The 128,132-nt window shown below is 44.7% G+C and overlaps 34 protein-coding genes across 37 annotated transcripts; 20 read left to right on the top strand and 14 right to left on the bottom strand.

Moving 5' to 3' along the window:
• Positions 1 to 17,404: 17,404 nt before the first annotated feature.
• On the top strand, positions 17,405 to 18,130 carry J3458_021030 (uncharacterized protein; the record flags this gene model as incomplete). The annotated part of the gene is made up of 1 exon (XM_007812587.2): positions 17,405 to 18,130. One exon carries the CDS (start codon positions 17,405 to 17,407, stop codon positions 18,128 to 18,130), a length of 726 nt encoding a protein of 241 aa, XP_007810778.2.
• Positions 18,131 to 21,307: 3,177 nt separating this feature from the next.
• J3458_021029 (uncharacterized protein) lies at positions 21,308 to 22,706 on the top strand (the record flags this gene model as incomplete). The annotated part of the gene is made up of 5 exons (XM_066122359.1): positions 21,308 to 21,487; positions 21,551 to 21,757; positions 21,833 to 22,147; positions 22,213 to 22,323; positions 22,389 to 22,706. The coding sequence occupies 5 exons, from the start codon at positions 21,308 to 21,310 to the stop codon at positions 22,704 to 22,706; spliced, it is 1,131 nt and encodes a 376-aa protein (XP_065972613.1).
• Positions 22,707 to 24,681: 1,975 nt separating this feature from the next.
• On the bottom strand, positions 24,682 to 26,938 carry J3458_021028 (uncharacterized protein). Its single transcript, XM_066122358.1, has 3 exons — positions 26,555 to 26,938; positions 26,164 to 26,392; positions 24,682 to 26,096 (listed from the first exon to the last, which is right to left on the bottom strand). Exon 3 carries the CDS (start codon positions 25,910 to 25,912, stop codon positions 25,085 to 25,087), a length of 828 nt encoding a protein of 275 aa, XP_065972612.1. The 5' UTR covers positions 25,913 to 26,096; positions 26,164 to 26,392; positions 26,555 to 26,938; the 3' UTR covers positions 24,682 to 25,084.
• Positions 26,939 to 27,228: 290 nt separating this feature from the next.
• J3458_021027 (uncharacterized protein) lies at positions 27,229 to 28,735 on the top strand (the record flags this gene model as incomplete). The annotated part of the gene is made up of 3 exons (XM_007812584.2): positions 27,229 to 27,717; positions 27,767 to 27,961; positions 28,019 to 28,735. 3 exons carry the CDS (start codon positions 27,229 to 27,231, stop codon positions 28,733 to 28,735), a joined length of 1,401 nt encoding a protein of 466 aa, XP_007810775.2.
• Positions 28,736 to 28,925: 190 nt separating this feature from the next.
• J3458_021026 (uncharacterized protein) lies at positions 28,926 to 30,037 on the bottom strand (the record flags this gene model as incomplete). Its single annotated transcript, XM_066122357.1, has 2 exons — positions 28,926 to 29,204; positions 29,276 to 30,037. The coding sequence occupies 2 exons, from the start codon at positions 30,035 to 30,037 to the stop codon at positions 28,926 to 28,928; spliced, it is 1,041 nt and encodes a 346-aa protein (XP_065972611.1).
• A 4,209-nt stretch (positions 30,038 to 34,246) lies between these two features.
• On the top strand, positions 34,247 to 35,774 carry J3458_021025 (uncharacterized protein). Its single transcript, XM_007812582.2, has one exon. The coding sequence runs from the start codon at positions 34,252 to 34,254 to the stop codon at positions 35,029 to 35,031; it is 780 nt and encodes a 259-aa protein (XP_007810773.1). The 5' UTR covers positions 34,247 to 34,251; the 3' UTR covers positions 35,032 to 35,774.
• Positions 34,297 to 36,223, bottom strand: J3458_021024 (uncharacterized protein; the record flags this gene model as incomplete). Its single annotated transcript, XM_007812581.2, has 1 exon — positions 34,297 to 36,223. One exon carries the CDS (start codon positions 36,221 to 36,223, stop codon positions 35,234 to 35,236), a length of 990 nt encoding a protein of 329 aa, XP_007810772.2. The 3' UTR covers positions 34,297 to 35,233.
• A 2,701-nt stretch (positions 36,224 to 38,924) lies between these two features.
• Positions 38,925 to 42,270, bottom strand: J3458_021023 (uncharacterized protein). Its single transcript, XM_066122356.1, has 6 exons — positions 41,632 to 42,270; positions 41,105 to 41,531; positions 40,026 to 41,033; positions 39,647 to 39,941; positions 39,331 to 39,589; positions 38,925 to 39,271 (listed from the first exon to the last, which is right to left on the bottom strand). Exons 2-6 carry the CDS (start codon positions 41,185 to 41,187, stop codon positions 39,060 to 39,062), a joined length of 1,857 nt encoding a protein of 618 aa, XP_065972610.1. The 5' UTR covers positions 41,188 to 41,531; positions 41,632 to 42,270; the 3' UTR covers positions 38,925 to 39,059.
• Positions 42,271 to 45,313: 3,043 nt separating this feature from the next.
• On the top strand, positions 45,314 to 45,979 carry J3458_021022 (uncharacterized protein; the record flags this gene model as incomplete). The annotated part of the gene is made up of 1 exon (XM_066122355.1): positions 45,314 to 45,979. One exon carries the CDS (start codon positions 45,314 to 45,316, stop codon positions 45,977 to 45,979), a length of 666 nt encoding a protein of 221 aa, XP_065972609.1.
• Position 45,980: 1 nt separating this feature from the next.
• J3458_021021 (uncharacterized protein) lies at positions 45,981 to 46,658 on the top strand (the record flags this gene model as incomplete). The annotated part of the gene is made up of 1 exon (XM_007812579.2): positions 45,981 to 46,658. The coding sequence occupies one exon, from the start codon at positions 45,981 to 45,983 to the stop codon at positions 46,656 to 46,658; it is 678 nt and encodes a 225-aa protein (XP_007810770.2).
• A 409-nt stretch (positions 46,659 to 47,067) lies between these two features.
• J3458_021020 (uncharacterized protein) lies at positions 47,068 to 49,401 on the bottom strand. Of its 3 annotated transcripts, none has more exons than XM_066122353.1 (3): positions 49,379 to 49,401; positions 48,640 to 49,293; positions 47,068 to 48,533 (listed from the first exon to the last, which is right to left on the bottom strand). In XM_066122353.1, the coding sequence occupies exon 3, from the start codon at positions 48,286 to 48,288 to the stop codon at positions 47,362 to 47,364; it is 927 nt and encodes a 308-aa protein (XP_065972607.1). In that variant the 5' UTR covers positions 48,289 to 48,533; positions 48,640 to 49,293; positions 49,379 to 49,401; the 3' UTR covers positions 47,068 to 47,361. The 3 variants fall into 3 exon arrangements, with proteins under 3 accessions (XP_065972607.1, XP_065972608.1, XP_065972606.1); XM_066122354.1 differs by having other exon boundaries at positions 48,699 to 49,293; XM_066122352.1 differs by having other exon boundaries at positions 47,068 to 49,293.
• Positions 49,402 to 57,766: 8,365 nt separating this feature from the next.
• On the top strand, positions 57,767 to 58,105 carry J3458_021019 (uncharacterized protein; the record flags this gene model as incomplete). The annotated part of the gene is made up of 2 exons (XM_007812577.2): positions 57,767 to 57,940; positions 58,019 to 58,105. The coding sequence occupies 2 exons, from the start codon at positions 57,767 to 57,769 to the stop codon at positions 58,103 to 58,105; spliced, it is 261 nt and encodes an 86-aa protein (XP_007810768.2).
• Positions 58,106 to 58,156: 51 nt separating this feature from the next.
• Positions 58,157 to 59,629, top strand: J3458_021018 (uncharacterized protein; the record flags this gene model as incomplete). Its single annotated transcript, XM_066122351.1, has 1 exon — positions 58,157 to 59,629. The coding sequence occupies one exon, from the start codon at positions 58,157 to 58,159 to the stop codon at positions 59,627 to 59,629; it is 1,473 nt and encodes a 490-aa protein (XP_065972605.1).
• A 526-nt stretch (positions 59,630 to 60,155) lies between these two features.
• Positions 60,156 to 61,251, top strand: J3458_021017 (uncharacterized protein; the record flags this gene model as incomplete). The annotated part of the gene is made up of 2 exons (XM_066122350.1): positions 60,156 to 60,359; positions 60,463 to 61,251. The coding sequence occupies 2 exons, from the start codon at positions 60,156 to 60,158 to the stop codon at positions 61,249 to 61,251; spliced, it is 993 nt and encodes a 330-aa protein (XP_065972604.1).
• J3458_021016 (uncharacterized protein) lies at positions 60,834 to 65,228 on the bottom strand. Its single transcript, XM_007812575.2, has one exon. It carries the CDS (start codon positions 63,801 to 63,803, stop codon positions 61,596 to 61,598), a length of 2,208 nt encoding a protein of 735 aa, XP_007810766.2. The 5' UTR covers positions 63,804 to 65,228; the 3' UTR covers positions 60,834 to 61,595.
• A 341-nt stretch (positions 65,229 to 65,569) lies between these two features.
• Positions 65,570 to 68,312, top strand: IPI3_3 (Pre-rRNA-processing protein ipi3). Its single transcript, XM_007812574.2, has 2 exons — positions 65,570 to 66,706; positions 66,807 to 68,312. The coding sequence occupies exons 1-2, from the start codon at positions 66,371 to 66,373 to the stop codon at positions 67,782 to 67,784; spliced, it is 1,314 nt and encodes a 437-aa protein (XP_007810765.1). The 5' UTR covers positions 65,570 to 66,370; the 3' UTR covers positions 67,785 to 68,312.
• Positions 68,313 to 68,447: 135 nt separating this feature from the next.
• J3458_021014 (uncharacterized protein) lies at positions 68,448 to 69,632 on the top strand. 2 transcript variants are annotated; one of them, XM_066122348.1, is made up of 5 exons: positions 68,448 to 68,607; positions 68,789 to 68,953; positions 69,030 to 69,092; positions 69,149 to 69,198; positions 69,265 to 69,632. In XM_066122348.1, the coding sequence occupies exons 1-5, from the start codon at positions 68,554 to 68,556 to the stop codon at positions 69,272 to 69,274; spliced, it is 342 nt and encodes a 113-aa protein (XP_065972602.1). In that variant the 5' UTR covers positions 68,448 to 68,553; the 3' UTR covers positions 69,275 to 69,632. The 2 variants fall into 2 exon arrangements, with proteins under 2 accessions (XP_065972602.1, XP_065972603.1); XM_066122349.1 differs by having other exon boundaries at positions 68,789 to 69,092.
• Positions 69,633 to 70,947: 1,315 nt separating this feature from the next.
• J3458_021013 (uncharacterized protein) lies at positions 70,948 to 72,531 on the top strand (the record flags this gene model as incomplete). The annotated part of the gene is made up of 1 exon (XM_007812573.2): positions 70,948 to 72,531. The coding sequence occupies one exon, from the start codon at positions 70,948 to 70,950 to the stop codon at positions 72,529 to 72,531; it is 1,584 nt and encodes a 527-aa protein (XP_007810764.2).
• Positions 72,532 to 72,877: 346 nt separating this feature from the next.
• On the bottom strand, positions 72,878 to 73,951 carry J3458_021012 (uncharacterized protein; the record flags this gene model as incomplete). Its single annotated transcript, XM_007812572.1, has 1 exon — positions 72,878 to 73,951. One exon carries the CDS (start codon positions 73,949 to 73,951, stop codon positions 72,878 to 72,880), a length of 1,074 nt encoding a protein of 357 aa, XP_007810763.1.
• Positions 73,952 to 75,426: 1,475 nt separating this feature from the next.
• On the top strand, positions 75,427 to 78,388 carry J3458_021011 (uncharacterized protein; the record flags this gene model as incomplete). Its single annotated transcript, XM_007812571.2, has 2 exons — positions 75,427 to 78,288; positions 78,344 to 78,388. 2 exons carry the CDS (start codon positions 75,427 to 75,429, stop codon positions 78,386 to 78,388), a joined length of 2,907 nt encoding a protein of 968 aa, XP_007810762.2.
• Positions 78,389 to 78,490: 102 nt separating this feature from the next.
• Positions 78,491 to 78,985, bottom strand: J3458_021010 (uncharacterized protein; the record flags this gene model as incomplete). The annotated part of the gene is made up of 1 exon (XM_007812570.2): positions 78,491 to 78,985. One exon carries the CDS (start codon positions 78,983 to 78,985, stop codon positions 78,491 to 78,493), a length of 495 nt encoding a protein of 164 aa, XP_007810761.2.
• A 70-nt stretch (positions 78,986 to 79,055) lies between these two features.
• Positions 79,056 to 79,280, top strand: J3458_021009 (uncharacterized protein; the record flags this gene model as incomplete). Its single annotated transcript, XM_066122347.1, has 1 exon — positions 79,056 to 79,280. The coding sequence occupies one exon, from the start codon at positions 79,056 to 79,058 to the stop codon at positions 79,278 to 79,280; it is 225 nt and encodes a 74-aa protein (XP_065972601.1).
• A 2,704-nt stretch (positions 79,281 to 81,984) lies between these two features.
• J3458_021008 (uncharacterized protein) lies at positions 81,985 to 82,901 on the bottom strand (the record flags this gene model as incomplete). The annotated part of the gene is made up of 2 exons (XM_066122346.1): positions 81,985 to 82,772; positions 82,838 to 82,901. The coding sequence occupies 2 exons, from the start codon at positions 82,899 to 82,901 to the stop codon at positions 81,985 to 81,987; spliced, it is 852 nt and encodes a 283-aa protein (XP_065972600.1).
• Positions 82,902 to 84,334: 1,433 nt separating this feature from the next.
• MCA1_7 (Ca(2+)-dependent cysteine protease) lies at positions 84,335 to 85,881 on the top strand (the record flags this gene model as incomplete). The annotated part of the gene is made up of 4 exons (XM_007812568.1): positions 84,335 to 85,073; positions 85,132 to 85,570; positions 85,631 to 85,800; positions 85,856 to 85,881. The coding sequence occupies 4 exons, from the start codon at positions 84,335 to 84,337 to the stop codon at positions 85,879 to 85,881; spliced, it is 1,374 nt and encodes a 457-aa protein (XP_007810759.1).
• Positions 85,882 to 86,387: 506 nt separating this feature from the next.
• On the bottom strand, positions 86,388 to 86,867 carry J3458_021006 (uncharacterized protein; the record flags this gene model as incomplete). The annotated part of the gene is made up of 1 exon (XM_007812567.2): positions 86,388 to 86,867. The coding sequence occupies one exon, from the start codon at positions 86,865 to 86,867 to the stop codon at positions 86,388 to 86,390; it is 480 nt and encodes a 159-aa protein (XP_007810758.2).
• Positions 86,868 to 87,263: 396 nt separating this feature from the next.
• J3458_021005 (uncharacterized protein) lies at positions 87,264 to 88,248 on the bottom strand (the record flags this gene model as incomplete). The annotated part of the gene is made up of 1 exon (XM_066122345.1): positions 87,264 to 88,248. The coding sequence occupies exon 1, from the start codon at positions 87,960 to 87,962 to the stop codon at positions 87,264 to 87,266; it is 699 nt and encodes a 232-aa protein (XP_065972599.1). The 5' UTR covers positions 87,963 to 88,248.
• Positions 88,249 to 90,071: 1,823 nt separating this feature from the next.
• J3458_021004 (uncharacterized protein) lies at positions 90,072 to 91,137 on the bottom strand. The gene is made up of 3 exons (XM_007812566.2): positions 90,727 to 91,137; positions 90,544 to 90,628; positions 90,072 to 90,483 (listed from the first exon to the last, which is right to left on the bottom strand). The coding sequence occupies exons 1-3, from the start codon at positions 90,913 to 90,915 to the stop codon at positions 90,302 to 90,304; spliced, it is 456 nt and encodes a 151-aa protein (XP_007810757.1). The 5' UTR covers positions 90,916 to 91,137; the 3' UTR covers positions 90,072 to 90,301.
• Positions 91,138 to 95,990: 4,853 nt separating this feature from the next.
• Positions 95,991 to 97,949, bottom strand: J3458_021003 (uncharacterized protein; the record flags this gene model as incomplete). Its single annotated transcript, XM_007812565.2, has 1 exon — positions 95,991 to 97,949. The coding sequence occupies one exon, from the start codon at positions 97,947 to 97,949 to the stop codon at positions 95,991 to 95,993; it is 1,959 nt and encodes a 652-aa protein (XP_007810756.1).
• A 1,921-nt stretch (positions 97,950 to 99,870) lies between these two features.
• On the top strand, positions 99,871 to 100,272 carry J3458_021002 (uncharacterized protein; the record flags this gene model as incomplete). Its single annotated transcript, XM_066122344.1, has 1 exon — positions 99,871 to 100,272. One exon carries the CDS (start codon positions 99,871 to 99,873, stop codon positions 100,270 to 100,272), a length of 402 nt encoding a protein of 133 aa, XP_065972598.1.
• A 95-nt stretch (positions 100,273 to 100,367) lies between these two features.
• Positions 100,368 to 100,792, top strand: J3458_021001 (uncharacterized protein; the record flags this gene model as incomplete). The annotated part of the gene is made up of 3 exons (XM_066122343.1): positions 100,368 to 100,380; positions 100,435 to 100,455; positions 100,521 to 100,792. The coding sequence occupies 3 exons, from the start codon at positions 100,368 to 100,370 to the stop codon at positions 100,790 to 100,792; spliced, it is 306 nt and encodes a 101-aa protein (XP_065972597.1).
• Positions 100,793 to 102,211: 1,419 nt separating this feature from the next.
• J3458_021000 (uncharacterized protein) lies at positions 102,212 to 104,361 on the top strand. The gene has a single exon (XM_007812563.2). The coding sequence runs from the start codon at positions 102,387 to 102,389 to the stop codon at positions 104,064 to 104,066; it is 1,680 nt and encodes a 559-aa protein (XP_007810754.2). The 5' UTR covers positions 102,212 to 102,386; the 3' UTR covers positions 104,067 to 104,361.
• A 1,729-nt stretch (positions 104,362 to 106,090) lies between these two features.
• On the bottom strand, positions 106,091 to 108,055 carry J3458_020999 (uncharacterized protein; the record flags this gene model as incomplete). The annotated part of the gene is made up of 1 exon (XM_007812562.2): positions 106,091 to 108,055. The coding sequence occupies one exon, from the start codon at positions 108,053 to 108,055 to the stop codon at positions 106,091 to 106,093; it is 1,965 nt and encodes a 654-aa protein (XP_007810753.2).
• A 1,041-nt stretch (positions 108,056 to 109,096) lies between these two features.
• On the top strand, positions 109,097 to 110,377 carry J3458_020998 (uncharacterized protein; the record flags this gene model as incomplete). The annotated part of the gene is made up of 1 exon (XM_007812561.2): positions 109,097 to 110,377. One exon carries the CDS (start codon positions 109,097 to 109,099, stop codon positions 110,375 to 110,377), a length of 1,281 nt encoding a protein of 426 aa, XP_007810752.2.
• A 2,004-nt stretch (positions 110,378 to 112,381) lies between these two features.
• J3458_020997 (uncharacterized protein) lies at positions 112,382 to 114,961 on the top strand (the record flags this gene model as incomplete). The annotated part of the gene is made up of 1 exon (XM_007812560.2): positions 112,382 to 114,961. One exon carries the CDS (start codon positions 112,382 to 112,384, stop codon positions 114,959 to 114,961), a length of 2,580 nt encoding a protein of 859 aa, XP_007810751.2.
• Positions 114,962 to 128,132: the final 13,171 nt, after the last annotated feature.

The raw sequence follows: 128,132 nt of genomic DNA, 5'->3' as shown, positions 1-128,132 counted from the left end.
TTAATTATCTTGTTATTTAAGCTATCCGCTTAGTATAAAGTCTAAGGCGTCCGTTTTAAGCTTATAAGGTTTATCCTAATTAGGTGCTTTTAATATAGGTTCTAACGTAACTAAATCTTTTATCTTTTAGAATACTATAGCTTTTAGTTCGTTCTATTAAAAGCTAACTGTTACGAACGTCACCAAACGCGGGAAGGACTAGGCCGCACCAGGGAAGGCAAAGCCATGACAGGGGAGAACCAAGACGTCACGTGCCAGGTCACGTGATTATGAAGTGATTGATGGATCACCTATCGATTACTATAAGCTAAGTGATTGTTGGATTACTTATTGATTACTATAAGTTAGGGATTGATAGATAGATAAATGATTAGGATGATTATAAGTCTATAATAGAGAGATAGACAAGTACTTAAGGAGGGGGTATTCCGCCGTAGTAGATAGTCTAGTTCTCTATTGATTAATCTAAGTAATAGTCTTACTATTAAGAGTTATACTCTTAACGGCCTTATTATAATACTACTTAAAAAGCTACTTTGTAGCATTTAACCTAACTTACTTTCTAAGAAACAGACCTACTATGCCTTAGAACCTAAGCCACCGTTACATTTTAATTAATCCTGTTTAGTAAGTTACCTTAAAACTTTAAGCAGTAACGACTTCCAAGATATCTACTTTAAGCGGAAAGACTACTAACCCCGGGGAGATAATAAAGTACCTTTATGATAAGATTACCAAGCTCGAGAAGTAGAATTAACAGCTTTTTAACCGACAGAATAATCTCTACGAAAAACTTGAGGTATAAGAAGAGGAACTTGTAGCAGTTTAAAATCTCACACCTGCATTCTCTATTAATAATAATAATATGCTAAAATTCCCTAAGCTTGAATTATATGATGGTTATAAGGGTGATGTGAGGAACTTTCTTACACAAGCTTAAGCTTACCTACGAGTTAACGAAAAAATCTACACGATACCTAAGTTATAGATTCTTTACATTAATAACCTCTTAACTAGAAAAGCAATGGAATAGTGGGAGCTAACCCTCCGCGTACATCTTAAGCACGATATTAAAGCTAGAGTGGAAGTTGTCCACATCTTCTCTAATTACAAAACCTTTAAAGAACGACTTCTCACTGCATTTAAAAACCCTAATAAGTATAAAGAAGCTACACGATAGCTTACTTGACTTAAGCAGACCGGATCTGCAGCTTATTACGCTAGGGAATTTAAACGTATCGCAGTAAAACTTAACTGGAACACCGAACTTAAAATGGAAGTCTTTTATTAAGGACTTAAAGAAGAAGTGAAGGATAACATTTATTAAGAAGATTATCCTAAGTTATTTAACGACTTCGTTAAAATGGTTATTAAGGTAAACAACCGTTTATATAAGCGATATTACGAAAAAAGTCACAGGAAATTCGGATTATATGCTAGGTTTAATAAACCTAATAGTAGTAAACCATGCTAAACGTTAATAGTATATGGGTACCACGCCAAACCTATGGAACTTAACGCTGCGAATAAGGAAAAGGGGAAGACTTATTATAATTATAGTAAGACTAGACACTTTACGAATAAATGTAAAGCCCTAAAAAAGCTATAAAAGCTAATTCCTAAAGGCAGGAAGCTTTATACCGTAAACCAAGAAGACTTACCCACGCGAAATCTTAGTATAGTAAGTAATAAAGGAAGCCCTACGTTAACAAATAATATTAGTTTAAATAAAGATTAGGAATTCAGAACCCAACTAGTACCTAATAACTTTTAGGAATACTAGACACCCTTACTAAAAAGTAAACCTTTACTAGAACGGATCTAAGAAGAAGAGAATTATTTAACTGAGAAAGACGAACCTAAAATCGAATATAAACTCCTTAATTAGACCTTCTATTACGATAATAATTGCTACACGCACCTTAGTAGCAAGCAAGGTAGCGGATAGTTTCTACGAGAATAAAAGGGAAGGAGAATAACCCTTATAATATAACCGAAATTACGATAAACCGATTTAAAGATATTAAACGGAAAGTTATACTATACTAAGAATAACGTATATACTACCTAAGCCATAACCCTATAATGTAAGGAGGAAGAGAACTATGTAACTACGAGTAACTCGCTTAGCCTAAGTTCAATTAACACAAATGGTAGATCAAGCAATCACTAAGGAAGCTCTAATAATGCGTTAAAAGACAACCGCTAACGATAGCGCCTAGAATAACGCGCTAGAGAACGATATAAGAATAGGATTAATAAATTAGGAAACGATAGCTGTTATTACAATTAAGACCGATTTCTTAACGGAGATCTAACAGGTCTTTATATACTGTAAATATTAATAGTATAGCACACCTTATAATTAACATAACTATAATGGGATAAAGGATTTAGGTAATAATTGATAGCGGAGCATAAGGAAATTTTATCTCGCTAAATCTCGTTAATAAATTACAATTACCTTAAATACCTAAAGACAAGCCCTACCAACTTACGATTATGGAAGGAACTACGGTAAAGTATAGCTACGGAGTAGTTAATATAGAGATTACGTAGCTTCTTGTTAATATATAAGGCACGAAACACCGAGTTACACTAGATATTATAGTAATCTTAAAACACGATATTATATTAGGGATACCCTAGTTACAAGCGAGTAATTTACGAGTTAATTGGAGAACCGGCTAACTTTAATAGGATTTACTAGAATGCGGTTACAAAGCAAAAAGCGGCCTACGAAGAGCACCTTATTTGGACTACGATAGGCCTTTAGGAATATATGTGATTGCCAGAGAGCTAAAAGCTAAGATAACGGAGATTTCTAAGGAATACTTAAAGTATAGTAAGCTGTTTAGCGGAGAGCTAGAAACAAGACTACCAGAGCATTCACGCTAGGACTACGAGATTAGACTCTAGCCTAGTACTAAACTAACGTTTAATAAGATTTATTCTTAGAACCCTAAGTAAGATAAGGCGCTTAAGGAGTATTTAGAGGATATGTTATAGAAGGGATATATAAGACTATTAGAGTCCCTAATAGAATACCTAATCCTATGGGTATTAAAGAAGAACGGGAAACTATAATTATATATTAATTACTAATACTTGAATAAGATTACAATTAAGAATTAATACCCGTTACCGCTTATAACGGAAACTAGAGATAAAGTTTAAAAAGCTAAATGGTTTACTACACTTAACTTAAAAGGAGCCTATAACCTTATACGGATAAAAGAAGGCTACGAGTGGATAATAGTATTCCGAACTAGTAGAGGATACTACGAATATCTAGTGATGCCTTTTGGGCTTACCAACGCACTAGTAACCTTTTAAAGAATAATTAATATAATCTTACGAAAATAACTAGGAGTGTTTATAGTTATATACCTTAACGATATCCTTATCTATTTAAATACCCTTAAGGAATATAAACGACACGTATATAAGGTACTATAAACTCTATAGGATAATAAACTCTTAATTAAAGCCTTAAAATGCTAGTTCCACTAGAATACTATACACTTTCTAGGGTACGTGCTTACACACGGAGAAATACGAATAAGCCTAAATAAGATTAAAACCATTAAGGAATAGCCTACACTAAAGAATCTAAAAGAAGTTAAAGGATTTATAGTATTCGTAAACTTTTACCGTAAGTTCTTAAGCGGATATAGAGATATTTCACGACCTCTTATAAACCTAATAAAGAAAGAAGTTAGCTTCTAATAGAACGAACTAGAAGCTATAGCATTTTAGAAAATGAAAGATTTAGTTACGTTAGAACCTATGTTAAAAGCACTTAATTAGGATAAACCTTATAAGCTTAAAACGAACGCCTTAAACTTTACACTAGGCGGATAGCTTAGATAATAAGATAATTAAGGAAGATTATACCTAGTTATATTCTTCTTAAAGAAACTCTATGAACCTGAACTCAATTATAGGATCCACGATAAAGAACTTATAGCTATTATTAAGTGCTTTAAAGAATGGAGACATTATCTTATAGGAGTAAAGCATTAAATTAAGGTCTATACTAACTATAAGAATCTCACATTGTTCTTAACTATAAAGGATTTAAATAAACGATAGATTAGATGGTATAAAACTCTTACGAATTATAACTTTAAAATTATATACCGTAAAGGATCCGAAAACGGAAGAGTAAACGCGCTTAGCCGAAGAGAGGACTTGAAATTAGATGAGTAAGTGAGTAATGCACCCTTACTACGCGCTACTAAGAATGGGAACCTTATGCTAGGTACCCGAGAAATTAACATAACCTGGTAAGTTAAGCTAGATAAAACATGGATATAATGGATCGCATTATGCATTAAGAATAATAGCTACCTAAATAATTGGGAAACGAAAACGTATTTATCTAAGGAAGGTAAGACCTTCTTGTATAATAAACGGTAGTATGTTTCTAGTACACTTTAAGAATAGCTTATTAAGGAAATACACGAGCACCTACTACACGGATATTAGGGTGTAGGGAAAACGATTAGTAGGCTAAGAAGATTATACGATTTCCTAGAAAGTAGAAAAATAGTATAAGAAGTTATTAAGAAATGCGACACGTGCAACAAAGTAAAATTAGCGCGATACGTACTATACGGAGAATTATAACCAATATTACCACCTAAAAGAGTATAGTAAACTGTTATAATAGACTTTATTATTAAACTACTAAAGTTAAAAGAACCTATAATAGGAGTAGCTTACGATAGCATTCTAGTTATTGTGGATAAACTCATAAAATACGCCTACTACATTCTATACAAGGAATCAAGTAACACTAAGGACTTAGCGTATATATTCTTTAAAATAGTTGTCGCATAACACGGATTACCGATAAAGCTTATATTAGATCGCGATAAATTATTCACCTTAAACTTTTAGAAATGCCTTATAAAAACCATGAAGATTAAATAAAGCTTATTAACGGCATTTCACCTATAATTAAATAGGTAAACAGAAATCTTAAACTAAATACTCGAATAATATCTGCGAAGCTATATTAATTACTAATAGAATAATTAGGTAGAATAGCTACCACTAGCATAATGGGCTTATAATAGCTCCGAAATTAACAATATAAAGATGTTACTATTTAGGGTAAACTATGGATTTAACCCTATTATCAAGACACACGCGGCACGAAATGTAAACGCACTAGCAGCTATAGCGCATGCAGTAATAATGATAGAAATATAGAAACACTTGTAATAGGAATAGATATTTTTGCAGAACCGAATGAAACACTACGCGGATAAAAAGAGATTACTAGCGCTAATCCTAGAGAAGGGATATAAAGTATACCTTATTCGCAAAAATATTAAAACTAAGTAACCTAGCGATAAACTTAATTGAAAGAAGATCGAACCATTTCTTATTAAACGGAAAATCTTAAATACTAACTACGAATTATTATTACTAGATAGAATGAGAATTTATCCTATATTTTATATATTACTACTAGAGAAAGCACTAGATAAATCTATAATTGCTATAAATATTATAACGAAAGATACTAACGAATACAAAGTCAAACGGATACTTAAAGCACGGGAAGACATAAAGAATCGTTATTATCTCGTTAAATAAAAGGGATATTTAAACTCTAAAAACACCTAGGAACCAGCTAAAAATCTTACGAACTGCTTAACGTTACTTAAATAGTTTCATTCCTAAGAAACGTATCCCAATTAATCTCCTAAGCACCGCCTAACAACTTAATATTAAACTTAGTATTTAAGGAACGAACTAAAGCAGAATCTAGATTCTCGGAAGGAGTAGGAAGGACCCTCGTGGTCTTTTAAAGCTGTTTAGCCTCCTTACACTTTACACGTTTTAACTCTTTAACGTTATTAATACCACGCGTAACCGCACGTATTATTTTCTTAAACTATAATTTCTTTTATTTTCAAAGACAGAGAACCTTCTCTTCCGCCTCTTTTAGCTTACGCTCCAACTTAATATATTAAGACGTAATATTTCGCAATTAAGTAGGAGACACTCCCTAAACGTTACACCGTGACAAGTTTAAATGAATACACTCCGTATATTAAGAGAAGTTAGAAGGAGAAACTTGATATTTAAGAATACCACGGCCCTCGTAAGCGGAACAGAACGGTATGGTTAAAAGAAAAGGACTCGCAAGAATAGCCGCTAGAAGATCGTTGCGACGAAGGACTAATACCTTAAAAGCCTTTAACTTTTACTTAACAACACGATTAATGGGCATAATAGCACATGATAATGGAAGAAGGAAGTTACCCTAGGACCTTAAACGGCCTACTTTAATGGCCTTAAGAACAAGACTAATAAGAGAGGGGCATAATATTACGAACGTTACTAAACGCGGGAAGGACTAGGCCATACCAGGGAAGGCAAAGCTATAACAGGGGAGAACCAAGACGTCACGTGCCAGGTCACGTGATTATAAAGTGATCGATGGATCACCTATTGATCATTATGAGCTAAGTGATTGTTGGATTACTTATTAATCGCTATAAGTTAGGGATTGATAGATAGATAAATGATTAGGATAATTATAAGTCTATAATAGAGAGATAGACAAGTACTTAAGGAGGGGGTATTCCGCCGTAGTAGATAGTCTAGTTCTCTATTAATTAATCTAAGCAATAGTCTTACTATTAAGAGTTATACTCTTAACGGCCTTATTGTGATACTACTTAAAAAGCTACTCTATAGCATTCAACCTGACTTACTTCCTAAGAAACAGACCTACTGTGCCTTAGAACCTAAGCCACCGTTACACTAACTTCTTTCTTTATTAGGTTTATAAGAGGTCGTGAAATATCTTTATATTCGCTTAAGAACTTATAGTAGAAGTTTACGAATACTATAAATCCTTTAACTTCTTTTAGATTCTTTAGTATAGGCTATTCCTTAATAGTTTTAATCTTATTCGGGCTTATTTATATTTCTTCGTATATAAGCACGTACCCTAGAAAGTGTATAGTATTCTAGTAGAACTAGTATTTTAAGGCTTTAACTAAGAGTTTATTATCCTATAGAGTTTATAGTACCTTATATATATATCGCTTATATTTCTTAAGGGTATTCGAGTAAATAAGAATATCGTTAAGATATATAACTATAAACACTTCTAGTTATTTCCGTAAGATTATATTAATTATTCTTTAAAAGGTTACTAGTACGTTAGTAAGCCTAAAAGGTATTACTAGATATTTGTAGTGTCCTTTACTGGTTTAAAATACTATTATTTACTCGTAGCCTTCTTTTATCCGTATAAGGTTATAAGCTCCTTTTAAGTTAAGTGTAGTAAACTATTTAGCTTTTTTAACTTTATCTTTAATTTCCGTTATAAGCGGTAATAGGTATTAATTCTTAATTGTAATCTTATTCAAGTATTAGTAATTAATGTATAGTTATAGTTTCCTATTCTTCTTTAATACCTATAGGATTAGGTATTCTACTAGAGACTCTAATAGTTATATATATCCCTTTTATAGTATTTCCTTTAAATACTCCTTAAGCGCCTTATTCTGCTTAGGGTTTTAAGGATAAATTTTATTAAACGTTAGTTTAATACTAGGCTAAAGTCTAATCTCGTGGTCCTAGCGTAAATGCTCTAGTAGTTTTATTTCTAGCTCTCCGCTAAATAGCTTACTATACTATAAGTATTCCTTGGGAATCTCTATTATCTTAGCTTTTAGCTCTCTAGTAATTATATATATTCCTAAAGGCCTATTATAGTTTAAATAAGGTGCTCTTTATAGGCCGCTTTTTGCTTTATAACTATATCCTAGTAAATCCTATTAAAGTTAGCCGGTTCTCTAATTAACTCATGGATTACTTGCTTATAACTAGGGTATCCCTAATATAATATCGTGTTTTAAGATTACTATAATATCTAGTATAACTTAGTGTTTTATACCTTATATATTAATAAGAAGCTACGTAATCTCTATGTTAACTACTTTATAGCTATACTTTACCGTAGTTCCTTTTATAGTTATAAGTTAGTAGGGCTTATCTTTAAGTGTTTAAGGTAATTATAATTTATTAACGAGATTTAGTGAGATAAAATTTCCTTATACTCCGCTATTAATTATTACTTGAATCTTTCGTCCTATTATAGTTATATTAATTATAAGGTGTACTATACTACTAATATTTATAGTATATAAAGACCTGTTAGATCTTCGTTAAGGAATTGGTTTTAATTGCGATAATAGCTATTATTTCCTAATTTATTAATCCTATCCTTATATTATTCTCTAGCGCGTTATTCTAGGCGCTATTATTAGCGATTATCTTCTAGCGTCTTGTTAGAGCTTTCTTAGTAATTACTTAATCTACTATTTGTGTTAATTAAACTTAAACTAAGTAAGTTACTTGTAGTTATATAGTTTCCTTTCTTAGATTATAAGGGCGTAATTCGGATAGTGTGTACGTTATTCTTAGTATAGTATAACTTTCCATTTAATATCTTTAAATCGGTTTATTGTAATTTCGGTTGTATTATAAGGGTTATTCTTCTTCCCTTTCGTTCTTATAGAAACTATCTGTTACCTTACTTACTATTAAGGTACGTATAGCAATTATTATTATAATAGAAGGTTTAATTAAGGAGTTTATATTTAATTTTAGGTTTATCTTTCTTAGTTAAATAATTCTCTTCTTCTTAGATTTATTCTAGTAAAGGTTTACTTTTTAGTAAGAGTATCTAGTATTCCTAAAAGTTGTTAGGTATTAGTTAGGTTTTAAATTCCTAATCTTTATTTAAACTAATATTATTTACTAATGTGGGGCTTTCTTTATTACTTACTATACTAAGATTTCGCGTGGGTAAGTCTTCTTGGTTTATAGTATAAAGCTTCTTGCCTTTAGGAATTAGCTTTTATAGCTTCTTTAAGGCTTTACATTTATTTGTAAAGTGTCTAGTCTTACTATAATTATAATAAGTCTTTCTCTTTTCCTTATTCGTAGCGTTAAGTTTCATAGGTTTAGCGTGGTACTCGTATACTATTAATGTTTAGCGTAGCTTACTACTATTAGGTTTATTAAACCTAGTATATAATCCGAATTTCCTGTGACTTTTTTCGTGATATTACTTGTATAAACGGTTGTCTGCTTTAATAACTATTTTAATAAAGTTGTTAAATAACTTAGGATAATCTTCTTAATAAATATTATTCTTCACTTCTTCTTTAAGTTCTTAATAAAAGACTTCTATTTTAGGTTTAGTATTTTAATTAAGTTTTACTATAATACGTTTAAACTCCCTAGCGTAATAAGCTGTAAATTCGGTCTGCTTAAGTTAAGTAAGCTATCGTATAGCTTCTTTATACTTATTAGAGTTTCTAAATATAGTGAGAAGTTATTCTTTAAAGGTTTTATAATTAAAGAAGATATAGATAACTTTTACTTTAGCTTTAGCGCTGTGCTTAAATTATACGCGAAGGGTTAGCTCCTACTATTCTATTACTTTCCTAGTTAAAAGGTTACTAATATAAAGAATCTATAACTTAAGTGTTATGTAGATTTTTTCGTTAACTTATAGGTAAGCTTAGGCTTATGTGAGAAAGTTCCTTATATTACCCTTATAACTATTATATAATTTAAGCTTAGGGAATTTTAGCATATTATTATTATTAATAGAGAATATAGGTATAAGATTTTAAACTACTATAAGTTTCTCTTCTCGTACCTTAAGTTTCTCGTAGAGATTATTCTATTAGTTAAGAAGCTATTAATTCTGCTTCTTAAGCTTAGTAATCTTATTATAAAGGTACTTTATTATCTCCTTAGGGTTAGTAGTCTTTCCGCTTAAAGTAAATATCTTAGAAGTTATTATTACTTAAAGTTTCAAGGTAACTTATTAAATAAGATTAATTAAAATATAACGGTGGCTTAAGTTTTAAGGTATAGTAAGTTTATTTCTTAGAAAGTAAGTTAAGTTAAATGCTATAGAGTAGCTTTTAAGTAATATTATAATAAGGCTATTAAAAGTATAACTCTTAATAGTAAAACTATTACTTAAATTACTTAATAAAGAACTAGACTATTTAGCTATAGGAATACCTTCTCCTTAAGTACTTATTTATCTCTCTATTATAGCCTTAGATTAATTGGCTTAACTATTAATCCCTTTAAACCTTAATCGATTAGCTTAAGGTTCGGTTAGTTTAATTCTCCTTAGTTAATGTATTTAAATATTAACCCCTTTAATCACCTCTTAGGTTACGTGGCTAGTTACGTGCTCTTACCTTCTTCTTGTGCCTACGGGTCGTGCTTATCCTAGCCGGTGCGGTCCCGTCCCGTGTCTTGTGTAGTGTCGTTCGTAACACGGTAGCTTAGATTCTAAGGCATAGTAGGTCTATTTCTTAGAAAGTAAGTTAGGTTAAATACTATAAAGTAGCTTTTAAGTAGTATTATAATAAGGCTATTAAGAGTATAACTCTTAATAGTAAAACTATTACTTAAATTAATTAATAAAGATTTAGACTATTTAACTTATAAGAATACCTTCTCCTTAAGTACTCGTTTATCTCTTTATTATAATTCTAGATTAAATAGATCCCATTTAATCCCCTATACTAGATTAAGTTAATCCCTTTTAATCTATTAAGTTAAATTAAATTAATTCTATTTAATTCTCTTACGTAACTTACGATCCTATTAGGCCTTATTCTTGTTTATATATTAGTAGCTTATAATACCAGCTAATTGCTTTAAGTACCCTTAGTTTATAATATAATACTTCTCTCTTATTAGTCTTATTCTTAAGGCTATTTCATTTCATTTAGTAAGTATTCTCTTTCTTTCTCTCTTTTCCCTTTTTTCTTTCTTTATTATTCTTTTTATAATGTCTTTTAATTATATTTTAAAATAATAATCTTACCTTAACTAAAAGATTAATTATAAACGTCTTTCTAAGTTTATATTTGCCTTTAGCTTTATTATACCTTCCTATAATTTATATTAAAAAAACAATTAAGAGTGTATTATTATTAAAGGGAAAGATAAGTGTAATAAATACGCTTTACATAGTTATATTAGTTATAATTTAAGCGGAATGTCTTTAAATGCTTATAATTGTATTCTTTACAAAAAGAATTATCTTAATAAAGAACGTGCTTTAATTAAGAAGAATTTAAAGTAAGTAATAGCTTATTTATAAAGAATTTATCGTTAAAAGAAATTTTTATAATAAAAGGCTATAAAGATAATTACTTATAATGTAAAGAGTTTAAATGAGTTAAAGGCTTAAAAGCGTTTAAAGTTAAAGTCTAATATACTTAATTAAACACTTAAGTTTCTAGTAAACTTAGGTTTTCTTATTTTTAATAAGTTTTTATTCTTTAGTAGAACTATTTAAGTAACGTTAAGTAGTTTATAAGATTCTTAATTAGTTTTTAGGTGTTTTTAGAGTTTAAATATCCCTTTTATTTAATAAGATAATAACGATTCTTTATATCTTCTTATACTTTAAGTATTCGTTTAACTTTATATTTATTAGTATCTTCTATTATAATATTTATAGTAATTATAGATTTATCTAGTGCTTTCTTTAATAATAATATATAAAATATAAGATAGATTCTTATTTTATTTAATAATAATAGTTTATAGTTAGTATTTAAGATTTTTCATTTAATAAGAAATAATTTAATCTTCTTTTAATTAAGTTTATTACTAGGTTATTTTATTTTAATGTTTTTACGAATAAGATATACTTTATATCTCTTCTTTAAGATTAGCGCTAGTAATCTCTTTTTATTCGCGTAGTATTTTATTTAATTCTATAAAAATATCTATTTCTATTATAAGTGTTTTTATATTTCTATTATTATTACTATATACGTTATAGCTACTAGCGCGCTTATATCCTATATCGTATATATCTTAATAATAGGGTTAAATTCGTAATTTACCCTAAATAGTAATATCTTTATATTATTAATTTTAGAGCTATTATAAGCCTATTATACTAATAGTAGCTATTCTACCTAATCGTTCTATTAGTAGTTAATATAGCTTTATAAATATTATTCAAGTATTTAGTTTAAGATTTTCGTTTATTCGTTTAATTATAAGTAAAATGCTATTAATAAGCTTTATTTAATCTTTATAGTTTTTATAAGGTATTTCTAAAAGTTTAAGGTAAATAATTTATCGTAATTTAATATAAGCTTTATTAGTAATTTATATTATATAATAACTATTTTAAAGAATATATACGCTAAGTTCTTAGTGTTACTTAATTCCTTATATAAAATATAATAGGCGTATTTTATAAGTTTATCTATAATAATTAAAGTACTATTATAAGCTACTCCTATTATAGGTTCTTTTAACTTTAATAGTTTAATAATAAAGTCTATTATAATAGTTTATTATACTCTTTTAAGTGGTAATATTAGTTATAATTCGCCGTATAATACGTGTTATACTACCTTTACCTTATTATACGTATTGTATTTCTTAATAACTTCTTATATTATTTTTCTACTTTCTAGAAAGTTATATAATTTTCTTAGCCTATTAATTGTTTTCTTTACACCCTAATATTCGTATAATAGGTACTTATATATTTTCTTAATAAGCTATTCTTAAAGTGTATTAAAAATATACTATTATTTATTATATAAGAAGGTTTTACCTTTCTTAAATAAATGCGTTTTTATTTTTTAATTATTTAAATAGCTATTATTATTAATATATAATATAATCTAATATATCTATATTTTATTTAGCTTAACTTACTAGATTATATTAATTTCTTAGGTATTTAATATAAGGTTCCTATTCTTAATAGCGCGTAGTAAAGGTGTATTACTTACTTACTTATTTAATTTTAAGTTCTCTCTTTAATTAAGTGCGTTTACTCTTTCGTTTTTAAATCCTTTATAATATATAATCTTAAAGTTATAATTTATAAGGGTTTTATACTATTTAATCTATCGTTTATTTAAATCCTTTATAGTTAAGAATAATATAAGATTCTTATAATTAATATAGACCTTAATTTAATGCTTTACTCTTATAAGATAGTGTCTTTATTCTTTAAAGCACTTAATAATAGCTATAAGTTCTTTATTATAGATTTTATAATTAAGTTTAGGTTTATAGAGTTTCTTTAAGAAGAATATAATTAAGTGTAGTCTTCCTTAATTATCTTATTATTTAAGCTATTTGCTTAATATAAAGTTTAAGGCGTTTATTTTAAGCTTATAAGATTTATTTTAATTAAGTGCTTTTAATATAGGTTTTAATGTAACTAAATCTTTTATCTTTTAAAATACTATAGCTTTTAGTTTATTCTATTAAAAGCTAACTTCTTTCTTTATTAGATTTATAAGAGGTTATAAAATATCTTTATATTTACTTAAGAACTTATAGTAGAAGTTTATAAATATTATAAATCCTTTAACTTCTTTTAAATTCTTTAATATAAGCTATTCCTTAATAGTTTTAATCTTATTTAAGCTTATTTATATTTTTTCGTATATAAGCACGTACCTTAAAAAGTGTATAGTATTCTAATAGAACTAGTATTTTAAGGCTTTAATTAAGAGTTTATTATTCTATAGAGTTTATAGTACCTTATATATATATTATTTATATTTCTTAAGGGTATTTAAGTAAATAAGAATATTATTAAGGTATATAACTATAAATACTTTTAGTTGTTTTTATAAGATTATATTAATTATTCTTTAAAAGGTTACTAGTACGTTAATAAGCCTAAAAGGTATTACTAGATATTCGTAGTATTCTTTACTAGTTTAAAATGCTATTATTTACTTATAGCCTTCTTTTATTCGTATAAGGTTATAAGCTTCTTTTAAGTTAAGTGTAGTAAATTATTTAGCTTTTCTAACTTTATCTCTAATTTCTATTATAAGCGGTAATAGGTATTAATTCTTAATTATAATCTTATTTAAGTGTTAGTAATTAATATATAATTATAGTTTCCCGTTCTTCTTTAATACCTATAAGATTAGGTATTCTATTAGGGACTCTAATAGTTATATATATCCCTTTATAGTATATTCTTTAAATACTCCTTAAGCGCCTTATTTTACTTAAGGTTTTAAGAATAAATTTTATTAAACGTTAATTTAATATTAAGCTAAAGTTTAATCTTATAATTCTAGCGTAAATACTCTAATAGTTTTATTTCTAGCTCTCTATTAAATAGCTTACTATATTATAAGTATTTCTTAGAAATCTCTATTATCTTAGCTTTTAGCTCTCTAGTAATTACATATATTCTTAAAGGCCTATTATAGTTTAAATAAGGTGCTCTTTATAAGCTACTCTTAGCTTTATAATTATATTCTAATAAATCCTATTAAAGTTAACTAATTCTCTAATTAACTCATAGATTACTCGCTTATAATTAGGGTATCTCTAATATAATATCGTATTTTAAGATTATTATAATATTTAGTGTAACTTAGTGTTTTATACCTTATATATTAATTAAAAGCTACGTAACTTTTATATTAACTACTTCTTAGCTATACTTTACTATAGTTCCTTTTATAATTATAAGTTAATAGAGCTTATCTTTAGGTATTTAAGATAATTATAATTTATTAACGAGATTTAATAAGATAAAATTTTCTTATACTCTATTATTAATTATTACTTAAATCTTTCGTTCTATTATAATTATATTAATTATAAGGTATACTATACTATTAATATTTATAGTATATAAAGACCTATTAGATCTCCGTTAAGGAATTAGTTTTAATTATAATAATAGCTATTATTTCCTAATTTATTAATCTTATTCTTATATTATTCTTTAACGCGTTATTTTAGGCGTTATTATTAGTAATTATCTTTTAACGTATTATTAGAGCTTTCTTAGTAATTACTTAATCTATTATTTATATTAATTAAACTTAGGTTAAGCGAGTTACTTATAGTTATATAATTCTCTTTCTTCTTATATTATAAGATTATAGCTTAGGTAATATATACGTTATTCTTAGTATAATATAACTTTTTATTTAATATCTTTAAATTAATTTATTATAATTTTAGTTATATTATAAGGGTTATTCTTCTCCCCTTTTATTCTTATAAAAACTATTTATTACCTTACTTACTATTAAGGTACGTGTAATAATTATTATTATAATAGAAGATTTAATTAAGAAGTTTATATTTAATTTTAAGTTTATCTTTCTTAATTAAATAATTCTCTTCTTCTTAAATTCGTTTTAATAAAGGTTTACTTTTTAATAAAAGCATTTAATATTCCTAAAAGTTATTAGGTATTAGTTAGGTTTTAAATTTCTAATCTTTATTTAAACTAGTATTATTTATTAACGTATAGTTTTCTTTATTACTTACTATACTAAGATTTTACGTAAATAAGTCTTTTTAATTTACGGTATAAAGCTTTTTACCTTTAGAAATTAGCTTTTATAGCTTTTTTAAGGCTTTACATTTATTTATAAAGTGTTTAATTTTACTATAATTATAATAAGTCTTTCCCTTTTTCTTATTTATAGCGTTAAGTTTTATAGGTTTAGCGTAGTACCTATATATTATTAATATTTAACGTAACTTACTATTATTAGGTTTATTAAACCTAATATATAATTTAAATTTCTTATAACTTTTTTTATAACGTTACTTATATAAACGGTTATTTACCTTAATAACTATTTTAATAAAGTTATTAAATAACTTAAAATAATCTTTTTAATAAATATTATTCTTTACTTTTTCTTTAAGTTCTTAATAAAAGACTTTTATTTTAGGTTTAATATTTTAATTAAGTTTTACTATAATACGTTTAAACTCTTTAATATAATAAGCTATAAATTTAATTTACTTAAGTTAAGTAAGTTATTATATAGCTTTCTTATACTTATTAGGATTTCTAAATATAATAAGAAGTTATTCTTTAAAGGTTTTATAATTAAAGAAGATGTAAATAACTTTTACTTTAGCTTTAATACTATACTTAAGATATACGTGAAAGGTTAGCTCTTATTATTCTATTACTTTTTTAATTAAGAGGTTATTAATATAAAGAATCTATAACTTAAGTGTTATATAGATTTTTTCATTAACTTATAGGTAAGCTTAAGCTTATATAAGAAAGTTTCTTATATTACCCTTATAATTATTATATAATTTAAGCTTAAGGAATTTTAGTATATTATTATTATTAATAAAGGATATAAGTATAAGATTTTAAACTATTATAAGTTTCTTTTCTTATACCTTAAGTTTTTTATAGAGATTATTCTATTAGTTAAGAAGCTATTAATTTTACTTTTTAAGCTTAATAATCTTATTATAAAGGTACTTTATTATCTTCTTAGGGTTAATAGTCTTTTCGCTTAAAGTAAATATTTTAAAAGTTATTATTACTTAAAGTTTTAAGGTAACTTATTAAATAAAATTAATTAAAATATAATAATAGCTTAGGTTTTAAGGTATAATAGGTTTATTTCTTAGAAAGTAAGTTAGGTTAAATGCTATAAAGTAGCTTTTAAGTAATATTATAATAAGGCTATTAAGAGTATAACTCTTAATAATAAAACTATTACTTAAATTAATTAATAAAGATTTAAATTATTTAACTTATAGGAATACCTTCTTCTTAAGTACTTATTTATCTCTTTATTATAGTTTTAAATTAAATAGATTCTATTTAATCCCTTATATTAGATTAGGTTAATCCCTTTTAATCTATTAAGTTAAATTAAACTAATCCCATTTAATCCCCTCACGTAACCTGCGATCCTATTAGGCCCTATTCTTATCTGCATGCTAGCGGCCTATAATGCCGGCTAACTGCTTTAGGTACCCTCGGTTCGTAACACAGTTATTTTAATAATCAAAAGATAATAATATCCCTAATAAAATTATTAAAAAGCTTAATCAATTATATTAATAAAATAATAATATTAAATAATATTATTAAAGAAGGGAAAAATTAGCTGCGATTACCTTATTATATACGGTTTTTAGTGCGTAGCTTATATTACAATACCTTTAATTAGCTGTAATAAAGACGCGCAAATACAGGTTTATCGCGTTTTCCACGCCATTATAATAAAATTACGCGTAAGAGTATAGTAAACTAGATGTGTGTGTATTATAGAATTTATAGTTTAGCCCGATGTGGGCTACAGCGCTTATGCATATAACCAAGGCACCTGTGTGAATCCACGTGACCTTCTGCCCCCCACGAGTAGCTTCTTGCGTGATTGAGTAAACATTAAGCTAGAAATACCCTTCTACCTAAAGCAGCTAATAGGAAACCAAACTACTAGCTCTTGTCTATTTAGTCGCTAACGGCTACATTGAACTTAAAATACTCCACTTATTAAACCAAGTCGCAACCTATTACTTACACCTGCCTATAATGCTGCGTCTACCAAACGAACTTCTTCCAGCTATTGCTGCGTCGCTAGAGTCTGAGAGAGATATTAATGCGCTAGCTCGAGCAAACTGGCGGCTCTTTGTTTGCCTTGATTATTTTCTATATCGGCGCAATATCCAATACTCTAACAGCTCAGCACTCAAATGGGCTGCTATGCGTGGCCAAGAACAAACGACTAAGAAAGCGCTAGAGTATGGTGCGAGGTGTATAGGTGAGGCAGTAGTGCTATCGGCAGAGAATGGGCACGAAGGAGTCACAAGAATGTTGCTCTCTATCTACAACCCGAATGGAGATGTAGAGACTAGGCTCGGCCAAAGCGCGCTTTCAAGGGCTCTCTCCCGGGGCAATGCGTCTATTGCTGGGATTCTGCTAGACTCAGGCAAGGTCGAGATTGATTCGAGGGATAGCGATGGCCGAACACCGCTATCGCGAGTCGCGTCCAGGGGTTACGAGTCTATCATTAGGATGCTACTAAGCACGGGAAACGTCGAAGTCGATTCGAGGGATACGTATAGCCGGACGCCGCTATCATATGCCGTATCGATAGGTTCTGAGGCAATTGTCCGACTTCTACTAGATACGGGAAAGGTCGAAATCGATTCCAGGGACAACTATGGCCGAACACCGCTATCGCAGGCTATGTCTAGGGGCTATGCGTCTATTGTCAGGTTGCTACTGGACTTTCGAAAGGCCAAAATCGATTCTTAGCCACGTCCTGATGTGCCGTTAAATGGGACTGCGTAACGCCGAACATGCATAATATGCAGCCTTTAGCGTGTTTTTATATTGCGTGTATAAGGTGCCAGGCATAGCGGCCAGGTCTTGTCGGATAAAACGCCTTCTGATAATTAAAACACACAAGCGCTTTGCTACCAGAGTAGCAAGTAGTAATAATAGTTATTATGCTGTTACTTCAAGATAGTAGTATTATTCAAGTCTTAAATATCTTAGGTCTCTAGAGTCTAGGGGGATAATAAGAAGAATAAATATTTCATAAAGAAATATAGTTAATAACAAGGAAGGTATCACGAGAACTGAAGTCGGACCTCAGACCAGAGCTGCCTTATGCCTTTGGCGCTCACTGACTTCTTAACATATAGAGACCTTGAGTCTAAAAAACCAAGGGCCTTCAATACCGAAGATTGTTATTACATGAATTGAGTTATTGCTCCAAGCCCTCACTGAGGCTTGAGCCCTTGTCACACTAAGTAGTAGTATTCTAGTAAAAGTATCTATCAAAACGCAGCATTTTTCACCTGTGCTCAGGTCTTCTCCGATGACTGTCTACTCCAGATCCGATAAATCCAGAAGCCGCGTCTTATGTAGACGGTAGCCCTCCGTGGCTCCCAAATACCGACCCGTCTGAAAGCTCCAGAGTAAGTCCCCAAGTGGAAAAGTATGGCACGCCTCGATGTACTTCAATACTTCACGATCAACCGCTTCTCCCCACACCGGCATGTTTGCCAACGCGACGTACCACCGACGGTAGGACTCATCTTGGAGCTCTCCGGCTCTGTCCATTGCTTTCTGGACCGAGAACCCATTCTTATTTAGGACTGTGATGAAGTTGTGTTCAATGCCGGATTTGACGTCCTTTTTGTAAGAGACAATATCGTTGTGACTGCGGGCAACTCAGCTCTCGTCAGCGCAGCTCGTAGTCTTTTCACTAGTTGTCAAGAAGGGAAGGGGTGTTCTCGAGGCAGCTACGGAAACAGTAATAACACACATCCAGGCGAGGTCGCAGCTGACTGCCATACATTCCTGAACAGATGGGTGCTCGAAAGCCAATTGTGGCAGCTTGACATCATGGGCGTATCTGGAGACATCGGTTGTCAGCTCAAAGGGCCTTGTATTTGCGCGGTAAATTTAATGCATACGCGATCAGGCTTATGCAGGCATATCCACCGACCGTTAGCCTGCGCATTTTCATGTATTCGTCCTCGGTCTGGGCACGACCTTTACAATTACGTGTCGCTTCGACCTGGTGTTTAAGGCCATCCAAATATCGCCGATGCGTGATCTTTATTGCATTTGCAAGTCAGGAGATGCTCGCTACACCGTTCCATCTGTCAGCGCAATTCTTTCGTGTTCCACATGTGTTTGAGTGATACCTTCTTAACACGGTCCCAAACGGTATAAAACAGATACCGCAAGGGGTGAACTTCCCGGTCTGGCAACTCCACGTCGTCATCCAATACAGCCATTGTCTGATTAATCTCTTTCTCTGCGGCTGTTGGATGTCGGTCGAGGTGGCCCTCGTCAAACACTAGTCAACGTGGTGACAGGGTCAGCAACTTGCCCTAATACAACACCACTGGGACATAGACATCAGGGTTAGCTATCACCGTCATCGAAGTAAAAGATCTAATACGGATGACTCAAGTCAGTATTAGACTACCTATTACGGGCTATAGAAACAGATGTCTTTCGGCGTGCAACATACCCAATTCAACCAGTCAACCATAGTCCTGAGTGCTTCTGCATCCGCATGCGGTGCCATGGCAGAAGCACAGAAGCAAAAGTCACTCTTTCGATTCTTGTCTGCCTCGTGCTTTTCCATATTAAGATAGCTAGTGGGAGAGACCTTTGCGTAAGTGTCCGTGGCTGTCTAGCGGTAGAAGATTTGTGCATACTCGGCAATCCAGGCGTCGGCAGCGCTTTTAACCTTAAAATGATGCGGGTTCACCATCGCCTCCGCAGACATGATTGAGCCAAACATGTCCGGGACACGAACCAACGTCGGACAGCCGTTACTAAGTGTGGTCAACTTTTTGATCATGCTGTCTGGAGCCGCGGCTGTAGATGACGGTTATTGGGTAGGTAAGCTTGGAAGTTAGTTGGGAAAGTAATGAGTGGGATTAGGATAGGTGTATAGGCTCAGCGTTTATCGCCGAACGCGGCAAGATTTTATAAATAAAAATTGTATGGTAAGCCGGGAGCAGAAGCATTTGGTGTCGGGGTACAACAAATCGGAAATTTTCCGGTTTGGGACTGCCCGACCTCCGCCACCTAATCGCCACGAGTAGTTATTTTCCGATGGCTTTCTTTTTTTGCTTGACATTTTATAAAAACCGGAACATTTCTATTTCTGGGAATAGCTCGGCAACCTGGGGCAAGATTTGTGACAAGGGCTCAGTTTTTAAGTGCTTAGAACGAGAGTCCTTTTTAGCTAACAACTTGCTTTGACATCGACGATCCTTGGTTTTCTCTCAAGGTCCTTGGGGTGCCTTGGCGTTTTTGCCCTTGACATTCGTCTTCATAATTGACTCAGGCACTACTCAACCACAACAGCAACCTGAAAAGAAAATCACAGGCCACCGAAGTTACGCGATTCCTCGAACTCACCATCCCACGTGAGGCTATGTCGAGTCTTGGCTCTCTTTCAGCGCGTGGCTTGCCGGCCACCCCCGTCTGGTGGAATATGGTCCACCTGTTAATCTGGACTGTAGCAGGTTTTACAGCCTATTGGTTCTGCCTCGTGCTCCATCGTCTCTTTCTACACCCACTCAGGAATGTGCCGGGACCCAAGGTGGCGGCGGCAACCAGTTGGTATGAGTTCTATCAAGACGTCGTCCTTGACGGGCATTACCTCAAGGAATATCCTCGATTACATGCGCACAATACGGTACAGTCTTCCTCTCTGAAATTTAATATTTTCTGAGGACTAACCACAGGGCAGGCCCCATTGTGCGCGTGAGCCCGAACAGAGTCCATATTAACGACTCAGCCTTCTACCATAAGTGGGTGCACAAAAACCACCTCGGTTCTGACGATTTTCCACGCTGACTACACACTTCGGCCAGGGTATATTCTACCAGAACTAAGTATCTTAAGGAGCCTGCTCTGTTTAAGTTTGCCGGCGAGCTTGACGCACTACCGTTCGTCATGGAGCCCGCGGCGCATAAAATACGCCGCGCCATTGTAGGCCCCATGTTCTCCCCTCGCTCTATCCAAGAGTTCTCGCCAGCCGCTCTTCAAATTATCAAGGCTGCCCTGGGAAACGTAGAAGAAGCATACGACTCCGGACTTGCCGTGAGCCTAAAGAAGCTGGAATCGAATTTTGCGGTACAAGAAGACAAGGTCCCATCCTTGCTTGGTCTGTCCTGAACGTGCTAATAGGCTCTATAGATGGACATTATTATGAAATTATGCTTTGGCAGGGATATGAACTGCACTAAAGGAACAAAAGAAACTACTGCCCTCGTTAACTCCATGATAACTCTGGCCCGCAGCTTTTGTCTTATCAAGCATTTCCCTATACTCGGGACTACTATGCAATCGTTTCCCAACCCAATCTTGGCGCGTATTCTCCCGGGTTTCGTCGAGTTTCGCCAGGTGAGTTGGTACCGAAATCTAACTTTCTAGAACTAGGTCTATAATTAGGGGCACGGCTTACTCCTCATTTCGCAGCAATGTGCCCAGTGGGTCGCCGAGGTCCGCGAGAGACATCAAAATGGCGTATATAGAGACGAGTCTGGTCAGCAGACTGTCTTTGACGCCATACTTGAGGCCGAGCCTCAGCGCACAACCAAAGGATTGGTGGACGAGGCATTTTCCCTTGTTATTGGGGGTACTGAGACTACGGTGACGACTATAACTTACGGCGTATGGTGTATCTTGAAGAGTCCCGAGGTCCAGAAAAAGCTGCTGGATGAACTTGACAAGGTAGAGACGAACAATGATGGGTTGATGGAATACCAAAACCTGGTCAATTTGCCCTATCTGGTTAGTGAACACCCAGGAATGCCAGCCCGTCATGTCGAGTCTCTAACCTGCGGCGTTTTTTCCAGACTGCTATAATACAAGAAACTCTCCGCATATCGTCCCCGGCTCCCGGTATTCTTACCCGCCTTGTGCCAGCTGGAGGGACTACATACAGCAAGTACTTCCTGCCGGCAGGAGTAAGTCCTAATGTCGTAAATGATTGGACTTGGGACAAGTAATCGCTAATACAATCTCCAATTAGACCTCCGTCTCGACCGCGCAACGTATGATCCACTACGACCCTGACCTCTTTCCCGAACCCGACGCCTTCATGCCAGAAAGATGGCTAGGGGACAATGCACAGGTATACAAGGCAAACCTAATTCCTTTTGGCAAGGGACCTCGGATGTGCGTGGGGATGTATCTCTCTTACATGGAGGCATATGTCTTTCTTGGGAATCTTTTTCGCCGCTTCGACATGAGCTTGCATAATACCGACCAATCCACTCTCCGCTGGAAGGATCATATTGCTCTTCATCTAGAGGATGATGTTATGATTAAAGTTAATAGCCGTAGGTAGAACTATTAGACTAGACATTATTGAAATAGTTTAAAAACAAAAAAAAAGGGCTAGATAAAGGGCATCTAGTAATACTGTATTTTGGCCGTACCTAGGCCAGGGAACCGTATCTCAACATGCAATATACTGTAATTACACGCCATCACGATACGTCAGACACACTAGCTGAATTAGTGATTCATTATAGCGCGCGCCGGTAAAGGCTATCTCGTGATAGACTCGGCCACTAACTGCGTGGAGTAATTTACATATCAGAGACATAGCTTGCGCCGGCGACTCACACCGTCAACTCAAACATGGACGCACAATATCTAGATATTGTTTGGAGGGTTGCCAAATCTTAGAGTGGAGACTCGGGCTAGAAATAATATCCAAGTTGGTTTATGACATAAGTTAAGAATTTTTTTATTTAGCTTTTAAAAGGGATTATAAGGCCTAGAACCCAGGACCAGACAATGAATAGAAAAAGGCGAAACCGTGTCCACGACAACCAACACGTCCATATCTCGCTGGATTGTGCCATCAAGAACTTGAACATTGACATCGTAGCCCTTTACGTTGCCTTGAAACTGCACCCCCGCGTCCCATATAAGATGAGTGATTTTCCTGTAATTGACCCCTGCTGTAGAATGCGAAACTACCCAGCCCTTCAAAGCCGGCTTCCTCAAGTTCCTTCCCCCATCGTGTTGAGGTTATGTAAAGTTCCTCAGCTCTGCCATCTGCTTCGCCAGCCCGCCACCCTGGAAGGACGCCGGCCACAAAATTCGTAAACTTCGTTTCTGAGAAAAGCTCCTCCAGTAGTAATTGCCCTGTGGGTGGATAAGCTTGCGAGCATTGACATGGAACTGGGAATTAGCCTCTCGACGTCACCCCAGAAGTCGTCGTCAACCGCATCGTCTGGTCCATTGCTGAAGGTGCACTGGTGATGATTTCTCATAATGCTAATTAAGATCTGTGGAGGCGATGGCTGGTGTCGAGCTAATTGGCAAGGTCCGACCCTCGAGATTACAATCTCCAAGGCTTCTTTCGGCATGGTCCCCGCCTTGATTGAGATGCTCAGGATTTCAGGCTACATAGATGATAACACCGTATACCGGATATCGTTTGGCGGCCAACCAAAAAACACTTCCAACTTCAGCTGACACAGTTGAAGAAGTCTCAACACTTCGGTCATCTTCGCTGTCTGTTGACTGTTGATCATCTTTGTTGTTCCTTGACTGGGCAAGCCAAGATAGGGATATGCCCTTGGTTTCTTGGTTGTCACTACGTCGCGCACCATCTTTGAAGGGATCGTACTGCCACGATGGAAGGGCTTCCAAGTGACACTGCTCCCAGAAGGCCCGTTTCTAGCTTCTATATTGAGCCAGGAGCCTCAGCGATCCATGCCCTTTCAGCCTTTCCAATCGCACCTTATCCGCTATAAGCTGTGCTCGAACGTAATGCCAGATCTCGTTGACAGTGAAGGTCGGGGTACGTGGAACTGCATCGTTTGGATACCTGGGATAGAGTGGGCGATAAAAAAGACTTCGCCGTGCATGATGCATGAATATCTGGACCACACGGTTCACAGGATAGGCAGATTTTCCCGCTGGTGACTTTTATGCGGACTGGTGGTGTCACTTTGTCAGCTTTAGCATAGACCTTGAATGCATCGCAAATGCGTGACTGACTTGGGATTCTTGTCCAAACGTCTCTGTGAAGAAAACTTGGCAAGTGTCGAGGAAGGAAAGAATCCGTAAAGCCCCTGGTGTCAATGTCGCTCCTTGACCAAAAAGTACATGGCACATGCCAGCTAAGAGTCGGAATGTTTACAACCTTGCTTCAGAGGCAGCGCTCAGTTGAGCCCTTCAAAGACAGAGGTCGGCATCTGATGAATAGGTAATTACTGAGAAACAGTATGAATAATCTCAAATTGACTAGACTTATGTTGTATCGTCGGCCAGCCTGAGGCATAGCAAGTACGACATGTATCCAAGGCACTTCCTTCACAGACTTAAAACTGATCATGTTCAAGTTCAACTTATTTCAGTGTTGGGTGGATGGGGCAATTCCACCGATCCCATTGTATACTATCTAATGATGCGCATCGCGGCAGCTGTTCTCAAAACGCAATACTCTATTCCAAGTCCATCAAACAAAGTCTTTGATAAAGAAAAACAAAGACGAAAAAAAAAAATGACATTTAAAAAAAAAATACTCAAAGAAATCCTGCACGGCATCTAATCCCCCGCAAATCCCGGCTTATATCACCATCCTTTGTCATAGCTCCGGTTGATCCGCCCGCTTCACAAGAGAAGTGTGTTTGCCGCTCACATTGTGCAGCAGCAGTGTGTTCCTTCGGTTCGACCGTCTGCGTTGTGAAGTCGCGAGATGAGGAGTTAGGGCATCCGCTCCTTGCCCTTCCCTTTCTTGTTGTGCCCGCGGGCAATGTCTCTGCCAAGTCGACTGAGCGCCTCGCCTTCACGGACCATATTTTCGCCAAATTGACGAAACGCATCGAAGTCAGCTCTGCTGGGGAAGTCTTTGCCAATGTGGCGGAGCGAATCAGCATGGCGCTCCATGTTCCTGAAAGCTTCATCGATCGCATCGGCTTCATGGTCAGAGAGGCTGCCAATTCGAATGCCCGCATCGGCGTCAAAGGAAGAGAAGTTGCCAATTCCAATGCTCGGACCAGGTCCAAGGTTGATTACTTGACACGATCGGTGGGGTTTCCAAGTGATCTCGGTTTTTTCCTTCATGCTTGTCTTGCATTTTCTAAATTGTCCATTTTGCTTAGCCTCTTGGCACCAATGTTTTTGCTCGACCTCGCGTGTATCTGTTTTGCACTTTGGGCAGCGCTCAATAGTCGTCTGAATCTCGCACATGTTGATGTTTGTGGTGATTGTCGTAAACTGTGTCTGTTTGCTCGTCTTTTTGTGTATTTGATTGTTATTTTTTTGGCCCAGGTATGAGAGAGGAAATAGCACGCTGGGTGGCATGGCTGAAACAGGGCATGCCACGGGTCTTATATATTCACCAGACGAGGATTCACGCCTCCTAATTCTGGCACTTATTAAACTTTCGTTTTTTGCTGCATTTGTCACACCGGGTCGTCGCCTCTGCCTCTGGGGAGCCCCCCTCGGTGCAAGTTCCCCATCCGGCATTCTTCTGAGCCTCTTCACATGTATATGTATAAAGCATTGAGGTAATAAGCGTCTTGCACTCATCGCAGTTAATACGAGCTCTATACTTGCACAGGTTGATGTTCATGGTAATCGCAGTGAAGTGTTTTGTTGGCAGAGTTGGTCGTGAGGATGTATCTGAGTTGATGAGATGACTGCCACTCAGCAGGGCCACGGATGTTATATATAGTTGCGATAGAGGAATCACTGCTTTAGATTCGTAAATGTTCTATACATCGGTCAGGTTCATTGCATTTGTTGCACAAGCTGTCCACCGCATCTTTTTGGCGATTTACCTCTCTTCTCTGCCTCTTTGCACCGACGGCTAGACCCATATAGTTCATAGACCTTTATGTTTCAAGTTGTGCAGTAGGCAACGTGATATCTTTCCCGCACATGTGATTGTTATAGTGATGGCAGTAAAGTGTTGTGCTGGCCGGAGTTTGATCGTGAGGCTACGGCTTGCTTGGTGGCGAATGCAGCTTGACGGTCTGCAGGCACTATTTGTACTCTGACGCGGGGACACTAATTGCTTTTCAGTCAGACGCGGGGGAAACCAAAAAAAGGCCTGTTGTTCGACTGTTCAGCCTCCATTTTTCTCCAGAATCTGAACATGGAATGAACCTACATGGCCTTTGTTCAGGGTCGGCCCGCTAGCTGCCATGTTTCGCTGAATTGACAACATACCAGAGCTATACAAAGGACTCACCTTGAAGCAAAAGGAACCTGAAGGGATAATAACAAGCTTCCAACGTCACATTTCCCGCTCTCGGGCACGATGACGACCAGTTCATAATGTATTCTATGGTTTGTTCAGCGCGTGGTTTGTCCTGTCACAGCTACAACTTGGACATGGATGCTCAACTATGCAAATACAGGCATACATCATCCATTCAGATGCAATACACGAAAAGAACAGGGAGACAAACCCCGAATCATGTCCGGGGTGGGCCTTTGAGATGCCCTTGTTTATACGCAACGGCGCTGTTCCTTCCATCCAACAAAGGGTTGATGGTGCAAGCCCCTGGTAGTCATAGTTGTACTACATAAAGAGCGATCAAGAGACCTGCATTGCCGGAGGCTCCTCCACTTTTGGCAGTGCAGCTGGCATAAGACACAACAATAACTGATGTACAAATGTAGTCGTAAGTCATGAACACATCATCTCACACTGAGTATTGCCCAGGATAACAGGTCGTCCAATAGAAATCCTCAAAAAGGTGGAGTTTGTTCCCAAAAGGGCCCAGTGCGGGCATCAGCTCCCCACCAAAAAAACGACATGGAGGCAGGCGGGCCTCGAATCGTTCGTTCCATGATGCCATGCTGGACACTTCGCATCCACTCTCCCATATCCAATTCCCATGGAAACGTGGCTAGAACAATCCGGAGCCGTAGGCCTAGACGGCCTAGAGGTTGCCGACTTCCCCGTTACCGGGCGGGGCGTAAAAGCGCGGCGGCGCTTCAAGCAAGGCGAGCGGATTCTCACCATCCCAAGCGCCCTTCACTGGACCGTTCAACACGCGCAGGCCGATTCGCTTCTCGGGCCAGCTCTTCGTTCTGCGCGGCCACCCTTGACAGTCGAAGACACCTTGGCTGTATATGTCCTCTTTGTCCGGTCGCGCGAGTCGGGCTATAACGGCCCGCGAAGCCACGTGGCCGCGTTACCTACGAGCTACTCCTCAAGCATCTTCTTTACAGAGGATGAGCTGGAAGTCTGCGCCGGCACTTCACTATACACCATCACGAAGCAGCTAAAGCAACGGATAGAAGATGACTACAGGGACTTGATCGCGCGAGTGCTCGGGCCGCGTCCCGATCTCTTCCCGCTCAACAAATTCACCATTCACCATGTAGGCGCCGCGTGTGATTGTTGCGATGCAGCCACTAACCGCAGTTCAGTACAAGTGGGCTCTCTGCACCGTGTGGAGTCGTGCCATGGATTTCGAGCTGTATGACGGGAGTTCAATGCGTCTGTTGGCGCCCTTTGCGGATATGTTGAACCACTCGTCCGAGTCTAAGCAGTGCCACGTGTACGATGCGTCGACTGGAAACCTGTCTATCCTTGCGGGCAAGGACTACGAAGCCGGGGACCAGGTATGTGCCTTGTTCCTTGGCACTTGTCCATGTCACTTACCTTGCGTTTTTACCCAGGTTTATATCCACTATGGTTCTATTCCCAATAGTCGTCTTTTACGGCTGTATGGTTTTGTTATACCCGACAATCCAAACGACAGCTATGATCTCGTTCTTGCAACGCATCCCATGGCGCCGTTTTTCGAGCAAAAGCAAAAGCTCTGGGCATTAGCTGGGCTTGATGCGACATGCACCATCTCCCTTACTCTTGCGAATCCGCTGCCGAAAAGGGTCCTTTGTTATTTACGGATTCAGCGACTAGACGAATCGGATCTTGCTGTAATAAATCTTCAACAAAGTAATACTGATACTGCATATGAGAAAATTAGCAATTCCAACGAAGTGCAGGTCCTGCAGTTCCTGGTAGAGTCCATTACTAGCCTCCTGGACAGTTTCGGAACTCAACTAGAGAAACTCGAAGAACAACTCGCCAAGGGCATCTACCCCTCAGGAGGAAACGCATGGGCAGCGGCACACGTTAGCTTGGGCGAACAGCGCGTACTAAGGTTGGCGAAAAAGAGAGCCAAAGACCTGTTGGCGGCGGTTGAAAGCGGAAGCAGCCCCGAAACCCCGTTGCCGGCACCGGCGCAAGGTGCGAATTGCGGAAAAGGCCCTGGGCAGTTGATGCTGTGCGGGAGGTGCAAAGCCGTCATGTACTGCGGGCGAGCGTGTCAAGTGGCGCATTTCAAAGACCACAAGGCGACGTGTCGAGCTATAGTTTCCAAGAAGAGTTAAAAGAAACGAATATACAAAGCGGCAGCGAGCAAACGGCAAGCCATGACTGTTCCGCCAACACCCTCAACTGCCACATCGTCTCAAGACCAGCGACAAATTGTTTCTCAGGGGAAAAAAGGTCCATCGTGTCTCATTTTCGATTATAGATAAAATACATGCGTCCCAGTGACATGCCAAATCAAGTCCCATTTCACGCCTTGATGCGCAAGACAGCCTTGCCAAAGTTCTTGCCGTCGAACATGCCCACCAGTCCCTCGGCAGCGTGGTCGATGCCCTCGGTATACGACATTTTGGCCTTGAAGCTGCCGTCAGCAAGCCACTGCTGCAGCTTCTCCTGGTGCTCCCAGTAGTAGGCAGGGCCGAACTCGGGGTTGCTGACAATGAAGCCCTGCATGGTGAGCTGCTTGGCCACGACGAGCATCAGGTTGCGGATGCCGTACGCCTGGCCAGCGTTGTTGTACTGGCTGATCTGCATTTAAAAAAAAAAATACATTAGCACAACATGTTTCGTCGCAAGACCCAAAACCGAGAAAAACTGACCATTCCGCACGCGACGATTCGTCCAAAGTCATTGAGGCTATCGAGAGCCGCCTCCAGGTGCTCGCCGCCGACATTCTCGTAGTAAATGTCAATGCCGCGGGGGGCGAGGCGCTTCAAGGCATCGCCCGGCTTCTCCTTCTTGTAATTGAAGCCGGCGTCGAAGCCGAGCTCCTTGGTGATGAAGTCGAGCTTCTCGTCCGAGCCGACGGATCCAATGACGGTCAACCCCTCCTTCTTGGCGATCTGGCCAACCAGCTGGCCGACGGCGCCGGCGGCCGACGAGACGAAGATTGTTTCTCCCTTTTTGGGCTTTCCAATCTTGTGCAGGCTGGACCAGGCCGTGAGGCCGGGCATGCCCAGGGCGCCGGTGAAGAGGGCCAGGTCCAGGTTGTAGGGGTTGTGCAGCTTGCCGACGCGCTGGCCCTTGACGTCGGCGATGGCGGCGTACTCGGCAAGGGGGGCGTAGGCCTTGACAATGTCGCCTGCGTTGAAGTCGGGGCTGTCGCTCTTGACGACCCTGGCGACGGTGTCGTTGACAATGGGGTCGTTGGGCTCAAAGGCCGGCGAGTACGACTTGATGCTGGGGTCGCGCATCTTGGGGCGCAGGTAGGGGTCGAACGAGGCATAGAGAATCTCGACAATGAGACCGCCCTTGGGGGGGTTCTCGAGGTCGATTTCGCGCGTTTCAATGACGAGGTCCTGGCCGGGGACGGGGAGGCCCTTGGGGACCTGCTTGTAGACCAGAGTCTTGTTGGAGACCATTGTGACGAGATAGTGCTCAAGTGCTCACCGAGGAACAGGGTGCGCGAGACAAGGCTCTTGGGGTGTGAGAACGAAGAGTAGGGTTTCAATGTTCTGTTGAAAAAAAACATGGCGTCATCAAAGTCTATTTATCCTCCGCATTCGTCTCGATGAACAGACGCAACATCCGCATCGATTTCTAATCTGGCTTTCCGCTTCTGTAGATTCCCCCGACTCGGACTAATCCGAAGAAAAGTCCGCCACAGGGAGATGAAGAAAACCGCAGTGGCAGGTTAATAAGACTATCCTCGTCGATCCACGGGCGGAGAGGTTTTGGACGCCCAGCTTGGACCCACTTTTCGACCCGTTGGAGGAGAACGGAGTTTTGGGCTTTTCCATTGGAGTTTTGGATGGCTCGGTTAGTCAGACGGCACCAGCTTGAGACGTATTTGTCAGGCAGAGATGCCGGTCACTTATGAAGAATAACTTGCCGGGGCCCGGGTTGGGGGCCGCATCTCGATCTCTGCGCTTGCGCCTGGCATGGGTGCGGTGTTCCATGGCCTTCCGTGGAATAATACGGGCATTCGATTCGTCGCAGGGGCGGCCGAGTAGAACTCCAATGAGGGCCTTGTCGTGGATGCCCCCGTTGAAAATCCTCAATAGAGACAACGACGGCAACTCAGTGCGTCTCACGGCTGGCAGAAGGCAGAGTGCGAATGCGGTGGTGCAAAATGTGTTGTCAATGGTCAGACTATGTCGCCCGAGTGTAGTTGTCCAGGCCCTGGACTTGACCTTCGGCCCAGACGATTAGTCGTGAGCAGCGACGAACATTCATTCACCTAGACAATGCTTATCACGTATCCCCTAAAAGCAGCGAAAGACTACAGTTATGTAGCTGCGGGGATACGCAACCAATTAAAACCTTGATTTTACATGGTACATTAGTCCCTGAATATTTTATGATAATATAAGTACCCATAAAAATCTAGGTTATAAAACGCTACGTCATAAACGCCATAATCTTCACTATTATTAATGTCACTTGAGGTCACCAGCTGCTACCCGGGGCCCTGTGGATACCGTGACCTAGCTGTAGTCTTCGCTGCTTTTAGGGGATGCGCTCCCTCTTCGGACCCTTCCGCACAGCCGAGAGCATGCGACCCGCGCCCGTCCTTTATTACGGACAGTCATTTACTTTCTCATCCGCGGCGGATCTTTGCCGATCTCTTCAGCGCTACGACGCCGTGCGGAGTCTTCGGCTGCACGAGCAATCGACCAATGGCATTCAACTCCCTCTCGGTATTCGAGTCGATGAGAGCATTTGCAATGGAGAGCATGGCCGAATCAATTCATTGCAATTAGCCTTACGCAAGTGATGTAATTCCATGCCTGGACGAAGCACGTAACTCGCTAGGTTGAAAGCGCCAAAGTTCCAGAGAACATTAGCAGGGGGCGCAGATATCATGTAGTCAATGTAATGACACCAACTATACCCCGTCTTTTGAAGGCGGTAGATAATAATAGTTATCCCCTATCCCAAAACTCAGCTCCGAAACCGCAAGGTCATGGGTGGTAAGGTGGAGGGTCTGCGGGACGGCATCACCTTGGAAAGCCGAGGGAGATGGTGGATGCGGTTGCTTGACGATTCCTTGGCTGTGTTGACTTTCGAATGGCCGGGCAGTCTTTTGAACAGTCTTTTGCATGTCCGACGCATAGCGGATTGTGCGTTTATTTTACTTGCAGCAGAACCATAAGCAGGAAGAATTCCGTGTCGTAGGGTAGTGCGCACCGATGAAGCTGACAAATTACTGCCATGTGAGGAGGGCTACTATCTCTATTCCCTTTAGTCATACTAATCGAAGCACATTGTCGCAAGTGCTATGTAATAATCAAAAGATTACATGAGATAATATCAGGCAGAGCACTCTGGCCGGATGGTAACGTAATAGGGAGATTGTTCAGAATATTAGGTGTTTTGTCTCTTGTATGTTCTATAGAAGAAAATATGTTCTGATATTGGGTGTAGTTGTGTGATTATCCTGTAATCCCATGCATGCTGCCTGCAGCACGTCGCAGTTTCCCATCAACTTGACTCGGGGTCCTCGATGGATGGCACAGGGCTACGTACTGTGGAATATCACTACGTGACATTAGTGTGGCCGGGCTCGGCATGTGGCGCGTATGCTTCTGCTGTTTTCCAAAAGACGGGTTTAATGAGGCAAGCCATACCCAGGCATGGCTCCGAAATGTTCATCAATTGGGTTGATTGGTGATGTTGCTACCGGTCCAGGCTCCATTACCTCGGACTACAAGTTCCACGACAGGTGACTCTCTGGAAGAACATATCCACGTCACCAGAGACTTGCTCCTAGCAACTTGTAGGCTCGTGGCTGTACGAGATGAATATTCCTTTTCCTCAGCTTCATTGCTGTTGGGTTTCACGGAACATAAGTGTCCCAGAGATATCGTAACTGGAAGCGCTGCAGTTGGTAGTGGATCTTCCACTGCCTGTCTAGATCAGGGCCAAGTTGGGACAAATGGACCTCTGATATAGACAGAATCTCCAGGCTTTATTCATGACGTAGCCGCAAATGGTACGCGCCTCAACAGTCAATCAAAGACGCAAATAAAGCAGACAAGTTTGAGTGTAGAATGTCCACCACACGCGTCACATGGGGTAAGTTGTGTTTCGGGGTGGTAAGTTTACCCATAGTCACATCGCGCAGGAAATGCTTGCGATCCTTTGCAAAGCCTTTTCCCGCTGCAGCCAAGTGCATGTGTAGAAGCGCATGCAAAGCAGGAAATACGTCACTAACAAGGAGGAGCTACTATATGCAGTATCTAGTCTTGGGCGATGGCGGGCTTGAGCAATGCTGCAGTCAAAGTGAGTCTGCCCGTTGTTGCCATGAAAATCCATGAGTAAACGGGGCAATGCCGCCAAGGCGTGGAACACGAATCATCTTTTATAACGAAAGGGGATCGAGTAGCTACAAGATTGAACACTCGGCCGCTACGTGCTATTACAGTCCACTATACCGTTAAGCCACAGGATAGTAATACGCTAAGAATTACAACCCTACCAACTCTTGTAGTGTTTTTTATTGAGTACTATGAGTTTGTCTATGCTGGGATGTAACATACGCAGAACAACGTTGCTCTAACCCTAAAGCCCTAGCTTGAGGCTCTATAGGATAAATAGTAGCTTGCTAGCTAGACAGTACTAGATTAAACTATTTCTTGTTAGTTGAATAGCTTTAATCGACCATGCTAGAAACAGCCACTATTAGTAATGGACCCGGCCAGTTATGCAGTGATCTAGCCCATTTCGCCTATTCGCGCTTTTGGGCATGGTACTTGCATCAAAACGTACGTACCCTCAGCAGACATATAAGTGTAGCTTGGTGCGCCCTTGAGTTCAATAGTACAAGAACGAAAGTTCTTGGAAACTACCCGAATTGGTCCCTTACGTAGACATCCAACACCATGCCACTGTGGTCATTTAGAGTCGAATTCTGGCTTCTAGGTCAGCGCTACCACAAATGGGGTGTCGATGTACCATAACCCGTGCAGCTCCATTTTCCCACCAACGAGCGACGTTGAATCTCCAAAGGCAAGAGGAAATTGGCATCGGGTACAATCTCCCACCCGGTCTAGAGGCTTGCCGGAATGAAGTTGATGAAAACGGCATCAAAGAAGGTTGGTTCTGAAGCAAGTTATTGCCGCGTCTCGAATCATGGCCCACACAGTCAAAGTTTCTTCAGTTATGTAAGTTTTACACCCAGTGGCACATGAAATAGCCTACTCCTCGCAGTACATGTTGGGCAAGACGCATGCTACCGGGTCTGCCGACTATGATTGTGACACCAGTCTCACCCAGAGTCCAGATTCAAGGCTGGTTTACAAGTGGGCGTCTGAAACCTCAGACTCGTCTACGTACATGCTAGCCTTTCGGCATGATTGAGCCACACACGGCACGGCCGTCTGACAAGTTGCAAGTGCCGAGTCCCGGCATCAAGCGAGGCGTTTTGTTTGCCTACTTGTCTGCAGTCTCATGGAATAATCTACTCTGACAGGTGGATTTCTTTTTTTGGCATGTCGCAGGCTTGTGTGGCTTACATCTAGATTCTATATAAGAAGCCGGTACTCCGTGATTCCATGTATATTTATACCACCGGCAACGGCAACCCCTTCAACTAACCCCCCCATAAACACCATCCTTTTACAACACCGTCAAGATGCACCTCTCATTCAACGCCGCCGCCATGGCCACCATCTTCTTGGTCGCGCACGCCGCCGCTGTCGCAACGCAAGGAACCCGGGCAACATGCGGCAGCGGCAACCTGGATCTGTCTAAATGGAAACTCCAGCTTCCCACAGGCACCCCGGGCCACCCCACGGAGATCTCGCCCTCGGAGCTCTGCGACGGCTACTCGAGCGAATTCTTCTACATGCAAGACGACGCGCTCGTCATGAAGGTGCCCGGAGGGCCCTCGTCTGGCAAGTGCGTCACCACGCCCAACAGCAAGCACTGCCGCACCGAACTCCGCGAGGTCAAGCCCGCCTCCTGGAACCCCAGAGCCAAGACGAACCGCCTGGTTGGCGAGCTCAAGGTCACCCAGAACGACGGAGAGATTTGCATCGGCCAGATCCACATTGACGATTCCATCTCGACCAAGCCCGTCGCGGAGCTATACTACAACGCCAGGGGAGGTTTGTCCATGGGCGTCAACACGTGCCGGACATGCACCCAGAAACGCACCCCGATTGACAACGTGCCCAAGGGTCAGCGATTCAGCTACGAGATTCGCTACGAGGGCAACAAGCTGTCTGTCAGCATCAACGGCAAGGCCTTCAAGACGCTGAGCACCTACAACTTGGATGCTCCCAAGAGCTACTTCAAGGCGGGCAACTACAACCAAAAGGATGTTCCTACCACGGTTCAGTTCTACAAGATTCAGACTAGCCATTCTTCACATGTCGTTGACGGGACTCGCCACGGCCTGTTTAGGGGTTAGTTGACAACTCTTAGTCTCTACATGTCATCAGCTCACGAGCAGGTACAAGAGCGCAGAGATGACGCGCCCCAGCTCTCCCCATTGTACATAACATCACCGCGCAAGTCTTGAACAGTCACGTCGTATATAGTCAAAAAAGCTGCTCGTATCCGTAACCAATGGTTGCCGTCCGACGTGTGTATCGTGTCTCTGCTCCCTCGCCCTAGCAACACCCGTCCAACACCTGCTTCTCCTTTGTCGGACACAGCCCGACTTTTGCGGTGCTCGGCAGCTTCTTCAGCGACGCCACCCATTTCCACGTATCGACAATCGTCTCCCTTGCCGGCCGCACCGTCAGCCCGGCCCCGAGGGCCTTGCGCACGTCGCACGAGTACACGGACAAGTCAGCCGGCGGCAACCACAATGGCAATTCCACCCACGGTGCGACGCCGGCGTCCACGACCCTCTGAGCCTCCATCCAGCAAAGCTCCGCACGCCCCCCGGCGACGGTGTTGGCGGCGTCGAGAAAATCGCCGAAAGACACGTGCCCCATTTCCGAGACGAGATTGTACGGTCCGTCGAGCTGCTCCTCGGCGGCCAAGATGGCAAACTTGGCCAAGTCCCGAACGTCGATGAACTGCAGCCCCAAGTCCCTGGGACCTGGTGCCAGGGTCACGCCGCCGCGCTTCATTCGCAGCAGCCACCATGGCAGGCGCCATAGCCATTCTGCCGGCCCGAGAATGACGCCAGGCCTGATGATGGTGTGAGGCAGCCCCGAGCCGGAGACGATGGACTCCCCTTGTACCTTGTCCCTGATGTACTGGTTGTCGGTCTCGCCGGGGTCAAACAACGGCGTGGACTCGCTGTACGGAGCGTTGCCCCTTTCAAAGTCGTACACGCTTATAGTCGAAATGTACACATAGTGACGGACGCGGTCGCCGAGTGCTTCCACGGCGCTCTTGATACCGGCCGGACTTGAGGACCACGTATCAATGACAACGTCGAATGTCAGGCCTTGCAGGGAATCGTACCCGTTGGGGAGGAGACGGTCGCCGACCCTGCTGGCAACTCCATCTGGGGCCGGGCGCGTTCCACGATTGAAGAGAGTGACGTGGTGGCCCTTGGAGACGGCTTCCCGAGCCGCGTGAAGGCCGGCAAACTTGGTCCCGCCGAGGATGAGGATCTTCATGTCGCCAAGTTTTCCAATCCGCATGACCAGTGCGTTTGAAAAGGAACTCAGACGAGTGGAAGCGAGGCCTGCTGCATTTGTACCATGGATACGCGTCCTGTCCGGCTGTCAGGATTCTGGGAGCGAACTGGACGTATGGCGGGGGCGCCATTCAACCCATGTTGAGCTTCAGTCAACAAAGGACCTCGCCGGGCAAGTGGTCGATAATTCCGTTCCATTGGTCCATGGGGATGTTGCAATTATCTCTGTCGTGAGTGTTTTGCAAAACAACGCCCCTGGGCTTGAGCGTACGCGCGAGATTAGACGGCCGCCGATGCATGGTGGTACAAATGAGGGCATGCAGTGGCAGGATGCTGCCGTGGTGTTGAGACAAGAAGCTCAGGGATTCAGCCTGGCGAAACCTGTTTTTTAAGAAATTAAGTAAAGGCAGACGAAGACGCCAAGTCTGTATCGCATGTTTAAATGTGACAACTGAGAGATGAGTCTGGACGAAGCGCGGTGAGGAACTGTACGACCGAGACCAAGGTGGGCTCCGGGTGTCATTCCTCCATCATCGCTGTTGCACGACACCGGGCCAAGCCCGATAAGAATCGCTCTGCCTTTCTGGCCTACTTGGTCGGCATATTGGAGTTCAGACTGATGATTTAGTGTACCGAAAGGCTCTTCCTTATAACTTGGATCATCGGGAAAAAAGGCCACTGCAGTGACTTTCCCCCCGCGCCGCATTCTTCTAGGAGCAAAACATGTCCGCGTTTCCATCCCGCCACGATTATTCCACCATAATCATCTCGTCATTGTGCGACGAATCCAAGTGGGCCAGGCAGGGGTGAGACGGGTCGGGCATGAGCGAGGGAGTCATGTCATGAGGCACCGACCGATATATATACCGCAATACGATCTCCATCTGTAGGAGGTCCTCCACTTTTGGCAGATTCGTAACAAGTCACCACTGCCAGAGGGAATACATTAGGTGTCAGCGTAGAAATTGTGCTGCTCTGTGCATAGTACTGTGCTAAATAGGCAGCTTGCTACGATTGTCGATTCTGTTGCGGAGTTCTTGTAACACCCAGCTTGGTTGCGTCACGATGGCTTCACTCCGGCCGCAGGCTCAAGGACCCGTGAAATTCACCGTTTTGAAGTTTAGAATAGTCCCAAGAGATAGTGTTTCCCCTGCAATTAAGAATCTTGTCCATGTCGCCTACTTGTACCAAAACTTCAAAGGACAAAGTTGATGCAAATTACACCAGAAAATACGACTGCATATGCAACACTTTCTTCACATCACTAGCGTTGCTTTTCATCAGAATACAAATATGCTTCCAATATTACGACACCGATCTCATCAACATCGCAACAGAAAAGTCAGAGTTGTCTACTACGAAATCGACCTTGCTTTCCGCCCCCCTCCAAATACATCTTCTGCCCTCCAGAATACCTCTCCGTCGGAACCAGCTCCGGCGCATCGTGAACAAGCATCCTATTCGCGCAAACTTGGGCAGAAACATGCAGAAAGATAGACATGTTCCACGAGCTGGCAAGCTCCGGCTGGTGAAATACGCCGTCGATGATACGGCTCAGCCACGAGTTCGGCCTCCTCGTCCACAATACGGTCCACGGCCAAGTCGTTGGCGAAGACGGTTTTTCCTGCCCCGTCGCGTCCATTTGCAGCAATCATGGTACAGCCATCATTGTGCTGGGGGACGCTGGCGGCTAGGTATGTGAAAAGATGATTTCACGACCTCTCCATTTCCACTAGACTTGAGGCCGTGGAGCACTGCATGTTCGGTGGCTATACGGCAAGAACTCATTGCCACCACCCGAAGCGAGGCTTGCCAGGAGTGTACCAAGTGTTTTCAGCTCAAGCGGGGCGAGCATAACGGGTTGCATTCAGCATCATGAAGTCTGTTGTTGCTCTTGACGATATCCACGCTTCGCTTCTCTTGGTTAGGCGCGACGTGATTCCATACTTTTCGGATATAAAGCATAAAATTACTTGCAGAAGACCGCTGAGGAGGCAGGGCATTGTATAGTGGTCATCTGTGTTCGTTATTCCTTTCTGGTCTAGCCGAATCTCGTTCCAGATGGTCTGTCGCATACAATACGGTCCAACCTACACTGCGCCAAATGCGCCGGTAGTGATGACTGACCCTGCCACGAGGGACAAGTCCTGGAATTCGAATCATTACTACAAGGAGGGCGAGTGGATTGTGGAGTGGCTAGCCAGGGGGTTATGAAGCAGCATCGCACGTTGACGACTTATTTGGGTGCCGTGCTCAAAGTTGGTCTCCGAATACGGAGCTTTGTAGAGCTTTTGCCGACAGGGGAGGAGTTGGAAAATGATGTTGTGGAAGAGATCGGGTGGATGAGACGGGTGTTGTCTGTTGATGAGTGCCAGGAAGGGGTGTATAAGTTGACGTAGCTGGGGCTGATTCAATGAGACGTGACCCGGGGCACAGTGGGAGTGTGTGAAGTGATTCCAGCACCGTCTTTTAGGCACGGTCTGAGCCACAAGACACTGGGAAGCGGTATCAAAGTCTTCTGTCTAAATAGGTTGCAAGACCTGACTGAGTGCGTACATGTCCATCCGGGCCTACTGCCTCTACCACCAACTAAAAACAGCCGTCAACTACTACACATCAATTTGGAAATGTCGGCTTCCGCAAATACACCTGCCAGGCGTATAAAAAATCTCCATTTCAAAGGGCATATTATACAACACAGGCCTAGAGTAAGCAAGACGGAACAAAACGCTTCATATTATTCATTGCACTGTAGGCCAGCTACATAGGTCATTCGAATCAGTAATGAACATCATGACGAATGTCGCTAATACCCCGCCGCAAATGCTATATACAATAAACTACCATGATGACGGGCCGATGGGCTCCGTAACATTGGGAATAAATTTCCTCGTAACGGCCTTCCTCGTGTAATCCAATGTCTCGGTGTAAACAAGATTTCCCCACCAGTCAGGGAAGTTCTTACCACTTAGACCAAGGGCGAGGGCGACGATAACGACGCAGAGACGCGAGCCGATATCCAGTGCGCCGGAGAGAACAAAGTTGTACTGAGCTGTGGCAAATGTTTAGCAAGGATTACTCGTATTTCCAGACATGGAAGAGCCAACTTACACCACCAGCCAAAGAAATAGCGTCGGATGAAGCCGTTGAAGATGACGCCAACAATGACCCAAGGAAGAAGGTAGTAAAGGGTAGCGGGAGGAACAAGGCCGCAAGCACTGAAGATGGCGGGCCAGATGATATATCGAGCAAAAGAGCGGGGGTAGCGCCTGGCGACGAAGTACTGGATGGTTGGACAAGCGGCACCAATGAACCAGAACCAGTTGGTCCAGGAGTAGATGCCACCGGCACCGAACACGCGCTTCGGACCCTGTCAATGGCGGGTTAGAAGAGTCTTGATGTGGGCAAAAATCATGGGCCAACTTACAATAACACCCCAAATAACACTGGCATTGTAGAAAGTGGCAGCATTGGGGCAAATCAGTCCCTGAGACTGCTCATCCGTGCAAATTCCCTTGATGTTGCCAATGACAAAGTTATAAGTGGCAATTTGCACAACAGACAACCAAATCACAGCGAACGCCTGGGCGTAAAACATGCTGCGAGGAGGAACCTTCATGTAGTGACCAATCTTCATGTCAGAAATATAGGTCAGACCGTTGGCGCAAGTCATGTATCCCCAGGACTTGAACAACATCATAGCAATAGGGCGCCCGGGGAGCCTTGGTGAGGAAGAGTTAGCTACCAGAACTCAACAACACTCCCGTAATCTTCCATCACACACTTTCGACGGGTAGAAAACTCACATGTAACCGAAAATCATCTCAGTGATGACATTGAGACCAGGTTGCTGATTGGTGATGGCCTGGATCATGCCAATGGGAACGAACAAAACAACCCCAATCAAAATACAGACAATGTATGCCCACCATGGCAAGTGGGTGGTCCAGACTTGGGAGGCGATCATGCCAAATGCAAAGGAAACAATAAAGATGAGGGCAAACCACCACTCTGGGGCCTCCTTGTACTTGCGCATAAGTTTCAAGTGGATATCGGGTTCTTCCGAGCGAGAGCTAAAAGCGCGACGCCAAATATCAGGGCCATAAAAAAGCCCACAATGGAAGATGGTAGACATGAGGGTGGCAAAGGACATGCCGTAGGAAATTGAAAAGGTTGCACCAAGCAAGATGGGCGAGTATGCCTGATAGGCGGTCTCGTTGACGGTATAGTCAGGGCTTAAGATTCGGGAGGTATTGTAGGGTTTGGCAAACCGGTCCCAGTTCTTGTTGGCGCTAAGCGGCAAATACTTGTACTCGACCGGGCCGCCGTAGGCCAGGCCGATAGCTCCAAGCAAGCAGATAAGAAGGCCGAAACCCACGTTAAGAATGGCGAAGAGAGGCGTCTGCAACGGACTCCCTAGCCAGGATGACACACCAAGCCAATCGAAGGTGATGGGCAAGATACCGAGACCAGAGACGTGGCCGAATAGCTGGTTGACGACGACGTTATTCGGGGCGATCCAGCAAGCAAACGTAAAGTACTGAAGGAACGTGGCAAAGACTTCAGGGATCCACTGGTACACAAAGGTAGCTAGCGAAACGATAATAAAGAACTTGTATCGGGAAATTTGCCAGCCATTCGTACTGGCAGGGTCAGAAGGAACATGTTTATGCAGCGAATGCATAACCGTGCAAGTGACTAAATTAGCAGGCCAGACCATAGATGCAGGCCAGACCAGAAAACGACGAGCAACACCAGCAATGCCAAAGCCCATGGCTTGAGTGGAGATGATAAGCAGGATCTGGAAGCCCCATCTGTAGAGGAAAGCTCATTAGCACCAAGGAATAACTATAGCAGTGCAAGCGGATATGAAGCGTTATCTTACCCGAATCTTTGCTTGTAGAAGACCTCTTGGGCCAGCAAGATGTCGATGGCGTAGCTGTAGGTTGAGCCAGCGGCAGTCATCATGGTGATGATGGTATGCTCCTTGACGTTGAACGGCCCGGGGTTGAGGTTGTACTTCCAGCCAAAGAAGCTGCGCTCCTTGTTCGGGAGAATGTTGGCCAAACCGACACCAAGTCTGCGTGGAGCGAATTTAAGCAACCTGTCATGGTTTGATTGGATTGCAACTTGCAATGATTTGTGACATACGGGTAGGCGATCAACTGCACCACAGTGGACGAGATGCTGGCGGATGAGACATGCATGGAGAGGAGAACGTTGCAGGCGGCAACGACTGTGCACAGCAACGCGCCAAGGAACCAAGCCCGGATAGTGTCAACAGGAATATCGTGCTCGTCAGATGGGGGAACCTAGATGAATGGCATTGTCAGTGCCTGCCAAACCAACCTTGGGTCACAGATTCACGTCTAGACGCCGGCAATGGAGGCCAGGCGAAGCGGGGAAACGTACTGATGCGCGGACTTCGGGATAGGGAGAGTCTTCCTGGATGAGGGTTTCGTCGACGACGGCTTGCTTTTCGACGTTTTCTGATGCGAGAGCATCATCAATTGTGTCGAGCTTCTCGTTGTCCAAGAAGGGATCCCATTTATGCTGTCGGCGGAAGGCCTTGAGCTCTTGGGTGGGATCACCCATGACGCCAGCGGGAAGTTCTTCCTCGCCAGACATTTGCCTCTGCGAGAGGCCGAAACGGTCCTTCAAGCCCATTGCGGGAGTCGGGTGTGCCAAAACCTTTACTCTATGGTTGGGGATGCAAGGTTGCAACGAGGATTATGGACAGGAAGAAGACCCCCAATGACGAGAAGTAGCGGAAGGGGAGGCAAGACCGGATGGCAGGAGTGAGTCCGGCGGTCGGCGGCTTATCTATATATGTGAATTCAAATAGCTGGCGACGCTTAGTTGTTGATATCGGACGGGCCAAACGAAGGCCCCTGTCAAGTAGCGATCCAGTTCATTCTTTGGCTTCCAGCTTCCATCGGTCTGGCGGACCAGTCGAGTCGAGAACGAGCGTCCATCAGTATCAATTAGCTCAGGGTATCACACGCTAAGATCCGGGATCATGCGGAATGAGCCAGAGATGGAGCATTAAGCATCGCGCGCTTGGCCGTTGGTCCTCTCACCACTTGCCACATGAAGGACCTTTTGCTCAGATCCCCAAACTACCCCAGCTCCGCACGGGCGCACCCACTTCGGCAGGGGACCAGGAGAGCACGACAGAGCACACGAGGCGTTCAAGTGGCCCTGGATCGACAGCAAACCATGTTCTGATGTGAGCGCCCGCGCCGGGGTGGGCCGGGCAATGGAACTTTGGGAACTTGTGTACGGAGTCTTAAATGGAAATGGAACAAGGGCCGCCAGAGGGTGTGGGGAGGGCACCAGTTGACCAAGGGGCTGGCCGGATGCGGCGTTTCGACAAAAGGTCCATGTTTGCAATCGATGGCAAGCTTTTGGTTGACGATGGATGGAGAAGACGTGACCGAGGCATCATCATTTGGATGTTGGCTTGTCCGCACGCGCCAAGTCTTGCAAAGTCAGTCCTGGGTGCACCTGCCGCAACAATGGCGTATGTTCCCAATGACTGTCAGTCCTTCGCCCCCGCTCCCATCCTCACCTCCATACCAAGGCGCTTCGACGTTTCCTCCCGGTTTGTTCATCAGATTCCAAGTCACGAGGCTCTCTGCTATGCCATTCTGATGCCAGAATCGTGATTGCCGGCGAGCGGTCCAACGCGGCACCATTGTCCGTGGCACAGGTCATACGAGAGTCGAAGATCCACTGGAATGGGACGAGATGAGTCTGGCCGTCCGGCGCCACCGTGATTGAGACTTGGGCTTTATTCGAGATAAGGCCTGTGGCTGCAATGGTCCGCATTGCTACTTACAGCATCTCGCACGCCTTCATGGCCATGGGCATCAATGACGCGCCGAATTTATCCAGGTTATCGCGCTCGGTACAAGTCAGGTGGGTCAAGCACGCTATGATCCCTGCAGCCATCATGGGAATACTACCTACTTAACCTCTTATCTGCGAAGCTGCATGAGCAATAACCCCCGTCTCGCCTCCTCGACGGCGGTAGCTTCCAGCTTGGCACTGACCGGATATGAGGGTTGGATCGCTTGGCAAGATGACATTGAATCGCCAAGGTACTTGGCGCGCAGATTGCGCTCCCTGACAATCGAGCTTGGGGCTTCCAGCTCAACGCCTGTGGCTGTCCTACTCCGGCCAGACGCTGGCTAGTTTACTCCTTTGACGGATCTTCTCTCCAGATGGGCTGTCAGCGAATTGGCCAACGAAAGGGATGCGCGGACTTTTCAGAAACGCAGAGTCAGCAAAAGTTCCCACTGCAATCGCTCCCCGTGATCAGGGCTTGACAATGTAGAGGTGGTGCGGGTGACGCGCCGATTCGTTCCAAGGCGGAATTGGCGTTCTGCCAGTGGCGGCGTTTTACGCCATTCCGAATAGCCGGCTCGGCTGCCCATTTGGGCAAAGGACATCTGGATCCTTTTGAGTGTCTTTATCAGGGCCACTTGCATGGTGGATTGTGCCTCATGTTCAACGCCCATTGAAATGATTGGGGTCACTGGCGCGACTGCAGGCTCAAAATGGCAGCTGCGAAACATGACAGCACCTTTCGTCACGTACGGCCTGCATCTCGTACAGACGCGTTTATCTGACAGCTAGATTCTCATTTGCCAGACAGCGGTTGCAACATCAACTACCTAGGTAGTCGGGATGATCGATCAATCCTCCTACTTAAGTACGTAAGAGACATCGCACTCATCATTGTTCTTTTCTTCGACACAACGCCGAGGGCAGTCAAATTTGGGCAATTGCCACTTCAAGTCGGGAATGAACGAGGATCCATCAATCCTGCCAACCAAGTGCCCGCACACGGACCGCCACCAGTCCTCTGCCATTGTCACAAGCAAGTTCCCGGCAACCAGGGTCATACCCATCTACACACCATGTCCTCCCTGTTCCCCCGCGCTTCAGACTCAGTCAAGCTCCATGAAACGGTTCTTACCCCGTGGGGTCTAGATCAGAACGAGGTTTTCTTTTTTACAGACGGGGCAGTCAAACAGTTCGATCGCAACCCCGGGCTTGAACACCTGTCAAGTCAAATGAATGCGACGTCCCGAATGTAACATTGCAATACATGACCAGTGACCTGGCAAACCTTTGCCACGCAGCTAGATATGGGAAAAGCTGCCGAAAGTTGACCGGATGAGGGTACAATTTGAAACGATTCCAAAGTTGGCAGTGTGCTTCCGCGAGAGTCACCGTTGATTTGTTGATATATCCGCGGAGATGCTCCCCGGTGCCGGTACAGGCCCAGGACATACTACTTTGGGCATTATGCAGTATGCAGCACGAGGTGGGCGATGATGGATGAAGAACCTGATCGTCGGCGGTGTAACTAGTTATGATGGTCAATGCTGCCCTTCCACATGACTCTCTGGATTTGTCCAGATGTTGGTTACTCTTTTCAAGGTGGAGAATGGCAACTATTATTAGGCTATCGACCCTAGTAATCTTTACGTCCATTTACGATGGTCAACTTTGTGTTGGCAGTTGGTCGTCTTTGCTTTCCGCCCTTCACAGTACTAAATGATGGCCATGCCACCTTTGGCTGCCTGTGGTCAGCTTTATACTGGCCATGGATGCAACAAGTTACAACGTTCATCGTCTCTGTCTAGCTAAGGCTATACTGGACAGATGCCGTACCAACGTCGGTAGTCACAAGCTATATATGGGCCTTTTATACTTTGTTGCCACTCCATTGCCTTGATTTCGTCCGCATTCACCCGGATACTCAGACGAAGGGTAGAGAAAGCCTTCAGTTTGCGAGTTTGCGAGTCCCGCCCCGGCAAGTAACTGAATATGGGATGAATGGTAACAACTACGGGCTGGATTAGGCACTCCATATCTTGACATGCACAGCTATGCATATTCTATGCTTGAAGCCTCAAAAGGTAGTTATGGCATAGATTGAGGGTCTCAATACGGGGTTCGGGGTGCCGGACCAGGTATCAAAGGGTCAAATTTGCATTGGAGGATATTCAAGGCCTTCATCAAGAAGTGTAATCATCACTAGTATCGTTAAATTCGGAGTTTTTCTCCCTCAACTGCACGTATGCGATGCCCTCCAACTCTCGCGCTGTTGAAAGCTTCTCATTCCGCTGTGCCAATTCGCTCAATGATAGAGCCGTTAGGCCCAACAATACTGATTCAACATATAAGCAGGACATCGGGAATATTCAGCCAAGGCCCACTATCTCTACATCTTTTTGAACGTGTGCAATTTGATCCACCGCATTTTCCTCTCCAACACCTGCGTACGAGTTTGGCCCAACATCCCAGGTGTTCCTCGTCAGCGATGGCACGACCAAAAGTTCCTCTACCTCCTGCAATTCCTGCGCTTCCGCCAGTTCCAGCACCTCACGACGGCTGGCGTCGTCGTTCCTTACGGCAGCGTCTTCTCCAAAACCTGCGCTGCACTTTCGAATGGATATTCTTCCGGGAATTGCCTTTACTGCAGCTCATGGCGCCCTCCGTTTTCCGCCCCGATTTCACATGGGGCCATCGCATGTTGGCACCAGAGCAGCTAGCCAAGGAAATACCTCCTTCACCACCACTTCTCGCACCGGCTCTTCGCAGGCTAACGGGCCACATTCATTCATTTCTTTGCGGATTCTCCAGATACTACTGCGAGTGGTTCGGATTCCCTTTCTCCTACTCCATTGCAACCCCTACCGTTCGGCCTCCTTCTGAAGTGGTCCGACGGGACAAGCCTCGATGAAATGCAATCTATGCGCGCCATCCGCGCAGCCGGCGTTCCCTGTCCAAAGGTTATCAGCTACGGCGAGCACCCGCATACCCCGTGGGCCCCTGTTTCAATTCTGATGACTCGCCTGCCTGGTGAGGAGCTTGATGTGGCCTACGAGCATCTAAGCGCCCTACAACGCAACACCGTCACCATGGAGCTGCGCACAATCCTGGAGGCGATTCGTTCCTGGAAAAACCCCTGGGGTCGACGTATTTGCAGCATTTCCAGTGGCCCTATCCGCAGTATTCGCGTTCCAAACCACGTTGTGAGACCTTGCGAGTCCGAGGACGAGTTCCAGGAGCAAATTCTCAGTACCGCTTCATCTCACTCTTTCAAGACACGGGACGAGGATGAGACGACCTTGGCTACTGCTCGGGCGATGCCTCTTCAGCATGACGTCGATTTCACACATGGTGACTTTGCCCTTCATAACATCTTGGTATACAACGGTCGTGTCTCGGGCTTCATCGACTGGGAATCTGCCGGCTGGTACCCTGAATACTGGGAGTTCACTACCCCGTTAAGGTGGACTTCACGGGACTCTGAAAAGGGCTCTCTGTTCTTGCAGCTGGGTGGTCATCGCTACGAAAAGGAACTTGAATCCGAGTTGGCAATTAGAACGTTGACTGTGGATTCGTGGATTTCCGTCTAGTCGGCTGTACTTTCAATTAAATATATATATTTTTATATATGGCTACAGAATATAGTCCACGATTATCACACAACCCATGAATGATATATTGGCACCTTATACTGTTTAGTTACAACTGCCAAGTTTGTACCCCATTCTGCAGATTATCTCGACATCCATGTATTAAGACTAGGGGAAGAGAGGCCTCGGCGGCGGACTAGCCTAAAGTCTGTTTCTTCAATCTGGGATCCTTGACATGATGATAGTGTGAGATAACTTGCTCGAGTGGGAAGCCGCATGAAACGGATCAGCCAAGGTTAAACTCCCACAATTCCCACCGTTCATCCAAATCGGTTGCTTCCTCCATCTATGGCATTATTAGGTGGTCCCTTGATTCGCGCGTGACCCGGGAGCCATGCGAAGCCACACCCTAAACCCCAAATTGAATTTTGGCCCGATTTCGTTTTTTAGACTATTGAAGATGGGATCATAACGGGTGGTGATACTTGCATTTCTATGTTTATAAACTTTATATCTATGTCTTATAGTTGTACTTCGTCAGTCTACTCTTGGATATCGTGATAGTCAGGGATGTGACGTCAAACAGCAATAAAATTTCACAAAATGCGGCCGCAACTGATACTATGTGGCGCATATTCATCGCCCATTTGTATAATTTGCAACTCACATCGTGTCATCAAGGTTGCCATGAAAATAATTCAACTCATCTGGTGCTCGTACACCACCGGCCCCTTGCGCCCGTATCTGACGCGCAGTAGCTCATCTCCATTAACCCGCCTAGTAGAGACCCCAGCATCATCCCTCCAGTTTCGCCACTCGATACCATCCCAATGCAGAAATCAGCGTCTGCCAAACGCGCGTCATTCTCTATATAATTCAAGACCGCCGAGAGTACCGCCATGTATATCGCCCCGCCGGCGACTCCCACAGACGACGCCAGTAGCAAGAGCAAAAACGCGCTGGATGCTATCAAGAAGAACAGATTTATGAGCTGCAGCCCCGAGGAGACACCCAAGAGCACAAACAGAGGGTACAATTGTTTCCACTGGAACAAGAGCAGTAAGGATCGTGCGACGAAATCTCCCATTCGGAAAGCAGCTCCGAACGCGGCTTTGAAATGCGCAAATGCACCCAGGGATGCTGACATGGGCTGTAAGCGAATCGACGCCGGAAAGACAAAGGCCTGTACAGAGGACGCCACGAACATGGGCAGTATAAACTTTACCAACAAGGGTCGAACCAGAGTCAAACTTCGCTTAGCTCTAGATCGCAACGTGGCCGTCGGCTTGGGGATGCGACGCTCTGGCGCCAAAGGAATATTCTCTTCCTCGTCGTTCAAAGTCGGTGTCGTCCAAGGCGACTTGGTACTGATGCGAGGCAGCGGAGCTGGAGGCAGGACCACGAAATGGGCGGCCAGCAGAATGCCAACCAGGTAGTACACGCAATGGAGCGAATCCCGCAATACCATGCCCATGCCGTAGGTGAGAACATGCGGCATCACGGCGACCACCACTCCGCCGATGCCCGTGCCCACTCCCCAGCCGGCTAGTCCCCAGCGTCCATAGTATCGCATCTGCGATAGAAACGAGATTTCTCCTGCCGCGGCGCTAGCCGAGGCCAGCATCGTCATGAGGATGCGAATTGGGGGCGCGACGTTTGGCGGCGCAGCTGCGGTAACGGCGGCTGCGAGGATCCAGCATGCTGTGAGGAAACAAGGCCGAAGCCACCAGGCGACATGGCATAAGACGTGGGGGAGGAGTACTTTTGTTGCAAGGGCCGATGATGCTTCGATGAGGACCACTGTCGGCCGCGAATATGGAATGATGAGGTAGCTGGAGGAGAAGATGATGGACGGCAAGACGACATTGGCGAGGCCTATGAGGGAACAGTCATTCGGTTTGTCATTCATCCTGGGAATGAGCAAGACGGAGAGCTCAGACGTGGTCCACGTAGCGGTGGCATCCAGTCCATGCGAACATACTTTGTAGAGCAAGGTGTGAAGATGCTCCTCCAAGACATGGGTTCCAGGGATTCACGCACCTAGGAGGCAAAAGCCCACGAGAGCTCGAACATCATGACCGGCAAACACGGCACTTGGTCGACGAAGCGCAGTCCTGAAAGCTGGCATCTCGTCCTCTCCAGCGCTCACGTATGAGCATGACAACGTGGACCTGGCTGGAGACTGATTCAGAGAGGGACACGCAGGGGCAAAATAGCCTGGATACGGCTGCGGTTAATAATGCCCGAGACGACACGACGGGCAGTCGGCTGCCGACATGGGCCAACATGAAGCACTGGATCAAGTGTTGTCACCGACGGCTCTCCCACTCGGCCGTAACGGCGCTGAGTAGCCGATCCTAGACCCTTGGCGTCTAAGACAGTGAGCATGGCTTCGTGTCAGGTTGGTCGGATTCGACTACGGAGGTTGACGTTGGCGGCACGTTGGCGGCGCCTGCGATTGCTACTGGAGGCTCCCGATGTCCATCTACAGCGGGAGGCAAATAGTATGCAGCCAGACTAAGGTACCCGGCCGGCAATGACGTGGTATTTCAAGCACAAGAATATGTATGTATCAGGGTCTTTCGGCGGTGAAGCTTGCGGCTGGCCGTGGGAGTTGTGTAGATAACAAACGTCCCTATCAATGGCCACGGTGATTAGAATTGTCAGAATGAGGACTCCAAATGTCATGTGAAGCAATGCGGTCTAGGGATATTCCGTACCAAGAGCGAGGCGTGATTGGTTGGTGCATCAAGCGACGGTTCGTCAAGAAGATTGTTAATCTAGCCCACATACCACGTCAATCGCGCCACAGCACTAGTGCCAGTCTGGTTACACCAATTCTTTATGGACGAAACATCCAAGCCTTGAAATTGCGCCCGCGCCGAGAGAATTGGCATCCCTGACTGGCATCTTTTGCTGCCTTCTCCTTGGCTGAGGCAGGGACCTGATTCGCATCTTCCCCCAGGTGCCGTCTCTCCAACCCAGGCGGGGCGATGGCCAGTAGCATCTGCACGTGGGAAGAGCAGGTGCAGCGAGGCTTGATTGCCAGTGTGCCGCACGCTGGTTGGCCAAAGTCTGAATCAGCACTTTTCTCGGGCCCACCCTAGGCAGCCCCCAAATGCTCAACCCAGAGCTCAATCGGGCAAAGCGTGAATACTGCTTCTTTGCTCTGCTCTTCTCTTCTTCGTGCCTCGCCTCATGCTGCTTCGCCGTCCTGTGGTCTGCTTGCATCGCTGGAAAGAGAGTATTGTCCTATGGGACTGTCTAGACGGACGCTTCCATGGACTACAGAAGCAGACGCGCAACGCCATTGTTCCTCCAACCATTTGTCAGTCCGTCCTGGCGTCAGTTCTCTGGTCAACGATGAACCGTCAGATAGCCAAAATGGAAAAGGGCACGGTCAAAGCCCACAATCCGGGATGGACAGAAAGCCGCCAGCCATGGCCGAGACAGTCTAGCGTACGGGCATCGTTAGGGGCATGTGGCTACAAACTTCAACCAGGTCGACTGACTCTTCACGGGGTCGCCAAGCTCCAGTCATGGATGCGAACCACGGCGCGTGCTTTCAACGACAGGACCAAGAGGGCCTCAGCGTCATCTCTCACAATAGCTGATACTCTGTATTACCTACCACCAGGCGAACGTGCTCGTGCTGCCGTCCATGCCTGTCGGTGGCCGCCCACTTTTTGCCGCCGCAATGCTAGTGTAATTAGTGTTAGAATAGGTCACTTATTACGGGTACAAATTACGTACGCTTAATCAGATAAGGGCAGACCCTTAACCACGAGTGGATAACCCTAATAATAAGCGCACTTATAAAAAGAGCGCATATAATTCTCTCTTTTATAGCTAAATATAAACTTATATATATATATATTATTATTATAATTAATGCCCTTTAAAGTGTAATAGTTATAAGCTTAGGAGAACTTTAAATCCCCTATAACTTTCACTTAAGAAAACTAAGTATTTAAGGTATTATTTTAATACTTATTTCGTTATATTCATATATTTAATAGATACTAATATTACTCTTATAAACACCTAGTTATTTACTAAGCTTAAGTTAAAGCTTTTAAGCTAATAGTATAATTAGTATAAAGTATTAAAGGGTTAAGCCTAAGCTAATAAGCTTTAAAATATTATAGACCCTAATTAATTGAATTACCTAGCTAATACGTTACCTACTCCCCTTTAGCTTACTTTAATAAAGGCTTATATAAGCCTATTATTAGATTAATAACCTTTATTTAAGGTAAAGAATAACTTTATTATATTATATACTCTTTAAGCTATATAATTATAATATAATAGTAAGCTTAAAGCTTACGTGAGTAAAGAGATTAAAGCACGTAACATTTATAAGTAAATTACGTATACTATTAAATTAAGTATTTATAAATCTATTACACTTTACCTTATTAATTAATATTTAAAAGGTTATACTTTAAGGCAATTAATTAAAGAGATTAAAAGTTAACTTACCCCACGTAACTTTAATATATAAGAGGAGACTTATAAGCTATACGTAATATACCTTAATAAAGCTTACCACGCGAATATTAAATAAAACTAATAATATATAAAATAAAATAAGATTTATATGCGCGCTTAAAATAATAGAATTAATAAGATTAAAGAAACTAACGTTATTTATAATTTTCTTAGCGTAATTAAAGCTTACTTTAAGCTTAAATAAGCTAAAGCTATACTTAATATAATTATTATTAATAAAGCTTAAGAAATTAAGAATAGGCGTACTCTTTATAATTTTAGATTAATATTTTACGTACTTACTATTACGTATAAGTATAAGTATAGTAATACTAAAAGTATATATATAACACTTAAAAAACGCTTAAATTAAGAGAAATAGCTTTAGTAGGTATAAGAATAAGAAAATAAAGAGTAAACGAAGAATAATAAAGATAATAATAAAAGCTAATTAAAGCTAAAATACCTTTACTTAATAGGTAATTAATTAAAGAGGTATAAATAGTAAGTAAAGAACTATAAGATCTTGTAATACGTAATTATTAAATATAAAGATTTAAAGCTTAATTAATTATTAAAGGAAAAGAATTATAAAAAGATAAAAGAACGCTATAAGAGTAAGTAATAAAATAAGCTACGCGCTTAAATAGTAAAGAAAGAATAGGGTAAAAGCTTAACTATTAAAGAGATAAAATACCTAATAAAAGAAAGTATTAGCGCTACTATTATTAACCCCTTTACTCTTTAAGCGTATAAATAACACGTTAAAATCTATAATACTATAAGTATAAGTAAGTACCTACTCTCTTTAAGTATACTCCTTAATAACTATAGCGTTATATATCTTATTAATAATATTAATCTTCTTAAGCTTAGCTTATATAAGAAAACTAAGAGCGAATTTATAAAGGTAAACGTAAGTACCTTTTTAATCTAAGAAAAAGGGACTTATATACTTAAGAAGCTTTTAAATAGTGTAAATAAACCTTAAATTAAAAACCTAATACTTAAAGATATTAACGTAATTAAAAACTTTTACGTTAATATTATCTTAGCTAATTACTTATAGGAAAAGAGCGCTTAAGTATATAGTTTTAATAATATATTACGCTTTAAACCTATAAAATAAAGTATAGTTTTAATACTATTAATTTAAAAGTATAACTTAATATTTCTTAAATATAAGCTACTTTTTAATTACCCTTTTAAACTTAAAGTACCTATTATAATAATAAGCTTTTCTCTTAATATATTTACGATTATTAAAGTAAATAAAATAAGAATATAAAACTTAAGGCATTAAAGGCTAAGCTATAACCCTTTAAGGCTAAGAGAAGACTTTAAAGAGTTATAGCACCTTTATTTAAGCTATTTAAAACTAATAGCTTTATTTAAGCTATTAATATATACTAGAAACGTGCGTATTAAAGGAACTAAGCGTATTAACTATAAGATATATACGTAAGTTTACGTATATTAAGTTATATTAAGGTAACCTAAAAAGTATAAGTTATTAAGACTATTTTAGCGAGTATATTAGGACCTTTAAAACTATAAGCTAAGTTATAATAGTATAAAATAGCTTCTAGTATTTAAGAATAAATATTCTAAGATAATATAATATTATCCGCTACTAAATAAAAAATAACTTACTATATTTAATATTATCATGTATTTTAAGAGATAGGTTATAAGATAATTTAAGCTATTAATATGTAAATTTATGTAGAATAATAAGAGATCTATAATTATAGTTGCAGGTAATTTAATCTTTAAACGCTAAGTAAAAGCGTAAGGTATTAAGCTTAAATGCTTACTATTATATACCTATAAGCTAAATAAAAGCGTTAAAAGGGCTAGCTAATAAATTATAATTAGCTTAAATTTAATGCTTAATAGCGTAAAGCTCCCCGTAAACTTATAATTAAAAAGCGTTTAAGCTACTACTTTCCTATATAATATAAGCCTAAACTAAGCTTATAACTAGAAAAGCTCTTTTAAATGCCTTAAATTATAGTTTAAGACTAACGCTTACTTACCTATAAGGGAGTATATAGTTAACCTAAGGCCTAATTAAAGTATAATATATGCTTATAGCTGCCACGTATATTCGCTTTAAAGAGATTATAAGGCTAGCTAAAATAAGCGTATATATAAAATAAGCCTTAAGGGATATATTAGTTACCTTATTAGTTACTTTATTACTAATATTTATTAAATTTAAGTACTTTAACTTAGCTAGGTAATAATAACTTAAAATATTACGTTTAATAAGTTTATATTCTATAATTTACGCGTTAAAAGCTTAAAAGAGCTTTTAATAAAAGAGTTAACCGCTTAAGTTAAGTTAATTTAAATTAATAATAAGCTAAATAAAGAGGTTAACTTAATATTAACTTTTAATAAAGAACCTATTAAGATAAGCTTTAATACGCTTATAAGCTTAGGGGTAAAAGCTTAACCTAGCACTTAAAATAAAAAGCTAAAGCTATAACCGAATTTAAGCCTTTATACGCTACGGTTAACTTTAAAGAAACCTATAGGTAACGAATTATTAAATATTATTAAGCTTAATAATATAATATTATTAGCGCTTTTAAGCGTATAATCTTCTTAAATAATAAAAACAGTTTATTTTAAGGATAAATAATAGCTAGAATTAAATAAGTAAAGAGCTTTAGTTAAGTAAGCTTCTTAAGCAAATAATAGCTTAGCTAACCGCTCACTTATAAAGGGTTAAGCCTTAATATTAAAGGAAACTATACCTTAACTAGTATAATTAGAAGCTAAACTAGCATTAGTAATTAACAAAGAATTAGGGAGTAAAGAAAGGTTACCTTTATTATATAAAAGCGTACGCTTTAAGAGTAATAAACGCGTAAACTAGAATATTCTATAAAAGAGAAAACTAAACTAATATATATTAAAGAGGTTAAGTAAGAAAAGAAGACCTAATACCCTTTTAATTAAAGTAATATAAAAAGCCTTTACCTAAATACATTTACTTAATTACTAGATAATAAGAGACTAGATTATAAAGAGCTTTATTATAGTATTTATAATAATTAACGTAAACTATAATAAGAGAAATAAAGCTTAAATTAATAAATAACTTAAAATAAAGAAAATTTATATATTAAACTTCTTAAAGGTACTAATAACGTGGAAAGAAATGCTAAATTACCCTTTAAAAGAATAATAGTTTAAAGCTATAAGAGTAAAGATTAAGGTACTATAAAAAAGAGGTACTTAAAGGGAAATTAAGCGTTTAAAAGTAAGATTTAAGCTATCACCTTTAAAGTAAATATACTTCTATAAATTTAATGAGAAAGGTTACCTTATTAAATATAAGGCTCGTATAATTATATAAGAAGATATATAAAAGCGCACTACTATTAAATAAACCTACGTAATAATACTTATAGCGCACGCCTTTTATATTATAATTATGCTAATAGCTAGGTTTAACTTAAAGTTAAGATAATTTAATATAAAGAACGCCTTTCTTTACGTAAAACGCGGTAAGCACGTAATACTAGTAACCTATAAGCTTTCCTTAGAATTTAAAAAAGAGGGATTTTACGTAAAACTACTATAAGCTTTATATAAATTACGTGACTTACTAAGCCTTTAATTTAAAGAATTAAGTATAATATTAAAGAAGTATAGGCTTACTTTTAGTATAAAAGAGCCTTATATCTTTTACTTAAAAGCTTAAAACGTGTTTTTAATTTTCTTTATAAATAATATTATCTTTACTTACTATAAGAATAATAAGAAAGTAGTAAACCGCGTAATTAATAGCTTAAAAGAAGCATATAATTTAAAGAATAAAGGTAAAACGCGCTTCTTCCTTAAAATATAAATTATTAAAGACTATAAAAACAGGAAAATCTACCTAAGTTATAAGGCTTATATTAATAAGATTAATGAAAAATTCGGCTAAGTATAAAAAGACACGTTTTTAGCTATACTAATTCTAGCTATAAAGCTAATTACGCGTATTAAAGAGGTAATTAAGTAAGAGATTAAAGGGTATTAGAAAAAGGTTAAATTAGTGCTATACATAGTAATTATAATAAGGCTAAATATAGCGTTTACCGTATTAAAGCTCTTTTAATTCCTTATAAACTTAGGCCCTAAGCATTAAAAGGCTATAGACTAAGCTATTTAATATTTAGCTACTATAAGTAAAGTTACTCTTTATTATAATAGGATTAAGAATATTAAGGTATTAGAAATTACGAGTAATACTTTCTACGCAAATAACCTAATTACCTATAGATTATTATAAGGCTACCTTATAATATTATTTAAAGAACCTATTATATAAAAGGTAACGCGTTAATAAATGGTAATTACATTTACAATTAAAGTAAAGTTACTTGCTTTATAATAAATAGTAAAGAAAATAATAGCTTTAAAGCGCCTTTTTCGTAATATTAAATTTAACCTATAATAAGACTATAATATCTATTATAATAATTAATAAACTATACGCTTAATACTTAATATAAGCAAATAAATTAATACTCGTTTACGCTATATAAACATTTATTTAATGTAATTAAAGTAGAAATACAAAAAGGGAAGCTTTAAAGTATTATACCTTCCTATAATAGATATACTAGTAGACGGTTTTATAAAGGCACTTAGTAGGTAGCAATTTAAACACTTTAAAAGCCTATTAAATTTAGTAGATTTACGAATATAACCTAATATTTATAAGCTATATAAGTAAGAGAACTATTAGAGGGGGGTATAGGATATATTTGCCTTATAAATATAAGATTACTCTCCCCTTTTAAGGTAAGATATAATAAAAGGTAAATATAACTTTTTAAGGCCTTAACGTTATATAAAAGTAAGTATAGCTTATATTATAATAATACTTAATTAAGAAAAGAACTTATTTATTATAATATTAATCGTAGCTTTTATACGAGCCTTTTTATAATTTAATGCTACTAAAAAGCCCCTAGTAGTAATATTAGCCCTAGTATTACGAGACTTAGCGTCTTTATAAATAGAGTCTAGCTTTACTAGAAGATTAAGTTATAATTATAGCGTCTTATAATATTAGTTATATATTTATATACTTAAATAAGCATTTAAATTATAATATTAAAGCGAGAAAAACTAACCTTCTTATTAACGTTTAGCGCTAATAATATTCGCTTAGCTATAAGAATTAAAATAGAATTATTAATATAAGGTTAGCGTTTATTTAAGGCGTATTAAGTATAAAAACTAAAGAAGATAACGGAAAATAAGCTTATTAAGGCGTATAAGTATAATTATTAGCCTTACACAAATAATAGCGCTTTAACCTGCCTTTAATTACCTTATAGCACTAACCTTTCTCTTTATTAGTAATAGCCGCTTAAATATAACCCTTATAAGAGATATTATAAAGTATATTAGGCTTAAGGGTAATAGCTTAAAAGCGTATTAATAAATCTAATTAATATATTAATAGCTTATAAAATATAATACTAATAATTTCTTAGCTCTCTTAATAATTAACTAACGTTTAGTATACTAAGCTTTATTAACCTCTTACTATTAATTATTAAAGTAATTAAGTAACCTAAGGGTAGCTTTAGCTATTTTATTAAGAGAAGAAGGCTTTACACTAAAAGCCTTTAAAAGTAAGCGATAAGAGCCTAATAGTTATTACTAGGGGGTATTTAGCATATCTTATATACTTTAATAACCCTAGGGTAACGCGTGCCTTTAAACTAGTATAATATTAGTTAAAATATAGTTATAGCTAAAGAAGTAGTATATAATAAAGAAATAAGAAGCTAATAATACTAATAAGCTACGCGTATAAAAGTAAAATAAGCACGATTAATAAGAACGTATAGCTTATATTTAACTTACCTTAATAAATAAAAGGTTAATAGAATAGCTTTAGCTAATAAAAGACCACGCTAATTAAAACGCTAAGAAAAGGTAAGGTATACGTAATTAAGCCTATAATCGTACCCTTAACGCTTAAGTAAGCATTTAAATAAGGAAAATAATACTTATAATAGCTTTAATAATAGGCTTAATTAAGGGGTGTATTAGAATAAGTTACTTATTATAGGTATAAATTACGTACGCTTAATTAAATAAGGGTAAACCCTTAACCACGAGTAAATAACCCTAATAATAAGCGCACTTATAAAAAGAGCGCATACGATTCTCTCTTTTATAGCTAAACATGGACTTGTATATATACATTATCGTTATAATTGGTGCCCTCTAAAGTGTGACAATTAGTCTCCCCGGACCCTGTCTGTGTCTGCATTTCACTATGGGTCTTGGCTGTGGTAGTCTACACTACTTGTATTTGAATTCGGTGTCGTGCGAATAGACTTTGGCCGGGGAGCCGCCGGAGAATGCTCTCATTCCCTTTCAGCCGGAAAGCCTGTCTCGTGTCATCTTTTCGTCTCTCTGTCCTTGCTTCCACCTGCTTCAGTCTTGGAACTTATATTTTCTTTTTCTTTTTTCCTCCTTCTGCCCTTTATCTTCCCGTCTCCTTGCCCTAGCTGCCATTCGCTGTCGATTTTCGTTCATCGTGGTGTGAGGTGGAACCACACTGCCTTTACACGACGGCAGCCAAAATGCGATTCAACTTTGGTCTATCCTCAAGAGGTTACCGCCCGCTTCCTCAGTATGAAACTTCGTCAAATGACTTGCCCTCTACTCATCGCACCAAGGCGGGCAGGTTGACCAAATGCATCGTCGGTGGAACCGCATTGCTGGCAGCTGCAGGACTCGCAGCCCATTACCTGGTTGTAAGTTGACTCGGACTTGGGACACACCGCGACGACATCATTCTTGTTGAACAAGCCCGCTAACGTGGTCACACACAGCCCTCATTAGATTCCCTTGGATATAAGACGGGTCAAGGCCCGCCGCCGGACAAAGTCCTCACAACGCAGCAACTCCAAGCATTGTAGCCCGGCAATCGCTCCATCTCAGTTGGTGGCGATCGCCGTCTTCGCATCTTTATGCCCGCCGACTCGCCTCACATCAATCTATGCAAGTCCGTCATGTCAGCAGTAGCCTTGGGCTATCCAGCACCAATTTTGTTGAACTGGGGAGGTGAATTCAACCGCCCTGAATGGCACTTGGCCGGCAGCCATGTTGCCAAACTCGAGAGTTTTCTATCAGTTATCGAGAACATGCTCTCTCTGGCAGAGGGCGAGGATGGCGATGTTCATCAAGACGATCTGGCCGTTCTTGTCGACGCTCACGACATTTGGTTCCAGCTGCCTCCCTCGGTGCTCATTCAACGTTACCACCAACTCAACCGCGAAGCTGACGAGAGGGTGCGGCAGCAGTGGGACGATGCCCAAGGCTTTGCGACAGATTTCCCTATTCAACCGCCCAAGCAGTCCATCGTTGTCACAGCGGCCAAGGACTGCCACCCGAAGAGCGATTCTGGATCCGATCCACACTACTCACACTGGCCAGAGTCGCCCATGCCCTCCGACATGTACGGTGACGGCACCGACAAGGTTCTCACCATGCCCTTCGATTCGGCCCGAAAATTCAAAAAGATCCGACCACGATGCGTAAACAGCGGCATGATCATGGGTACAATGGGCTCCCTCCGCGACGCTCTCACCCGTGCCAAAGCCAAGGTCGAAACCGTTGCCCACCGGGGAAGGCAACTCTGGAGCGACCAGGCTCTCTTTGGTGAAGTGATTGGCGACCAGGAAATGTGGCGAGAATGGATGCGCGAACTGGGCACCACTTGGAACGGAACCGCATCAGAAAACTACCTCTCCCGTCTGCCGGCCGATGTACGCAGTATTGCCAAGGCTGCGATGAATGGCGAAGGATTCGAATACGGCATCGGCTTGGACTATAGTTTCAGCACAATTCCGCCTACATGCTCTGCCGAAGAGGACGGCTACTTTGCCAAAATCAACGACAAGGAGGCACTGAAACAAGCATCAGCCAAGGCTGGTGTTCCCAACGGCGAGGTTCGGGTCAAGGGTGTGCCCGCGGAACTCGACCAGGCCGGCGTTGGACCAAAGCATTTATCCGGCGTCAAATGGGGCGATGCATCGCTCTACACTGACTTCTTCTTTGGCGTCACCCCCGTAGCCATCCACCACAACGCCTACGTGAACAACCTCAAGTCAACCCGTCTGAATGAGTGGTGGAGCAAGATGTGGTTCTACCCGCAACTACGCAATCTGGTCGCGCAAGCGCTCCTCCCGATGGACGCCAAAAACACCATTCGCCCTCTCGCAAGAATTCCCGCAGAGGGAGGAGACCAAGTAACAAAATACTGGACGCCCAAGTCCGATCTCCGCAACAGAATGGTCAAAGTCTTTGAACCTGCGTCCCCTGACGCCAAATCTGGCGGCTCCATCACATCCATCGAATGGGAGGGCGTATGTCAACAGAGTGGGAAAAAGCCCTGGCATGAGGAGCTATTTGGCGATAAAAAAGGTCCATGGCAATTGTAATGGAGCTTAAAAAAAAAGGCCGAAAAAAGGACGCGGATGGCATGGTGGAATTGAAGAGGGCGTTGGAGGTTCTACTGGTTTATGGCGTTTGACAGCGGCGGATTCGCATTATACCCAACTTGTTACTATTTTTACATGTATAGCACAGATAGATTTGCCAGGGATGGGCGTCAAGGAGGAGGCTGCATCAACTGTAGCATTGGTGAATAGACAATGATGATGTTAGATTTGCATCACGACGATGACGCCGGGGAGGGTTGCAGTTGAACAGGGATCGGCCGTATCTGTGATTTGACGTTACTAGCGGCCGGGGGCCCGCCGTGCGTCTCGGCCGGCCCTGTGGATCCCCCGTCAAAAACGACACCACTTACACCAGACAGCACGAGTATTGACCACCTCCGCTCAGCCTTGTATTGTGAGAGCTGCGAGGCTCCTTGACTCAGATTGTTGCCTTTGCAAAGCCCTCCGCCAATCCTCGCTTTATTTGTTTCATCTTGAACAGCGAGTAAAGCAAAACCCTCGCACCATGGTGCCCGGGAAGAGGCTCCCGCCGCCCGTCGACCCGGCCCTCATCGCCACCCTCCTCACGTTCCTCTCCCTCCCGCAGCCCACGTCCATCGCGCCGCTCGAGGCCAACGCGGCCTTCCACAGGATCTACCTGATACACTACGCCTCGCCGCCGGCGGAGCTGCTGGACCTGCGGCCGTCGCCCGGGGGCGGCACCGGCCTGGTGCTGCGCGTCTCGGGCCCGCACGCGCATCCCCGTGCCGCGCGTCGTGAGCCACGACTGCACCGGCAGCAACGTGCTCGGCCGCGAGTTCACGCTCCTGGAGCGCATGCCCGGCCGCAGCGTCGACTCGGTCTACGCGCGCCTCCCCGAGGCCGCCAGGCTGCGGCTCGTCAACCGGCTCATCGACGCGCTGGTCGAGCTGCACGCCCACGCCTTCCGCCACGTCGGCGGCCTGCAGCTCGTCGGGGGCGACGTCGTGCCCGGCCCCCTGCTGGAGGACACCTTCTGGTTCCTGCCGGACATGGAGGCCGAGTTTGGGAGCGACGAGTCGGTCGAGGCGCCGAGCCCCGCGGGGCCGTACGCCTCCCACGCCGACTTTGTAAAGGGGCTCGTGGGCGCGTTTGTGCACGCCATTTCCGTGCACGAGCGGCTGGCCTGGGCGCGCGGCCTGCTGCCCCGGCTGCGGGCGCTGGCGGTCGAGCTGCCGCGCCTGAGGCTGGACACCAAGATGGTGCTGGCGCACAAGGACTTGCACCTTGGCAACGTCATGGCTTCCGAGGACGGGGAGCTGACGGCCATTTTGGACTGGGAGTTTGCCGCCGTGGTGCCGGCCGTGAGGCGGGATCCCGCGCGCGGCTTTCTCTGGAACTGCCAGTACTCGCAGGAGGGGCATGACGAAAAGTACCGCATGAGGGCCCTGTTTGAGCGCGAGCTCGAGAGGCGCGGCGTGGACAAGTGGTGGGAGGCGACGAATGGGGATATCGACGCCGTGTGGGACGTGGTGAGGTACGAGAGGGCCATTGTCGAGGTGTGTCCGCGGGCCGACAAGATGGACCTGTGTCGGGCTTGGAGGCGCAAGGCCGAGGAGGCGCTGGCCAGGCTGGGCGTTTGATCGGCGAGAAGAGATGTGGTGTTGGGCAACTGCTTTGAGAGATGTATCTTGGGAGACGACAGCACGGAGCAGACATTGCTTGAGGCGGAATGTGGGAATAATGGACAGGGATGGTGATTATTTTCATTTCCCAAGAGATTTCTGCTCTTTTGGATTTAGTATACTGCTGCCATGTGTCTGTGAGACATGTTATAATTTCGTCACCACTACCATCCGCCGGGGTATCCGAGTGCCACCACCGCCTAACCATACAAGACGCTTACAAGACGCTTACAAACGAGACAAGAATTACTACATAGGGAAAGAGAAACAAACAATGAGGAGTCGCCAGTGACGTTGTTTGCTCATGACGCTTCCTCGGCCATTCGGACAATTTCACACAGGCTTCTCATGAACAGCATGTCTGCGTCTTCAGCCTCCATGTCCACCATTCGCTCTTCTCCGGCGTCACTGTCGGCCATGAGCTTGGCCGTGGCTACCAGTCTGGCGATGCACTGCAGCAGGCCGCTCTGTATCACCCGCAGCGCATTGTCTTGGCTGCTGGGCGTGGTGTTGCGGCTGGTCATGATGCCCTCCTTGTTCCATTCGCCGAGAGGCGAGCTCACGCGCCTGGGGAATCGGCCCCTGCTGGCCGCTCTTTCTGCGGAAGCTGAAGCTGTGAGGCCGAGCAAGGACGCGGCCTTCTTTGGAATGTCATCTTGCTGTTGCTGGTCCCTGGTGCTTATCGAGCTGGTGCGCCCATTGCCGGCAACTGGCACGGGGTTGCGTGCTACCAAGGCCGAAACGTAATTGTACGACACGATATGGGCGTATATTGCGTCGCAAATGTAATCAGAACAGTGCCCGAACACATTTCTGATTGGAGTCCACGGCTTGGGCATGTCCAGTTCCTCTGACGATGATGAACCCATGCTACTTCCCTGGCGTGAATTGGAGTACCTCGGTCTTGTTTCCCAATCCGATAGCTGCGGCCCCTTGTTGTAATCGAAAACCTTGCGCCAGAGCGATTTCCTTGGTGGCTGGATGGATGTATCCCCGGAAATGCTGAGCGCTTCTGTGACAGGATGCCGCATTTTCTTCGCGTAGCTGCGAATGGTCTCGACGGTCAGACTAGACGTCAAAAGCATCGTTTCCGGGAAGCATGCCACCGACACCCGCAGTGTCTCGATAGCATCCGGTGGCAAGGGCACAGCTCTTGCAGCCTCGTCGTTGTGGGATACCCAGGGATATGGCTGGAGGCTGCTGTTGAGCCACGACTGAACACTCCGCAGAGGTTCGGGAGGTGTCGGCGGCCGGACAAATAATGCATGGGGTTTGACAGAGTCATAATTCGCAACGGGGGATAAGCCTTCGTCATCGGACACCGAGCATGCGTTGGTGACTAGTGACGTCTCCGGACGGATGGCTGGCTGGAGTAACGGCATTTGTAGCCGACGAGTTGGAAAGAATGAGTCTGTAGCACTGGTTCGAAGCGATTGTGTGCGCCGTATTGTCTTCAAAGATTGACACTGGGTCGGACACGTCGTTTGAAGTTGATCATTTTTGAATGAATCCTCTGTGGACTGTCTTCTTGGCCCGTTCATCGTCGATGGTCGCACAGGCAAGCTCGGGGTTCTACCGGAGAGCTGCCTCTGAACTGGCACACTCGGAGAGCCACCACTAACAGAGTGTGATTTCTGATGGAGGGAGCTTTGAGTATGGATCCAAGGGTTTGGTATGTCGAATTTTGTACCTCTCTCGGTAATAGGAGAGCCGAGTTCAGAGCAAGGCGGCGTTGGTGGTCGTGGAGACAGTGATCCCACATTGTACTCTTGTGTTGTGCTGTCAACATGATCCTCGCCGTCCGAATCGGCCTCAATCCAACTGTGTTCAACCTGATTGTCAGGAAGAAGCGAGTTCTTCCGTCTGCAGGCCACGGACGCCAAGGACGTTGCGGTGGTGACGACGGAACCGCGATGGCGAAACTCGGGTGGTTCGGCGCCGTCTGAGCTGCAGTGACTAGTCGTGCTGGATGACTCAGAATCAAGGTCATGCCTTTCCACAGGAAGCTCTACTTCCTGGTCGACGAATGATGCCGTGGAATCCCTTTCCTCAATGGGATCGAGCGGATGAACTCTCGCGGAAGCTGCTAGATATGGTGAATACAAGGCCAGCCTGCTGGCTCGTAACCTTGCTCGCTCCTCGGCAGAAAGTGGAATCACGGGAGCCCCAGCTGTCATCTTTTTCTCCGCGAAAATAGCCGCCGACAACTCCAAGTCTCTAGCAAGGACCTCGGGTAGGCAGTCGGCCACACGATCCGCCATACCTTCGTCAGCTGGCGTAGGCTGACTGTCGCTCCAAACACTTGAAGAAGACGGTGAAAGTTTAAGTGGAATAAGATCCTTCATGGTTGACACAGACCTTCTCCTACCACTTGATGGTGACGACCTCGCAGTTGACGTCGATTCACTGTCAGTAGTCGATGGCGCTTGCGATTCACTTCCAATGGGAATTAGCTTCAAGCCAAACAGAGACGCAAACGCCGATTCTTTACTGCCGGGTAGTATTTGCATTGAGAAAGGGAATGCCTAGGACGCAAGGCAGGAGCGCTGAATTTTGGGGATGGGGGCGTATTGTTATATCGATAGTTGGGTGGCCATACAATCAGAACAAACAACCATGCACAGACCAAGGATAGCGAAACACTGGCAATCAAGAAATAAACATGCAGAGACAGAAAACAACAGATCATGTGTTAACGGCCCGGCAGTGGATTTGGACGTCGCGGCGAAGGATGCCCGTTGATTTTGGATACAGGCGAGACAACTGTGGGAATCATAATCATAAGGCTGTCGCACTGTGTCTTCGCGAAGAATACTGGTATTGAGGGGCGATAGAGGAACTATAGCACCCTTTATGACGCTTCGCAGGGCGGCGGCGAGGTTGGGCGGACGTTGAAAATACTCTGATGACTGCCGGGGTTGAAAGAAGCAAAACTACAACAGTGCGCAAAATACAAAAGCAAAGTTGCAGTGGCGCTACGAAACCCTTCAACATGACACCATCAAGGGAGGCGTTGAATACTTTGTCGAAAAAGAAACAACCAAGAGCCCCTAAGCTGCCGCGGAGTTCAAAGCATAGCAGCTGCGGATTTTCGCAATTGATGCTACAGCTTTTCGTGATGATGCTCGTACTGAAATTGTTAGCACTATGTGTAACAATGACGCTGGGCAATGTCCCAGGTAACCAGGCAGCTCTGAACGCGAGTCGAATTGACGGATCTATTGTGCGCAATACGGAAACCAGGGCGTGTTTGATGGAACATGCAGCAAAACCTCTTGGCCTTGCCCTTGATGCCCTTAACGGTGAGGCTGCATTTTATAAAAGCTAATCAACCACAATCAAGGCCCTCGCCAATGCAAGCCACATCGAAGTGCCCCAAACGAGCGGCGGTGTCCAAGACTCTGGTGGTACAGGGGTCTTTGGGCAGCGTCTTCGAGCCATAGAAGCGGGAGCAATCCACAGGGCTGCCATGTGGCATGGAGCTCGACCATGTAATCATTCCTGCGTCCAGCCCGTGGTATGAGTAATTAATTTGGCAACGGCTTATATTTTGAACTGGCTTCGCGCCGTATTGTCGAAATTTGGTGCAGCTTGAAGTTTGTTCTCATCAGTTCTCGGATGGCGCGGAGTCGTCTGTCAGGTTGCATCCATTAGGCTTTTCTGGCTGCAGGTTGTATGTAGTACTAGTTGGCAAAGGGGGGCATCGCATTAAGCCAGTGATACTTCCGAGAATGATGGGAAGCGAGAGCCATAGATAGCACTATGATCAAGCGAAAAGCACAGAGCCGCGGGTACTAGCTAACTGGTCAGTTAGTCCCAGCCCACAAACAAGACGCAGGGCGGTGATGTGAGCGGCTGAGACAGAAGCAAGGGGGCACTGATCGATCAGAGCCATCCCTGGCTAGGAAGAGAGCCGAAAAAGCAAGCAGGCTGATGGAAGAGGTGTAGTTTCATGATGAAGTACGTAACACTTAACGGCGGATAAGATGACAGGTGGATAAAGCAATGATGACTGTGACAGCGACTTGGCAGAAGCAAGGATGAATTTTCGTACTCGGTAGTCCTCTCCAGGTGAGGGTTGAGAGTCCAGTGGTTCAGGGATCAAAAGAATGTCCGGCATGGCAAATGCAACACAGCAGATGTAGGTCACGAGTTAGGTAGTTACACCAGTTGACCAGTGTCTCGCACCTGCCGTCAGTTGACCCGGACCAAAGCACATCGCGCACGCGCGTAAGCAAGCAAGCAAGCATTTCACCTGCAAGGGCAATTGACAAATGTTCTAACAATCGGTCGTATGTCTATTCCCAATGTCACTGTTCTGTGTGCATGCGATGCGAATGTAGCCGCGGATGGCAAACACGCAAACGCGATACTCGGTGCCTGCTCGACGGCTCAATACATCATGTCTGCCGCAAGAGGCAAAATCTCCTTGGCGCCTCTTTTTCCCTGTACGCCAGCAGAACAAAACGCATGAAAAAAGCATTGCGATGCCTCGCTCATCACATTTGTCTCGACTTGTGGCTCAATCAATCAATACCTTCGCCCTCCCTTGTTATGGTTGCATTGCGTGGTGGGCCGTTAGTGTTTGCCATGTTGGCATGCCACTCACTGTCTGGTCGGGTCAGGTCAGGTAGGCGAGCAATGGTCGGGTGGTATGCATTCTCGTCTGAAATCCAACCATCCTCACCTTTCAACCTCTTCCTCGTTCCGTGGCTCTGACAATCCACAACCCGCAATAAGCTCTTGCTTGTGTGGGGCTCGGCCGTCGTGCATGGGATTGGAGGCTGGTGATTTGACGGCATTGCGTATGGATTCAATTTTCTTCGTTTTTTTGTTGGAGCCACCCAGAAACAAAGAATCAACGACGCATTGCCTCCAGCGTCTGCCCTCGCGCCAAGCTTTGAATGTGGCTTTACTGGTTGCGTACCGTTTGTCCGCGATCCGTCAGGATTGACGATTGTCTTGCCTTGTTTTCTTGGCTCTGCCTTCACGGGGCTACGCCTCCTGCTGCTACTCAAGGCTAGTGCAGGCCCTGCGTCCATCACATTCGAAAAACGCGACACCAATTCAACTCGACATGCTGTCTGAGGAGATATTCTCTTCCATCTGCGGACCGCCAATTGCTGCTAATACGGCGGTTTCAAAAGATGTCGGCATATACGGCCACTCATTGACTCCTTCCTGGTCAATCAAGTCTACTTTTAAGAAGAGTTCAGCGCCGCCTCATGGTATCGCCGTCAATGATACGCACATATTTGCTGCTCAGGATCAAAAGGCCCATGTACATGTCTACTCCCGGCTCCGTGGCAACCAAGAAACCCTGGTAGCTTTTCCCGAGCGAATTCGTAGTCTAGCCCTTGCCGGCGACGTTCTCATCTTGGGTACATCTGAAGGACGACTCATTCTGTGGGAGGTTAGTGGCCAGTTTTCTTTTTTCCTCGCGACAATCCTTTTCGGCCTGCCATGTTGCCTTGATTCTTTCGTGTCTTCTTTCTTCTAACCTTTCGAGACAGATTTCCACCGGCAGACAAGTTACCACACCGCCTTGCCATGTGCAAGCTGTCACTTGTCTAGCCGTCACCCCCTATCATGTGCTTTCGGCATCAGAGGACTCCAACATCCATGTTTGGTCTTTATCTCGTCTTCTTGAGTTCGGTGCTGACGCAGGACATGAGCCCGACTTGACCCTGTCTAACCATCGCGGCACCGTCACCGACTTGGTTGTCGGACCAAGCACCAATGCTGAAACAAGCCTTTGTGTATCTGCCAGCACTGACAAGACGTGCATCTTGTGGAACTATCAAACAGGCCAAGTGCTTCGAACTCTATTGTTCCCGTCTCCGCCACTCTGTGTCTCTCTCGATGCCTCCGCTCGAGCTCTGTTTGCCTGCGCTGAAGATGGAGGACTGTATCTAGTTGAGCTATTTGGAGACAAGCCGCTGGTTGGGTCTCGCAGCGCTGAGCTTGCCTCGATTGTTGTTCAAGTAGGTGCTCCTCTGGGAGTTTCGGATGTAGCCGACGGTCCCGCATCTTGTCTTGCATTGAGCCACGATGGAACGTCAGTGTTGACGGGTCATACAAAAGGAAAGATTCTCCACTGGAGTCTGATTGACAATTCCCATCCAACCGAGCTGGCGAATCTCAACGCTTCCGTTACAAATCTTGTTTCCGTGCCGCTGTTATCATCGAAGAAGCCGTGCATAGTTGCAAGCGTGGTGAAACCCAATCAGAGTCAGCGGCAATACTTTATCACTGCTCAGCTGGAAGGAGACTTCGGAGAGGGTAGCCGGTTCAGCCACATGCTCAACTCGACAGGATTGCCTATCGATGCGGTTGAGAGCGCCACAGTTCCGGTCCTTAATTCTCACCCGGGTACCAAAGAAGATACCAGGCTGCTTAAAGAAAATGAGGAGTTGAAAGCCATTATAGAGGAGCAAAAGGAACTACAAAAAGCCACGATGCAGTATCGTGATGTTGGGAAAACATCATGAATTGTAGTCAGCCAAAGCTAAAGGAGGCGTCGACAAAGCGCCATTTCGGAACTTGAGGGTAATGAGGGTAGGGATGAGAGTTACAACCTACGGATTGACCTGTCGCACTGTCAGCCAAGGCAGTTCAAGAGTAACACAGTCGCCTTGAAGCCCACCGCCGTTAGTGCTAGGAGGAGAATTGAGGATTATTCGAAATACAAAATTTCGTACGAGTGTAAAAGGATGAAGCCGCAAGGCCTCATGAGGCTCAAACAGCCATGTGTTGCGCTGACCTGCAAGTAGTACCTACTAGAGTGTTGGATAGAGCAAGTGGAAACAAAGAAATTAGAGGCCGACGTTCCGTATGATATCGGCATTGCATGCAACAAAATAAACATGATACCCACGACACGACACCGCAGGTTGTTTGCATCTCTAGTGAAATGTATAGCATTGCTAGAGTCGCACTTGTACCATCCAAAGTGTCGGCACCAATTCCCTGTCAAAACACCATGCCATTCGAGCACAATGATATGAGCCGAATCTTTCCCCATCTCCATGTTCGCGAGAAGATAGCTGGACGAAAGCTCCTGTGGAGTCGGGCGAGTGGCGACGCCAACGGTCTACCAGTCAAGAACATGTCAATTTTCGGTGATAATCGGGCTCGGACAATTCTCCACCCGAACGAAGCGCTGCCCCCAGAAATGTCATTCACGTCAACCAGGCCTTGAATCCCTCCAGCCCAGTGAATTTCTTCATTGTCAACGACATCAAAAACCACCATCCCACAATGTCGCTCGTTGGCAGCTTGAAAGGTGACATGCCGCAACAAGTTCGATCTCTCGTGAGTAATGACACATCCTCCAAATCGACATACCGGAATCCGATTATCGGGAACGCCCTTCGCATTCACCTTACATTCGGTTCCCCGGGTATCCGGCATTTTCGCACAGGCGGCATCGAGTGCAAGATTGTGCCCGGTTAGCGTCGCTCAGGTCCAAAGTCTAACGCATTGTTTTGCTTAGTATCGCCAATTATTACGGCAGGGCGAACAATTCTCAGCATACAACTTCCGAGAGTACGCGAAGCGCCGAACGAGAGATGCGTTTCGAGAGAACATGTCCGTTCAAGACCCGCGCAAAGTGCAGGAACTGGTACAGAAGGGGTTAAAGGAACTCCAGGTGATGAAGGTTTTTAGCGATGCAACACGACACCTAGCCGTTATGCGCTGATTTTGACTGGATACTAATCGATGTGAATCGATAGCGACAAACGGTCATCGGGCAGTTCTACCAGCTGGATCGATTAGTTGTCGAGGGGGGCATTTCGGTACGCCATCATCTTGACGCCGCCATCCAGGCACAATCAAAGCTAACATTTGGCAGGGCAGGGATACCGCAAAGGACGGCGAGGTGGTTGGGCAGAAGGACCAAGGGTAGGCGTCCATCATCCATGAGGCCACGGGCCTTTTGACAAAATACAAATGCTGATGATTCTGTAGCTGGGACTGAGATAAAAGCAAGGGACGCTTCAGTGAATATCTCATGAAGCTTGTATAGTAGGGCGGCGGATTATGACTGTACATTGAAATTACAACGGATACCTTAGCTTGAGCATCTTCACTAGCTCTGGGGCAGGCGTCACTTCAGATTTGGGCCATACACTTGGAGGTAATAAAAGCACATGTCAACGATTACCTATTCTTACAACATTATCTTTTGAATGCACAGGGCGTGACCAGGCCGTTGGTCAGGTGTCGCCCTCGATTGCGACAGGGGACGGTTCGACTGCACCTCTATGAAAGGCAATGAATAGACTTGGACCCTTTTAGTAATAGCAAGAGCGTAAATAATATCAAATTCAACATGGCAAAGTTTTCTCGCGCTTCCCCGACCCCCTTGCGGCAATGCCGTCCAGCTGCAGATGCAAGGATTGTCCTGCGCTTATGTCATCAAGTCGCAGCCTCGTAATTGGCCTCGTCGCGCCTAGCCTCACCCAAATCTTGACAGACCACCCATCAGACGGGCGAACGTGTACCCTTTCGGCGCATCGCATTCACGACCCGGACTGTCTCTGCAAGTCATCGCCATACACAGACTGCAGTTTGCGCACACAACCAGGCGAGAGCGCATCTTCACGGGTCTGCTGCAGAACAGTTCATGTCTGCTTAGCAATGGCGCCAGGAGTTCGTACTTCCCAGATGCGAGGATGGAATGATCCACTTCAGCTAACATGCCTTTTCAGACCAGACGCGCCAATCGAAGCGGTTACGCCGAACACGATGACTTTGAAGGTTTGCGAATATCTGAATATCGAATTGAACATCTCCTAATGATATTTTAGGTCTTCCCGTGCGACAATGGCGGCAGGAGTGGGTGAACGTAGCGCCACCACTTCCCCAAGAGCCTCTGCAACAAAACGACGTCTGGGCCATTGAACTTTTCCACGGCATGCCAAAAGACTCGGCTTTGCTAGCGCCGCACAGCCAGGAGCTTCTTCGTGCCGCCCGATCCGGCCAATTGTACAAGCGACCTGTGCCCGCCGAGGAAGAAGAGGCCGAAGCGGAGGATGCTCCGGCCGTAGAGAAGAATGAGAAGAAGGAAGAGGAAACTACAGTCAAGGGGTTTTCTATCAAGCTGTGGAAGCAGATCCCGCGCACCAACGAAGGGTCGGGTTTATCTCACCTAGCTAAACGGAGAAAGGGCACCGTCACGATTGCGAGCAGGACTATCGAAGACAGAGCTACAGGACCGACAGTCACGAGGGCAACTGTACGAAGAATAGATGCTGCGGGCAATCCGTACACGGAGGAAGTGACACTTGCTGAGGGTCAGCACGTAGTTGGAGAGATCATCTCAACGCGTGTTGAGCCCGCTCCTGCCCCTGCTGCGGAGGCATTTGTAGCTCCTGTGCCGCCCCCGAGACGACGACCGCCGCCACCCAAGAGAAAGTCCAAGGCCGGCCCTGGGCGGGGAAAGAAAAAGATCAAGAATCCACTCCCTGGTGAAGGTCAACCCGCTGGTGTCGCTTCGGCTGGTGGGGGTACAGCGTCTTTTGTCAAGATTGAAGGCCAAGGAGAGAATGTGAGAACCCTTACGAGATGTGTAATATATCTGGATACTAACTGTGGACGTGGTAGGGTATCGCTCAAGAGGGCGTCAGTACTCCCAATCCCGATAGCGAAATGGCAGATGGCGACGAGGATGAAGATGATGATGAGGGAGAAGATGGTGAGGACGGAGAAGACGAAGACCAAGAAGATGTTGATCAGCAGGGTGATAATGCCGACGACTCGAAGATTCGGGATGAGGAGATGACAGATGTTGTGGGAGAAGCCAAGCTTCCGACCACAAGCAAGCCAGTTGTTGACGCTATGGATGGCATCACGCAGACGGAAGTGGTACCGCCCCTCACCCTAGCGCCGCCTCTCGCCAATCTTGCGACCAGCTCGCCCAGGCCTGAGGGTAGTCCATTGAAGAACGTGATGCTGCAGTCGCCTACCGAAGTGCAGACGCAAGAGGCCCTCCCTCCAGCTGTTGAGGATGCGCCGGTATCCGGGCTGGAGCCTACGGCAATACCGGGAATGACCAGCGCGCCCAGTCTAATGGTGGAAAAGAGCCACACAACTGATGCCGAGTCCAAGGTGGAGTCGATGATTGTTGAGCCTGCATCCACAGTTGCTGGAGATGAAGACAAGGCTCCAGCCCATGTAGATGTGCTCTCGGGAGACGCACCAGCTGGAGAAGCTCCCAAAATTGAAGGGCTTGCTGAGCAAGAACACTCGGAAACAAGGCCCGAGGCCCCGTCACCGCCCAAGACAGCTAGCCCCGATGTCGCATCAAGAGAAGAAGCTCTGCTGCCGCCTCCGCCCGAGCAGGTAGGCAACATCTCCAGCCCAAAGGCTGACGACGGCCAAGACAGAGTTTCAGACAGCGAAGACAAGAGCAGGGAAAGCCATCATTCCGATTTCGCCTCTTTTTCCGACCGCCCGCCGTTACATCCTCACGATTCCATCATGACTGAAGACACCATCAAACCTGAGGATTCTGCGTCCGTCAGGTTCCCCCTCACTGAGTCTGGGGCTCCATCAGAGGTTGGAACCGCATCTGTAGAGGATACAAAGGATCTAGCGGTGGCACCGGCGGAGCCGGTCGAAGGGCAGCCAAAGGCGCCTTCACCGCCCAAGGAAATCTCTCCTGCTGCAGAGGCTAAAGAGGACACACCTTTGGTTAATGATCAAACGCAGCCCGAGAAACTAGAAGAGGTGGAAGTGTCGAAAGACGATGCGCTTAAGGAAGCTACTTCCCCTAAGCCCAATGCAATCATCACCGATGCTGCCGAACCTAAGGTCTCGCCTCCTGCCCCTGAGCCAGAACCGATACCTGAAGCTAAAGAACCGACCCCACCCGCCCCTGTGCCGGAGGTCTTTCACGAGGAGCCCGTGTCCGCGCCCGAAGAGGTAAAGGAGGCGTCCCATGAGGAAGCAGCAGCTCGGGAATCAGATGTGCCCATGGAAGAACCAAAGGCCGAGGAGCCAGCTGTGGAACAAACGGGGCCGGTCGGGGAAGTGCCCAAAGACGAAGTCAAAGATGAGCCCACAGAAGAATCAACAGTTGAACCAGCTTTAGAACCAGCACCTGTCGACATTCAAGCAGAAGCCCCCAACGCGCCTACTCCCCCTGCAGCTGAGCCGCCCACAGCAGACGCAGTCCCAGAGCGTCAGCCTGCAGATGAAGAAAGGAATGACGACCAGCCAGCGAATGCGTAAGTCGTTTAGCGGCTTACAGTTGTTATGATATATAAATAATGCACGCCTGTATGCGTGGCAACATTAAGATTTGTCGTTCAGGCTATTCAAACAAGATCGAAACCAGATCCCTGGGAAAGCGTTGTAGTTTTGGGAGCGTACGGGTGTTTTTGTTATACGACGTTTGGGATTGTAAATAGGGATATAAACATGTATTTCTGTTTGGGTATGGCTATTGTACAATAAAGCCTGCAAAATGGCGCCGTTTCGCTTCCTCCGCCTCTTGTATGATTCGTGACAGGCTCGTGTATATGTCTGCATGTATACCTCATACGCCTGATGTGCATTCGCATATCCCCGTACTCTGTCAGGACGCACCAGCGGCATCCCCCTCCAACAGCTCGTCTGGTAAGTCCTTGCACAACCTCCCATCCGCGACGCCCTGCTCACTGTCTCCGGCCGCGGCCAGCCCCATCCCCTGCAGCCTCGCGATCCTCCCGTTCACCTGGAGCCCCCTCGCGTGGGCGTTGCTCAGGCCCAACAGCGCGGCGCTCGACACCAGCAGCGCCATGAGCACCATGGCCCCGGCCTGCGTCTGGTTCCCGCTAAACGCCGCAACCAGGTACACCAATAGCTTGGCCGCGGCCTCGAAGTAGCTCTCGGCGACGCTCTGCTGCCTCAGCCAGATCTGGGTCGTCATGGCGCGGATGTCGGAGCCCAGGCCGCGGAGCAGGATGCGCGACCCGTCGCCCAGGTGGATTGCGTACTCGCCGTCGTGGTCCTTGTCCGGGACGGGCAGGGGGGACGGCCGCGAGCGCTGCTTGATGGAGTATATGTTGAGGATGCGCGACGCCATGAGGGCGACGATGAAGGACAGCCCCCACCAGTCGGCGAGGAGGACCATGAAGGTGCTCGCCACGACGGTCAGCACCGGGCTCAGCAGGTAGAAGACGTGGCTGAGGAAGTCGATCTCGACGTGGGCGATGCGTCCCTTTCGTCTCGTCACGAGACTGGCCAGCGCGCGTTTGACGGCTTCGACTTGCTGGCGCGGCGTCAGGCCCTTCATGACGCCGACGTTGAGCGTCGGCGTGCCGCCGGGGCTCGCTTCTTGCCACAGCCGCCGGATGTACTGGGCCATGGCGGCGTTGTTGACGGAGTAGATGGTCTCGCTTTGGCCGGGCGGGGACTGGAGCACGGCGGAGAGGAGGGGATCCTTGGTTCGGGAGAGCGCGTCGACGGCCTGTTGGTATTGCAGGCCGGGGGCGAGGACGAGGGCGTCGAGCCATGAGGAGCCGCCGGTGATGACGGTTCGTTGGGCCACCGTGTGGAGGTCGGCGAGGGCGAGGAGGCCGGCGGCGGAGAGGGAGAGGCTCGGGATCGGCGTGGATGAGAAGGCTGGTATTAGGGGCTTGGTTTGCCAAAATGGATGCTCTTCCTCCATGGGGTTTCTATGTTCTATGCTGCGTTGGTTGGCATGTCTGGTTGGGGATTTGAGGCGTGTGGTCTATACGCTGGGCAATTGGGCCGGGTCGGATGGCGTGAAATGTCGTTTAGAGCTGAGCTTTGTTCTCATGGTGGAAAATCTTCGATATTTGGACCGAGTCTTGGGTGTAGTGATTTGGTCGGAACACGGCCGGGGACACACAACACTTTAAATGATGGACATGGCCGGGGATTTGGATGATGATGAAGCCAGGCGAACCAGGCGGATGGCATTCCGGGCATATCGCCATGCGGGACAATCAGTTCTTGACCCATGATGGATGTGTGTAGCCGCGGGACCAGCGTGAGGCTCACATGGTGGGTAGGGTGGTGTTTTGTATTGTGTGAAGATGGTGTCGTGACCCTTTGCTATGCGTGTAAGTTGGCCCGAGTTGGACGGCTGCGACGTCATGACGGGTGGCGTGTGAGACAGCTGGCTTGGGCGTCGAGTGCAGGCGAGATGAGCCCGTCTAGTGTCTAAAACTTGAAGATGCTTGGATAGATATTGGGAAAGGGGCCCGTGGGAGTTGATGTGCGTTGAGGGCAGACCATGAGGAGGTGTAGCGGCGCAAGGGTTGTCGCCATTTTTGTCTAAATATGGCACAATTAATTGGGCTGGCGACAACAGCAATAACCATGGCAGAAGAGCCTGCTATCGCTCTCAAATACATCGATACGTAAGTACCCACGTACTGTCATAACAACCCGAAGTGCATTCAAGAAATACCTTAGGCGGCCGCTTCAAAAGCAGCCTCAAATCTGCCCATCCGGGTCTGGGCCTCTCGCGGCTCATCCATGCGTCATAAATGACCCCTTCTGTACCCTTGTGATGAGGACTGGAATTTTTTTGTGTTGGTGCAATACGTGCCGTTGTATCTGGTGGGAGCCTTCACGGCTCAAGGCTTTCAATGTAACACAAAGTCACGTTGACTCCGTTTGGCGGGTGAGCGATCGGGACGGAGATATAGAAGGTTGTGTGCTAAATGATGCAAAATGGCAGCGCTGAGTTTTGTTACTCAGATTTTTGAACTTGTTTGACGTGCAGAATACAAGTACTTGGTAGTCGTAATGGTGTAATTGACAGTATCAGCTTCTTCTATCGCAGGCGCGGCCAGATTCACTGTCTTCAAGGATACTAAGACGGACTGCGTAAAATGCATCGCAACTTCGAATGAAAATAACTAGAGGTCTCGTACCCAAAGAAAGAAAAGCAAAATAAAATCACTTGAACTACTGCAATATATTCCGCTCTGCCGAGTACCGCGCACATCATTGACGCTTCTAAAACTCAACTCATCAGAGGCTACCCTAGGTGACTGTCTGCTGACTCAGCAATTGACAGCTTCGACCTTGAGACGCCATCCCCCCCCACAGGCTTCCACAGCTCGGGGACGAAGCCCAAGCACGACGTCGCCGCTCACACTCATTCTCGACATGCGGCGCACTCTCCAATCAGCCCTGCTGCTGGGCCTGTCGTCGCTCGCAGGCGCAGTCTTCAAAGACGAAGTCGGCGACATCGATTTCCACTACTCCCTCGTCGGTCTGCCCCAGGTCGAGACTACCTTCTTCCACCGACCGCGCAACGAGGACAAGGCCAGCTTGCTCTACACACTCGGCGACGTTGGCGTCGTTGGCGCTATCAATCCCAGCAACGGCGAATTGGTATGGCGCCAGCACATTAGCCATGGAATTGCCAATGGAGGCGGCCATCTCAGAGCCCCGGAAGGCGAGAATTGGGTCACGTCGGCTTACGGATCCAAGGTACAAGCGTGGAATGCTCTTACGGGCCGAAATATCTGGGACATGGAATTCAAGGGTATCGTCAAGGACCTCGAAATTTTGGAATTGACAGAAACCCCGAGGAAAGATGTTTTGGCCCTGTTTGACGAGGACGGCGTGACGGTTCTTCGCCGGTTACACGGCGCTCTTGGCACCGTGGTTTGGGAGTTTCGCGAGACGAGCAAGGACCTGCCCGTCCAGGTTTCGACCAACATAGCCAACATCTACGTGCTCAGTCTGCATGGCTCGCCCGGCTCTTATAACCTCAAGGTCACGTCTTTAGACATGGCCACTGGTGCTCGCGTTGATCACTGGTCCGTTGGCAACAAGGGCGACATCCACGGAGTCGAGGATGTCATGTTCGTTGGCGCCAACTCGGCTGCGCCCATCGCCGCCTGGGCAAGCAGGGACCTCTCCAAGCTCAGCGTTAATGTGCTGGGCACGAAAGCTAAGCAGGAGTTTACTCTCCCCGATGGGACAGAGACGCTTCGTATTCATGCTCCCCATCTCGCCCAGTCTCAACCTCATTTCTTGCTTCATATTGGCACCAAGACTGGCCACAAGGCCATCGTCTACCACACCGATCTCAAGAGCGGGCAGGTCTCCAAGGCATATGAGCTGCCACATCTTTCCGGGCCGGGGGCCTTCTCGACCAGCTCCGATGCTGCCAATGTCTACTTTACTCGCATTACAGCGAATGAAATTTCAATTGTATCCTCCGAGTCCCATGGCATCCTTGCCAGTTGGCCGTACAAAGATGGTCACGCTGCTGTCCATGCAGTTTCTGAAGTAATCAAGAAGGCCGGCGGCAAGGAGTTTGCCATTCGTTCGGCAGCTGTTACTGATGGAGACGACTGGGTTCTCATCAAGAACGGCCAAGTTGACTGGACTCGCCACGAAGGCCTCTCTGGCGCTGTCGCAGCTGTCTGGGCTGAAATTCCCGAGGCAGAGAGACTTGCCCAAGTGCTGGCTGAGGAGGCTCACGCCAACCCTGTTGCCGCCTATATTCACCGCGTCAATCGACACATTGCAGACTTGGAGCATCTTCCTGCTTATCTCGCTCGCCTCCCCCAGCGCATCGTCGATGGCATCTTCGGCGCGGATCTAACCGGTCACAAGGACGGGCTTCATCGCGATACATTTGGATTCAGCAAGATTGTCGTTGTGGCTACGCGCCGAGGTCGCTTTTATGGCCTCGATACTGGTCGCCACGGCAAAATCTTGTGGTCACAGGCCGTATTCCACGTGGCCCCTGGCGAATCTCTTGTAATCAGGGGCATCGTGGCCAAGGATGCTCAGAGTGTTGTGACGGTTGTGGGATCCAACGGTGAGCGTGCCACCATCGAGTCCACCACTGGCAAGATCCTGGAAGCGCATCAAGCTGGATCCTTCACCAAGGTTGCTTCCACTGCCGTCATTGGCGACGGACCTAGCCAATGGCTGCTTTTGCTGGGTGCAAATGGACTTCCAGTACCCAACATGCCTATTGGGGCCATCCCCAATGATACCGTTGTCCTCCGTGATGGCAACCTTGGCGTAAAGGGCGTCAAGTTTGCTGCAAAAGATGGAGAAGTCATCAAGGATGATATCTGGCAGTTCCAGGTCGGCAAGGGTCAAAAGATTGTCGACATTGCCAGTCCACCCAGCCACGATCCCATTTCCTCGATTGGTCGTGTTCTCGGAGACCGCAAGGTGGCGTACAAGTATTTCAACCCTAATACCATTGTGGTTGCCGCCATTGAGGAGGCCACGAGCACCCTTTCGGTTCACTTGCTGGACATTATTTCTGGCCAAGTGCTTGCATCTCAGGTCTATCACGGTGTGGACAGCACCAAGGGCGTGTCCTGTGCCATGGCCGAAAACTGGTATGCCTGCACATTCTTTGGCGACTACACCGTCAACGACGGTACCGACCGAAAAATCAAGGGGTTCCAAGTTGCCGTTTCGGATCTGTATGAATCTCCCGAGTCCAACGACCGTGGGCCCCTCGGAGACGCTGCAGAGTTCTCCTCACTGAACCCAGTCGACACTCCCACTTGTGTTCCTCTGCCCCATGTGGTCTCGCAAGCATACGTCTTCTCTCAGCAGCTGAAGAGTCTGTCTGTCACCCAGACCTTGCAGGGCATCACTAGCCGCCAGCTCCTTGCATACCTGCCAGATAGCCACAGCATCCTTGCGGTGTCTCGACACATCATTGACCCCCGTCGTCCCGTCGACCGTGATCCCACTCCTGCTGAGGTCGAAGCAGAGGCTCTGATCAAGTACACGCCTCAATTTGAGATTGACGGACGGGGCATTGTTTCACACGAATTAGACGTGCTTGGCGTGCAGGAGATTCTTGCCACGCCAGCCGCCGTTGAGAGCACCAGCTTGCTTTTCGCCTATGGTGTGGACATTTTCGGCACCCGAGCTGCTCCTAGCGGCGTATTTGACATTTTGGGCAAGGGCTTCAACAAGGTGACGTTGGTGGGCACCGTTGCGGCCCTGTTTGCTGGCGTTTTGTTCCTGGCACCAGTGGTAAGTCATGCTCACCCTCCCGTTACAACCCTGCAGCAAGCTAACGTGTGCCTAGGTTCGGAGAAAACAAATCGACAGAAGATGGGAGGCGTTCTTGTAAAACAAGTGATATAAAGAAGACACATAGACTTGTGCTAGCATGATGCGAGAGAGCTAAATACACGTAATATTATCCCAATGTCAACCTCTTCCTTTTGCCTCGTCATGCCTCTGGCCAGTTGCCATTAATCACGACACAGCTCCCGTTTGCGCTCCGCGCGGCGTCGTCCTCACTCAGAAATGCCGCATACCGAGCCACATGTTCTGTCGGGATGGCCGCACACGCCGGCTGCGTCTGATGCATCTGGTCCAGCCCTTCCTTGTGCAGACCGTCGGCAAACGCATCGTGGATGTTGGTCTCGGCCATGCACCCCAGCAGCAGGGCGACGGCGTAAACCCCCCTCTTGCCGTAATAGCTCGCCGTGTTCTTGGTCACCCCCACGACGCCGTGCTTGGACGCGACGTAGGCAACGCCGCCGGACAGTCCCCTGAAGGACGCGTTGGAGCCAATGTTGATGATGAGCCCGCCCGGCGGCTCTTGCCTCTCCATCTGCGCCACGGCGTGCTTGGTCACGAGAAACGGGCCCGTCAGGTTGACGGCCAGCACGGCGTCCCACGTCGTCTTGGCGCAGACGTCCGCCGGCTCAAACTTGTCCATGATGGCGGCGTTGTTGACCACCACGTCCAGGCGGCCGAACTTGTGGACCGTCGAGGCGACGAGCTGCCGGATGGACCGCTCCTCCGTCACGTCGGCCCGGAGGACGAGCGCCTGGGTGGGAGAGGGCGAACTCCTGCCGGATGCCGGCGAGCCGCGACTCGTTGACGTCGCTGATGACGATGTTGGCGCCGCGCTCGAGGTATGTGCTTGCGATTTGGCGGCCGAGACCGCCGCCTGCGCCTGTGACGAGGACTGTCTTGCCGTGGAGGGCCATTTTGCTCCTTTCTTATGGTGATGATGGGCGACTCATGCCGGGAGGTGTGCTTGGTTGTGAGCGGACTCGCATGTGATATATGCGCGGGCGGTGACCTTTGACGGCGTCCAAGACATGGCAACCTGGGCTTCTCGCCTGGCTGGCCGTGATGTTATGAAACCATACGCTCACGCCGCAGATGGCCGTTGTGTGGATCCCGCTCGTTGAAAGCGGCGTGTCGTATTCGTGTCGACGGGCAATCGGGCGCGTTCCGAGTACGATGAGACCGCGCTTGGGTGGGATGTGGGGATTGGTTGGTAAGATGCTGGCTGATTTTGAGATGCGTGTTGGTTCTGTAGATGTTTACGTTGGTTTGTTGCAGCGAGGGTTGTTTTGCGGCTGAGGGATAAAGGCACTTGGCTTGGCATACAAAGAAGCTTGGGCATGACGATTCTTTGTTTCCTTCCTTCTTTTTAAAAAAGAAACTAACTTGGAAAAGATACCGGATGCGTATGCGTTCTACTCGACTGGACCGTGTAGTTGGGGAGCTCGACATGAGTGGGACCTGGGGTTTGCAGGGCTGGTTCATCACACGTGGGCTGTAGGCACGGTGGTTTTGATGTGTGACATTGACAGACAGATATTATGGAGTAGGAGGCCCGTGTTGGTGCGTTGAGGGGATAACGAGGCCTGACTTCTGCCGCTTTTGTTAATTGTAAATGCGATATGGCTGTCAATGAACTTGACTCTTCTCCAAGCCTTGCTCAACAGTCGGCCTGCATTGTGCTCGGTCCCATGAACGAGAATGCTGTTCATCCGTTGGATGAGTAGCTTCAGTCGGATTGGAGCAGCTCACGCCATGTTGGGAGCAGATGCGTGAGCCAATGATGTCGAATACATGGCAACGTCACTCCAGACATGGTCTATCCGCACGCTGCCAATGTCTCTGCTAGTTCCCTCTCGTCTTAGACAGAGAATGGGATGAGACAAAGGGAATGATTCCAAAGGTCAGAGAGCCAGCTTGGGATCGCTACCCGCGGAGAAAATACTGATGCCGACGATACGAAGTCGGGCACCAGCCAGATGACGGCAACTTTGACAGAAGCGTAGTTGAGATGCCATCATGGTTCTCCTGAAGCCTCACTTGACGCACAACCGCTGCAAGCGTGGCGATTTGACACTGCGGCGGGAAATGGAACTTCAACGGTATCGACCAGGTAGATCTAGAACCTGATCAATAGGCTTGTTCTTTCCAAGCAGCGTCATCCCTTTCCAGGCGGGTCAAATGGTGCCTCGTGATACTTGTCTGGTAACTGGTAGCAACAATGCCGTCCCTAAAGAACGCCGGACCGTAGCAGCATTCAAATCCACTCGTTGCTACTGGCGTTTCTGCAGCCCAATCTAGAATTCCCGGTGGACCAGTTTGAGGCACTCTGGAATGGAGGGACTGGTTACCGATACCAAGCTACCTGGGCTTGTCCCATACTTGTCCAACTACTATAAAAGACATTTCTCTATGTCTCTATAAGGAACAGGCGTGCACTTCCGCACCGCCCGGCGATAACGCATTCCACGGGTATGTACTCTAGGCCTCTGGCCTACGACATCTCGCCTCTCCCCTATATCAGACCGCCATTAAATATGAATATTCATCTGGAGTGAGCGATAGCCGGACACGACAACGTAATCTGTCGTGGTTGCCTCTCAGAATACGCAGTGTTCTAGCAAGTCCTTTGCGTCCCAGTGTCCCTGCATCAAACGAACATTGCAACCCGAATCGGATGTTTGTTCTGATACCAGGCGGAGAATTCGAAAAGAATTAGGTATGAATGCGGCCCAGCGACCCGCCCAGACGACGTCGCCAGTAATGTCGACAACACGGTCTGCATCCCCAAACAGAGGGGTGTGTCAAAGCAACCGGCCAAGACCTCCTTGCGTAAGTCACTGGAGATGTAGACTACATGTGTAGGCTGCAAACGCCTTGTTTTGCACAGAAACCTAAATCTCACCACATGCGAGAGCACAGGCGCCGCGAGGCGGCGTCTCGTGTTTCCCAAGGTGAAGCGTTACACTACATTCTGAAAGATCTAGAAGTCTCGCCAGCCCAGCCCCGAAACAAGGGGACCCATGCTGTATCCCGTCAGAATACTTGGAAGCCTGCCACCTTATTTCTGTGAAACCGTTGTTTGCGTTGTTTGTGAAACACCGACCGCCACTACTTACGCGACCGTCCCCTACGAGTACACTTCATGCTGAAAGAATCTCCCTCCCTGCTACCCAATGAAGGGCCGAACAGGATGCAGACCTTCCCATGGACCGAAGTATATAAAAGTGGATACACTAGTCCTACTATTGTTCAGTCGCGATGGATTGCTTTGCATCCATCTGGGACTGCGGGAATAGGGGTGCTGATGAACGCAGCCATGGAATTCACCATGGAGGAAAAGGATGAGACGGCTGCGGCTAAGATACTACCGATTGTGTACCGAGCAAGCATCTTCTACCAACTATGCACCACAGCTTTTGAATATGGGCCATTTACACATTTTATACTATCCAGAGTGTCACAGAATTGGCGCAGACGTCAGACTAGTGAGCAACGTAAGCACAGTGGCCGTACTCGTCTCGCAAACTGGAGTGCTTTTATTCATCTTGCATTCTGAACTAACATAACTTGCTTCATGATTTGGCCTTGAACGCTCAATGCTTGGTATCACATATGCTACACAACCAGAGCACAAAGCCCTCAGTCCTCATAATAGTCATCATACTCCTCTGCGTATTCTTCCTCGGCTTCATACAGCTCCTCTCGAGCTTCCTCCAGCGCTTCCCTCTCACTGCTGCTAGCACTGGAGCTAGCAGCGTCTTCCAGTGCCTGTTGGTAGTTTTCACGAGCTTCGTAGACGTCTGCTCGAGCCTCGTCAAGAGACTCTCGGTCACTGTCGTACCGGCTGGCGGCATACATTGCTGGAGGGGTCTCGTTGTATGTGACGTATTCGGTATGATAGATATTGGTCACAGACGGAGCTGCAGCTGCGGCTGCGGCAGGGGCAACATACGATGAGTGATTGGGTTTTTCGTCGTCGCTGCTGTCGCTGTCGCTACCGTGGAGAGCATGGTGAAGAACAGCTCCACCAATGGCGCCAGCTGCAAGACCACCGGCAGCACCAAGAAGTAGGCCTCCTGCGCCGCTGCCCTTCTTTTCTTTCTTGTCGCCTTTGGTCTGTCCTTGGCCATCTCCATTGTAAGCTCCTCCCAGTGGAGGGGGACCAGCAGGAGGTCCGTAGCCTCCCTGAGCCGGAGGGCTCTGCACGGGAGGGCTTTGCATCGGCGGTGGATTGTAGCCCGGCGCTTCCCACTGCGTCCTACCCGTCGACTCCTCTACATAGTACCAACGTTGGTGCTGCTGGTCAAAGTAGGGAGTCCATCCCTGAGGCAGTGGTGGCTTGTCGGACGGTGGTTGGTAGGCAGGTTGGGGGGGCGGAGGACCGCCTTGGTTTGCGCTGTACTGGCCATAGCCTCCATAGTTATTATCTGCGAGGTAGACTATGGTAAGTAAGAGGTAGTGAAAGCTGCGTTGCGTCGAAGAAAAGACAAACCGGGCTGAGGGGGGGCGCCAAATCCCATATTTCCAAACTGGTTGGTCATGCCCTGGACCGACATTGTGGCAGCGCGTTGGTGCAGATAATGTCGACTAAATACAACGCTCGAAGCCGAGAATTAGAGCACCAGGAAAAACGTAAAGCTGCAGGAAGGACGGAGGATTCGGGAAAGAGGTGAAGAGTATTTTATCCCCAAGCCCCCCTGTTGGATCCCTCCCGCGCTGCACCGAAGCGTGGGTGGTCTTGGTTGGAACACTAGGTGGACGAGGACGAGGGGTAAATCACAGTCGAGCTCGGTGAATGCGGGACATTCGAGACGACAAGCAATGATGATGGCGCCTCGGAACCGCTAGAAAGCCGATAGGCAGGGCAAGGACTGGATAGGTTCAGGGTCCAAAGGGTTGAAAGGATCTGAAAGGTCAGATTCTGGCCCTGCTGCATACGTCCAAACGGGCCGCTCCATCAAGTCAGTTGGTGTCATCACGACGGCCCCCACGGCTTCCATGGCTGCACAGTGTCGGCTGGTCATGAATCACGCCGAACACTTATTATTGTCGCGACACGTATCGGCTGGACACTTCTTGCAATGCAGACGCAGATGGGCACCTGTCCGGGTCGCAGATCCACTGGGTGAGTACAGCCCCGAATGCCCCGAATGCCCCGAATGCCCCGAATAGCCCCTTGGAACAAAGCCGAGCATTGGAGCAGCAGTTGGTCATGAAGTCGGTGGGGTGTCGCAAGGCGGTGATGAGGTTGACAAAGAGAACTCACGCCACGGTTTGGCCATGGCAAGGCAGAGCAAGGTCAGAAGTCGAGCCGAGATGGAGGTATCCAGCGAGGAGGTAACTACTCCGTAGCACCAACGCACTTGCGTCGTGGTCACATATGTACTGCCAAGACCTCGGGAACTCCAAAGTGCGCGGCTGATCCACGCTTGATCCCGCCCCGTCCATGATTACTCGCAGATGTTTGGCTGTTTGACAACATGTGAGGTGTCTCGGCATATTCAAAAATGTTTTGGTCACATCATGGGGCTGAGCAGCGCTTTCCCAAAGAGGTGGGGGCGGGGCAACCACTATCCGCGTCGGCATCGCCATCGTCATGCCAAGTGCCTCATCCACCATCTTCTTTTTGCTTCCTTTGCCCGAGAGATTTGCATCTTCGTTAGTCTCGCGCGCATCACCGCTCATCGGCCCATCTAGCCGCCATCGCGAACGTTGAACTTGCCCATCCTCGTCGGCCCGCGGCCAGGGTTGAGAAGCTTGCAGCCAAGTCACCATCGATAACTCGTTCACGCAGCGAACACTCGACCTCAGACCGCAAGCGCCTTGGGATTCCATCTCCGCGTCGCTGCCGACCCTGATATTCGTTCTACATATCGCCTAGATCGACTTTACACATTTCAGCGCATCACGCTGCCAGTACTTTGCCTCGCCGCAAGTTCGTATTCAGCCTTTTCCTCCAGGACAAACGCGTACATACATCGCAACCACCATGTCTGGCTATCCCGGCCGAGGACACTACGGTGCTGCGCAGCATCACGGTGGCGGAGGAGGTTTTCCTCAGGGTCAAGGCCCTGGCTTCGGCTACGGCTATGGAAACTACGGCGGCCCCCCTCAAGGCCCTCCTCAGGGTAACTATGGTCCTCCGCAGGGAAATTACGGCCCTCCCCCAGGCCAGTACAATTCACCACCTCCTGGTAATTACGGTCCTCCGCAGGGGAACTATGGTCCTCCTCCTCCAGGCCCGCGTCCGCCATCCGGACCGCCCCAAGGTTACGGTCACAGTCCCCAGCCTCAGTATGCCCGTCCTCCGCCGGCCAATCCACCGCCGCCCGGCTACGACGCTTACGGGTATCCAATGCAAGGAGGCACCTATGCCTACCGCGCGCAGGCCGGCCCCCCTCCCCCCACTACTCCCCAGCAGTTTGGCCACGGTGCTCCCCCAGGCTACACATTCCAGTACTCCAACTGTACTGGTCGTCGAAAGGCCTTGCTGATCGGAATCAACTACTTTGGACAAAAGGGAGAGCTTCGCGGGTGTATCAACGATGTCCACAACGTGTCGAATTTCTTGATCGAAAGATATGGCTACAAGCGGGAGGACATGGTCATCTTGACTGATGATCAACAAAATCCTGTTATGCGACCTACCAAGGACAACATGCTTCGCGCCATGGGATGGCTCGTCAAGGATGCTCGCCCCAACGACGCCCTTTTCTTCCACTACTCTGGTAAGTGTAATTCCGTATCTCATACTTGTGATGCAGTGCTCACCATAGTCTATATCAGGCCACGGTGGTCAGACCGAGGATCTTGACGGCGACGAAGACGATGGCTTTGACGAGGTCATTTATCCTGTCGACCATCAGCAAGTGGGACATATTGTTGATGATGAAATCCACTATCGCCTGGTCAAACCCCTCCAGGCAGGCGTGCGCTTGACAGCTATTTTTGACTCTTGCCACTCGGCCACCGCGATGGATCTGCCATACGTCTACTCGACCAAGGGTGTATTGAAGGAGCCCAACCTTGCCAAGGAAGCTGGCCAGGGCCTTCTGAGCGCACTGGGATCCTATGCGCGTGGCGACATGGCGGGGGTTGCAAGCACCGTCTTTGGTTTCGCAAAGACTGCATTCAAGGGAGATGATGCATATAAAAAGACCATGGAGACCCGAACATCGCCTGCCGATGTGATTATGTGGTCCGGAAGCAAGGACGACCAGACATCGTAAGTTTCACATGGAATGCGACCTGCCGCAGTTATACGTGCTAACCCGTGCGATTTCAGTGCCGATGCCACAATTGCCAACCAGGCAACTGGTGCCATGTCTTGGGCTTTCATTACTGCCCTCAAACAGAACCCCAGGCAGAGCTATGTCGAGCTCCTGAACAGCATTCGAGATATCCTTGCATCAAAGTATACTCAGAAGCCTCAGCTATCCTGCAGCCACCCACTGGGTACGTTGGTCTCGCGCCTGTCTTCGCTTACACGCCAATACTAACAAACGCTTAGATACGAACCTGCTTTTTGTGATGTAATATTGTTAAATTGGCTCTATGAATTCCGTTATGAGAAAGAAGTTGTGTTGAATCATGAGTTCCATACGTATAATGTGGCGTTGCATGTTCTTTGTGAATAATGTTCGACATTAGATGTAACAAGCGGAGGAAGTGTCGGATATACGGCAACTGTACTGGCTCATGATGAAGCAAATGTCAAATGAAAAGTTATGCTCTTGATTAGGTCTCTTTCTCCATAGACCGCACATCTTAACAACCCCTTCGAAACGGGAAGTAGATTGTGTACAGGTTGGACAGGCCTGGAATGCTAGTTCATAAGGCTGATGTGAGTTGAGAGAAATATATCATTTGGTGTAGCGTCATCTTCGGGATCGAGTTGAGCCTAGGTCTTTCTCATGTTCTTGTTTAGATGCCTTGGCAGTGCCCAGTCCGAGTCCAAACCTGTGTCGTCGTCGTATCAATGATTCGATTAGGATGCTCATTCGGGACGTGGCGTGCTTGATGTGTGGCATGGTGGACGCTAGTCATTGGGCCAGGCGCTTTTGCCTAGCGGCGGTTAACAGTGGGCTGCGCCTTGTTGATGATGGGTAGCCTGTAGGCCCAACCGCGTGATTCATGCTCCGTTCAAAGTCCGGCTTCGCCCACTCCACCACCCAGTCCGACTCGAGCACCTCTACGGCCGTTGGCCGCTTCCTTGGATCAAACGACAGCATTTGGTGCAACAATTGTAGAAATGCCGTCTGTTCTCCTTGTGAAAACACGCCTACGTTGAGCTTTTTTCGGTACTTTTGGACCCCAACGTCGAATGCTTCGCCGAGGGGAGGCGATGGATCCCCTCCTTGAGTGGAATCTCCGGCCTCGTCAAAAAATTGGTGCCGCTGCTCCCACCGCTGCCACCAACGGGGCGGCAAGGGACCCAGCACGTCCACTTGCTGTGCGAGCACTGCGTCGGGTGTGACGAATTCGTCACTAAAGAGGGGTTTCATGGCGACAAGGTTCCACATGGCGACGGCGAGGCACCAGATATCAACGGAAAACGAAAGTGGCGATGGCGGCTCGAACCGCGCTTCTGGGGGCCGGGCGGCCAACGGTGATCGACAGTCTTGACAAGGGCGCATCCTCGAGGCTGGCGCAAATGCCTCGCCAAAGTCGGCGAGGATGAGATGCGTGTCTGCCAGGGAGATTTCATTGGCATTTCTGCCGAGATGGAGTGGCAGAACCGCCTTTTTGGGACATTATGCGGCAGCGGCCCTCCCGCAACGGTCTCTGGGGGTCCATACTTGTCGTGCAGCTGCTCAACGGAGGGGCTGTCCAAGCTGGAGGGAAGTTTGAGCATTGCGTTGCCGAGGTGAATATCTAGCAAGGATGAGGCATAAGGAGCAGTTGCCAAGGGTGTCGGATCAGGCGTGGGCGGCATGACACAAACCTCCGTGGATATAGCCCTGGCTATGCATGTATGCAATCGCCGACACAAGTTTCACAGATAGAGCCCTCGCCACCTCTAGTCTAAACAGGTAATGAAAGGAAGCATCGCTGAGAGAACATTGCGCTGGAGTAGTTGCGTAACACGGGTGCGTTCCGTTGGGGCCGCGCACGGTAAATTCATCGAGGAGCGGAGGAATAGCGTCGTGTCCTGATGAAGCGACAAGACTTGACGCGTTGCGAGGTTTGGGGTCTGAGAGCCTTCTCAGGGTCCTCGTCTCGTGGAGCCTCGAATCTGAGATGCCGACTTTGAGGGCGACGTAAAGCTTTTGCTGGGTGTCGCGCGCAAGCCAAACGGTTGAATATCCGCCGTAACCTAGCTTATCGACAATTTGGTAGCGCTCGTTGAGTACGTCCCCAATCATGACCGGATGGTAGCCACCGCACGTGTATTTTTCGAGGGACTCGGCGCCATCGATGCAGGGATACTGGTCGCGGCATGCCTGTGCCGGACCTTGTCCTGCCAGTATTGCACTTGAATGAAGAGAATGGCGCCTTGCCGGGGATAGTTGACTTATTTGGCTGAGTTTGGACGGATAAGTGGCTCTTGGAGTTTGCCAGGAATGAATAAGTTTTCGAAAGACCTCATTGTGTTGATACAGGACGGGTTGAGCCATCTTTGATGACACCCAGGTTGTGGTTGAAAGTGGCAGATTGATGCCTAGGCGCCGGCCCCTGAGCCTCACCTTGATTTGTGGGTCTCCTCGACGTCGGCGCTTCAGGAAGTACCAATGGGGTCATGGAGCGAATTCTGACATGGATTGATTGACATGGAGGTGCCCAAGGTCCCGTTTTACAGCGCTTTGCAACGCTGGACAGCTACCAGTTGACATGTAAGCTGCAAGGTGGACAACTTCACCCACATGCAGCCATTGCGGATGGGCTGCTGTGTCTTGATGCCAGCATCATTTTCTGATGGGAGATGGTTCCTTGTATGGAAGGCGAGCATAATCAGGCCCTTTACATGTGATTTCTGCCAGGGAAGTCTCTCGAGCAAACAATCTGATGTTCAATCGTTGTTGCGTGACACTTGGACGTAGCATTGAGAGCAAGGGGCCTACATCTTCTATATATCTGCTCCCGTAAATTCAAAATATTACAGGCTAAATCGCTGCTTAAATGATGTAGATCCTTGCGAAACACAAAGATTCTTGAGCAGCTTGGTGTACAGCAGTGGACAACACTGCCAGTATGAACACGGCCGCGGAAGAAATTATAAAAGCGCTGGTTTTTTTTTTCTTTTTTTTTTTCTTTTTTTTTCTTTTTTTTTTCTTTTTTTTTCTTTTTTTTTTCTTTTTTTTTCTTTTATTTTCTTTTTTTTCTTTTTAAAGAAGAAGAAGAAGAGAAAGAGGAGAAAAAAAGGGGAAAAAAAGAAAAGAGAAAGGAGATTATTATAAAGTTTTAACCGCGTACCTAACCTGGTAGTAAAATTGCTCTTATTTATGCACAAGAATAAGGCTTTCCAAGCTATAATTAACAAAGAGCAGCCTAATAATACTGCACAATACAAGATCTAGCCAAAAATAATCATATTCAGAACTCTATAATTTAATTCACTAAATCTATCAGCTCAATCAACTAATATGTCGGCTTTGCGCTCTTCAAAAAGATTGCTTGCAATAGTCTAATACTATCTCTCACACCTGGCCGAGGTCCTTGGATGTTTGCGACAATAAGACACGCTGGTTGTCGATCCTCTATTTGATTCGGCGGGCTCTCAAGTTGTGTCCACTTCTCCAAGATCTCATTGGGAAGCTCATAATCGAAGGTAATATGGAGCGCTGTATCGGCATAGGAAGGAGGAAGAGCTGTCATTACGATCCTCGCGAGAGCTACCAAAGCGAGAAGGTCTGGATGGTTCTCGAGTTGATGGAGAAGGTGATTATCGACTGCGAGTATTCAATGTATAATCTGGAGAATAACAGTTACTGACAGCTACATAATGATTGTGCGACAAGGGTAATATATCAGATGTCGTTCTAACTTACGCATTCCTAACAAACAGGTTAGAGGATTGAGAGTCGACGGTGGAGAACTGGCCCGACTCAGAACACTTCAGGATAAACATTAAGCTTAGTTGGATAAGTTAAACGAGTCCTATACTGAGCCGGATGAGCTACCAGCATACTATGTCTCGGCTATCCTGCATATAGTTTTTTCTTGAGCTATTTTAAGAATGCATAGGCCAGATAACAATAGCTTCCATGGCTTCTCAAAGCCAAATATACCGCTGACAGGCCACAGGAGGAACAGTACAAACTATTTCTGACATAAATAATAGCCAACACAGGACCCCGATTAAAGAGTGTCGAGGTAATTAGTGCTCTGGAGAGACTCCAGGTTTACAGGACTTCAACTCTGCCGGGCCGAAGCTTTTCTTCTCAGAGCTCACTGAACGCAAGACAAGACTTGTACAACAGATATCTCTCACATCCCGATGCCAAGAACGACGCTCTGATAAGAGACGCCGTAAATATTTGTGGGAGAAACGGCATGGATACTCACGATCATCGCGGATAGCTCTCAACCTGCCATTGCCTCCAGCGGGAGGTAAAAGGTATTTAACCAAATCAGGTACCTAATTATCGCGCCTTATCCTACAATACATTATAGTATATTAGTGTATACTCCTTGGTGGGCAAATATATTCTGCCACAGACTGTAATTTTTAATGGCACCGCCAACCATATAGATAAGGGAAAGTGGAGATGAATCGAAAAACCAGGGGTAAATTGAGTTCAAAGCAGATGTGAAGTAGTGAATGATAATGAATATTGCGAATTTTGAATAGTACTAAATAGATCCATGCAAGTTGCGTCCTGCTGCTATGTGGAATCTGGACATATCAATGATACAGTGTGTTCTCAAACCCTTCGTAGTCCCCCACAATCGCTTCGATAGCTACCGCTGAGCTTTCACCGCCGAATCGCAGCTGATCATGGTCGTCGACGTTTATTTACTTGCAAAGTTGGGCGGTAAGATTGACTGGCTGGGGGCAGCCATAAACTTTCTTGTGAGCAGGTGTGCTGTAGCAGCCTGCATCGTTTGCCTGACAGTCAAAGACCTCGCAGCCATCGCCTGGGGTCAAAGTGTTGTGGTATGCTGCAAACGGGTTGCCCCATTCAGTGCTATATTCGTCTAAATCACAAGGTTAGACGGATTCTTGAAAACGGGCATCCAGTCCCAGTGGAAACTCACAGTATGCATAGTCGGGGTTTGAGGAGAATGAATATCCAAAGAATAAAGGCTTGTCAAGCGTCTTGGTCTTGGCAATCTTTACAGTCTATATGCTTAATTAGTATTATTGAGACAACTTCTTTCCCACTATTTTGCCGAGTTGCTTGTGGAGTCATTTGACGTGAACTATGTGAATAAACGTACCGAGCCGGAAGCCCTGAATGGCTCAGAGAAGGACTTGCCAGGCTGAAGAGTGGTAAGAGGGCCGGCCGCACTTCCATCGTAGGGGAAAGACTGCACGTAGATGGCTGTGGGGCAGGTGTTGATGACGACGGCGTTCTGGGCAGAGGCAAGGCCCAAGAGGGCAGTGAATGCAACAACGAAGGCCTTCATATTGGTCACCCTTGGTTTCTTGAGAGAAGAGAGATGTTTCTGGTTTACGTGCTGTTGAATGCTGTTCGAAAAGCGCAAAGAAACAGAAATGTGTGGTCTTATATATCCGTCTCCGGGCTTGGCATTACAACTCAGATCTTACGTGCATGCGTCATAGCAAGCCTTTGTCTCGTATACGAGGCAACGTACGGTCGCCGGCCCCATTGCAGGCCCTAGATCTCGTATTCTAGAACAAGCTCCTGTAAGGGCTGAGCTTGGGCAAATGAAGTTGACACTTTTGTCTCACCGCATCCCTCTGCCCGGATCCCCCGCATCGTCTTACTCCGTATGTGCCGAGACCGACAGCCCGGCTATTCCCTTTTTGGGCAGAAACTCGGTCCGGTCTTATTCAGCCCGACCACAATGCACCGCCATTGTTCCATTGACGTAGGATTGGCCATCAGTCATGACGCACTTTTCTTGGCTGCTGCCAATCGAGGTACATGGCTGCATGATACTGGCACCAGAAGCGGTTGAGATGCTGCTTGACGAGGCCGCCGACCACCCGCTCTCTTCGGAGCCATCCCATGGGAGGATCAGCCGTTAGTCATTGAATTGATGCTGCAGCGATTTCCCGCCTTGCTCCACTGACCTGAAGGAGAGTTTGACGAACGAGGATTTCCGGGGCGTTAATATTTAAACTCGTCCCCATTGGTTAGTCTGTACAGACCAATCGCCAAAGTTGGTTGACAGCCCAGAGAACAGATGCCATCTGTCACTTTTGTAAATGATCCATCGTCTCTGACAAGCCACGTGAGAAACACGGATGCTAGTAACAGGCAACTACACTCGTGTACTTGGAGAACATTGGTCGGATAGGACCAGCGCCCAGAACAGGCTCAGTGATATCAGACAATTGTTCTTCGTCTCTTTTCAGCATGTCCAGTGCGGCACTAAGCCGAACTAAAGAAAAGACTAGTGCTAGCTTATTGAAGGACATAGAAGGTTGAGATTATAGACGCCTCGTGTGAATTTGTCACGGCAGGAATTTGTGTGACTGTTGAGTCATACAGCAAAGTGATAGAGCAATAGAAGCCTTTGCCTAATTAACCCCAATATCTAGCTTATAAGCGTGCCACTTGGCTCTAACACTGTTCCATGATGAGCTCCATCTGAATGATGCAAAGGAAGCTGCGGAAAGCGTTTCATGCTGCTGATAAGCCACGAGTCGATAATCAACACATAAGGGAGAAGTCTGGGGTCATTTCAGACGATAAAACAGACTAGCACAAGTAATTGACAGCAACAGTTTCATCTTATAAGGCGGTCGGGACGTGAGGATCATGGGGGATCACGGAATATAGGAGTTCATAGTTTGGCAATTGTACCCAAAACTTTCCCAACGACCTTTTTTTCTTGTCAAAGTCCTGGCATTTTCTCTCGGTGCCACAGAGTTGGGCCCAGTTGAGAGTATTGCAGTACATTCCCTCGGGTGAGCCTTCCTCGATCCATGGAAGCTTCTGGACTTTCTCATGAGCCGGCTTGGGGTCATGGGCCTCGAAGCACTCATTAGCGCCCCTAAACTTGTCATCGTCCCTAAATATCCTCTTCATCCATTCCTGGTCGTCAAAGGCCTTGCAGTAAACACTGGTGCCATACAACCAGTTAGTGTGGCTCCACGGGTCCAACCCGCATTCCGCGTCCAGAAAGCGTTTTTGCGACTGATCCACGGCTCCGTTTGAGCAGCGGCAGGCTTGGTCTGGGGCAGGCACCGACTAGATTGGCTGCGCCGGCGAGGATTGCGAACTTCTTTTTTTAATGTTGGTAAGGAGTGGATGTAACAAGTGACTGTGCGATGAAATTGTGTTTACTAAGATTGAGTGACTAGAAGACAGAGCGTAAAAGTGTCTGGATAAGTCAATGAGCTACGACTGAAGCCCAAGTACTAATAGAGCAATGCAACTGCTACCTTTGTAGTTTGCTACAACATGACGGTAGTATCCGATCCATCACTCGGATTCTTGCCGGGATTCCATTATGCCGTGTAGCTTCTCCGCTATGTGAGATATACCGCGACTATGGGGTTCACTGAGTAATGTTCTCCGTCCCGCGGCTTCGACAGGATTTACGCGCTGCGCCAGCGATCAAGGGTAGCTGAAATCATATGAGAATTCCGTCTTGACGTAGACTAAGCCACGGAAGAGCTCAAGGGTGAGACGGTCAACGATTGGAGCCGGCCGAAAACAGTCATGGAATGCTGGTCAGTGCTGTCTTGTCCCGGTAGTCCCACCGGAGAACGTACACTGCTTTGCGCTTATCTTCGGCCCTATTTATTAATACTGGATACAAACTCAGATCATGCTTGGAACTAGGCTGTGACTGAGCTCAATGAGTTCGGTGATACTGTATTGTGGAGAGTGTCGAAGGCTGCAGCCAGTGATGACTTTGGAAACATGCTTTTACTAGCTAGCTAACGATTAAAACATTCTTCAAGTTGCTACTACATTATTTCAGTTTGCAATGCTGGCCCCGAGACATTTTGCCTTCTCTTCAGGCTATAAAGTGTATGATAGAGTTTTTGTCATTGCACGTGAAATGAAGAGGCCTCATTCTACTGGCAGTCTAGTTTTTTCAAGGTTCATGTGCAGTTTCATAGGTTATACTATGGGACTGCTATTCAATATTGCTAAAAATTGCAGGGTAATGGAGGCTGCTGAAAATGTTCAAGGACATTCCAGCTGACGGGTCAATGGAGCTGCGACGTGTTGACGGCCGAACATGCTCCCAACCCATGCTAGTCACGCTGTAAGAGTAATAGTTAATAACATGCTACTTTGTAATGAATTCAGTCAACTTGATTGGGCTCAGTGTGATGAGTATCTCCCAGTCTTCCGAGATTCTGGCGTCGATTTTGTCATGTGCAGTGATTGTTGATTGTACAAAAGATGTGATTCCGGGAAGTGGGGGGTTCATTTCCTTAATCTCTCTCTCTCTCTCTCTCTCCCTTCCTTCCCTTTTTTCTTTTTGAACTGATTTGGTACAGGCGCTAATCACTTAAAGACAGGGATGCTACTTTGGACTCTCCTACAAGCTATCCGCGAAATTTGACTTCACCCAAGGTAGACATTCATGATGTTCTGAGCATGAAATTGATATCAAGTACCGTAGTAGCTGTCGCGGATTTAAAATCATCATCGCTAATGTGATTACTATATTTTTGAAGTTCTATTTCCTTGGAAAATTGTTCGGAGCACTGCTACTAACCTGCCTATACAAACATGCACTGCTCTTACTTCTTTAGTATACAATAAATGAAAGGAAATGGAGACACGCATAAACTCACTTTATATGCTTAAATCAAGCGTATCACCAGTATTGTGGCATTTCACTCAACATTGAGTTCAAAACTGGAGCCCAATCGCGGCACTCACACCCCATGTCCCCCTGCCCCCTAGCTTGATAGGAGATGGGCTTGTCAGGGTAAAAGAAGCCTTGTAATAATGAGTTGTCGCAAGCTGCATATATAGAGGGTAAAAACACACCGGATGGCATTAGACACGTGGCGTGGCCACGCTTACTTCTTGATATATTATCATATGACAAAGATTCTGGGGCGGCAAAATCCGACACTCCGCATCCGCGACACTGCATGAGCAATACGGGACGAAATGTGGAGCTCCTCTCTTAATTTGAACAAATGCGTGCATGGGGCTGAGCATTCATGCAACAACGGCGGCGTGTTTAGTTGTGGCACTTCTAAGACTCATGCCTTGTTCGAGATGCTACAGAGTATCTCTAATCCAATCTTGCTAGGAGCAGAGTTTCCTACGATGACAATTATACGACAGAAAACTTTACAAACGATTGCTTTCGTACTTTCATAGAAACAGCCTTGACTCATTTGGTACTACACGGCAGATCCTGCATTGATTTCGTGTGTGGCACATGACAGTAACCCAGTCAGAAATGGACTACAATATATAACGGTGTCCGCTATATTTATGCTTCATTATATCTATCACAAGACAGGGGCTAATAACCGCAAATTAAAGTGCGCTCTGGCTACGCTATATTTTGTGTGGTAATACTCTCTGCGGCCCAAACATGGCTTTAACAGCAAACCTTGTATCCAAAACTGAAGAACGAGGAGCAAACAGGACAGAAAAATTAGAGCTCAATGGGCTCTTGACCTGCTACTCTTGGCGCTGCAAATCGAGCTTGTTGGTGGATTCCCCAGCAGGCGGGAGCGCAATCGAAATAGTATAGCTACGGAGTTTAGGCCTCATTGATGACTGAATCTCCGTCTTTGCTTCACGTTATTCATGCAGTCGATGGCTGGATATTGTCGTCGGAAGCTCCGGCGCCGGGCCGGCCGCGGCTCAGTCGAAACGCACACCGTCTGATAGGGCGACGCCCCTAGCATACCAACGGTTTAGTCTAGGTCATCGACTGCCATGGTAGTACTTGATGCTACGTCTCTAAACTAGACTGGATTCGATATCGCCAGTTGTGTTGTAGACTGCTGTGTCGATTGGTCGTCATTGGCTCAGGGATGCCAAGGATAAAACTAATAGCTTGTTCGTAAATATTTTGATTGGTTTATAATTTCCGGCCGTAATATCAAAGTCACATATCCAATTACGATTCATGTCAGAATACAAGCGCTTGAAGCTTCTTAAAGACCACGGTAGAATTAGAGCACTGTCCCTTGTAACCCCCTGGACAGCCACCAGGAACACGACAGAAGCAAGTTTTCTCTTCACCACATTAGCCGACAAACAGGGTTACAAATTCACGAAAGGGACACCTCAATATGACACGAAGGAGGCTAATTTGTCGAATCGAAGTATATCTTTAGAAGGAACGCGGCAAGATCCTGTCGCAGATGAGATTACACATGCCCCCTTGTCACAGTGGCTAACGGGTTAGACCACTAGGCCATGAAGCAAAAGACCCAGCAATAGCGGCCCATGGCCTAATATCCCCAAGATCCAGCTTATAAGTGTGTACATCTTGGTTCTCTCTGTCTCTCTAGCCTCTGACAATGAGCCAGTAAGTTCTTGGCTACTGAGAGCACCCGTCATTCTCCGACTTTCTTACCAGTTCCGAAAAGAACCTTTCTCGGATGCTCTTTCCATCTCCTCGTAATCGAAACCGCCATTAAAGTCCGTAAAATGATTGTCTTGCTCCTCATAGTCTGAGCCCTCATCGTCTGAGCCCTCATCGTCCGAGCTACCAGCGCCCGAGCTATCCTCGTCCGAGCTATCATCGTCTGAGCTATCATCATTTGAGCTATCATCGTCTTGCTCATCATCGTTAATAGATTCAAGATTTTTGTCCCCAAAATATTCCCTCACAGTATCTTCCTTCACAAGTGCTTCCCACCGCCGCCTCTTATTTGTCCGACAGTTCGGGGTATCACACCAGAGGACATGCTGATTTTCCTGAGAGGAAAATTTCATTTGAAAACCTAGCAGGCCCAGCCATCCAAAGCTAGTGGGCTTCTGGATATACCACAAGTAACGAAGCGAGAGAATTACCTGTCCCATGGCAAGATGCCACATGTATACCGCACCACAGATTCGACATTCGAGCGTCACCTGCCGTCCACACTCACATGCTTTGGGCCACGGGGCTTTCAGGCGAACGTAGCGAGTGTCATGTTTTGCGAAGCAATTGCAGATGCCAGACTGAACAAAATTGAGAATCTCTTTATCGACAGAAATGTGAGGGCATATTCTGTGGTTGTGATGGTGCAATGCATCTACAACCAACTTGGAAAGCCTTTCTTGAATGGCGCGTAGAGTATGATCAGATCGATGCTGAAGGTCGAGCAAAGGTAGATCCCATCCATACCCTATATGAGTAACCCAATCATCAGGTTGGTCCTGCGCAAAGAACCGTGGGAATGCGGATCCAGATTTCCATAATCGACCGGACTTCGGTTTAGGCTGGTGTGACCGGTGGGTGCATGCAATCTCACACGCCTTGCCGGGGGCCACGTCGGGGAAATGTACGATATCTCGCCATGATAGTGACGTAGCTAAACGGTGATCGCACACCGTAAGACGTTCGAGCCATCCAATACAGATTTGCTCATTGGAGGCGAGTCCATATGCTGCATTGTCCTCGGGGAAGAGTGCCCTTGCGTGTAGTGCACCGCACTCGTAGCAATATTGTAAGCTGCGCAGCCTCTCCAGACTTTTACCTACAGTCCCGCACTCTTCGGCCGAAAGGCAGGCGGCGCAATACATGTCGTGATGTAAAGAATCGGCGACGTCGTTCCCCTGCGCGGGGTTGAGCTGAGATACATCAAACCGCTTGTGATTGCCCGATGATTCAGGTTCTCGATGAAACAATCTGAAATGATGTGTATCAAAGAGCGTCATGAGTCTGGGAGAAGTCTGGCGAAGACAATACAAAGAGGGTGCCGGTAGATGTAGCATTACTCGCAGCACAATTTCCGTTGGCAATTCGAGGAGAGGGAATGCCGAACTGATTTCCTGAGCGTCCTCCACTGGAGAAGTGGCCGCCGTATGCATTGAATGAGCCGAATCACAGTCCTCTGTATCCTTTTGGAAAGTAGATGATGTATGCGTTGAATGGTCCGAATCATGGTCGTGTTCCTCCACTCGTGAAGTGGTTGCCGTACGCTTTAAAACACTGAAATCGTATAGTCGCATTGCCATATAGGCCGCGTTGAGAGTCTTCCGTAAGAAGTTCTTCAACCTTGATCTCCTTTTTACCCCTTGTCGCTCTTCCGCGACTAGAGTCTCTTCCCCAAGCACAGTCTGTTCAACAACAACGGCCTCTTGCACAAATGCAGACTCTGCCAAAGCTCCAGTCTCTTCCATAACTGGGTCCTCTTCTCCGGCTGGCTTATTTTCCACGACTTTCTGTGACGAGTAGGAGACGTCAGTAGCCACGCCGTCCACTCCCAGAACAGAAACCGCTGGGGCATTAGTCCCCGTACGATAGAAAGCGCCCTGACCGGCAACACGTGCCGTAAGATTGCGAAAAGATCTAGTGTGCCTCAGTAAATAAGGCCTCTCCATCGCGATAGCTTGGCTGCGTGGTCCCGGGGGCAAATGATTATTTCGATTGAAGCGCGCGTTGGCTGACGCTGCGTAGAAGGACTCGGTATTTCCGCCTCTGGTGTCAAGTTCGTAATACGACGACGTGTCTGCAGCGAAACCGAGCTTCAAACCCTAATAAGAGCTTGCTCTGTGATGGATCTTGAGAATCGAGTCTATCAAAATGTTCTGAGCACTGCTTCTAGGTAGGCCAAGATCTTTTCCTCAGCTAGGTGAGCAGACGTCTTTATAATCATGGTAATAGGCTGCGTGGTTTAAGCCTCCGATCTGCAGACACTACGGCTCTTCCAAGGTGATGCTGGTGCGAACCTACCATATTTTAGCGCCAGGTCTATTTTAACTTGGTTTACACAAAATGGCATCGTTCCTCACGCTTACTTTGTTGAATTCTATACGTGACACTGTAACGTCTGACGTGAATTCGCCGGCCTTGTGCCTACCGAGTCATGGGACGTGCTATGCTAAGCCTCAAGTCCCCAAACTAGAACAAGAGCAAAAGTCAAAATAAAATAAAATAATATCGAAGAGAAAATTAGCTCGGCCGGTGGGCAAGGTACGACAAGGTCAAGTTGACAACCGCAACGACGACGTGCCAACCATTCCGAGCAGCTTCTCACCTCTTTCGGCAAACACGGGTTATACTTGGCCCCAAGTGCATTCCCACGGAAGATTACTCCTCAGATGGCCCGCATCTATCCATGTACTTCAACATGGAAAACTACTATTCAGGCAAGACTGCCCGGTTAGATTGGTGCCAGTATTAGACTTTGTTAGAGTCTAGTATCGACTGACGCCACTATTTCCTAGTATAGATGCACAAAAAGCCACTCCCAGAATAAGTAGGCTCGTAGAGGGAAAACAGAAAATTTCGTGGAGATTTGCTTGGTTAGCGTCGCGGCCGTCACCAAACGGCTTTGAGCTGCAAGCTGTGCTTGGTTATGGAACCTCACGGACAGCATGTTTCTGTTGTTCGCTAATGGGAGATAACCAGGCGCCAATTATCAAGATTAAGACGACCACTGTCCCCCTAATAATAGTAAAATAGTTCATCTCTCTGCGGCAGTTTGGGTAATCGTGGCAGTATTTGTGGTGATGGTTGTGGCGGCGGCGGTGGTGATAAAGGGGTCAAGTTGTGTAGTCGCCGCCTTATTGGAAAAGAACAGAAGCCATCCGAATTAATTCATGCACTTGACATGTTCTAGACAATAAAATCTACTGCTATCTTGGCAGCGGAGCTTCTTCCCTCCTCGGGTACAGCTTCTTTGTGCTGGGCAGCAGTATGTTTCGCCATTTCGCAGAAAAAAGCTTGTAAGGCGAACGAAATGGCCATTGCGCTGAGCTATCTTGGCTGGGCTAAGAATGTGTGCTAAGCGTGGTGTAACTACCAGGTATCAAATTTCAAACTGTCTGGTTGGGTGGGGTCTGGTCGACAAAAGCTTCTAGAAGACCTCACGAACCTCACGTTGCAAGTTGCTTGCCAGCGTTACTTCTCCTTGACGCAAAACCAAGACAAAGCCTCGCTTTCCTCAAGTAGATTCTGGGTTGGATAGGCCGCGACGTGTTTCTGGGTGGCATGTCTTGCCACGGGTTTTCCAAATGCTGCATACCGGTCAATAGAGACACTCGGCAGACAGCTCTTTCCTTGGATGAGAAACACTGTAAATATTTCCAAAGGCCGAACCATCCAGGTGTGAGTGATTCCCCATACGAATACTGCGCTGAGATTGGGGCATAAAATATCTATATCTAGCTATGTTGAATATGATGACACCTTTGAACTCTACTGTAAATTTTATACAACACTACCGTCTTGATATGGAATTCATTTGAAAGCGATTCATTCATACAAAGTAAAACCCAGAAGTACTCTTGCCTTCGGGAAATGACCCTCTCCTTCCTACACAAAGGCAGAAAGTTTTGTTGCTCGGCGACAACAACGACAGCCTCCACCACCAATAATAACACCACCACCACCACCACCACCACCACCACCACCACCGACGACGACAACGACAACGACGACAACGACGACGACGACGACGAAGACGACGACAACGACGAAGACGAAGACGACGACGACGATGATGATGAAGTTGTCGGAGATGAGGGACATCGCCCTCACGGTGTTCGGCGCCGTGACGCTCGTTTACGGGGCCTACCGGGGCTACCTCGATTAGAGATCGGACGGCCGGGCGTGTGCGGCCGAAGCAAGGGCCGTGAAGGCCGAAGCAAGGGCCGAAGAGGCCGAAGCTCGGGCCGTGAAGGTCGAAAAACGGGCTGTTAAGGCCGAAGAACGGGCGAAGGAGAAACACGGTACATATTATGCACGAATCTATTATTAAATTATCGAAGTTAACATTAGGTTCCACAGCCCTAGAGATGAAGAAGCTCCGTAAGTCTTATGCACGCGTTTATTATCATTTCTATTAGTTCTAACGTGACATAGGCTTGGAGATCAAGAAGCTTGGTCAGTCCAGTGCACACATCCATGTTTAGTATTATACTTGGCGATTTAACATTGGACAATGGCAGCGGACGAGGACGAGGAACGGGAGGAGAAGAAGAAGAAGAAGAAGAAGGACGAGGAGGAGGAGGATGCGGCTTCGGCTCCGACTCCGACTCCAGCTCCGACTCCGGCTCCGGCTCCAGCTCCAGCTCCGGCTCCAGCGCCGTTACCACCGCCGCCACCGCCGCCCCGGTCCCGCATGCGCCCGCCGCCCCGGTCCCACCTGCGCCCGCCGCAGCAGCAGCAGCAGCAGCAGCCCAAGAAGCTCCGGTGGAAGGGAGCAACCAAGTACTGCTAGGTGGCAACACCGCGGATGCCAACCCGCGTGAACAACGGCAACGTGTTGAATAGGCAGACAAATCACGTTAAAAGCTTAACACCCGCGGACGCCAACCCGAGACAACAACGGCAACGTGAGAATAGGGAGACAAATCACGTCAAACAAATAACACCCGCGGACGCCAACCCGCGTGAACAACGGCAGCGTGTTGAATAGGCAGACAAATCACGTCAAACAAAAAACACCCGCGGATGCCAACCCGCGTGAACAACGGCTTCGAGGAGGGTTCGACATCTCCCAGTCTGGGGCAGGTCACAGTCCCAGGCTGGCCCGGTACCACGGGTCTGTAGGTCAGGCGCCTCATCACACATGCGCACCTTGTCCGGGTCTAGTAGCCACAACCTTTGGTGAAGCTAAAGCAGCCCCTTTACCATGCTTGCCGAGCTAGTCACTGGCAGCTGGTATAAAAAGATGTCACCACCACCTCACACTCTCCTCTCCCATACTGGCAGGTCCCAACTCTTTTCACGGATCGTCCAGGCATCCATCAAACTGTCGTCAAGTTCTTGCAGTTTTCCATGTTCATGTCAAAGCCACATCAGCAGCAAAACGCACACAAAAAAAGAAGATGAAAAAAAAAAAAAAAAAACCATGAAATACGCACACCACCGGTTCGACATTGGGAATCTGAATCCTCGATATTGACATGCCTTGCCCCTGCTACCATTGGAGCCAGTCACCTAGCAGAAGCAGCGACAGCAGCGGACAGCAGCAGCCAGAGCCGAAGCCGACTCAGCACGAGAAGCGTCAATCGGCAAAGGCCACGTCGGGAAAGCAAAGAAATATCTACGCCGCCTGTGAGCATCCGAGTTTCAATCCCTGATGCTGGAAAATGACACTTGTGACACTCCCTTTACCTTGTCATTAGCTCTGTTCACCGCTCCCCTGTGCTGGCGTTGGTGTCAGTCGCCTGGCTTTCTTTCTTGATGGCGCCCACCACCCACATCTGCTGTCGATGGGTTGGCCTTGTTTGCTTCTTCAAAGGGCCCCGACGCATTGTCACTGGAAATTCGCCTTTCGTCCGACTCTTTACTTTCTTGTCCGTTGCTAGAATAGCAACACTCACCAAACAACAAACCTCCGATTGTATTGTGTGGTAGCTGTACGGAGTAACCTACTCCGTACTTTGTCGACTTTTTTCAGCCAATCACTTCGCCCACCGTCTTCTCCACCTTTCGCCTCTCGGCCCCTGGCTCTGAAACTTTCCGGCCGCGGACAAGATTATCCCGTCCCGTTTTGCCCCGCTGATGGTATTCCTCCGCAACGTCAAGACTCCACTTGGCCGCGGAGAACAGCCAAGTCCGCCGCTAACCAAGTCCGACTGCATGACGACGACGCCGTTTGAGGCTCCCTCCCCTTTCGCGGCAGCATGACGTACTTGTCTCAGCCTGCACTGACGTCCAACTCCAAGCGACACGTCAACGTGGTTCTCCTTTTCTTCCACAAGAGCATATATCGACTTCAAACATCTACTGAATGCTTCGCAGAGATGCTACCCGCCCCGAGCTAACTCTCTCTGGGCACCTTTACACACGACTCAATTCCGGCGAGTATGCTGCTTCAAGGTCTGGTCGTGGCTGGGGGAGCCAGCTACATCTTTCAAAACAATGCACCACATTATTCACTCGGCTTTTGGACAACTGCATTCGCTGTCTTTTCAATTTACTTCTTCCTCGCCCAGACATGGCGCATCATTGTCTACCCACGCTTCTTCAGTCCTCTTCGGCACCTGCCACACCCTGACGATGGACACTGGCTCTGGGATCAAACCATGAGGATTCTTAAAGAGCCTACAGGCATTCCCTTGCGTTATTGGATTGACAATGTGCCGAACACTGGGTTAATCACATACTCTACGTGGTTTGAGCCGCGAGTACTGGTGACCAATCCCAAAGGTCTCGCCGAGGTTCTTGTGACCAAAAACTACGACTTTGGGAAGCCGAAACAGTTTAGCCAATCTCTGGGAAGAATCCTAGGCATGGGCATATTGTTTGCCGAGGGTGATGAACACAAGCGACAACGGAAAAACCTGATGCCTGCCTTTGCTTTCCGTCACATCAAGGACCTGTACCCAACCTTTTGGAGCAAGTCGCGGGAAATGGCCCAGGTTCTGTCTGCCACCATCAAAGCAAAGTCCGACTCCAGCGTAGCGGCAGAGGAGAAAATCAGCGCCGACCCCAATGCACCTCAGCACGCTCCTGGGGCCATTGAAGTATACGACTGGAGCTCTCGTGCCACACTCGACATCATTGGCGTATCAGGCATGGACCGCGACTTCAACTCCCTCAACGATCCTGCAAACAAACTCAACCAAACCTACAAGACCATCTTCAACACTGGCAGAGTTGGAAGGTTCATCAGACTTTTGGCACTATTTGTTCCCATCCGACTCCTCCGTCTCCTGCCGTTGAGGCGCAACGCTGAGATGAGTGCAGCCAGCTCTTACATCAAGCAAGTTTGCCGGGATCTCATTGCGGGGAAACGAGAAAGACTCGACGTTGAGAAGCAGCGATCCAAGGCAGACATTGATATTCTTTCCGTTGCACTCAAATCAGGCGGCTTTAGCGACGAAGACCTCGTCAACCAAATGATGACTTTCCTCCTCGCGGGACACGAAACGACGGCCACGGCAATGGCCTGGGCCGTGTACGAGCTCTGCAAACGCCCCGAGACCCAACGAAAATTACGCGACCAAGTTCGTTCCAAACTCCCTTCACTTGATGATGACATCACCGCCGCGGAAATCGACAACTGTTCGTACTTGCAAGCCTTTTGCAACGAAGTCCTTCGAGTGTGGTCCCCCGTTCCCCTGACCCTGCGTGTCGCCGCAAGGGACACGAGCATTCTGGGCCAATTCATTCCAAAGGGCACTCCTGTGATTCTTTGTCCATGGGCCGTGAACTTATCCGAGCAGCTCTGGGGCGCAGACGCCAAGGAATTCAAGCCGGAGCGCTGGCTCGACGCCAACGGTCACACAAACAACCGCGGATCCGCAGACTCCAACTACTCTTTCATGACATTTCTACACGGCCCAAGAAGCTGTATTGGCCAGAAGTTTGCACAGGCTGAGTTTGCGTGTCTGGTTGCGGCTTGGGTGAGCAGATTTGAGACGAGATTCGAGGATGGGGGGCCGCTGGCTAGGGGAGAAGAACCGGATTTCACGACGGAAATTACGACGAAGCCAAAAGGGGGACTGTGGGTGCAGTTGACGGAGATTGAGGGACGTCGTTGAGAGGTTTAAGAAGAGGAATTGGCCGTCACCCAAGAAGTACTGACACAATCCGCCAAGTTCGTCTAGGAGCGCTATGCAAATTTACCTTGAAATTGTGAAATGGAGACGGCAAGGGTATTTTTCTGTACGTAGCAGGTTAGATATCAAGGTATGCGGAGCCGCTGCTCAACGGTCTTGTGTATTTGGGTGATACTATGTCGCCTCTGCACTTCCCTCACTCATGCAGGTTACACGCAACAGTTTCGAGTTTCGTTACTCCCATACAACACGATTAGGTACCTAGCTTTCGCGCGCCATACAATAATATGCCATGGTCCGTCAATTTGTATTCCATGACGGGAAAATAGAAAGCAACATGGCTGCACTCCGATTATATCCCATCCGATTGAGCTTCATACTGCAAATACAATTGATCCAGATGATCCAAATGACATTGGATGTAAGCAGAGCTTCACTTTTTAGGAAAATTCCTCAACGACAAGGTAAACCCGCGGTGATTGCTAACCCGAGCCTAGGTCGAAATTTCTGCATCTATTTTCCTCTTTCAACAAAGGCACGCAAGATCTGATATGCTTTACAATATGCTGCCATGTCTACGCTTCTTAAGGGAGTAGAGGGGCGTAGGCAGTAAGTTTAATCGCCCGTTCTGGCTTTCATATTAACTAGCATCTGAACCGTCGCTGTTACTATTGTAGAGCAGGTACGGGCATACTGTAGAATGAGGCAGACTAATTCTAACTTGAAGTTGAGAAGTCGTAGTGACGGCATTATAGCGCGGGGAGACGCCCATTTCTGCTTGTGGTCTGTGTCCATGAAGGACAACTATTGCGTAGTATCGCCGAAAAGTCTAACGCCACAGGCCCTACTGAGCCGTCATCTGGGTAAAGATGAATCTCTTATTAGAATGACTCAACCTGCTGTCTAGAAATGTATAAAAGCCCTCGAATTCCAAGCTACATAGAATAAATGCCAAAGACTTATCCACTTTTCAACGCGATCCCAGCTACTCGATGTGACATTGTTTGAATTTCTCCACAGAGATGCAACGTAAATGACTCATGGGAACAGGGCAGTTCGAATGGGGCCACTTGTGACTAAAAATTACAAGTTGTTATGGAGGGAGAGCCCTGAACAGGTCCGAGGAAGGGACTTCAAGTCTGGGTTCTGGGGGTTCTACCGTTACACGGTCAAAGCTCAACAACCTCGCCGCCCAATAAAGGGGCATCGCCGATACAGGACCTAGAGGTTACACAGACTGAATACATGACCCGCTGGGAGCCTTGGGCAAGCTGTTCCTTTCATGTATATATAGTCGTCACTGGTCCCTTCCTTCCTCTTGGAAAACCAAGGACCTTTGACATCCTACAAGATTATTATTGAATAGAGTAATTCCGCTCCAAGTCCTTGTCACATCTACCGCCGTTCTACCAGGCTTACACCGACGCTTCGGGCAGCAAGGCCCTCTACGGCGGCCTGCTGCTCGGGCTGGGTGAGGTTCCTTTCTGGCATTTAATATCGATCTAAAGGTTCTTTTAGCTAAACGACGTGCGGCGAGTACTTAAAGACTCGTGGGTGTAGAGTTCTAATTTCAGCCGAGAGCAAGTAGCTTATATGCGATAAAGACATTTACCCATTTCAATAGTAAAACGTGAAGATTTGACGCGAGTGAATTGTGAATCGACATACGAATAACAGCTTGGTCATGCACAGACGACAGGGCGCTGGCACTGGACGGCTACACATCTGCACCGTGAGCACTTGCAAGATGTTTGTTCAAAAAGTGCCTGGAAAATACCATGTCTATTGATTATGTTACATAAGCAAATTGTAGATTGTCAAGACTACAATATCCCGGGAGGGAAGAAAGTAATATGGAAAATCGATACAGTGTGTCACCTCCAAGGATGACAACTTTAGTCACAATATCATTAATGATGAAAACAAGCTAGGCGTTGAGGCCATGTGCATCAGATTTTCAAATTTTGGTACGTACTCTGTCATTTTCCAGGCCCACCTCTCTAGTACTATTTCTTGCTACTGTTTGTCTCAGAGATTTTGGGTGCGACACCGGTTAACTCAGGTTCTTTTTCTGACATGTTCTCATATTTCTCCCTGATTACTTTCCAAGCCGGCACGCTCTCAGTCACCCGGAGGTGCTGCCGAGCAAAGAAGACTGCGTATTGGTAGATGGTCCAATATACGCTCGCTACCGTCACAAACGCCATGACAAACTTGATGAGAAAAAAGGCCGGGAATGCCAGCCAGGAAACTCGCTCATTAGTTGGGCTCCCTCGTCTGAGAAGACCCAGATGAATCAAGTTGAACCAAAAGGAGAGCAGGGAGTTCGCCAAGATGGTTCCGAACCATAAAATAAGCGTCAAGCGCCAATGGGCTATCATGGCGACGGGGAGGAAGACCGGGGTGAATAGCTTGATGAGTGTATCATAGATTTCTCCCAAGACGTACACCTTTGTAATAAGCACTCGCCAGCCCAGGCGCCAGCTGAATATCAGATACAATGTGTTTGCCCAGATACGAAAGAGGTAGAAGAAGCTCCAGCGGAAGAAGCGCTGCTGGATGACTGACATTTCGCCGTAACCAGACCGCGAGCCCTTTGTGCGAGAGAACCAGGCTGGGAAGAGACGCGGTGGTGTTTCGGTCTCGACAAAAACTGATGAGCTCATCAGGATGCGATAGCCAGCACATCTTGCTGTATGGCCGAGCCACCAGTCTTCGGAAATGCTGTACCCCGGATGAGCGTGGAGTATCTTCTCTAGAATATCACGGCGCCATAATGCGATGGCGCCATGCGGGAAGACGGTGCTGCCGTATTTGGACTGAAACACCTTTGTAAGTCCCGCTATCTTGTACTCAAGGTCTTGAGCTTGCTGAATGATTGTTCCGCGAGACGAGTTCGACCCCACGCTTTTGATGGTATACCCAACACACGCCACGTTCTCATGGCCGGGGGCATTGAACCACTGCGTCGATATGGGTAGGCTGGGGGGCAATAGGACGTCATCGTCTATCAGCAAGCAGTACTGAAACTCCTTTCCCAGCGTCACGCCGACAAACTCGGCCGTGATCTTGCTGCCCACGGGAAGCCAAACGTGCCGCACCCCAAACTCCGAGCATATATCGGCCGTGTTGTCAAGCGGAACGCTCGAATTTCCGTTGGCCACAACGAAGATTTGCTCGGGGCTGAATATTGCCAGACACGCGGGCAGCGTGGAACGCAGTGTCTCGGCCGCTTTATAACAGGGTATAATGACGCAGCACTGAGACACACCCTGCTCCTCGACTTCCTTTGGCTCCTGTCCAGGGACGTCGAATGTGCAGAGAAACTGAGGCAGGATGTTGCGAACCATGCCTGCGGCTAGAAAAGCGACGAGTCCGGCAATATGATGGCTGCCAACCTGGCCTTGATACCATCGCCAGAACCAGACCACGCTGCCGGGCCAGAGCGGCCATCCAACAAGCGTAAAGTACACGAGCGCGGCAAGAAGTAAGAAGTACAATGCCCTGAATGCAATCTTTGATTTGAAACTAGGCACCGTGTGTTTCTGCTTGTTGTCCATGAGCCTTGTTAATGTCTCAAATTCGGCATCATCCAGGGTTGGTTGCTCAAGTGGCAAGTCTTTCGTCTTGTTCATAATATTTTTGACCATGTATCGTGGCGAATTCGACGACGTTGCATGGTATGGTCTCAAGTCGGTGTATTTTGCCTGGTTGGGTTTCTGCGGCCATGGTTGGACTTGCCTGACTCTGTCCTCGGAAGAAGTAGGCGGACCATCGTGGTGTTTAGCAAAAACTTTACTCGAGGCAAGAATACCACCGTCATCGGAGCTTTGAGAGTCCTTGTCCGAAAGTAACGGTGAGTCTTGCGACTTTTCAGGCGGCAAGAAGGCAGCTTCTGGTTGTGTCACGGGCAAATCAGACGAATCTTGCTGACAACTCCCTCTACGCAACCTGGAAGTTACTGAAGACATTGCGAAGCCTTTCAGACCCTATGTCCCTGCTGTTCGGAAGCTGCGTAGTGGAAACAATCAACGAGATACAAGGAAGAAAAAATCTAGTAACGACATAGAGTGCATCATTTGAGCCAGATATTTGAACCATCGCTACTCCGTGCTTCGCTTCGTATAAGAGCGAATAGTAGGTAGGCGGCAAGGCAAATGAACACCACTTGTATGCTATATACACCGACATATGTCGTATGAATCGTATACGGTATGACAATGGCCGGGCACCTTGTTTACCCAACAGGGTCCTATACCCCTTGCATACTCTATCCCTTCACGGAGATTTTCTGCGGCAACCCTCCCTTCACAGGTGTTTGCGTTGGGACCGGGCTTTACTGCGACGGGCTTTACCGCGACGGCTTGACGCGGATAGCTGATCTCATTCCGGCCCCGACTCGTAACGCCGCTCCCGGTAAATTTATATTGGTCGTACGACTTGGGTCGGTTACGCTTAAAACAGAGTATTGCCAAGAACGCTTATTCCACAGGTTATATCCAAATCCGATCTCCCTCATTCCAAGGCTAGATGTTTCGCTTACCTCATCCAGGCACCATTCGCGACGGTGCTATACGACTACCGGACATCTATTTACCATGACTCGAGCATTGCGTCTTAAGGACATCGTCAGATAAGACCCGCATCAGAAGGATTCAGGAGAGCTTCCGTGTATTTCCGCTATTGTTCAATAGTTCTTTTTCGTTAAAAGTCGGGTGTGTCTCGAATATATAAATCCAAGATGCGGTCAAGGCTCCCTGTTTGTGCTATATCACGATCAAAGCATTCACCAAGCAAGCCGAGAACTCTAAATTCTATGGTGTGTTGCCGCGAAAAGAGCAATTTCTTCATATTTTACCGGCCAAATATAATTTCGGTAAGAAGTTGGCGGTTATGGCTTTTACTCTGGCAACGAACACTGCAAGCTGACTGAATTTTAAACACAAGAACGCCACTTTCGGAAAAGACACAGGCCAAATTTAGGCTAGTCTGAGAGGCTTATATCAGAAACAATGCCCGCGCCGATCCCAATCCCTCCATCCACCGAGGTCCTGCTTCGCTGCTCCGAGTCCGCCGACGTGCGGCTACAGCAATATGCCAAGGGAGCTCGGGAAGCAGAGATTGTCGTAGCTGTCGTCGGAGTCGGTTACGTCGGCAGGCGGCTTGTGCAATCCTTTTCGACGCAGTTCAAGGTTATCGCCTACGACATCTCGTCTGCGACGCTTCGCGCCGCAAGACGTGAGCTATGCGGCGGCGGCAATATCAAGTACACGACGTGTCCAATGGACATGAAGCAGGCCACCCATTTTCTGATAGCTGTGCCGACTCTGGTGAATGAAGATGCATCCATTAATACAACGCATATCAAGGACGCCATCAACACCGTGGCAACAGTTGCTCAGCAAGGTTCGACTGTTGTTATAGAGAGCTCTGTGGCCGTGGGCATGACGAGAAGTCTTCTCGGCCCCATTGCAGTCTCGTATGGCTTGTTTGCCGGCATGTCTCCGGAGCGCGTGGATCCTGGCCGCACAAATCCGCCGTGCGCAAACATTCCAAAAATTATATCTGGACTTGACGACACGGTGCCTGGCTCCCTCGCATCTATTGAGCAGGCATATGGACAAGTATTCAGCAGGCTGGTCCCGGTTTCTTCGCCCGAGGTAGCTGAGATGACGAAACTCTACGAGAACTGCCAACGGATGATGTGCATAGCCTTTGCGAATGAGATGGCTGATGCTGCCCTGTCGCATGGCATTGATCCATTCGAGGTTTCAAGAGCCGCCGCCACCAAGCCTTTCGGATATGCTCCCTTCTCACCGTCGGTGGGTGTTGGTGGTCACTGCATCCCCGTGAACCCTTACTATCTATTGTCCAATAGCTCTTTTCCGCTACTGCAGGCCGCTACAGAGACTATGGCCGCCCGCCCGGCACAGATTGCCAAGAGAACTGTGGAGGATTTGAAGCTTTCAACTACTATGGATGTTGGCTTAGAGAAAGGTCGAGTTCTTGTTGTGGGTATGGGCTTCAAAGCCGGTCAGTCAGTGTTGAGTTATTCCCCCGGCGTGGCGCTCGTGGATGCGCTGCATGAGCAAGGCCAGGTTGACGTGAGCTTTGCCGATCCTCTCGTGAGACAGGAGGAGCTGCCTCACATCACACGGCTTAGTGAAACTGAATGGAACCAGAACACCTTGGAAACGTTTGACACCATCATCATATGCGTTAAACAGCCCGGCCTGGATTATCAACTCTTACAACACCTGAGCGGTGTCAGGGTGGACATATGGTGCCACTAAGAGACATCACTGTACATAGGTATTATTATTGAAGTTCAATTTTTGTTCTTGATTTTCGGCCTATCCAAATGATCGTGCAAGCACTAAATCAGGTAGGGCCAGTGAGAGCAACGCAATGTGCCTGACCATACCCAAGCCAGAGAACCGCAGCAGACCGCGTAATACACCATTTACATAGATATATGGTCTTTAAAAAGAATGAGACTAAAGACTTTGAGAGGGCCTCTACCTGCAGTGATGTCAGTTGCGGCCTGTTCTCAGCTTCTGCAAAAGCAATGTTTGCTCAAAGTGCAGAATAGACGCAAGGATACCATCTAACCCATTGGTGACAAGACCACCGATAGCTGAATGCTCTTTTTGCAGCTTCTAAGCCGAAATTAGAGTCTCCAAATGTTGTGTCACAGCTGAACTGCAGGCCAACATGCCAGGTATAGATGCCGCCACCACTGAAAAGCAGCATTGCGGCATACCACCCAAGACATCCCCGCGACCTGTGGCTCATGTACAATATGTAAGTGTGTACAGTGGGAGGCAAAAAAGATTTGACCAGATCTGGGTACCTGGCTATCGCGCCCTATATTATAATATATTATAGTATACTAGTGTATACTTCTCGGTGGTCAAGCATATTCTGCCGCAGACTGTATAGCTGAAGAGGCCCCGCTTGTGTGAGGGGCTTCAGGATAAAAAGAACCAGGGCATGCAGGCGAGACTAAAAGGCGACTTCTATGCAGAGCAATATGCTGTGGCCAGCCATACAATGCAACAGCTACCTGTTCGATAACATTTGGGCAGACTTGAATATTCCGGCTCTGCTCGAGATGAAAAGCGGCAGCAACAAATTGACGGTACGAAATACTACATTCTTTTTCAACGATGTTTGTCGAAAAAAAGGGGACGCCCCCGTACGGGCTGTTTGGCCGTCAAGTTCAACTCCGTTGCAATGCCGAAGACGGAAGTCTTCCTGGCTTACACTGCCCAGATTGCCGATACATTGATGTTAATCAAGGTAACGAAAATTCGTCGTTGGTTGATTGGCTCCTGTTACTGATTGTGACATATCCGCATTGGCGATCATCAGAACATGTTGGTCTAGGTTCCAGCTTCCCATTTTCTTTTTCCGTTACACTGCCGCATAGATAGTAATAGTACGACTCTCTGTATGGTGCAATTGGGCCTTATAATGTCACAATTACAAGCTGTGGGGAGTCGAGGGTGCATTACGTCACCTTGTAGCACATGTTTTTGGATGCTTCCTCGAGGAGATTTTCTCTTTGCTGTACTGTGGTGTCAATATGCTTGTTGACGTCAATTCCTATCGATCACAAATTATAGAACCATTTGTCTTACGTGATGAATTTATATCCGTGCGAGAGCGAGAGACGGACAGACAGGCAACATCAGCCGTTTTGGGGAAGCTGCCGAGGTTTGGCTCCAATATGCATACGTATAGTAACATGTGTAACCCATCCTACAAGGACTGTATGCAAGACTTATCATAAACCAGTGCCAGTCGAGCCAGCTCAGGTAGGTAAGCAATGATGGACTCATCTACACTCTCACAAACGAGAGGTTCGTATATGCGCAATATATAGCGCCAGTCGATGAATGCCCAATAGAAGAGTAGGCCGTCGACGTGATTCATATCTCAAAAGCCTACATGAGACACAAAGGTCCATTTGACAGATGACAGATGTTTTAGTGTGACCACACAATGGCACAATGGTCTGCGTGATGGTAGTAAAGATGCAACTTCATACCTATGTTGCCGAATGTTTTCCTTGCGATATGCAGCACTGAATTATTCTTGCGGAATGCCCCTTGAAGAGTGACGTTTGAAAAACAGTGCCTATCACGTGCGCTGAGCTCGGTTGGATATTTAAAGACGACGAGATCTCCTGGTGTCTGCCTTCGTTCGAAAACCAGCATGACTTCTTTCCCATTTCTTTCCTACTCACAGTGACACTACCCTAGTATTCCCCAAACGCCTTGATCCTCGCAGCCATGTCCAGCATCATACGCATCGTGGAAGTTGGACCAAACCCAACTGAATGGTACGGCACACTTGTCGTGTCAGGTATCAAGTACAGTGATGATAGTCAAGTAGCCATCAAGGAGTTTCTCGGCATCTCGTTCAAGTCGCCCGTTCCTGTTGACCAAAATGCCTTCACCGTAGCTGTTAATCCTTGGCAGTCTGTTACGGCAGAAGTCATCAATGACCCAATTGATGCATCGACCTCTCTTGTCACGGCGAAACTCAACTTTGAAAGTAGCTACAAGTTCAACACGTCCGACACCATAACAATTGGCATCAACGGCGACTTGAGAGATAATCCTGAGCAGTACACGGAATCTGTCAGGCTCGCCGCCGATGCGGTCCCCGACATCAACGGGACTGTTGTGATTACAACCGCAGCTGCCCCGGATCCGGCGCTTGCGTCCCAGAACGTGACCTTGTCATTTGCACAAGGCTCACGAAACTTCCCTGCTAGCGCACTACCTGGGAAGACCACGTCGATCCAAATTCCATATGGCGAATACGTCGTGGCGAGCTCGGAGCTCACGACTGCGGACCAAACTGTGGTCGCCACGTCTGAAGTTTCGCCCACCTCGCTATCTGTCTACACCGGCGAAGAAGCTGCCGTCGACGTCACTTTCGGCTCCGTTCAAAAATACAGCGCCATAGATGTATCGATTGGAGAATTTCCGTCTCTCGAGTCTGAACTGTTCCATGTATACCTGACTCTTGACGGCAGTCCACTCACGGACTTTTACAGCGGCGACAATGAAACGACTTCTCTACGGCGACTTCCGGCTTCGGGGACAGTCAAAGTTTCCATTGATGTCATTTCGCTAAATAATGTTCGGTATGAGTTTTCCACAAAGAGCCTGGACCTCGCTGCCCAACTTTTCAACGTCACGTTTGGCGAAAGTGATGTTACAACCTCGCCCGTGGATACCACAGGCTTTGTTAAACTGCCCATTGTGGTGAAATCAGATATCACATTGGGCCAGGATATTTCCGTCCGTATCGAATCAGATGAGCTCATATACACTCAAAAGGTTCCAGGCAAGGCAGGTACCACGCCGTTCTCGGTTGTTGTGGCTCCGGGACAGTACAAAGTTCAAAACTCCAGCTTCGTCGTAGACGGAACCGTATATGCTGTTAATAGCCCAAACACATTGACGGTTGCGAGCGACGGTAGTACAAAGCTCGATCTAGAGCTGATTCAAGGAGCAAATCTCCGCGTTAAAGGCTTCCGTAGCTTCTTGAGCTTTGGCGGTCTCGCAGACTTGACTCCAAACAACGCAGATGACTTTGTCGCAGCGCGCGCTTCGTCCGTCTTCAAGTATGCCGGTAACGACGGTGCTGGCGACAGCGGTGAGTTCTTGAAAGACGATCCTGCTACTAAGCGAACCATTGAACTCGCGCGCGACATTGAGGCGAAACTTGGAGATGGGAGCTCCGTACTGCCAATAATGATTTCTTACACGGTCAACCTTTCTCTGGGCGATATTTACAAGAAGCTGCAAGACACGACTGGCCTTACGCACAGCTTCGCAAATCTGATTCTGTCACTCAATATATCTAATAGCTTCATCGATCAGGACCATCCCGTACCCGCGGGGTTCATTGTCAATGCCGACTTCCTCGGAGAGGGCCAGAAGGAGAATCTTGTCGACTATGCCATGCCTGTCAGGGAGCCCCTACAGGGTGCACTTGACCATTGGAGTGTCCAGGAATCCATACCTGACTCAATCAGTGACACTTTTGCCGGCTATACTCTCGCTGTCAACTGGCTCATCCGCACTGTTGCCCCCAGCGTCACCTTTGGTTGGCAAGTCAATGTTTGGGGCGGAGGAACTTCTACTTGGATCTACGATACATCGGCTGATAATCAGCAACCGCTCAAGCAGGCCAAGCAGACAGCCCAGTACATAAAGCAGCTCGGCATATACGACGGCGAATACGCGCCCGACTTCCTCGCCGTGGACCGATTTGAAGCCGACGACTGGACTCAGCGCTCCTACGTCCCCGGGTACTTCTATGGCCCCTACGAATGGCGTCGCTATTACGACTTTGTCAAGTATCTCGGCCTGGAGCTGCAAGTGCCCGTGACGCCCTGGCAGATTCCGTCGAGCCACGCGCCGCTCGTCGCGGATGCCGTTGCGAGCGATTTCGATCCGCAGCACTGGGGCACGGGAGGCAGCTACTTGTTAAGTGACGCCGACGTCGGTTCCGATATCAATAACATTAACACGACTGTGCTTGACTTGGAGCTTAATGCCTCGCTCATCCAAGCCAAAACTGCCAGAGAGGTTTGGCAGCGCGGTGAGCCGTTCGATTTGTCACAGCCGGCATACCTGGACTTTCCTGTGCGTGGTATATTCGCGGTCCTGCTTGGAGGAGGCTCGACGACTGGAATTATTTCGACTGTTGGAAATGCAGGGAGTTGGGTGACTGGCAGGCTCAGCGCATACGCGGACAATCGTATTCCCCTTGATAAATTCCCCCTTGATGCTTCCGGCTCCAACACTGCTCGTGTCAGGTCCAATGCCAGAGTGCTTGTTCTGAGGAAGTGATCGTGATGGGTTTATCGTGCAAAGTGGGTTATCAAGATTGAACAATCAGAGATGTCTACTCTTGTTTTCTTTCCGGCAAGTCTTGACCGATGAGAATGGCGGAATGACGCTGATAAGCTCAGGGTTCTTCGCAATGAACATGACACTCCTTTCCAACCAAACATAACATTATATTAGTATGAGAAATAACAGAATGCTAACGTCCCATCGCTAATATTTTCAGACTGATCTGGGAGCACTATGCGGATTCTGTACTGGGTGTAGTAGGAGACTCTGGCTGGTCCAGGTACCTGACTACGACCAACTACGTCTTATTATGCTGTGCTATATCTGCGTATAGTTACAAATTAAGTTGATAAAAATAGAAAAAAATTTAAAAAAGGGGGTCAGACAATCACGCAAGATATTCAGTAACACTATATTTTGGCCGTACCTAGGGTATATTTATATATATGTTGTATACTTTTCTCCAAGTAGGTGTATTTATCTTGCCGTGGATCGTAAATTTCGAAATGCGTCGTCAGCTTTATGCTGCCACGGCGACTTCCAAGTGCTCCCAGTTTCGGTAACTATTGATTTACGAAAATGCGTGTACGCACTACAGAAGGCCCAAAGTGCTTTAACTTAAATATACTGACGAAGCTTTCATTAGGGAAAAAGGTTTCTATGTAGGATGAATACTTGGTGCATCGACCTGTATTGTTGTAATTATTATTATGAGAGGATAAGCACAAAAATTTAGAGCCATTATATAGCGACAAGTGTGGGATAGTAAGGGGCCGAATCGACGGGAAAAGTGCTTCTGGGTCTTGCTTTGAAAGCAAGTCGAATAAATGGTCGGAGGCTTTGCAGCTCAGGAGGCGCCTTGCACCTTGCATGTGGCTGGCTGCGTTTCTTCATCCGGCGCATTTCAGCCTGCCGCCGTCTCCGAACCTCATGAGATGCTCGCGAGCTTGTGGAGTGACTACCAGGTACCTGCCAGAACGACAGCATTGCGTGTACATCAAGGTCAATTCCAGTCAAAAGAAATGGAAACACGGCCAAGAATTTCAATTTCGTCTCCCCAAGAACGGTGCTTTATATCTACCCCTGAAACTAGTGAAGCACGGCTGGGCTTAAACTTGTGTCATCGCAAAGGTGGTCCCCGGTTGCTTCAAGACAGTGTGTGAAATCTGAGTCCAAGGGTCTCATACAAATTCAGCCCAGACACATCCTTGCCTCCTGTAAAGCGGCTATGTCGATCACAATAGTTGCCCGGTTCTGAAGGTTCTAAACTTACACTATTACCCTCTGTGGCGGATATCCGGATGTGAATAGTTTCACCTTATGTATCGTACGATATTGACTCCAGCCCATGCAATGGAATTTTCTTGATTCAGGGACTAGGTGCACAAATCTTATTGAGTCGTCGATTTCCACAATGAAGAACGACAGCAAAAATATTTTGACCGCCGTGGGCATGGCTCTCTTGGCCACAATTCCAGGTTCATTGAGTAATACCCCGTAGTTGATTGGGAAGCTGAACTTTTTCAAGTACCTTTGCATGACTCAATCTGCCTATCACGGATAATTTTACATTTGGCGCGGTCAACATTGACATCGGATTGCCCGGTACTCAGTACGCGCTGCTGTTTGACCCGGGCTCATCCAATACATGGATTGGCGCTCGGAAGGCATATGTTATCACCCCATCTAGCCAGCAGACTTCTGATTTTGTGACTATAACGTATGTTTGCGGGAGCTTTTCTGGACTTGAGTACAAGACACCTTGACTATAAGCGGGGTCGCCTTTAATCAGAGTATCGGAGTGACAAATGCAACTACTAGAATCACTGAAGTCGACGGGCTTTTTGGTTTGGGTCCTACCATTTTCACTCTGGGGACTCTGACTCCGGATAAGTCCAAGATAAACTTTTCTCACAAGGACATGGCGAGAGTGCAACAGTCACCATAGGCAAACAAGCCATCACCTTCGGCTACAAACGTCACGTACGTCCCTATTACAAACTTCGCGGTGGCCAAGACATTTTGGGTATTTGATGCCAGCGTTGCCTATGGTGCCAGCGGCTTGTTGTCAGCCAAAGCCGGCATCATTGATCAGCGCTCTACTGCAACGTTGGTGTCCACCAGTAGCTACAACCGCCTGCTGAATTTAACAGGAGCAGCAGTAGACAAGAATACAAGCCTCCCGTTTCTTCCGTCTTGCTCTAGACTGGATCCTATGATTTTGACATTTGCAGTCGTCAACACCACCATCCCCGGCGGAATATCAGGCAGCCCGCCGAAAACAAAACTGCTATTGGAGGCGACAAGGATAAATGCTACCTTGCCATTAGCGACATTGGTACTTCATTCGAAAATCCATCTCAACGACCAGATATCCAGTTCCGGAAATCTTCGCTTGCAGGAAACCAGGATGATGGGGACAATATCAGTTTTATCCTCGGGTACAACACCTTGAAACACTTTGATGTTGTTCTCGACAAGGAAACTTCCCTCATTGGCATGACAAGCCAGGTCATAGAGGCTTGATAGTGGGAATTGTCGCCCAAATTCGCAATCAATAGCTCGAGTCCCGTCCACGTTTAGCTGCAAGCACTCCGAAAACAAACACCATAATTGGTAACGAATCAATTGTAATGAAACATAATTCACTCAGTCTCTAGGGACAGCATTATTGGTCGGGAAAAGTAAAGCCTCACTTCACTAGAGGTCTCGCAAATTCAAAGACGCTCTACTATAATATCTTGCTTTTAATTCACAAATTTTTTTAATACGAAACGCTAACTCTGCAGGGTTTACGGGTACCGGGTCGAAATACACGAGCTCGGTGCAACCTAATTATATGAAGAATGCATATGTTGCGTCATGACCGGCCCTGTGCCAATATATTTGTGTCTCGACATGTTGCACGACAGGATGGCCTGTCCGCGCAAGGAGCTATTATCGCAAATTACTAATTTCAAGTGCCACTGCCCCAATTATTCCTTCTGTGTATCTATCAAGACTAAGACTTGCTTTATGCCATACTACCACGTCCCTCAGACCTAAAAAATCATCGGATGGACGGGTTTTTCGAACCACCACACATCTACCTGAAAATGCTATTGTCATGTAACGTCGCGTATCAGCACTGCTGCATGGGCTACATGCGCTCTGTATACAAAGACAGCCCGTACCGTAGCCCAAACAACCATGACACATTCTATGCGAGCCTCTTCTTCCCCCAGCGGAAGTCGCAGAAACAATGGACTGGCTGGGGAGATTGGCACCATCTCAAACGGTCAGTCAGTGCTTGTTCTGTGGCCCCTTCAGGCACATCGAACTATTTTAGTTTAGCAGCGTTTCAATCTCCCACTCGCTCATCTCCTGAGAACCCAAGGCTGTGATTCTTTCATGTTACACGAGTGACTCGAAGAGCTGTTGCAATGCTTATTGACATCGGAGATGCCCACAGCAAAGATGTCAAGCTAAGGCCTACGACAGATGGGCCCGGCCCACACGCAGCCGAGTAGGAGCAACCACTCACTCCATTTTCATCTTCATCGGTAGCTCAATACAGAGTAGACTGTACTCAATCAAGTTCTAATATCATCACCACCTCCGAAGTAGAGTGTAAAAACGGGTACCCGTGGGCACCCGTGGGTATCCAAGTTTTTCTTGGGTTATTCGTGGGCTACCCATTTTATCATGTAGGTGGTTTAGGTATACCACGGGTAACCTAAGAAAAAGATAAGTACCCTATAAATACCTATAAAATGTATAATAATATAGTATAATAATGTAAATTAATTTCCTTAAACTAATTATAGTAATTAATTATAATAATTAACATTAGCCCTTTAATATTTAACCGTATTTATAATTTGTGCAGGGAACAACTACACACAACATAAAGGATCGTAAATAACAGTCAAAATATCAATCAAAATACCGGTTAAAATACTGTGAACACAACAGCCGCAAGGGCCAAGAAGGTTAAGGTTTTATTTTTCTAGGAAGGCTCTAAAAAGCTAGTTATATAATTGTGTGGCACGTGACATGTCACGTGTGCACGTGACTAGAGGCCACGTTGCTAGCTAGATTAAGCTGCGATATACGGTTAAATTCCTCGCTACAATGTGCGGCTAAATTCCTCCACACAATAATAAGTCTTAAGTTTAAAGTATTATCCCTTAATACTTAATATAACTTTAATTATTAGGTTTTAAAGAGTTAATTAAAGAGCTAATAGAACTAATTATTACTTTCTTTTCTTTTCTCTCTTTCCCCTCTTTCCTCTCTTTCTTTTATTCTTAGCGTTTCTTACGCTTAACTATTACCTTTTTATCTTCCCTTACACGTATAAGTTTAAGTATTTTTTCCCTTTTAATATTATTTAATTTTTCTTTACGTTTTTATTCTTTATTTATTAATAAACGTTTTATATAGGCTTTATTTTTAGATTCTTTATCTTATTATAAACTATTATAACTACCTATAAGATAATTAATATAAATAATTATTATAAATAAATATAATTATATAAACCTTTTATATAACCCTATAAAAAGGTAATATCTTACTTTTAAAAGATATTTAGTATATTATATAAAGTATAAAAGTCTTTAAGTATAATTATAATATACTTTATATATTAACTTAAGATATTTATAGCTAAGTATAATAAGTAAATAAGTAATTAAATATATAAATAATTTATATACTAGTTAATATTTAAATTAATACTATTTTAATTAACTCTTATAAAGCTTAAATTACGTTAAGATTCTAGCGAGAAATAAAGATACTTATATTATTAATAATCTCCCTTACTAAGCGCTAGAATAATACCCTTAAAATAATAAGTAAAGTATCCCTTTAATAGCGTTAGATTTCTTAGAGTATTATAGTTAATTTAAAGTTAAAGTTATAATAATTATTTATAGTAATTATATATACTTACTATTAGGTTTAAAGTAATATAGTTTTTTAGCTAAAATTACTTAATTAGGTAGCCTTTTACCTATTATCTTCTTAAATTAATTATGTATAGCCGCTATATTTTTACTTAAAATACTCTATGTTAGGGACTAGCTATACTATACTATTATAGGTATACGTCTTTAAAAAGTAAGAATAAACTTAAGAAGAAAGAGAAAGAGAAAGAAAGGTTTCTCTCTTTTTACTCTCTCTTTATATTCTTACTTAACCTATAAATTATTTAAGTTAGGTTTAAGCTACCTTTATATTAGGTTTAGCTTAGGCTTAAGCTATTAGCTTAAGCCTATAATATACCCCCTTACTTACTTAAGCCCTCTTAGTATTTAGCTAATAGCTATATAAGGCGTGTTATACTCTTTTTTTACCTTTTATATTTATTTGTTTTTATTTCTTTATAAGGGTAAGGTAAGCTAGGTATAAAATAAATCTCTTATAATATCTTTTTCTTTATTCTTTATAATCTCTTATTCTTACTCTTACCTTAAAATAATTTTAAACTTTATTATACGCGTTTCCCTATAGAATTTATTTATTAAGCTCTTAAATTAGTTTCTTTATTCTCGCGTTAATTTAAAAAAGAAAAAACGATAATATAACTAGTATTATTAGCGCTCTTTTACCCCCTTTTACCCTACGCTTTAAGCGCTATTTAAGCGACTTTATTATGGAAGATAACTTTAGTAAGAACGAGATTTTTAATAATAAGAAGCTTATTAACCCTTATATATAATATTAAAACTAACTTTTAAATACTAGCTATTATAAATACACCTTTAGTTTTAATATAATATATTAACCTTACTATAATACTTATTAATAATATAACTAAAAGTTATATATTTACGCGGTAAATTCTAAGCTTTACTATTAATAAAAGAAAGTTAAGCGTATTACTACTTATAATAACTATATTACTATTAAAGCTATTAAGAAGAGTACTAACGTTAAGGCTTTTTAAGCTAAGTTCTCACGTGAGTTTTTCTTTATAATAAAAAAATTTTAGTTTATACTTATCTATACTTATATTAATTTTAATTTAATTTAAATAATTAACTCTCCTATTAAATTTAATTAAGACTTACTATTTATAGCCTAATAGGCTATTATTTTTAGCACGTCTCTTACGCTTATTATTTATTATAAAGGCGCTATTATTTACTAGAATTCTAGCTATTAAGTAATAGTTACGAATTTTTATTATAATTAAGCTAGTATTACTTAGGCTCTTAATTAGCTTATTAATAATTAATGTATTAACTATAAAGAATATACCGTATAAATAGCTTATCTTAAAAGGGTAATTAAATTTATTAGCTTATCTCTTATTAGTTATAATCAGCGTTTTATTTATACTTTTAATATTATCTTAATAGGATTTTCTTTTATTCTCTTTAATTTTACTACTTACTATTAGCTTTTTAAATAGTCTCTTAATAATTCTAATAAACTTATTTTAGTTAAGAATCTTTTTTCTATTAGTCTTATTATACTACTAATTACCTTTATTTCCCGTTTAATTACGCTTTTACCTTTTATAACTTAATAGCTAACTGCCTTTACTTCTCGCTTAAATATACCCTTACCTCCTATAACTAGGCAGCTAATCGCGCTTATTTTAGAGCTATAACGTCTCTTAAGGGGGAAGGGTCTAATACTAATTAAAACTAGTATTTTAATAATTCTCTATTAGTAAATAAAAGTAAGAATAAGTGTAAGAGAAAGGCTTTTAATCGCTTTTAAAACGCCTTTAATTAGGCTTTATCTCGTAGCCTTTTCTCTTATAAGATTAACTCTTATACTTATAATACGTAGTTTTATTAGGGTTTCTTATTACGCGCTAATAATATTAATATTAATAGTTTTACTTCTATTAATACTACTTTAAGTTTCTAGTTTAGTTTTAGTTTACGCGCCTTTTATTAAAGGTTTACTTACCTATTAAGTATATTAATTCTATTAACCTATTTAATTTAAGCTCTTTCCTATTCGCTTAATTTAAGGTTAAAGACTTTAATAGCTCTCTCTTAATACTACTTCTCTTTACTCTAATAAGAGTTTCTATTACTTCTTATTAATAGTTTATTTTATTTTATATTTTAACTAGTAAGAATTATTTCCCTTTATTACCGTTAGTTTTTAGCGATTTAAACCTTACTTTACGTAAACGTCTTATATTTAAGCTAGCTATACGTTAGCTCTTTTAGTCGCGTTAATTACTTGTTAAATAAGGTGTTTTTTTTTTTTATGTTCTTTAATTATAATATTTATAATTAATTAATCTAAAAAAATTTATTAGCCTCTTATAGTCTCTTTACTTATATAATTTAAGGCTCTTAAATTATATTACCGTTTTCTTACCCCTATTTTAACCTATTATAGGCCCTTATTACTCTTTTTTTTTTTTTTTTTTTTTTTTTTTTTTTTTTTTTTTTATATATAGGTACCGCCGCGGTTATAGCGGTTTAGGTGCGGCGTGGAGGCGATATAAGGCTATTATTCTACCTTATATTCCCCTCAGAGCATTGACAAAAAAACTACACTACATGTAGTTTTTTAGTGTAGTTTTTGTAGTTTTAGTGTAGTTTAACTACACTACAACTACATTTATAGTGTAATGTGTAATTATAAGGGCTTTAAAAGTAGACTTATAAGCTTATAAAAATAACCAAAAAATACTATAATTTTAGCTTATTATAATGCTATAAAAATATCCTTTATAAGTTAGTTAATAAGTAAGATATTAAAGTTTAAAGAATTCTAAAAATAAAGATATTAACTTGATTTATTTTAAGTATTTAATAAGAAATAAATGCTTTTTAAATGTGATTTATATATATATAGTATATGTAATTAATATAAAAATTTAAAATATATTTTTTTTTACCTTAATTATATGTAAATAATATTTTAAAATATTTTTAGTTTTTATTTATATTTTATTTAATTAAAATAAATCTATAAAAATAATTAATAAGTATTTTTATATTTTATATAAGTTATTTTAATAGCTTATTAATATAAAACGTATAACTTTATCTAATATATATTTAATAAAATTTATATAAATTATTTTATATAAAATAATATATGTTTTTTAATTTAATTAATATATATTATTTATATTAAAGTAAAATTATATATATTATTAATTTATATACTATAAAGTATTTTATAAGCTTAAATATATATTTAATATAATTAATTCTATATATATAAAGATTAATATAAATATTAAAAACTTTATTCTTAAGTTTTTTTTATTCTATATATTAAAACTATTATAACTTTATGAAAAAAAGGAGTTTAAAAATAAGAGTAGTATTATTTTAAAGCTTATAATCTTAGCTATCTAAAAATATTAATGTCACTCAATTTCACCTATTAATTATAAAGATAATAGCCGTGGTATTTAGTGGGGTAAGTTAACTAGGGTAAAACGCTATAGCGTTTTACCCTACTTAATAAAAAACGCTATAATTTTTATTTCTTAAAATCTCTACGAATACTTAACTAAAATTTATAAGCTTATAAGTAATTAATAGCCCTTAAAAAGCCCTTTAATTTAATACTAATTGCATAATTATAAGTTTAATATTCTAGGAGTTATATTCGGTTAAAGTTTTAAGATATAAAGATTTCCTGTAAGCTATATATGCATGTTTTAAGTGATAAAACAGCATATTATTACATAATATAACGCCTTTAATACATTATAAGTATACTAGCCTTTTCAACTATTTTACTATAGTTGCATTTTCTCGTAAAACTATTCTATTGTTTTCCACACGAATATGCATGTTTAAGGGGTAAGTTAAGCATCAAAAAAATGCCTAAATTCTAAGGTTTTTAAAACCGTTTATATTATAAATTTATTCTATATATTAACTATGTTCTCCCGCTTTAAAGTTTAGAACCTTTCTTTTTTACATTAATCTTCTTACCCTTATAACTCTACGAATACTTAACTTTTATTTAAACTTTTCTTATTATTAGATAGCCTTAAATTTAAGCTATCTTATAAAAACTTTTTATTATTTAAAACCTACCTTTATAATGGATTAAAATCCTCTTGGAATTACACCTCTTATTATTACGAATAATTTAAGCTTTTCTCAGCAAACTTCAACTAAAAAAGACTATATAAATAATGAAAGCTATTAATTTCGCACAAAATTATATATTATTTAACATAACCTTTTTTCTTATGAGGTTTTAGCAGTTAATTTAGAAAAACCACGAGAAATCACCTTTTTTTACAGCTAGCTAAGCTGTAACTTTACTTTTACCTGCCTAGCTAGCCGTTTTCAGTTCTCTAATAGTTTAGCATATTATAGGAAAAAACATCCTACTATTATAGTATTTTAAGCCGAAGAAAACGATAAAATAACTAGTAAGTTACTTCTTTTATTATTTTATATCTTATTATATTATTAATTTATATATTTATAATATTATAAATTTATAATTTACTAATATACTTATAAATAGTCCCTGCTACTACAGAATCACCTTTAATTTCCGACTTTTCAACCGAATCTAGCTTTTCTAGCTTTTTAAGAAGCAATAAAAGACCTAGAAATAATACTATTACTAGTAGTAGTAATAGATTTTCTAAGGATACTACTCTTATATTAGCTCTTGAATTTATGCTTTAAAATAACCTATCTTTTACTACTATAACTAGTGAAAGCTTTAAAAAGCTTTTAAGTTATTATTATAAGTAAGTTTATATTATTATATTAATATATAACTTAAATATAATATATTATACTAATATTAAGTTATTTTAGTTATAATATTAGCTTTTTCATTATAAAGGCCTTATATCTCACATGAAAATATTACATTCTAATATAAAAAAGAATATAATAAATAAAATTTAAAATCAAGTTAATAAAATGGGTTTTATATCTATTTAACTTAATATTTAGACTTCTATTAATTCTAAATTATATTTAGGGGTTATAGCTAATTGGTTAAACCCCTAATTTAACTTAGAATATTATTTAATTGGTAAGTATTCTGTAACGGTAGCTTAGGTTCTAAGGCACAGTAGGTCTATTTCTTAGGAAGTAAGTCAGGTTGAATGCTATAGAGTAGCTTTTTGAGCAGTATTATAATAAGGCCGTTAAGAGTACAACTCTTAATAGTAAGACTATTGCTTAGATTGATTAATAGAGATCTAGACTATCTAACTATGGGAATACCTTCTCCTTAAGTATCCGTCTATCTCTTTATTATAGACCCGGATCATTTAGATCGCCTAATAATCCTAATAATCCCGTCTCGTTAGATTATCTATATGATCCAATAAGCTATCACGTGACTTGATGTCCTTGTTAGTTAGCAGCTATGCCTACCCTTACTAGTGCGGCCTAGCTTCCCGCGTCTCGTATAGTAACGTTCGTAATATAATACCCCTCCTCTATTAGTCTTGTCCTTAAGGCCATTAAAATAGGCCGGTTAGGGGCTTAGGTAATTTCCCCTTCTTTATTCTCCTCGTGTATTATTATGTCGGCTAATTATATCTTAAGACCTTCCGTTTAATCTCGTAAACCTTCTCGTAAGATAAACGAGCGAAACGCCCTTCTTAAGTTAATAATCGGGAATCTAGTTGATATGCTCGCTTGTTCCTTTTGCCGAGATTAAGGCCTCTAGAATTATAAGGCGTCCGACGTGGACTCGTCCTATTATTATAAGTGCATTCGTCTGAACAGGTCTTACTACGATATAAATTCTCTTACCCCATAGTAGTTGCGTCGTATTAGTACCTAATACTAGAAAGCTAAGTCTAAGTTAAAAGCTACTAAGAAAGAACTTGAAAAGGCGAGCGCTAAGGTGCGTCGCTTGCGAAAATAAAAGAAATTATAGTTTAAGAAAATAATACGTGCGGTTACGCGTGGTATTAATAACGTTAAAGAGTTAAAACGTGTGGAACGTAAGGAAGCAGAACAGCTTTAGAAGGCTACGAGGCCCTTCCTACTCCTTCCAAGGATCTAGATCCTGCTTTAGTTCGTTCCTTAGATATTAAATTTAGTATTAAGTCGTTAGACGGTGCTTAGGAGATTAATTAGGATGCGTTTCTTAGGAATAAAACTATTTAAGCAACGTTGAGTAGTTCGTGAGATTTTTAGCTGGTTTCTAGGTGTTTTTAGAGTTTAAATATCCCTTTCATTTAATAAGATAATAACGATTCTTTGTGTCTCCCCGTGCTTTAAGTATCCGTTTAACTTCGTATTCGTTAATATCTTTCGTTATAATGTTTATAGCGATTATAGATTTATCTAGTGCTTTCTCTAGTAGTAATATATGAAATATAGGATAGATTCTCATTCCATCTAGTAATAATAGTTCGTAGTTGGTATTCGAGATTTTTCGTTTAATAAGGAATAGTCTGATCTTCTTCTAGTCGAGTTTATCGCTAGGTCGCTTAGTTTTAATGTTTTTACGAATAAGGTATACTTTATATCCCTTCTCTAGGATTAGCGCTAGTAATCTCTTTCTATTCGCGTAGTGTTTTATTTGGTTCTGTAAAAATATTTATTTCTATTATAAGTGTTTTTGTATTTCTATTATGGTTACTACATGTGTTGTAGCTGCTAGCGCGTTCACATTCTATATCGCATGTGTCTTAATAATAGGGTTAAATCCGTAATTTGCCCTAAATAGTAACATTTTCATGTTATTAATCTTAGAGCTATTATAAGCCTATTATGCTAGTAGTAGCTATTCTACCTAATCGTTCTATTGGTAGTTAATATAGCTTCGCAGATATTATTCGAGTATTTAGTTTAAGATTTCTATTTGTCTATCTAATTATAGGTGGAATGCCGTTAATAAGCTTTATTTGATCTTTATGGTTTCTATAAGGCATTTTTAAAAGTTTAAGGTAAATAATTTATTACGATTCGATATAAGCTTTATTGGTAATCTATGTTATATAATAACTATTTTAAAGAATATATACGCTAAGTCCTTAGTGTTACTTGATTTCTTATATGGAATGTAGTAGGCGTATTTTATAAGTTTATCCATAATAACTAGAATGCTATTGTAAGCTACTCCTATTATAGGTTCTTTTAACTTCGGTAGTTTAACGATAAAGTCTATTATAACAGTTTACCATGCTCTTTTAGGTGGTAATATTAGTTGTAATTCTCCGTATAGTGCGTGTCGCGCTAATTTTGCTTTATTACACGTGTCGTATTTCTTAATAACTTCTTGTACCATTTTTTTGCTTTCTAGGAAGTCGTATAATCTTCTTAGCCTACTAATCGTTTTCCCTACACCCTAATATCCGTGTAATAGGTGCTCGTGTATTTCCTTAATAAGCTGTTCTTAAAGTGTACTAGGAATATACTGCCGTTTATTATATAAGAAGGTCTTACCTTTCTTAGACAAATGCGTTTTCGTTTCCCAATTATTCAGATAGCTATTATTATTAATGTATAATGCGATCTAATACATTCATGTTTTATCTAGCTTAACTTGCTAGGTTATATTAATTTCTCGGGTGCCTAGTATAAGGTTCCTATCCTTAGTAGCGTGTAATAAGGGTGTATTACTTACTTGCTTATTCGATTTTAAGTCCTCTCTTTAGCTAAGCGCGTTTACTCTTCTGTTTTTGGATCCTTTACGGTATATAATTTTAAAGTTATAATCCGTAAGGGTTTTATACTATTTAATCTGTCGTTTATTTAGATCCTTTGTGGTTAAGAACGATGTGAGATTCTTGTGGTTAGTATAGACCTTAATTTAATGCTTTACTCCTATAAGATAATGTCTCTATTCTTTAAAGCACTTAATAATAGCTATAAGTTCTTTATCGTGGATCCTATAATTAAGTTTAGGTTCGTGGAGTTTCTTCGAGAAGAATGTAACTAGGTGTAATCTTCCTTAATTATCTTATTATTTAAGCTATTCGCCTAGTGTAAAGTCTAAGGCGTTCGTTTCAAGCTTATAAGGTTTGTCTTAATTAGGTGCTTTTAACATAGGTTCTAACGTAACTAAATCTTTTATTTTCTAGAATATTGTAGCTTCTAGTTCGTTCTATTAAAAGCTAACTTCTTTCTTTATTAGGTTTATAAGAGGTCGTGAAATGTCTTTATATTCGCTTAAGAACTTACGGTAAAAGTTTACGAATACTATAAATCCTTTAACTTCTTTTAGATTCTTTAGTGTAGGCTAT

This window comes from Metarhizium acridum, assembly GCF_019434415.1.
Source record: "Metarhizium acridum strain ARSEF 324 chromosome Unknown scaffold_577, whole genome shotgun sequence".
In the NCBI taxonomy this organism is placed as follows: domain Eukaryota; kingdom Fungi; phylum Ascomycota; class Sordariomycetes; order Hypocreales; family Clavicipitaceae; genus Metarhizium; species Metarhizium acridum.
The sequence above is the reverse complement of the archived record's forward strand: the minus strand, read 5'-3'. Positions and strand labels throughout refer to the sequence as shown.

Excerpts from the sequence above, each read along its gene's own strand:
- J3458_021028 (XM_066122358.1), bottom strand. The coding sequence starts at position 25,912 with ATGAGTGCAAGACGCTTATTACCTCAATGCTTTATACATATACATGTG.
- J3458_021025 (XM_007812582.2), top strand. The coding sequence starts at position 34,252 with ATGCACCTCTCATTCAACGCCGCCGCCATGGCCACCATCTTCTTGGTC.
- J3458_021023 (XM_066122356.1), bottom strand. The coding sequence starts at position 41,187 with ATGATGACTGCCGCTGGCTCAACCTACAGCTACGCCATCGACATCTTG. Across the intron at positions 39,590-39,646 it reads GTGTTATTTGGGGTGTTATT|GGTCCGAAGCGCGTGTTCGG; the intron begins GTAAGTTGGCCC and ends CGCCATTGACAG. Across the intron at positions 39,272-39,330 it reads CTATTTCTTTGGCTGGTGGT|CTCAGTACAACTTTGTTCTC; the intron begins GTAAGTTGGCTC and ends CATTTGCCACAG.
- J3458_021020 (XM_066122354.1), bottom strand. The coding sequence starts at position 48,786 with ATGCCAGCTTTCAGGACTGCGCTTCGTCGACCAAGTGCCGTGTTTGCC. Across the intron at positions 48,534-48,698 it reads CGTGGGCTTTTGCCTCCTAG|GCCTCGCCAATGTCGTCTTG; the intron begins GTGCGTGAATCC and ends GTTCCCTCATAG.
- J3458_021016 (XM_007812575.2), bottom strand. The coding sequence starts at position 63,803 with ATGCAAATACTACCCGGCAGTAAAGAATCGGCGTTTGCGTCTCTGTTT.
- IPI3_3 (XM_007812574.2), top strand. The coding sequence starts at position 66,371 with ATGCTGTCTGAGGAGATATTCTCTTCCATCTGCGGACCGCCAATTGCT. Across the intron at positions 66,707-66,806 it reads GACGACTCATTCTGTGGGAG|ATTTCCACCGGCAGACAAGT; the intron begins GTTAGTGGCCAG and ends CTTTCGAGACAG.
- J3458_021014 (XM_066122348.1), top strand. The coding sequence starts at position 68,554 with ATGTCGCTCGTTGGCAGCTTGAAAGGTGACATGCCGCAACAAGTTCGA. Across the intron at positions 68,954-69,029 it reads AGGAACTCCAGGTGATGAAG|CGACAAACGGTCATCGGGCA; the intron begins GTTTTTAGCGAT and ends GTGAATCGATAG. Across the intron at positions 69,093-69,148 it reads TTGTCGAGGGGGGCATTTCG|GGCAGGGATACCGCAAAGGA; the intron begins GTACGCCATCAT and ends AACATTTGGCAG.
- J3458_021004 (XM_007812566.2), bottom strand. The coding sequence starts at position 90,915 with ATGAAGGCCTTCGTTGTTGCATTCACTGCCCTCTTGGGCCTTGCCTCT. Across the intron at positions 90,629-90,726 it reads CATTCAGGGCTTCCGGCTCG|ACTGTAAAGATTGCCAAGAC; the intron begins GTACGTTTATTC and ends TTAAGCATATAG. Across the intron at positions 90,484-90,543 it reads AAACCCCGACTATGCATACT|ACGAATATAGCACTGAATGG; the intron begins GTGAGTTTCCAC and ends CTTGTGATTTAG.
- J3458_021000 (XM_007812563.2), top strand. The coding sequence starts at position 102,387 with ATGCTGCTTCAAGGTCTGGTCGTGGCTGGGGGAGCCAGCTACATCTTT.